This window comes from Gambusia affinis, linkage group LG03 (genome assembly GCF_019740435.1).
Source record: "Gambusia affinis linkage group LG03, SWU_Gaff_1.0, whole genome shotgun sequence".
In the NCBI taxonomy this organism is placed as follows: domain Eukaryota; kingdom Metazoa; phylum Chordata; class Actinopteri; order Cyprinodontiformes; family Poeciliidae; genus Gambusia; species Gambusia affinis.
Genome location: NC_057870.1, coordinates 10978279 through 11122457, shown reverse-complemented (window position 1 = coordinate 11122457; position 144179 = coordinate 10978279). Strand labels below are relative to the sequence as shown.

General features: G+C 39.1%; 1 protein-coding gene and 2 long non-coding RNA genes across 15 annotated transcripts; all 3 read left to right on the top strand.

Annotated features, from left to right (window-relative positions):
- The first annotated feature begins 15014 nt into the window (after positions 1-15014).
- Positions 15015-24192, top strand: LOC122828737. Its single transcript, XR_006370261.1, has 4 exons — positions 15015-15143; positions 17203-18001; positions 21902-22041; positions 23483-24192. It is a non-coding gene; the product is annotated as an uncharacterized LOC122828737 (long non-coding RNA).
- A 22593-nt stretch (positions 24193-46785) lies between these two features.
- On the top strand, positions 46786-47414 carry LOC122828436. The gene is made up of 3 exons (XR_006370230.1): positions 46786-46872; positions 47032-47106; positions 47200-47414. It is a non-coding gene; the product is annotated as an uncharacterized LOC122828436 (long non-coding RNA).
- Positions 47415-52250: 4836 nt separating this feature from the next.
- On the top strand, positions 52251-137824 carry mef2cb (myocyte enhancer factor 2cb). Of its 13 annotated transcripts, none has more exons than XM_044109775.1 (12): positions 52251-52557; positions 61340-61460; positions 89492-89740; positions 103180-103383; positions 118977-119120; positions 119287-119424; positions 121651-121831; positions 122606-122653; positions 128804-128976; positions 130687-130816; positions 133578-133713; positions 134099-137824. In XM_044109775.1, the coding sequence occupies exons 3-12, from the start codon at positions 89687-89689 to the stop codon at positions 134349-134351; spliced, it is 1461 nt and encodes a 486-aa protein (XP_043965710.1). In that variant the 5' UTR covers positions 52251-52557; positions 61340-61460; positions 89492-89686; the 3' UTR covers positions 134352-137824. The 13 variants fall into 13 exon arrangements, with proteins under 13 accessions (XP_043965710.1, XP_043965703.1, XP_043965740.1 ...); XM_044109768.1 differs by having other exon boundaries at positions 52252-52557; positions 121654-121831; positions 134003-137824; XM_044109749.1 differs by having other exon boundaries at positions 52253-52557; positions 134003-137824.
- Positions 137825-144179: the final 6355 nt, after the last annotated feature.

Genomic DNA, 144179 nt, shown 5'->3' with positions numbered 1-144179 from the left:
TTATAATCGATTTTAACTCCACACATACACAAGTAGTATGTTTCTTAGGTGGACCAAACTCTTGCATTTTCCAACAGGCTTGCAATAGATTTATTGGTGGTACGTTGTTGAGTTGTAAGACATAATGAAGGAACTTTTACAATCTCTGAACAGAATTACTTTTTATGTCAGAACAAAGCTGAGGTGTATATGGAAACGTAAACTAATAAATAATATAAAATATTTTTGTGTTATATAATAAACATAAATGTGAGCTGTCCAGATCAGAACCAGTATGCTGTTCCATCTACATTTTGCTCCTACAGACACTAATGAGTATGAGTCAGACCCCAGATACCTGGATGTTTATCTAAACAATTCCTGTTCATGTCTTAGACTTATTACTGCACAGTGACAGAAGCTGAACCAATTTTTCTAACCATGCTTTTCTTCCCTCTTTGTACAGGTCCTGTTTAGTTTTCTCATGCAGGAAATGAGTTTTGACATAATGGATTTTTTTTTTTTTTTTTTTGCTTTGGCATTACAAAAACACCGACAGCTCTGACACAGTGCTCAGCAGAGGTTGCTAAGGCTCTCCTGGCTTTGTTTATCCGCAGACAAACCAGCCTTACTTTAATTTACAAGTGGTTGTAGGCAATTTACACACTGTATTCAATTTTTACATTTAATTTATAACAAACTATAATTTTGTCATTTTTTTTTGGAAATTATGTATTTTGACACAATAATTTAGAGGATTATCCATGTAAATTCTGCTGACTGTGAATCTAGAATCTAAATTCACACAAAGAGAAATTAAATTATTACAACTACATGAACTCATAATGAATATGTGCAAGGTACATGAATAGTTTTTGCAAGGCAATATACATGTCATAGAACAAAGTTTTGATAGTGTAAATTTATCAGTAAAAAAAAAAAAGACCAAAACATGGCAGTATTTATTAATCCTTCCTTTATAGGTCTGTATCTTTTGAATTCAAGTCAAATACTGTAAATGTGATAATTCAGATTTAGCGTGTCAGATTCTCTGCCTTCTGAGATAGGCAACAGCACTGGGAATTACATGGCTGTACTTTTTATTTAATAATGAAACAGACAAGAGAAAAGTTTAATCAGCCTAAGCGTTACTGGGGATACAGTGCAGCCGTCCTTGCATAGTAGACAAAGAATAAAAAGAATCACTTTTTATTGCTATCTAACTGCAATTAGTTTAACCCTTTTATCTCTCACCATTTGTAACGCTATTTGGGCCATTTCACAGAGCCTGGAAATTTGGGCAGTAACAGTGAAATTGATACAGTGCAGGAGATACCATCAGCCTAGAGGGAAGGGTCGGATGTGTAGTGGGTAGACGGGGGGCCCTGCTTATTTCACAGTCTGTCCTTATGGCTTAAATCCAGCTAGCAAGTAGCAATGAAGGACTTTCTGTTCACTAAGTCATTTTTATCTTTTGATTTTACATTTTACTCAATTAAAACATAACGTATAAAATATCAATCAGCAAAGATTATCAAAGTCAGGTTAAATTAAAAACATATTTTTTCACATTGAAAATTTGGCACAGACATGTTCATAGGAAAGGGTCATTTGCCACTTGCACTTCAGCCATACATCTGTCTCTGAGCTGTAAAACACTCACTGCTCTTGTTCAAGAGATACCAAATCTGAAATATTCTCTCCCCAAATAATAATATGACTAAGACATCTCATTAGCATGCAGTGCAGGGAAGAAGTCTTTAATGAAGGTATCAGAAGAATCTTATTGTCTGGGGATTAACACTTTCTTTTTCTTAAAAGCCATTATTCAACATTGACTAATGAACGTATTGTATTTATTTGTGTTATTTTTGGTATTCTCTTCATGTTAATTGGCTGTTCTCATATTTCTGCTTTTTATTTATTTATTAATGTCTGTTTTCTTTCTTTCTTTTTTCAAAATAGGCCGTTTCAATTACTTCAGCTTTTGCCGTGTTATTGGAGGTTACAAACATTTGTTTATCTCAGCCCAACTTTAAACTTGAGACTGACAGAAGCAGGAGACAGATGCATAGCTGGTTTAGTTATTACTTATTTTGCATTTTTATGCCTTTACAAAAACACTGTGTTAAACAGATGTATATTTAGACATATCAGAGAGCATAAGGTATAGATACATGTAAATAATGGTTTGCATGTGCGTGTTACCGGTATGTGTAATATGTTTTGGGGGAACTCACATACATTTGTAGCACTTTTACCCTGATTTACAGTAAATAATTAAAGGCAGAGACAGAATCAGGTTTCACTGAAATTAATTTAAAAGATTACTACATACATACGTGGTGCGCCAGCTACCTAGAATTACTCACTTTCCTCTTGTTGATTAATGTCTTGTTGATCCATGGCCGCGTAAAATGCTGCTCTGTGATTGGTTGAGTTGGTCTTATAAAAATCGGAACCATCAGTTTAACAGCAAAACTATTACAAATGTGCTGCCCTGCAAAAAGGATAAAACAAGAGGAACAACAGAAACCGCAAGAAATTTTTAGCTCATCTTCCATGTTTCGATTTGTACATGAACCAAATTATGTGTTCAACTGGCCAAAAAGAAGCTCTCTGCAACAATTTAAACTTTGATTGTCTGTATTAATTAACCCACAAGTTTTGTGTAAGTTTTAAATATCAAAGACTTAATTTGTCTTGTTTCTTTTTCTTTAAAAAAAAAAAAAAAAAAAAATCAATTTCAGAAACAGGAGGTGGAGGCAAGACGATAACTCTGCCCTGGCAAAATATGTCCAGTTTAAATTTCCCTAACAGAGACATCCGCTGTTCAAACTAAAGGTGTGAGATTGTATGTTGGAAAGTTTTACACGTATGACAAGATTTTCAGTCCTTTCACCGAGTGAAGAGAACGTGTCTAGAACACTGGCAGAGAAATCGGGCGAGGCACGCTGCCACATGGCCAAAGACTGTGAGACCACTGCTGGCAGCCTCAGAGGGGATGGCTGTCTTCCAACCTTCAACGAGGGCTGAGTGGATGAATAGATATTAGAGCAGTTTTGAATTTGAAAATGTAAATTTAAAATGAGGAAACTGATATTTAATACTGTCCTTAATTTTTAGACCTGGTGGTTCGATTTTATATTGCGTCATATACAATCCAAATCAACAAATGGTATCACAGTTGTCCAAGGTTCAGTGGTCCACTGCATATTTGAATTAAAAGCAGGTGTTTCCTGGCAACGATCACAAAGACAGAGATGAAAAAACTGTAAATGATATGTGCTGAAAATTAAATAAACAAAATATTATTTCATTTTGTTTATTCAACAAAATAGACGCTAAATAATTTGTTAACTACTTAACAAAATTAAATAATAATTTAATTACTGCATGCCGGGAACACCTCACAAGAGCTGCAGTTTTAGAAATTGCTGGGTGTTTTTTAGCCATCATAATTTGAACGCATGTCAAAGTTACTCAAATATTTACCATTGCCTATTTTTCTAGCTTCTTATGTATCTGCTGTGTAGATAAAACCAGTTTCTGACATATACTACTTGATAAGAGGGACCTTGATCTGTGTTATTCAGCGGTCATAATTTTATGCCTGATTTGTCTCAGTGAGTAGCCATGAGAATCCTCAATGCAGGATTCTAAGCATGCAGCAGCCAGAAATAACCAAACAAGAAATGATCAAGTAATGTTGTTCATAAAAAAAAATAAAAAAATAAAAAAAATAAAAAGCTGGGGGTTGATGCATGTTTTGGATGGACATTCTCTTTTCCTTGCTAAATATTAAGGTTTTTTGTTTGGGAAAGCCCCTGACTCTTTGTGACTAAGGAAGATTGAGTACACACTGACTTATTCTTGTCTGAGGTCAGATGTTAAAGACCTCAAAAACTTCCTGCTTTGTAAGAGAACTGGGAAAAAAGGTTGTTGCTTCAACAGACTGGTGTGAATATCGACAAAAGCACAAACTGCTAACAAAAAAGGATAATATATGGGGATTAATATTGTTCTATTTGTGGGTAGCGTGTTTTGAATTGTATACGTATGTATGCTTTTGTGTGAGCAGCCAACCAAGCTCTAATGGCTTTGTGTGTGAGATAGAATTGACTGTACGGCTCTGACAGTGAAAAGAGGATAACAGGGAGATGAGGAGCACAGAGGAAAAAGAAACAGAGAGAGAGGGAAAGAAGGAGAGGCACTCAGACACTCATTAGGCTCCAGACGCTATCTGGAGTGTGTCAATAGAGTCATGTTAGTGGGGTGTTAAAGCATTGACCAAGATACAGTGAGAGAGGTGGGGAAAGACGAAGAGAGAGAGAGAAAGGGGCAGAACGGGAAGGATAAAGCAAGCGCTCCCCCACCATCGCAGCACCTGTCACACCTTGAGATAATCATCCATCATGTCTTGCCAGTGACTGGAGAGTGTGTGGTCCTTTTTAATGGTTGCCATTGACACGATTCGTCTTCCCCGCCACCCACGGCCTGTCACCAAATTGCTACTGTTGCAGCGGGGATACATTTTATTGCACCTGTGCTAAGATGAGATGTGTGCATTTCTGGCTCTGAGAAAGGTTCGCCAAGGAAAGTGTGATTTCTGTGCGTTGATAGAAGGTAAGGAAAGTGGCAATTTCTATTGTCAAAACCCAGGAAACTTGGGCATTCCTCAACAGATCAACTCTGAGCGTGACGGAAAAGAAGAACCTGAAGTTTTAGTGACACTGCGGAATGAAGCTGAAACATAAGCACTTCATTTGATAAGTGTATTCATTGGCCACTTTATTAGGTAAAGCTTACTACTGCCATATTGCCCCACCCCCAATGTCTTCAGAACTGCCTTAAGTCCTCATGGCATGGGTTCCACAAGATTTTAGTCCATATTGTGATGATTGCATCTCTTGCTCATTTGTTGGCTAGCCATCCATGATGGAAATCTGCTGTCCCATCACATCCAAAACCAGAGCTCTTGGGTTGATATCCAAAAACTGTAAAGGCCACTGGAGTCCAGATAGTTCTTGTCCTGTTCAAAGAATCAGTTTGAGATGATTTAAGTTATATGACATGGTGCACTACCCTGCTGGAAGTTACCAGTAGGAGATGGTTACAGTGTGGTCAGAGAGTTGGGCACGGTTGGCAACAATGATAGTTTTAGCTGTGACACCTAAATGATGCTCACTTTGTACTTAGTCATCCAAAGTGTGGTAATAAAATATCACCATTTTATTTCGTTACAAAGTTAGAGTCTAATATTGTTTATGCCAATTTTTTTGTCTTACCATCCAACTATTTCAGATGAAGTGAAGATTTATCAGAACAAGCAACATTTTTTAAATCAAAGATGGATGAACCTGTCTAAATTGATGGCTCACTTTTCTGCTTTTAGCAAACAGAAGTGTGTATTCAGAACCTTTATTTGTATACCCTGTATGTGTGGTGGTGTTATCCCTCTATCAACTCAAACTAGGCTTCCCATTTTTCTCTTATTTCTGACATCAACAAGGCATTTGCATACACACAACAACCATTCAATTGATCTTTTTCAAACAATTATCCCTAAATTTGAAAAAGAGTTGTGCATGAAATTCAGAGGAATTTCAGTAGATCAGCAATTTTTACAATACTCACATCAGCCCATCTGACACCAGCAGTCATGTAATCTTCAAAGTCACTTAAGTCCACTCTATTCCCCACTGTGGCTCATTTTAGACTTAAGCAAGTAATTGAAATGCCTTGACTTGATTCCATATCAGTGACAGATTTGTTTTTTTTGTTTTAGCAACCATTTGTGCAGGTGTCCCTAATAAAGGGCTCAGTGAATGTATTCCACACTTTAACCGAGCTTTCATATGTTTTACAACAACAGCGATCTTCTGAGCTGGAAGCTAGAAGTCTGAACAAAAGAAGTATACTATACATAGAAGTTGTAAATGTGGTAATCTGTGTTATGAATGTGGAGATATGTGCCTCACCAGGATCTTGCCAGGTCTGGCCCCAAGGAAATTGCGGTGAGGTGAGCTCAGACACTGGAAAAGGCGTTAATAGTGGATCTAACATGACTAGATGTCCCGTGGTGCAGCTCGGCACGCGAACGGAAGAGGCCTAGCTAATAGGAGAACTTCGGTGGGAGGGTGGCACACACCCAGGGCCTCTGGCGGCCCTTCAATAGAGGACCGCAGAGATGCCTGCCTGCTGTGGTTTCTGGGTTTTAGATGATTCTAGTTTCAGGTGACATGCCTCATGCTCTATTAGCAGACTCTTCCGACCACAGTTTTCTTTGGCAGCCGCACAGGTCGAGACTACAGCAGCTCTGAGCAGAACCAGTTTTCCACACGGCATCTTTCTGCTCTTCAATCATTTGCACACACACACACACACACGCCCACACCCACACACACACATGCACACGCACATAAATAAACATATGCAGACACAGATTTGCATGACCAAATCTATATTTTTTTATATGTATTTACACATTCAGACACATAGTCAAACATGATCATGTACAGACACTGACAGACAAGCCCTGCCGTTGGGCTCACCAGTAAATAGAGTCTGTTGATGTACATACTAGGAGCCCAGTGCACATGCACACCCCTACACATCCATATATTTTGTCTGAAGCAATAGTGTAGACATGGTAGCAGTGAAGGATTGAGGCTCCAGTGGTGTTTGTTAAGTACAGCGCTGCGTCCAAACATCCTGCTCGTTCCTATGAAGTGGTCGCACACTGGTCCTCTCTCTCTGCCAGTTTTCAGCACGCTGGCATACAGTCTGGGTGGCATGGGGCCTCAAGTCTGAGTCAAAGGTCTGTCTCCGTGGCTCATGCTAGTCTTCCTTTTTTCTCTGTTTACCTTCTGTGATCGTCGTGCTGTCAGTCCTGAACTGAGAGCAGACGGCAGAAATGTGTTCTCTTTCAGTGGATCCTGTGAGTTGATAACACAGCTATGTAACAAATGTGTCATCTTCCTCAATTTGAATGGAAATCTACTTCCCCTACTGTAAGAGTGCTGACTTTTGTCTTTTGTCGATATGTCAAGTGTATTATAAGACCGTGTTTTTTATGCACAAAAGCATGCTTTGTGCTGTTGAAATTATAATTCCCGTAGTTAGTGTTCAGCAATAATTCCAAGGGATTTCCACTAGCGATATCTCAATCATCATCTCAGTTGGATATTGGCAACTTCTGAAAAACTGCATTGTCCTGCGTCATTTAAACTGTGCTCAATCCAAAATTTGGAGATACTTTTACATGAATTTAGGTTTTAACAAAGGAAAATTATCAATTACTTAAATGATAAGGACTGAAATCTCCGCAGCATGTACTTCTTGCTGCACGGAGAATGTTTCAACCTTACACACTTTCTTAAAGCAGCAATGGAAATTTGTTGTTATTTTTAGTGACAGAAACAATAAAGAAGAAATATTTACCTACACATATTAAATGCTACGCTTCCTAAGTAAAATAAATAGAGATGAGCCTAGCAAGCCAGATTGATGAATGAAAATATATTTGGTTGAAAGGCTTTGCAATATAAAACCACAATTTTAAAGCTGCTGTACACAATGTCATACGGTCTTGTAAAAGTATTCACACCTTGAATCAATGTTGACATTTTACAGGCAGAAACCTCTGTATGTTTTATTTGGAATCTCATGTGAGGAACTAACACAAAACAGTGTGTAACTGAGGAAAATTAAGCAACAAAAACTTTTACAGATACAGTTATTGTAGAATCCCTTTGTACTGTAATGAGTCCAGGAAAAACTCTGGGTTAAGTCTCTACAAGCTTCGCACATCTAGAGACAGGAATTGTTGCCCATGTGAACAACAATTTCAGAATTTGCCAGAGATTGATTTCAGGCATATTATTCATACTGCGTGTGAATGTGGGTTGATTTCAGAGGGTGGACAGGAAGTAAAATGTCAATGAAAGCATTGGTTACACATCTTACCTTGATGATTTATGGTCCATTTCCACTGATCACCTCTGATCATTGTGCCACCAGTAAACGGCTCATGCATACAGCTGACAGCACATTTTGACTATCTTTGTTATGCTTCCTTTAGATTCATCCTCTGCTCTGATTGATGAGATGTCTCTAATTTGAGCTTGGCTTGTTGATGATTGAGGTTGGTTACCTTTAGATCTAGTCTACTGACTCAATATTACAGTAAAGGCCGGGGTGCCCTGAAAAGTCCAGGTAAACTCCATATTAGACCAATGGGTCCATAGATTTAAGATGACAAAGATTTGAGATCATTTTTTACTGTTCTATGAGCTTTTTACTTGTTTCATATCTATGAATGACAACCTCATCACTCGGTCATGAGCCCTTCCTTTTTCTTTCTTACAATGATTGGAGCAGCTTTAAACTGCACAAAACATGGGCTGATCCTCAACGCTGCCTGTCCACCATCTTTGGACCGCTGTCTGTGACCTCACAGTACTGCTATGTGAAAGAATGCTATTGGATTTTCAGGGTTTTATAGCACATTTACCATTTTATAGCACAATCAACTAATTATGTTACCTTCAGTCGTTAAAAAAATTGTATATATATCAAACATGACTTAAAAGTTGACTTCGTAATCTAACATTGTCCTAAGAATCTCCTACACTTTCCAAAAAGTGCATCATTATAATGCTTTTCATTGTGCTGTGAGCAACCATTCTTTGAAATGTTGCAGTGAAAAGTAGTTTGTTTAATAAGTTTGTTTAATAAGCTCAGCAGACTTGCAGTTACACCAAGTGTTTGCTAAATTGCTGCTGCAACTAGTCTGGTGGAGCTGAGAGGGGAATGTGCTGCTCTAAGGAGGAGCTTGTGAAAATAGGCGTCCCTTTGTGGGACCAAGCGTTTCGGCACCCCTGAATGCCTCTCCTGGGAGATTGAAGGATTACTCAAACATGCATTAATTAATCAAAACAACACTCCAGGTATGTTTTGATGAGGGAATAACATGGCATGATATCAATATAGTAAGAGTTGACTTAACCCCCTTTAAGTTTGAACTTTTAAAGTGCCATTCCACCACATGCATCAAAGCAATTGTCACCATAGCTCTGGATGCATGTTTGGAGTCGTCCTTCTGAAAGGTAAACCTCTTCTCCAGTCTTGATTCTTTTGTGGTTTCTAACAGGTTTCTTGGCAAGACTGCCCTGCATTTATCTCCATTAATCTTCCCATTAACTCGGATCGGCTTTCATATCCCTACTAAAGAAAGCCATAACCACAGCAATGTACTTTTGGTTTTGCACCACAGATACTATTTTGCATAAGAGAGAAAAGTTTCATTGAACTCTGATCAGACCAAATAAATTTCTTTTACATGTTTAGTGTGTCCATGATTTGGTTAGTAGTGAGCATCAAATGCAACCTTTTATTGCTTTCTATTAACAACTGCTTTTCTACATGGAGGCCAGGATGTGGAGTTCACAACTTAGCTGTTCTCTTGACAGATTATCCCACCTTTATTTTGGATCAGTGCTGGTCCTCCAGAGTTACATGAACGTGTTGACGTCTTCAATGATTAAATGTCTCCTTGCCATAGGTATTGGTGGACTGAGCTGTGCTCTTTATGACATTCAAAAGTTTGGAAATTGTTGTGTTTGTTTATAAAATGTGACAATAATAAAACACAAAAGTTTCTGATTATAATATGACAGAAGTGAAAAGATTTAAGGGCTATAAATACGTCTGCAAGACACTTTGTTGGTACACTTTCCTTATTCTTTAGGCACTAAAAATCTCGACCAACTAGACATATGCTGCCAGATCCTTTAACATTCCTTGAACACGTGTTAAATGCATGGCAGTCCCTTTTAAAGCCATTTAAAATGGATTGTGGCATGCTGTAAATTAAAAAAGATTCATGTCTAAAGCTGAAAAGAGAGAGGCACCGGGGTAGGTTTCTTGACTTAAAGAGAGATCATTTTGACAACGATGCGGGTGTTCATGCTTCGGTGCTCTGATATGCAGCTGTTTATGTTGAGCTGTATATTTGCTGTATAATCCGCATGGAATCAGATTTTCAACAGAGGATATTTTCATCGAGGATGATCTGATTTTAATGAAAGCTTCTGTCACTCACAGGACAAACCTGCGTAATTTTTTTTGCGTGTTATACACTGTGTCATAAGGGGGAAATGTAGGCAAACAAGCAATGTTCAGGTAAGACCAAACACTAACATGAAGCAAACACACACATGCACACGCACTCGTGAATCTGTGTAAATAAGGACTTTGGCTTAGTATTTCATTGACCCACTGTAATATTTGAATTGTTTTAAGGTGGCACTACACATAGCTCTGTAGTTTTATAACTTTGCTTTAGGTCAGTGTTCAAACTATAGCAAACAAAATCATAGACAAATATTTTTGTTATTTGGTTTGTACTTATAAGTACATTGTATCCAATCTCCAGAAAAACTTTTAAAAAACCAGAAAATATTACAAAATCCTTGATGAGATAAAATAACTTATACCCCTCTTTGTTTTATGGTTTACATGCATCTGCTGTACACCAATTATCAAGTAGAAAAAAATAACTAAAATTTAATTTATTGATTGTGCATCAAATAAATGTTCTGTGATGCTTCAATTCTTTACCAAGTGAACCCAACTTAAAATCATTTGAAGAGTCAAGCAAAAACAGCTTAACACAAAGCCTAGACAATTGACAAACATATAAACTTACATGTAGAATTGTAATTAAAGTAGATATATTATGCTTTTAGATCCTTCCTTTTCATCATTCACATCTGGTCAATACAAAGTACTGCAATGCTTTGGTCTGAATTCATTACTGAAAACTCTGCAGACCCCTAGTTTACTGCTATTCTGAAGCGTGTTTTAGAGCAACGATTCTTTTTTGTTATTTTTAATGTGAATGAGACATTTCATGCCCTGACCTCCTCCAGGTCATGTAGAGCTCCACTCCACCTCATCTGGCCATTTTTCTAATTCAATAGGAACGATAAAATGATCTACTGGCAGAGAAACTTTTTATTCTAAAGTTCATTAAAGGCGTCAAAAACAGAAGACTTGTCCACCCAAACTTACATATTAGAACAAGAGTCTGACCCAGAGCAGGAAGATAAAGACAACGAACCTGTGGAACCACAACTTCAAATGAATGCATTGTAATGGTGTTATTACGGTATTTACACCCTATCCATCCACACCAAATACCTTCAATATGGAATGTAACTACTGTGTGGATGCTACCCTTTAAAAGGTTAATACTACCACAACATGACTGAAGTAAACAAACCTTTGACATAATTAAGGAGTTAGCTAATGGGAGCATCAAGAACATCACCCAGTGCATTTCGATTATGTTTTCCCCATGAGCAGTTTGAAAAGGCCATGACCTTATTGAAGGCTGTAACTATATTGAGTAAAACAAATGGGTTACCGGTCTGGGGTTTGAGTCATAGTAACGGTTTTATTATGTATATGAAAACTGAAAGGGAAGTGGTATGTAAGCTCCCCCCACCGCTACTCCTCAAGAGAAAGTGGGAATTATGACTATCTTCATACTTCATGAAAATACTTAACTACAATAAAAAGCTAACAGATGAGCCATGGCTTTCATGAGTACATGTTTTTATTTGCAGGTACGAAACGGAGGTAGGAACGGTCGAAACGGTGCCTGACCTGTTTGGAACCCAAAGTTTCTAAACAGTGTACCTGCATTGCACATTAGTCCAAAAATATGTAATTCAATCAACAAATCACAGACAAAATAACAAATTCTCCCAACACTTGCTCACAAAAGGACTGTTATAGCTGCAACCAAGCATACTTCCTTTAGAAGTGGTTTGGCTATGATATTCCGGGAGCAGCCCAACGAGCTGGCTCATGTGACCAACACTGACGATGGTATTTACATTCGGCTCATGGTGAGGTGTTTGCTGAGAGGGATAATTTGACAGTCAGATAAACAGACAGACAGACAGACGGATAAACAGAGTGTTGGCTCCGGACAGAGATCTCACTGTCAGTCTCACTGCCACACTGTTCCTCACTCATGCCCAACAGCCACGGGGCAATATTTGAGCAGACAGTCAGCAAGTCTTCCAAATATTGAACAACATGCTGTATCTGTTTTTTTTCCAAGCGGGTTTTGGACGAGCTCTTTCTGTTTGCTTCTTGATCATCTTCTTGTGGTGTAATTCTGCCTGTGGGTAGCTTGAACAGGTCTCTCCTCGTCCCTTCTTTCTCCTTGTCCTTTTTCTGTCCAGCTTCCTGCCTGTTAGATAAAGAATATGATTATGACTGTATTTTAATATGAAGGATTTCATACTACGAAACACAAATTGTTTGCTTTTTATTTTTATTTAATCAATATAATATAGTTCTGAAATCCATATAGCTTTCACAATGTATAAATTTAATCTTTAATATGCTCCTTTTTCGAAATATTGTATTAAGAAACTTTAATTTATGGCCATATGTAAAAGAGTTCACAGATATCTCTTTTACAGATTTTCAAGTATCTGTTTTGTGTGGGCGCATAGTTTAACAATATCAGATGGTGTCAGTATGTCGTCTTTGTGTCTTTGCAGTGTTTGTGGATGTGTGTATCCACTGTGTGTTTAAGTATTTGTGTGCGTGCGCGCACATGTGTGTTCAGCGTTCCATGCCTGCTGCATCCAGTGACGTTGTCACACCTCTCCCAGTGTCCTGCTGAGTTTCCCGCGGCATCCTGAGGTCCTGGACGCTGTCTCAGTATCGCCGCTAAGGATGGTGGGCGTCTGGCACAGATAACACTCTGATAACTTACTGATGGACAGCCGGGAAACTTTTTTTCCTTTTTGCTCTTTTTTCTTTCCTTCCCCCCCACTTAACACCACACAAAACATACATTTGCTTTTTTTTGTTTTTTGTTTTGAATGAGCAAAAAGTTTTTTCTAAGAGTACGCCAAAGGGAAAAATACTGAAAGCAAACTGTATTTCTTTAGTTTTTCTTGTTTTTCTTTCAATTATCCATCTTTCCTTTTCTCAATTATAACACAACTTCTAATGCGAGCATACATCTTGAAACATAAACTTTGAGTGGCTTTTTTTCTGCAAAAGTGTCATTGGCATTCTTTTATTCTCTCTTTGTGATGGCCTGTGGGGGAAAGGCTAATATGTTCTGTGTCAATTCACAGCATGAAACTTTTAGATCTATATAAGGTTACTCATTGCAGAACTTATTTTCTAAGAGAAAAGAGAAATACATTATTTATGAACTAATTCCCAGGCCATTGCTAATTGTTTATTTTCTTCACAATTGCTTTGATGTAACCAGCTAGATACTTATAGAAGTCTGTCGAAAGATGATTTTATTCCATTAGACTCCCTTAATATATAATTATTGTGTGTCATTGCGTTAAAGTTTATTTTAGAGCAGTGAGTTTTAGTAAATAAACTATAAACACGAAGTCCTGCACTAAAATGTGCCATCATGCTTTCTTGTTTTTTTTTTTCTTCCTAAAGCAACACTATTCAAAATTGTATTCATTGTATGGACATTTTAGTTCCTTGCAAATATTTTTTTCCCCCTTTTTTTTAATCCAATAAAGAAAATGATCTGTTATTGAGCTGAGTAAAGTTTTTTGAAGGGGTTTACTGGCTGAATGTTTGTTGGTTGCCACTGTCCACCAGGCTGTCATCAGTAAGCACAGGCTGGTTTCCAAAATGAAGATATTCCCAGGGTTTAAAACTTAACACAGCACCACCTTTCACACCCTCCACATGACGCTGCACAGTACTGGTTAGCTAAAAGAAACCATTGCTGTTTTAGCTGATAAGTTGGAATTGCATAGTGTGGAAATGGTTGCTTCTCTGTTTTGGATCGAGTAGTTAGATCAAGTTTCAGATTTTTATTTGCCGTGTTTGAGCTAATAGTTTGACACGAGAAAACTGTGATATTTTCCTCAGCGTTAATAAACTGAGAAGCCTAATATCTGTGGAAGCCCGTTCCTTCCACTTGAAATGCAGTTTCTTTTTCTTAATCATTCAAAGCAAACCTTTGCTTAGCGTCACTTCATTCATCAATAAATGTTATTACAGGCAGAAAATTGAAGTCTCATCTACACTGAGTGAACATCCAATTCGATGCCAGTGAACTGTGTGTTTGCCAGGTTGTGGTATTTTCTACATATGGTCAGCCCCATCCCAGGCAGCTTCACCTGTCTAGACTTTGCGTTCCCAGCTGGCAGGCTGTAGGGAAATGGCCTCCTCACTGAGCCTTTACACAGAGTCATGTCGTTCAAATACCAGGGTGCCCAGTGGCGGGATCTGTAGCTCTGTTCTGGATATCAGCTTTCATAGGATCAAAGCACTGGCAGCGATATCCTCCCCCTCATCAGCCAAACAGCACCGCATATACCCAAGGGATATGATCAGCGGATGGGAGTGAAAAGAGGGAGTGAACGAGAGAAAGCGAGACAGATAGACATAGAACGGGGTTTGAGGGTGATGAAGAAGGCTGGAGGAGAGGAGGGCGGGTGTAAGGAAAAAGGGAGATGTGAGCTAGGTTAGGGGCCTGCGGGGCTCAGGAAGATGGGAGTGGGTGAGCGAGGGTAGGAGGATGGAAAAGACGGTTGTTATGGATGTTTGAAGACAGCGGGGGGAAGTGCCGCTGATGGGAGAGTGAAGCAGGGATTGAAGGTGGGGGGCAGGGAAGGAGATATCTGCGTGTAAACAAGACAGCTACATTCTCCTCATCATGTAGGGCCTGAGTTTCTAGGTGGAACCCGAACAGCTGAGTTTCCCCCAGCTTTGCAGCATCTGGGTAACACTCCTTAGCCCCCCATAACTCCGCTACCTTCACCACTCTTTTTTTGCCCATGAGTCTATTTACTCACCTGTTTGTTTGCCAAGAGCGACAGCGAACCACCCCTCCTCCACCAACAGTGCCAACCTAGACACCCTCTGCTCCAACTCCCCCAACTTCCCCCACCCTTCCTTCTATCCTCTCTATCATCTTCCTTAGAGATATATGGAGCGAGGTGCAACACTTTCCTCTTCCTGCTCTCCTCCCTCTCTCCAGGCGTTTTTTGATTTCTCCTCTCACCTCCTCTTTCTCTCTCCCCCTTTCATATCCCAGAGTGCCTCTTTCTTCTGTTCGTCTCTTCCGATCGCAAGTTCTCCTCAAGGTATCAGTGTGTGGTACAGAGTTGTGGTGGAGTCTTTTCTTAAAAGTGCTAGCTCATTAAGGAGTGCGAGTGTTTGGATATGCGTAGTTTGTATTTTTAGTGTGTTTGTTTGTGTCGCTGCGCCGCGGCTGTGTTCGCCGTGTGTGTGCGTGTGCATGCGTGTGGTATGTGTGCGCGGCGGGTGTAAAGCAGACGTAGGAACAGTGCTGAGTCTGATTCTTTCTGTTCCACCGTGGCGTTCGGGAAGCAGAAAACTTTATTCCTGTACAACAATAACATCTGTTTACAGTGTTGAACATGCTGAGCGGCTGGCGAGGTGAAACAACAAGATGTTTAAAAAGTCTTTCTGCATAATGTAAGCATGTGGCGGTACAGTCGATGGTGTTATTCAAACTTTGTTGTAAACCCACTTTCTTATTATAGGTGAAGGCATTAGTGAAAGTGCAGACTGGCGTGCATATATGATGTGATGATCTTAGCAGCAAATGGAACGAGATGGTCTCATTATGACTAAAAATAATAACCAAACCATATCATCAACACTCTAAAAAGTTTTATGTGAAAATGAATAGATTAAGCCAAAAATCGGGTAAATTTTTATGATAAACTATAAAAGCATCAGGATGTTTTTAAGCAGCTGTATTTATTGAATTTATTTAAAAATGTTTACGTTTAAAAATTTGTTACAAACAGCATAATTTTACGTCAAAGTAATGGTTCTGCAAAGCAACTCAGTTTTTGGCTCACTTTTAAGTAGAAAATAAAATACATAGAAGATTTAAAAAGGCCAAGTTCTAGGATTCCTCTTCCTTAATCAGCATCACGAGCAAAACTTTGTTGGTCATCTCATAAAGTTGTTTGTTAGCACTTCAAGTAATGCTGGACTCTTTGTCTTAGGTTTTTCGACCCTCTCCATGCTCCTTACGCGTCAGTGAAGTTGTTCCAGAAATATTTCTGATTTCAACATTTTTTCCATTTACATTAACTAAATTGAAAAGTGAGAAGAGCGAATGTGATCAATATTTTTAGCTCTGTTTTTGTGTCTTGGAAAAAAAACAATATGGAATGCAAAGTCACTAAAAATGTTACATTTGGTTGGAAAACAGTAATTTCTCAGGGCAAATTTTGAAATTGTACGTTAAAACTATGCACCACATTAAAAATTCATGTGTTATTCAGCCCATTTTTTTGCTACATCGATTCCTGAAAACAGATTGTTGCACATACACATGGACAAACCTATGGTCTCAAATAAACAAGCAAGCTTACCTGGTCCCAGCGACTTCCAGTTCCCTGTTCTGTTCCCGTATGATCATGTGCAATTGTGATGGTGCATATGAGTCTATGCTTGTGTGATGCATAGTCTGGAGCATGAATATTTCAGCCCTAACCCAGTTCCCAGTGCCGGGGATGTCCTGTCTTTACCAAGTGAGACATGGTGTCATGGATTCCAGGTGGTCAACTGAGTCACATTGTGCACTGTGACATTTCAAACCTCCTCCTCTTACTTCATATGCAATCAGGATTACACTGAGAATAAACCAACACATGTGCATGCCTGCCCAATGTTGGCTATTCAATGTACTTAAAAATAGCTTGTGAGTGTCTTCTTCATATAATAAATGATGAAGGTTGCTCATTTCGGTAATACAGCAGATTTCAGAAAACCAAGAGTCATGCTGACTTTTATCATATTTTGATGTAACACGGCAATTTAATGTAGAGTGACTTATCCAGCATGATATATATGTGTTACATGACATGCATTAGTGTTTATGTACACATACAAACACACACAATACACAAACAAAGTAGAGCAGGATGCCTTAAGGTCAATCCTGTATGTTCCGAGTCTTCCTGGAAAGAGGAAGGTAGCGTAGCTGGCAGGCTTACTGCTTCAGATCGATAAAGGATTGCTTTTACTGCTGTTTGTGGATGCCTTCTCTCCACTGTGTTATTTTATCCTTCGCTGAGCTCTGTTCATTTGTTGTTCATTTGCTCTGCCGTGTTGGTTCAATAAATCTTATATCATCTTTGCTTTCACCCCCATTACAAACAGCCAGCTTTCCTTTGCCAGGACCTCCACAGCCTGTCTGGTCCTCCTGAGCAGTTACTGCCTTCCCAGCATTATCCAGCAGGCCCATCTGTGAGCTGGAGGACGAGATCTGATTGAAGCACGGGATCTACTGTGCTAATCTAATGTACATATGAGCAAATATGCAGCAATGCTTTGAATGAGCATTAAAGCTCATCAAATTGTGTGAATATAGATAATGAATTAATCCGTTCTCCTCAAAGAACTTTGCCATGTGTTAGTTATGTTTCCTAGCACATTTTGGCTGTTTAAATCCATATAAATGTCTGATGGACAAAGTCATTGCTAATATTGTTTGCAGATACAAATATTCACAATCTTTGAGAGAAAGTATACTATCTATTAATCTTCAACTCTCACCACCTTCCCAACATTAGAGTGTAAACAGTGAAAGAGGTGTAAAATCTGAACTATATTATTCAAAAAAGAAGCTCTTGTTTTATTGTAGGCAAGTTCTACAACCTCTCACGAGTCAGCATGTGGTGTCTCCAACCACTGCAGATTTCAGACCTAAAACAGTCTCTATCCTCTATAGTGTGAACACCAGTATCCCAAATATGATGTTGACGGGACATATGTCATGCTTGGTTTGCAAAGGACCCGGGCACGGAAATCTTTGTTGAAGTGAATAGTCCTTAAAAAGAAAGAAAGAACAAATCTACTTTTAGAGAAGACACGTGGTGGCTAGAGGATGTTACAGAGAAAAATCAAACATACAAAACTGAGGTGAGCAACAGAAGGATCCAACAAGGAATGACTGAAGGTAAGTAGCTTAAATACTGGGGAGCTTGATTACTGAACGAAAAACAGGTGGCTGATTGGAACAGGGTGCAGCTGTGAGGAGAGACAGATGGATTGAAGAGAGAGAAAGAGAAATGGCAGGAGAGGAGCAGGGGAGTAAACAAATAATCAGAAATAAAAGTGAGGACTAACCAGAATTAATTGCACAATAAATAGAGAAGACTGATCTAGATCATTTGAAAACAACTAATAATTAAGGGAACTAATAAAAAATGCAAATACATGTTTTTTTAAATAAACTTATCAGCTGGTAGCAGAATAAACAGTACCACATTAATACCCTATTAGCAAAGGTTTGAACGGTGGAATCTTAAAATATTTGAGAACCCCTATCACCGTTGGATCACTTACACTCATCACCTCTTTTGGAAATGTGATAATCAGTTTAATCACATTTAATGCAGTAGGGTTACCATGTCCTACCTGCTCTGCAATAGCTAGCAATGACTGTGTGAGGAGATAGTGCAGCTTTCAGGACTAATCATGCAAGGAGCCATGTTGTAAGTCACCTGCTTCTAATAATAAAATTGTTCACGGGGTGAATTTTCAGTCTGAATCTTTTACTACAGGGGCCTTACAGAGCATCCCTCCATGTGCCTATCTTCAGCAGCCAATGGGGAAGAGGCTGGTTACACCCTGCACACTTCACTTGTCCGTCATTGGGCAATGCAGAGACACACGGACCAGCCAGTCAGTCAGTCAGTTATCAAATGGATGTTGAGGTTTTCCTTCTGAGCCAGGGGAGCCCAAAGTCGGTCCTAGAGGGCCGGCATCCTGCATGTTTGAGTTCTCTCCCTGGTTTAACGCACCTGGATAAAATGATGGCTCAGTAGAGGCCTCAGAAGAACATTGACATGCTGAAAAGATTGTTGGTGCCACCAGGGAGAGAACTAAAACATGCAAGATGGTGATCCTCAAGGACCAACTTTGGGCACCCCTGTTCTGAGCCAACTTCATTCAAAGCTGAGTTATAGACCTTTGCTGTTGCCACTAGTTTCATTATTACTGAGAAAAGTTGTGTTTGCTGAAACAGCAGGCAGTCATCTTCTGCCAGTGACAATAATTATGGACTATAAGCAGCTTATTCACAATAAGTAGAAGAAAACACTAATTCCAAACATTTTACATGTCGTCCTTCCCACCACCTAGAGTCCAGTCGCACTCATCCCACAAAAAATAGTAAAGGAGAAAAGCAGAGAAACTTTTCTGTCCAGAAGACCTGTTCAGCAAAGTGTGCCAGGTTTGCCAGGGAAGCTGTCACTACTTTCACAGATCACAGCCCTGGTGCCACCAGACTTTGTTTGTGTTTTATTTCCGTGCTTTCCTTGTCATGGCAACCTGCTGTGTTTCCTCTGCTGCTCACCATTCTTTTTTCGTTATGGTCTCCCTTTTCTCCACCTCGTCACCTCTTTTTCACTGTGCAAAGTGATTCTCCTGGTGGATGTTGGTCATTCAGAGATTTGTGGACTGGCAGACAGATCGTGCGCCTGGTTTCTCCCTGAACCCATGCTCACCCCCACAGACAGAAACCCAGCAGGCTGTTGCAGTTCAACATGGCAAAAGTCCAGGCTCTTTTTATTGCAAAGAACTTACATCTGGGTTTGCTAAGCCTACTGAAGGAAACTGCTTTGTATTTTATCACAAGCTATAACAAAGCAGTGGTAGCTGGTTCATTTGTGCAAGTCATTTCTTGCAAGGTTTTGGTGATGTACCAACGAGAATAAAGCAAATGGCATTTTTTTGCAGAGTTCCACCACAGTTGTGATGTTTCTGCAAGCTTGCGTAAAAGCATGACAACTATCTCCTTGACATCAATATGAAAAAAATGCAATCTTTTTTTTTATTTTTTATGATAGTTTAACATTCATGGACAACTACGTTTTCTATGCATGTGTGTGTACCTGTTTAGGTGTGTATTACGGGACAGGAGATCACCTTGACAATGGCCAGTCAGAGAGAGCCCTGGGCACTGAAATTGAGAAGGCAGGTTCATCTGCTTCCCAGAGGGTCGCTCTGTTCGGCAGAGCCATCCTCTGAGTCCCTTTAGACTCCCTCTCCTTCTGTCTTGCTTTCATTCCTTTTCTGTTCCTCTCTCTGATTCTATCCAACTCAAGCATACACATGCACTTATGCGCGATCACAGCCCTCCAGCTGGGAGGTCCCAGGAGGTGGTGAAGCTCACTGACTGATTAGGTCCCAGGTAAAGCCTTGCCCGGGAGCTTGCTACAGAGCCAAAGTCAATGATGACGCTCACAAGAACACGCACGACCATTGTACACCTTTCTTATGCCTTTTCCCTGCCCTTTTTTTAAAAAAAAAACCCAGAATCTTCACACACGCATACAGGCACATGCATATGTGTGCAGACATACCGTCCTCCTCAGCCAGCTGCTCAGGCAGTCTGCTCACCTCTGGGATTTCATCATATTGCATAATATAATATTATTCCTTCTATTTGCTGGATAGTTAGTCACCTAGCCAAGTGGCTTACTTAGGAAATTAAGATACCATTATGGGTATATTTGCGGTCGTGAAATTGCTATACATTGAAACCGTAGATATGGAGTCTCACTTTGCTTTGGATATTTCTTCTTTTTTTTTTTTTCCTGTTGTGTCACTTTTAGACTTCTTTTGTCTTATTTTCTTTGTCTCGTTCTCTTCTCGCTTCTAATCGTTCTTTACGACAGACGTGCCTTGAACAATAGGCTTCTTAGCACGGCATGCTGGATTCATAAACCATGCCCCACAGTGCTAATCAGGAAGTTACCGGACAATGGCAGTGGCCCCCGCCAATCCACAAGCAGTAAAATGATAGCAGTCTCTCTGAATCTATTCTCTGCTCTTTGCCATTTTATAGTCTGCTAGGCTGTTGGTAGTTTGAAAGCTCAGACCGGAACCTTCCAATGCTATTTCCAGCTCTTTACTGAAAACCCGCTATTGTGGAGGTATAATTACAGGCCCGTGCGCTGTGCTTAATTGTCAAACAATAGGGTATACACTTACACAAGGGTACACACATTACTTTCCATTGAGTCACAGTTCAGAAGACAAACACGTCTCTTTGTGTTTAAAGTGTCCGTCTGTCTAGTTTCAAAAACAAATGTCTAATGCAGTCTATAATGATTATTGGATATTAAAAGTTAATCCCCACTGATATTTCAACATAATCCAAAATCTAATTTTTTTAAACAGTTGTGTCAAAATCAGTCCAAACTCATACATTTTCCTCTTCCAAACCTGGCACGCAATTATAGTCTTTTCCCTCCTTTGCACTGGCTGAGTATCAAAACTGTGAGCTCGTGCTGAAAGTTTGAAACTGCAAGATGGCATGACCAGAGTGGAGCCAGCGTCACCCTCATTGGTCGAAAAGGATAAAAGCGTTTTTAGGAGGTTACTCCAACAACACGCACAAAGAGAACAGGCCTTGCCTTGCTACAGGGTTTTTGCAAAAAACAAGTAACACCACAAGGCAGAAAAAGCATTTTTCGTTAAGAGTATTTTTCAAACATTTACCCTGGTATAAAACGTACTAGCAACACACCAATTTATAAAATTGCAGACATCAGCGTGTTTTGAAGTTTTTTTCAATTATTTTTTTTATTATCATAATTATGCGGTAAGTTTTTTTTTTTGTCAGTAATTACTACAATGCTACAACAATTGATGGGGTAATATTATACTTGAAAAATAAAAGAGAAATCACACAACTTTATGGGACAACTTTTAAAATGAACTCTTTTTCCCCCACTACATCAGAATAATAAAGTTTCCTTTTCTATCAGTTGCGTAGGATGTTAAAGTTTTTTTTTTCATTTTCTCTTTTCCTGTTGTTACCTCTCTCTCTACTCCACTTCTTTTTCAGAAACTCTGGTGTTCCTCAGTGGTCATAGCCCCATGTCTGACACTGATGGGTTCTGTTGCTCCGTTCACTGCTGTCCTCCTACGACAGGCACCCAGCTCCCAACTCTTAATTGGTGGAAATGCTAGCAGCGTCTGGTTATGGTGAGCGTTTTTTGTCCACAGTGGTGGCTATCCAGTGGTCTGACAGCTGCTTACCCATAACGTCATCTCCTTGGTGACAGAGTGGGCTCTGGCGCTGTCCTGCAGTATCTGTCATTCAGCATTACTAGCCATCCTAACAGAGGAGACAGGAAATTGTATGCATCTGAAAAAATGAACCATCCACTTTCAAAGACAAAAAAAAAAGTATATATAATATAAGCTTCTTACAGCCACCAAGAAAAAAACACAACAAAATATTCTTTCCAGCTCAGACAAACTCTAGCATTTGGGCAAAGGAGTAACAGAGGATAAAAGATCATTTCAACGGATCTATGGTGTGAGTATGACACTATGTACCACGTATGTATGACTTCTTTATGTTGAGTTTTCTGTGTTGTAGTTTAAGACATGAGCAACTTGCAGACACTGTCTTTGTTCGAACTAGTTTTTACTCAAAGTGATGATGCAAAGTCTTATTGTAAGTATGTTCTGTTCTATATTTTTGCATTAGCTTCTATAAAAGTACATTAAATTCCTGGCAATGTGACAGGAGAAATAGATCTTGAAGGATTAAAAGTGCTGGAAAGCTGCAAAGATGGGGAGAATAAAGCATCTGTGTAAAATATTTTTGTTACACGACTCAAACGTCTTGAGTATATTTTTCAAATACAAATACATTCTTCAAAACAGCAAAAAAAAAGTTAATTTTATTGTGATTTTGATTTTTCGGTGTGCTCAGTAACAAACTAAGAATACAATAATAATTAAAGGGATATGGAACTTGTATGAAATGTAAATGTGTAAGAGCATTTACATTTCAAAGAAGACAAGAAAAATGTTTTCTTTTTAACATTTTCCTTGTTAAACAAAAACCTACAGTAAATAAATATTATGGATGGAGACTGATTTCTCTTTTCTTGACCTGTGAAATATATATTTTTTCTGTTCTCAGCAATAAAAAACAGTATTTGGGTCAAGCTCTTTGAAGTTACCTTTTACTTTTTGCAAAGTTCAATAAGTAAAAAAAAAAAACAACAACAACAACAAAAACAACAGATGGGTGAACCAAGGTCTGCTTTGGAATACAAGAGACTGGATTTATGTAGTCCTGATTACTATCAGATCAATAAAAAGAATTAAACAGTGGCTTTTATTAGTTTTGTCAAGAGTATGATGGTTTGTATCACACTCTTAACATTTACCAATTTAAAGGGATTTTAATTTGTCAGAACACAAAGTCTCCATCCACATCAAGCATCTGTGCTGGTAGGTCAGTTTCGCATCATTCTCAAATCTTACCCACCTTTTTGAAGTAAGCAAAAAACAACCTGGAGTATTGCTTTGATTGTCAATGTAAGTCTGAGAATGTCTTTAATCTCTTGTGTCAGTCATTTGGGGTGCATAAATGCTTGCTCTCACTAAGCACTGCCTTTTCTGCAAGGCACCTTCTCGGAGCTGCCAGTCTCCAAGACGAGCGTCTTCCTCACAGAGATCCCCTTCCTGGCTGCTCCACCACTCACCTCCTTCAGACCAGCAGCATGCAGCAAAAAGTTGACACTTGGTGCAACAGTACATCCGCTGAGCTCGTCGTAGGAACGACTTGTTAGTGCAACGCGCCAGAGAACGTTGTAAATGGCTTAAAGGGGAAACATTCTTGTGGTCATGGGCTGTAGATAAAGTGTCAGAAAGAGCTGGAGACAAAGGCCTAACTTCAAAATGTTAAATTGGAAAATCAAACTTCTTTTTAACCATGTTTGAGACACAAGTAGTTCTCTGCCTCTAGCAACCATCAAGAGCTTTGAGCAAATTACCTTATTGCAGATGTATTGTGTTTAATTTGAAGGAATGCTTATAATCAACAGTGCAGCCAAAACAATGGGGCTTTTTACTTAAGTAATACTTTTAACCTGTTTGGAGTTGCTATTAGGCCTTTTTACTCAGCTGGTGAGAAGGAGGAAGCAACCAGGTGGAACAGGTTTTAAAAATAAAAAGTGGTTTATTGTTTAGGTTTCTTCCAAGTAAAAGGGGAAATTCTCTGTTATGTCTGTTTAATTCACAAGCTGCGTATTCATGTAAGGAAATTGTGATATTAAATTGACTGTATAAAGACTTCCGACCCACCTTTACAAGACAATCAGAAATTAATTATAATAAAATGTCTTTCTAAAAAAATAAACTTAGTCTTGCTTTTGAACATTATACATTTCACACAAATTAATTTGTCTGAAAGGATTTATGAGAGGGATGCTTAGCATTTAAAACTGCTTGTCTTGAGATATCTTAATTTTCATATTTAATGTTTTACTTGTTATTTGTTATTAAACCAAATAAAATATATTATTTTAAATCTGTGGAAAAAACCCCCCTGACAATTCAAGATTTACTTAAGATGCCTTTAACTTCATAAACTTTTACTGCATCAGAATATGCCTCATATATGAATAAAAAAAAAAAAAGCAAAAGTAAAAATAAGAACATATCTTTTAAATTGAGTTTGTCAGAAGTTTGGCAAACATATACAAGCTGGAAAAACTTAATAAAATAAGATAAACATGCCTCTTAGTTCCTGCAAGATGGCACACATCACTTCGTATTTGCTCCAGTTTCTGATCCACACACGAGAAAACACAGCAGTGGTCATACAGGAGAGGAGGCGGCCAAGGAGCAAACAGCGTGAGGCCACCATTTTCAATCTGTGGTGACCAGTGGCTCCTGCTTGTCCGTGGCCTCACAGCCTTGCCTTCCGCACCAGCGGTTGAATGCAGGTATTCACGAACTGGATTCCGGTGGCCACAGAACCATCTAACCCAAATGGACACGGCGACTCTTCTAGGTAAATAGCTACTTGTGCCAACAAACAAACAAGTCAGCTTCTTTTCATGAGTGTAGCTGTGTCTCTGAATGGTGCTCTTTGGCATTGTTTCCCCCGAGCAGATTTTACCCATCTAAAAATAAGCATGGGTGTGCTGTTTTTAACAGGCTTAATAGCTTATGTTTTGGAACTAAATATTACCACTCTGTAAGAAATAGTGAGGCCAAGCAGTCAGTATTTTCTTTAGAAAAAGTCCTTAATGGTGATCTGGGGGGAGGTTTACAAATCCTGCATTCAAAGAAACACTATTCTGATTGCACAAAGAAGTAAAAGCAACAAACATTTTAAACAGTAGAGAGTAATTTCCTATCCTTCATGACTGAATTGTGTAATTGTTCAACATTAGGAGCCCCATTTCAGTAGTTGCTTTGCTGTGGAGGAGACTTGGCACGTACACTTGGTCAAAACTGAGGCCAAACAATAGTCTATAAAACAGGCAAACAGCTCCTGAGAGGGCAAACTACATCATAGAAAGAATACTTTCTAAAGTCAGACTGCCCTATCTCTCTGAAATGCTAAGGCTTAATCTTAGTTCTGCTAGTGATGTTTCTCTTAAGTAGTTTTGTTCTATTGAATTGGCTGCATGGATCCCCTGATATGTAAATCCCTAAAAGCACACCCATTTCCACATTTACAGAGATGCTTTGGTAAATATGAGCAAATTATCTTGAAAAATCATATTTTTTTAATGAAAAAAAAATTATTTGTGGGGAATATGTTTCTTTTATTTTTTACAAAATCACACACACCAAAATTATTTGTGCTTCTGACATTTCCTTTTAAATAAATGTCAGTATATTTATAATGTATACTTAACTTTTTTGTCAAGTTGATCAAAATTCCAAGGGAATTATTTTAGGAAGGTGACAATATAGAAAAGGATTTTAGGATGTATACATTCTCACTTAAACCTCTTCAAACCTACAGTGGTAGTACTGTATAGAAAGTATAGAACAATGTTTTCCATGATGCACAGTGATGTTGATGTTAAATTAGTAAAATAAAACTGAACTGCAAAGAATAAAGCAGCAAAAGAAAGTGAGATTATGTAACTGCAGAGTGATGACTTATGTCAACCCTTTTTGTCCATCAATATATCAATATTTGTGTATATTGTAAGCTGTAGGAGAAGACAGTGGACTGCTGATTTGTCTTGTATGAATTAGTAATTAGTCATCAGTTATTTTAATAGTGTTTTTGGGAGCTACAAAGTTATTCAGACCTAAAATTATTCTAAACAAACAGCTACAAACAGTGATCTACAGTGCTTCATACAATATCAGGGATTTTGATTCATTTCATATAACCCTATTTCCAGATGGTTCAGTTTTTTTTTCTGAAGCACAACTTTTAAAAAAATTGCCTACTCAAAAATCATATTTCAATAAACAACATTTTGTCATTTTTGCTTTCGATGTTTTTGGCCAAATCGCGACACAGAAGAGCAAATAAAAATAAACATCTTTTAACTGTACTTAATGTTAAGGACAACTGCACTTGAATAAGAGACAAAATCTGTTGATAAATTAGAATTTTTATGACCTTTCCACATGATGCATTGCTTATGACATTTGCAGTGACGGGTGTATTTCTGCAGGAACCTTAGCATTGTTTAGCTTTAGTGAGCAGTGGTCGACAGGCTTTCCACATTTATCAAGCATAATTGCTGCTTAAAGTCTTAAATTATTTATTATTGTGAGATCTGACAGTGCTGCTCAGAAGCAAATTGGGATCATCTTCCATGACCACCAAGGATTTGCAGATTGGAAGCAGAACTAAGTTTATTTCCTCAGCTCTGCTTTTATCCCTGCAAACGAAGCGTTTAAAAGGATCACCCGCGACAGATAACCACGTTACTGTACAGACGAATAACGCTGCTGCTCTTAAGATCCCGATTTTGTCTGTGACTTATTTTTCTCTCCCTCTCTCTCTTGCCTTCACCCTAGACTAATTGTGCTGATGCTCTCCCTGTGGGTTTTAATGTTTGACACGGCAAAACACTCTTAAATCCTCCACACTTAGCTGCTCGCTCACTTATGAGGCCCCAGTATCTTAAAAGCAAAAAGGATGTATGTCTAATTCACAAATTTATCACTTTGCAAAATGATGCATTAAATGAGAGAGGACACGCTCTGATTTGAAATGCTGACTTAAGAAAAGAAGTTCAGATTTTCAAAATTAGTTTAGATGGGCTCCTTTTAACCCCTCACCCACCAGCTCGCCTCCCACATCCTCCTGCTTTCGCAGTTATTACTCTCGCTCTCTTTTAGATGGGAGGCCATGTAGGTCTTGTTTTGTCTGACAATCTCTTGGTCTCACTTTCCAGCGTGCACAAGGATGAAAAACACAGATTTTGCCGCTCTGCTTAATGCGTTCACACATTTGTATATGAAGTGCTCAAGAGCACATTTAAGATTATGTGTTATAACACATCTGCTGTTTATGCCCTTTTCCTCATAAGAGAAAAAATACACTAATTTTAAGACGGTGATTCATTTAAACTTCAAAAAGATTGAAAAAGTCTTTTTGGAGACAGGAGAGGGATTTTTGAACGCATGTCTAGCAGCTTGTGAACGTAGCTCAACTGGCTGAGGAACCTTGTATTTCTCAGGAGGTCACTCTGCCAAAAAGCAAGTTTAGGGGGAGGAAATCGGCAAACCAGCAGCAGAGATATCCTTTAATAAGAGTCAAGAATGTGCTGAATGTATGGATTTCTTTAATTCTATGACTTCAATGTTAATGTGTTAAAGGCAGAGCAACAAAGCCATGCTTAATCCTGCTTGGCAGTTTGCAAACAACAAGATCTTGCCCTTATCAGCTATGGCAACATGGTTGAATTTCAGATCATAAATTACTTTTTTAAATGTTCCCTTTTAAGAGTTACTGATAATTATAAGACTGTACATACGATCCTAAAAGCACGATGTGCTTCTGTGTTTTAAAGGATTTAATAATTGCACACACATTTATTTTCAAACTTTTTACAATGTCATTGAACAGAACCTGTCCTGTATTTATGTGATTCTTAGGCTGCAATGCAAGTAAAGTTGCACTGATATTATAGTTGACGTGAGGATCTATCAGACCATTTTCTTCCTCTTCAGAGATTTTCCATTTAAAGGCCCACTGGTGAAGAAGGAGAATTTCAGAGCTTTTACATGCTATCACTAGTTTTGACTGATTACATTATTTACATATTTACTTATTTCTGAATAAAAGAGGCTAATTTTGACCTTGTCCCTGAAAGAGGAGCTGCTCCCTTAATGTTTTAAAACAATGCCAGGTGATTAAAAACAGACACTTAAATTTCCCTTAGTATTTTATACTAGCAGTTGCAGTTATTGGAACTAACATTACCCTAAACAACAGGTTGTCTGGGTTTTCCCTGAAAGATGTACACCCCTAGCAGAACTCTGAGATTTCTAAAAGACTAAGAAAATTTGCAGTTCCAGCATTTTTCACAACAGTCCTTTTGAAAGCCCAAAAGGAAAAAAATAACCCTCCTTTGTTTTTCTCTTTCACCACCTAGTGAGGCAAACTTTCACAGTGCAATCTGTGTAACCTGTGATTATTAGACTAAAGTGTTTGGCTAACGTGTTGCACAAAAACATCTTACTTCACCTCAAAATTTCTACATAAGATTTATTCAAGTATTAGTCATGCGCTGAGAATATGAAGTAAAAAGATGTGGACTAAATCAGTAAAACATGAACACACAGAAGTAAGACAGGATGCCTGATGGTACATTAGGACTGGTGCTGAACTGATGGGCATGATCAGGTGATTGGTGGTGCAGATTGTGTTGTTTGCGTTAAATAATCTATGATATATGCAGAACTTCTGATTGAAACACTTCTGCCACAAACTAAAGGGACTGGAAACCTAAAAGAAAAATAAGGGCAATAAGGTCTCTATATCAAGATAACATAAGAAATTCTTCACTAGCCCCACAACTGGGAAATTTAAGTTGTGATGATGTTCATATAATACAAAATCCAAGCAACCCCGTTGCTAACTGAAATAAAACTGGGGAATGTCCTTGAACATTTTCCAACATTTCCAATGGCTCCCTAGAGAGATCTTAGCCTCACTATTTGTGAAATGGAAATGGTTTTAGACCACAAGGATTTATTTATAGAATAGCCTGTCTGGCTATACTGAGTGGCCAAGAAAGCAAACCTTCAGTCAGGGATGTCACCAGCGTTTCAAGACTCAGTTTCTAAAAGAACGATCATAGATGCACTGTAAGGCTGGAGTAAAATCTATGTTCTCTCTTCTCATTATATTATTCAGATGGAGTCATTTATTCTTGACAGAAAGTGTTCTTCTTCTCAGAATTTTGCTTGTTAATATCTTTCAGACATACTCATGAAACTTGAATTACAATAAAGAGACAAATGTTTTGATTTGAAATATAATCCATATTGATGAAAATGTCCCTTAGATTTTATGCATCTAATTAATAATAATAATAATAATAATAATAATAATAATAATAATAATAATAATAATAATAATAATAATAATAATAATAATAATAATAATAATAATAATAATAATAATAATAATAATAAATCTGTTTTTTGATTGTTTGATGAGCTTTTTTAGTATTTGACCAGCCAATCAATGAAAAACTGTCCCCTCTGGATTTCTTACCAAATGAGCGTCACTGATAATCATTCTTTTTCTCTATGACAGATTAGTGCTGGCTGCACCCCTGGACAGGATGAATCGGTTATGGAAAGTGAATTCAGGAAGACATGTAGAAATGTGTGCATAAAGATATTCTATACCATATGTATTTAGGTGTGGTATTTTGCAGCATTCCTGTCCCTAATTCACACTTCACCAAAAAACAGCGTTTCAGCTAGAAGACCAAGTCATAACACAAGCTGTTAGCCTCTCTCCATTTGGAACTGCTGCAAAGTGTAGGCGAGTAAGTTTAATAAATGGTGTTCAGTGTAAAGTTACTAGGCTGTCAAAGGTCTTTGGCTACTCACCAGACATATAGCTGTAAATCAGAGGGAGTCAGCAGATTACTGAAGCGTGGCATGTGGTTAGAGGCTGACTGCAGGTGTGTGTCCTCAACACGTGCAAACGAGTGAGAGCGAAATGGACGGAAAACCAGAGCAGAACTGAGAAAATAACGGGTAAATATGGTCACTTCCCTCAAATTTCCAGGTGCAAGATCATATGGAGAAACAACCAGGTCCTCTGTTCTATCTATCTATCTATCTATCTATCTATCTATCTATCTATCTATCTATCTATCTATCTATCTATCTATCTATCTATCTATCTATCTATCTATCTATCTATCTATCTATCTATCTATCTATCTATCTATCTATCTATCTATCTATCTATCTATCTATCTATCTATCTATCTATCTATCTGTCTATCTGTCTATCTGTCTGTCTGTCTGTCTGTCTGTCTGTCTGTCTGTCTGTCTGTCTAGAAAATCTGAGATATTTTGAGACAGATGCCTAACATGTTATATTTGCAAGTATCTCAGAGAGTTGAGAAAACTCCTGTTTTCGAAACTTTCTCTGAGACGAGGATGTGCTGAGAAAAATAAAATAATAATAATAAAAAAAAAGAAAAAAAGAAAAAAAGAAAAAAAATCCTCTCCACCAGTCTTCGTGACCCCACTGGGTATAAAGAAATTGTTGGGGGAGAGTTTGAAGAGACTGTGAGGGTGAAACAGGTGAAACAGAAAAGCAAAGGAGTGCAGCTTTTCCTGCCACCTTCTCTGCCCTTTGTTGCTTCCCCCATTCCTGCATCACCTTGCCTCGGGGGTTTGAACAACTGCTCTTGATGGGGGGGCAAGTGTTCTCTCTGTTCTTTCCATGCGCCTCTGGGTGTACTACCGACTCTCACTACCCTGGCGATCTCCTGCCGCCTCACACTTTTCAGAGTTTCACAAACACGGAAACACAAGCGCACATGCGAACACACAAGCCCTGTGCAACATCTGAACCCTCTTCACTCCGCTCCCTCTCATCTTCCTATGTGGGGCTCTTTGTAGATGTTGTGCCTGAGCTTGGTGAGGAGAACAGGGAGAACAAAGCCGAGCATAGAAGACGGATGGCGAAGAGAGAACGGAGGTGGTGTTAAAGAACAGAAAGTGGTAGGGGATGGATAAGAAAGAGAGTGGAGGAGCTAATGTTCAGATTGTAGCGACAGCGCTTGCCTGTTGTTGCTCACAGAATATGGGTTGGTGACTGTTTGTGCACCGCAGCTTGATTTGGGGGTTGTCCCCAGCTGTGCATGGAGACAGCAGTGAGGAGATGTGGCAGAGACTCTAATTAGATGGGCCCAAGTGTGCTGAACTGGGGGAGAACCCTGGAGCGCAGGCAAACGCTGCTCAGCCCCCCTGCAAACAGAGCAGGAGGAGACCCCCAGCAGTAATTATAACGTTTCACAAGCCAAGCAAGACATCACCAGGAAGTTTTCAATCTGAAAAATGTTCTTTCACTCTCTAGGGAGCTGGAAAAAGTTGTCTTTCATTAGTCTTCCTTTTAAAAGGCGAAAAGGATAGAGAGGGTGGTTGATCTTTGAGTGGAGAGATGCTCTTGTTGCTTCTCCTGTGATGTCATTACTATCTTACGTTTTTGCTAAAAGAAAATCTCCCTAAAAACAAATTATATATAATGAAAAAGCAGCGCTGCTGAGAAAAAATCTTTCCCTTGTTAAACATTTTTGCCATTGTTCGGACCAACATGCAAATTAACTAAAAATACACAGAGTGAATGAAAAATCAATGTTCTTCTCATAAAAAAAATAAAATAAATATCCAGAACAACCTTAACTGTAACTTCCTCCCCTGAATTAACTGTGTTTAGCTCAACAATTTGGTTCAATTTCACCAGCAAGCGTGATTACCTCCACACATAAAGAATTAAGAAACCACTTGCACAGAACCTTTATGACAGCATGAAGTAGGCCAAAAGATCTCCAAACACACAATGCATCTCAATATCAAAGGATATTTAAGAACAGTGACATTGATCAATAACATCATTATTCAGCAATTTCAAGGTTTGTCTATTTTAAACCTCGAACATTTGTAACGCATCATTAGAAAAATAGGAACAAGTCACCAAAGCAAAAACAGACACAAAATATAAGACTTCTGATTTCTGAGGAAAAAAAAAGAAACATTTTGCTAAATATTCTAGTTGGACTTATGAAGAAAGCGTTTATGCTTTAAATAGCATTTTGGAAGGTTTAAAAGGCAAGCTTTGTGTTTGAATTAAAGAGTAAGGCACTGTACACACAGAGATGGGCTCTGTACATTTTTGTAAAATACTAAGAAAAAATAAAAATGTTTGTGCACACAACATGATGCAGCACCTTAGAAAATTAAGTAGCAGGTATACCAGGCCAACCGGTGGCACTTTAACACTGTTATTTGCCAGAGAGTGAAGAGTATTAGGAAATGAAAAAAAAATTGACCTTTGACACCATTGTTTGAAAAATCACCACATGGAAACATCAAACCAGCATTCTGAAATGTATCCATGAACACATGGCTCACTGACATCACCAAATCATAACAGCATCCACCATAAAGATACCACTGACAAGAAGACTATTTAAATGATCAGAGGATTTAATGTCGGCAAGATTATTTAAAATTTTCTTGGGGTGAGTCTCAGAACTTTTTTTGTTTTCAGATCACTATTATGTTAAATTTCATGCAACTGGCAGGCAGATCTCGGTCTCCCCAGCCTCAGGTTGCACTGCTGCGACTGTGCTGAGTGTGAGATGATGGTAACGAGGCGGTGAGCAGTAGCACAAGCCACACCGGCCAGCTGCATCTAGTAGCTGTTTCATTAATCTGGTTTCCAGAGAGCCATCATTCAAATAGACCTGTCATCCTCATTTTAGTTTTGATCTCCATGTGTTTGTTTGACATCATTAGAAAGCTTAGAAGCCAAACTTTTCATAATCTCTAAAGGTCGCCAGTGATTCTTGTTCCTGGTTTTTTCTTGGCCATTCACATTCAGTATGGGGTGCTCCTTACTTTCTATACAAGAGTGAACATCACGGTAAGATCCAAAGAATATTCTCAAGTCTTCAGAAAGAAGATTGATGTATTATATGAGTCTGGCAATGAATTAAAAGGTCATGAATCAACTTAAAACCAGCCAATCAACTGTCTGGGAAATAGTCAACAAGTGGAAGGGCAACAACTGCCAACATACCCAGGTCTCGCCATCCAAGTAAGCTGATCCTCAGAGCCAACTGCAAGATGCCAAAAATAGTCTTAAAAATTCTTAAAATGTCAACAAGGGACATACAGAAAACTCCTGCTACTGTTGATGTGAAAGAACATGCTTGTAGACTTACAAAGAGTCAGCTTTCATGGTAGACATGGACAAAGGAAGCATTTGCTCTCTAAGAAAAATGCAAAGGCCAGACTGAAATTGGATGTCGAGAACAAAGACACAGACCACGGTTTTGGACAGAGGAGCCCAAAACTGAATTTTGTGACAAAATGCAGCATTTCAGGAAACGGACATCATACCTACTATGTCACATAGAGTGTCACAGTTTGGAGACTCTTTGCTTTGACCTATCCAGCTCATCATCCTAGAAATCAGCATGGATGCTACCTTGTATGACGGGGTGCTTGTAGAAAATACTAAACCATCTGTAAAGCCAAAAAGCCGAAGCAGAACTCTATCCTGCGACATGACAGTGACCCAAAAGACACCAGTAATGCAACATCGGCCCAGCTGAGAGGAAACAGAGGAAGCCCTAGTCCGAGTCAAAGCCCTCATTCTGATCTCACTGACATTCTGTGTGGTGACTTTAAGCAGGCTGTTTGTGATAGAAACTTTTCAAACATCTCACTGCTGAAAGTGAGGTGAGGAGTGGGACGAAGTTTCCTCTGAACTATGCAAGAGACTCGTCGATGGCTACAAGAAGCGGCTTACTGAGCAAAAGGCGATGAGACTTTTCTTCAGTCACTTTTCTTTTGAACTACAGTCAAATCCATTTCTTTTCCAGAGAGTAAAAAAAGAGATTCAACATCTTAATGTAAACACTTCATAATACGGGCTTTATGTTATTGATTATTTGTTGAGGGCATTGAAATGTAAGTGTTTCTGTGAGTGACAAAGCTGCTGCTGTAATATAAGAATGAGCACATTTCAAAAGTTAGAGACTTGAAACACATTTTCACACATACACCTGCACTTACACTCAACTACCCTCTTTAGCATGTGCAGCAAAAATTTAATTATTAATTTCCATTATGCATGCTTAATCAAATATACCTCCAACTTCACTTCATAAACAGGAAATGAATCATTATGTCATACCAACTGTTCTAACATGTCTACTATTTTAACATATTTAGTTTTGACATGAGAGGTAGCATTCTTAATTGCGTGCATGTAAAAGCATCTGCCCAAACACGGAAGGTGTAATCTATGCTTTTCCTGCTGGGATTAGTGAGGAATGTTGCTGTATGCCTATCACAAAGTATTAGGAAGGGGAAAAAAGGAAACAGCAGCAATATGGACCTTCTGTATCGTACAAAATTTCTGCCACTGCAAAAAAAAAAAAAAGTTCAATACACGGAATGCATATTGGAAGATATTTTTAATGCTAACTATTGTGTAGTTTGAAGAAAAGTGTGTGTATTTTAACTTTATTTTACCTTTTTTTAAATTTCCCTGTGCATTGCTTGCTGAGATCTCACGCATAAATAAGTATTGGCTTTATCTTCTCTTCCCCTTTAATATCCAGTCCCTATTACTTCACAGCAAAAATGGTAATTACAATCACACTAAACAGGCTTGTACCGTATCAAAAATTAATTAATATCAAATTTATTTGGGTTATCCACTGCTAAAACACCAGGATTTTGCATGCTAATGTAACATATTTTGAAAAAAATTCCTCCGATTCAATTACTTGTGGAATATCATTAAAAGCAACAAATATGCAGTTTAATTTGTGTGGACTATTTAAGTCACGCCAGAGCTGCAGAATCCCCTTCCTCTGTAAGTGGATTAATTAACTTGAATCAAGAAAGTCTCTTAGTTGTGTTGTACCCGTCCCCTAGAAAAAATAATGCAACACAAAGCCTTATCAGCCGTAGTGGCATTTCGAACCAACACTACGCTCAAAAATGAAGTTTTACTGAAGTAATTAGAAGCAGATGAGTTTAAGTACGTCTTTTAGTTTTTCCGCGATGAAGGTTTGTGGGTGTGTTTACATACAACACTGAACCCTAAAACTAAAACTCCACTAAACCCCAAAGTTCTGCAAATTAAATCCTTCAGATATAAGGTCTTTTATAAATGTGGACAATTATTTTTTACGAATCATATTTTCAAATCTCTCAGTGAAGAAGAATAATATAAAACTCATAGTGATTCTTTGTTTCAACGCTACTAGTAGATCATTTGTCTAAATTCAATTTGAACAACTTTTAAGCAAGTTTGGCAACCATGATATACATTAATTTTAAAGTCAACTCTTACAGCACAACTGAAATGATTTTGGATGTCAAACATTCAAGATACGCATTTGGAATGCTATTGGAATATATTTAATTAAAAATACATATATATAGTTAAAAAGCTTTTCATTATACTTTAACTTGCTGATTTAGATTCTACTTAAGAAACTACAATAAAGCAACGTAAAAACACTAATGTCTCTTTAGTAACTTATCTTTGTGACGAGCACCAGTAGGACCTCTAGCATTTCTAAAATCACAGACTTTGTGTGCTTTCCCAGATGATGTAGATCTTTAACTCTGACAGTTCTAAAAGTTCCAACATTTCCAAATTCAACATCTTTCATAGCAAAGAGATCACGTAGCCATTTTGATGATCCTGTTTGCTTTAAATTTCCCTCACTCAAAGGCTCAACAAATAAACATCATGGCATGGCCCAAGATATCTCAGATAATGCAGTTTTATTTAAAATACTCACACGTCTGCTCTTTCTTTTACATCAGTTTTAAAAATAACTCAATGATAGTGAAAGAAGCTGGAGTCTTTTTCAGTTTGTAACAACTTCTACACTGAAGAGTGCTATTGGCAGTGTGTTCTTGTAGTTTCTATGAAGGGATAATGTACAAAACAAATACACATAGAAATTGTCTGTAATTTGTATGTGCTTGTTGTGATAAATATAAACACATAGCATGAAATCCTGCATGATTTCGTTTTCTTCTTTTCTTTCTTTTTTTTTTTTTTACTTTTTTCAAAAAACTCTATGAAAAAACACAAAATGAAAAAGTCGATAACCAAAAAGATTAAACATGATAACAAACTGTTTTGTTCCCAGCCACCTTTTGCTTCAATAGCAGCTTTGGAAAAACGTCCTCAGTCCACATGAGTTTGTTTGGTATACATGCTGTAGTGACTGCATGACATGGTTCATATTAAAAAAAGAAACCCGAAACTGAAAATCCATAATTCAAACACATTAGAGGGTTTGCACATACATTTATAAATCTTTCTTTGACTAAATGAAATACTAAACATTATATTGCCGATGAATAGAGATGCATGTCACCCATAAGAACATATGGATTTAAAAGAAAAACTCCCCATTTGACAGGTTTTGTGTGTACCAGCAGGAGACTGAGTTGCTTGATGAGTCACTATGACTACTCGGCAAAGGAAAATTTATGTAAGGAACAATATTCAGCCTCCACATGTCAGTGTTAAACATTAGTTTTGCTGTTTTAGTGTCATTTTAAATTACTGGAAAAGCATAAAAGTGCCCTGCTATGCTTGAGCACATGAAACAGCTCCAGTGGATTACTTCCCGTTTCTGCGTCCCTGTAAACTTGTAAAGCTGATCATTCATGGTACATCTGAATCCCACTTTCAATTAAGGATTTAGTACAGCTGTCTTCAAACATAAAGATTATATTGTGTGATTTGTGGCGGCTTCCTCTCCTGGTATTTCAGAGAGCTCAGTTTAGTTTTGATACTCAAAGAAAAGTCTCTCCAAAAATATTGTTTGTTATTTTGACAAACACATACACACGCACCCGCACACACACCCGTAGCCAGTGTGACTATGTGACAATTTGTCTTGATGCTTTGATTTTTCGTTGCACGGTGACACAGTTGAATGAACTATTGCCTTGCAGAAAAAAGGTCTCGGGTTCAAAACCCAGCATGGGGTCTTTCTGCATGTACTTTGCATGTTCTCCCCTTTTGTGCATCGATTAACTTCGCTTTATGACGATCCCTTTCCCCCGCAAACCTGCAAGTATAACAGCAAGTGCAGAGGATAAATGGATAAAATATTTTATAATAATGGATATCTTTGCTTACTTGAATTCTTTCAAGCATCCTGATATTCCAATGACCAAACATATGGCTGTCTCAGAATATGGGTGCTGTGGGATCACAGTCCTGTATAGTTTTATTAAATTTGCATGGGGCTGGTCATGTTGTATTTAGTCATGTGACTGTGATATTATCAGTGAAAATTAGTTATTGGCCAAGACAGCAATGATAATTTTGGACATTGCTTGCACAGATCTGTAAATCTGTTTAGTCTTATGTCCAAATTTCTGACCCAAAATAAAGCAGCTGACAAAACTGTACTACAAATCCCACCCTTAACCCTTTCCCTTAACTGGAAGTGAGCATAGGTTAAAGTCAAGTGCTTTAATTCTAATGCATTTGATTAGATAACTATCTGAAAGTGTGTCTGCCTGCATAAAATGTGTGCCTTGGCACAATGTGAACGTGAAAAGAAAAGCAATCAACTTAGAGAATCATTTTTTCTGTCAGTCTATCAGTGGTTGTTAAGCAATTTTATGCAATTTGGAGTCCACCTTTCAACAGTTAGAAAGATTTTTGCCTAGAGAAAGTTATTCAAGACGTTCACTAATCATCTCAAGATTAGATATCACAACAAGTTCGCTCGGCGTTAAGAGCACGCAGCATTTAGAGAAATCGTGAAAAAGTCAAAGTGATATTCAAACAATAAAAGTTATTATACACAGCAGTACACTTTTGTAAAACTACATGAGTACAAGTACAGCTTGTTTCAAAGGATTGACAAGAAATTAAGCCTTCATCTAAAAATCAACCTGAAGGCATGGACAGCATTTATTTAATTGCATTTGAACAAGTCAAGGGACTTTTGAAGCAATGTGTTTTGGACAAATGTGACTGAAGTGAAAACCTTACAGGCAGGACGATGTGAAGTGAAGACCAGAAAGAGGATTTTAACACAACTAAAGAAAAAAAAGAAAGAAAGGAAAAGTTTCTTTTTTTTCATGTGGATGAACTCTATACCAGAGCAGATAAAAAGTTATGTACTGTTCAGAAAGAAAGAGCGAGAGAAGAAAGAAAACAAAAATCTTGTTTGTCTTTAGCTGTTCTGGAACAAATAAAAGATTAGAACCCTGGAGCAGGATGTTGTTGCTTCAGGATGTTTCTAAAGGTGGTTCCGTATATTAAAAAAAAATAATTATGCGGGCCTTGTAAGTTTTCATCAGCTCAAAACACAATGGCTATTCTCAAATGAAAAATCAAATCAAATCAAACTTTTGTATAGCACATTTCAGCAGCAAGGCATTTCAAAGTGCTTTTCATCAAATCAAACACAAAAACACAAAGTGATGCAACATAGAATCAACAATCAAAACACGACATCAAGTCAGATTCATTCAATAAATTTGCAATTCATTATGTTTCAAATACAACTCTAAACAAGTGGGTTTTTAGTTGAGATTTAAAGGAAGTCAGTGTTTCAGCTGTTTTACAGTTTTCTGGAAGTTTGTTCCAAATTTGTGGTGCATAGATGCTAAATGCTGCTTCTCCTCATTTGGTTCTGGTTCTGGGGACGCAGAGCAGATCAGAACCAGAAGACCTGAGAGTTCTGGAAGGTTGATACAACAGCAGCAAATCTTTAATGTATTGTGGTGATAAACCATTCAGTGATTTATAAACTAACAACAGTATTTTAAAGTCTATTCTTTGAGCTACCGGGAGCCAGTGGAGAGACTTTAAAACTGGTGTTATGTGCTCCATCTTCCTGGTTTTAGTGAGAACTCATGATTAAAATAGGATAATTTTCATTGGATTGTGATAAGAAAGATCTTCACAATGTTGAATGTGCTTTCTTCTTACAGCCTCCATATATAGTGCACTCACTGACTTTCTGTCCCATACCGTTTCTCTCTGCTGTGGTGAGGAATCTGATGATGAGGTGTTGAATTTCTATTTGTTTAAGAGTCTATTTGTGTCAGAGGTCCAGCTAGAAAGCTATACTTGTCCTCAATCAAAAAGTTGTTTTACATGGGGATCTGAGGAAAGGAAGGATTATTCATCAAAACACCTACATTTGCATGAAGATTATCTGAGTAGAGGCAAAGGAAGGGAAACATTTTAGCTGGAGTATAATCTTTGAGGTTTTCCTATTTGTAAATGAGACTAAAATGAATATTTTTTTAACAATCAAATCCTTAAATCTACTGTTTGAATATGAAACAATTCTACCTCAAAAATATCACAATTCTAAGAGATAACAAAAATGTGAATGCATATCATATCAAGCATTTCTTTAAAAAAACAAGCAGATGGCTACAAAACAACTTCTGCTTTCAGTATTTTGCCTTATTAAATTGTCCGATCTGTGTTGCTGAGCTGAAGCCAACACTCTACCTTGGAATTTAATCAAACTCACAAGGAAATGGAAAAAGAAGTAACCACTTTCAAAGGAATATACAGACATTGACTAAAGGAAGAAATACAATAAGTAGGTTTACAAAAGCTGGTTTTGGTTTTAGGCTCGTGTTACTTTAATGAGGAATGAAAGAAGTGTCAAGTTTCCTCAAAAAGATCAAATCATTCTAAAACAATTAAATTGTAGGGATTTAATTATTATCATGTTCTGTTTTGAATATTTCTAATTTGACAAGATATAAGTAATCATGTCACAGATGGAAAGCATGTGCTCAGCTTTTAAGGCTTTGATGCTCATAATCAATATAGCACATGAAGCTGTCAATTTTATTTTTGATATATCACTTTACACAATCCTGATATGACACCCTATCTTTGATTAAGTTCATTTTTCTCAGTTTTTCCTCCTTGTGGTGTTAGCAAGGTAGACTTATGTTATGTGTTGCTGTTGGTCCACAGTGTGTCAAGTCCTAAAACACCTTTTTTATGGGCCTTGTTTGCCATGCTAATTTCTAGAGAAACTGAATGTATGGATTTTTTAAACTGTAAACTATAATCATCAAAACGAGCAGAAACACTTGAAGTAAATCTCTGTGCAATAAAACATGACTTCGTGAGTAAGTAAATAAATTTTGTTATTAATATTTTATTTTATTGAATTGGACTTATATGGCATAAAGCAAGACTAGTCATATATATGAATCAACACTGAATATCATGGAGGGATTTTAGTCATCAGTGAACTGTACAAATATGGGTAAGATTTCCACAGAAAACGTCTACTGACTCAGTCATGTTTACTTTGAAATGAAAAAGAAATAGGTTCTTTGTGACACTGAAGCTCTGATCTGTGGTTAAGAGAACCGCAAGAGTTTCTCAATATCCCTGAGTTGTTTTGAGGGTTTTTTTTATTTTGTGTTCCTTAGTTCACTTTTTCTTTGATCAGTCTTGTTTGTGTTTTGTTCAGTTCAGTTCTTCTTGGTGATTCTAGTTTATTTCTTGTCTCTGGCTACTTTGTTACTCTAGTTTGTTTCTTAGATTTAGTTATTCTTTGTTGTTAAATTTATTTCCTAGTCCTCTGTGTACTCTCCCTCACCCCCTGTGCCACGCTCTCTCTCTCTCTCTCTCTCTCTCTCTTCAGCCTGCCTCCTGCTCTCTCCCCTCACACCTGCAACCCATTTCTAATCAACCATCTGTTTCTTGTTCAATAATTGACCTCCCCAGTATATAAACAACTAATTCTCAGTTCCTCACGGCTGGTTCTTCCTATTAATTCCTGTTAAATCTTATTTCTTGTTACTTTCCAGCCAGATTTATGTTCTAGATGTTTGTTTTTGCTTCGCTCTGGCTCCCTGTGCTCCCATGGTATATTGTAAGTTTTTTTTGTCTTTATCTTTTCATTAAATCTTTTAACATGACAACCACAGACACAAAGCTTGTTTGCTTTGTTATTTTCCAATCAGTTTTAAAAATAAGAAAAACGATATAACAAAGAAATGGTTTGTGATAAAAAATAAAAAAAAAGAAATTGTGAAAGACTAACAATTAATATATGAACCTGTTTTCTGGAAAGCAAAACTAAAATCTGCGAGGGGAGGTGGATGGGGGAATCATGAAACTTATCTTCACATTTATTGCAACATTTAGCTACAACAAAATCCCTTACAAATGAAATCAGACAACAAAGTAAGGAAAAAGAAAACATGAACATAAAGTGTGAACACGTGAAGCTCTTGAATTGCGGTGCCAGAAATAAAATAAATAAATGAGTACAAAAAAGAGGAAAATGAAAAAAAGTAGCAGGGGGTACCTTGCATCATTCACTGTCCTTTTAGTTGCTTTTTTCAGGTAGGAGAGTGGTGGGCAGTTGGGCACTTTAACCTAAAACACTGTAATGGGTGACGACTCGGGTTATACTTGCACTCCACATCCATCTGCTCAGAGCAGCCCCACCAGAAACATGGCTCAACCAAAAGCTGCCCTTTGAAATTGCTTTTACCCCCTTGGTGGCTCTACACAAAGGTAGCGAGTTCTGGACTTGCAAAAATCAATACTGAAGTGAATTAGAACTGCTGCTGAACAAATAACATGTACGATTAGAACAGCAAGTCAGCTTGTCTCGTCCAGAGCAACGTTAAATCTCATGGCAAATTATGAATGCATTCATATACAGTGGACATTTTAACTGCTCATACTTCAAAGTACCGGAAGCCACCATATTCCATGAGCAGCGGCATGCTATGTGGAGCATACATAGCCCTCTGTGTGGATTCATTTATCCGTCTTTGCTGGTACTTTGCTGCATTCTTCTGGCACATTTGACAGCCCTACGCCTCATCTAGATTAGAAAATTACACAAATGTAAGGTTAGAAAGGTGTAATTGAAAATGGCAAAGGGGCTGATTAGGAGACATTTAAATGATTATTCAACAGCGTTGAACACGGAGGGCGTGTGGAATAGGCCACAGAGGGAACACTTTGAAATTATCACTGCCCCTGACAGGTGGATGACAAGTCTCGCTCGGACCGTTTCTTTCTCTGAACTTGTACAAAGATTGTGCCTTGATGCCTAATTGTGCACACTGTGTGCAGTGCAGTGTGGTTCACATGAATTTGTGCATAACTGTATATTGTTGTATCTACTGCAATGGGTCTCTCATTATTGACATAGAAGGCTCTTGACTCTTCCCGAGTATCTGCAGCTTACTTCTCTAAAGATGTTTGTGTAGACACATTTGCAGAAATGCTAACTTAGTAATCAAGTACATACGAGAAAAGACACATTTTTTAATGCATTTTAATGGTAGCCATATTGCCCATTAGCTGCAATACTTCATTCCTTTATAGCGGAGGGTTAAATGGCTTCATTTAAAAAGAACACTTGTAGGATGGCCAGATTATAGGTAGACTCTTGGGGGAAAGGTGGGAGTAAGCTTGAATTTATTCAGCAACTGAGGGATATGGCACAAAAAAAACACAACAATTACGTTTGAAAAAGTTTTCTTTTTAACTATTTCTTAACTTCCTGAATAATCAGTACTGCTGCAAATTAACACAAGTTTAACTCATTAACATTAATTATCATGTCAATGTGGTCATGAGCTGTGCTGAAAATTTTATACCTAAACCCAAGTCATAGACAAGGAGAAGTTCCCTTCTCTATTGCGAAGGGGACGGCTGTTATTCCGCAACACTGGATATTCTTGCAAACAAAACAGGTTCACAGCATCTGCAAATGCCTTTCAACTAGAGGAACAATCCACACGCATCAACAATGTTAGAACACTTTGCTCACTCTTTTTGGAAGTCTGGATTTGATGTAGGTGAAGGTGGGACCCTGGCAGACTGCCACATTTACAGCATGTGGCAGTCCGCCACATACTGTAACTAACCTTATTATGTGTAATAAGGTTAGTCATAATGATTTATAGTGTACTGCTTTGTGTGGTCGGCTTTCTAACAAAGAGTGTGTCACAAGTATGTCACAATAGACAAAACACTACAAAATCAGATAATGTTTTAAACATTATGACCACTATCTGGTCAATAAGTAGACCAAATGGTAGAGGAAGTAAAAAGTAATCCATCCAGATTTGATCCTTCACAGCTGCATATTTTCACAGCTGCTCCAATACTTGCATTTTTCTTGTCTACATTCGTGTATCGATGTCAATTAGTTTATCTTAACATCCTGTTTACAATACTTGGTCAGGCTCCATTTGCATTGGTTACTTAGTAAATTAGAATATTATTAAAATATTCATTTTTCTCAGTCACTCAATTTATGAACTAAAACCAGTTAAATAAATTAATTACAGACAGACATATTTTCTATTAGTCTTTACTTCTTTTCATTTGTTTATTACAGCTAATTAAAGCAAATCTGTATAATGCATGAGGTAATTGTTTTACTGAAATACATGCTGTTTCAAATTCAGGTTAGATTTTTTTTCTTCAGGAAAAAGTATCAAAGTTGTATAGTGAATGTAACGTTGTTTGATTTTCACTTCACTTCTAGTAAGACTTATACAAAACAGTTTTGAATTTCCTGCCTATGTAAGGCGGGGAAATTTAAAGAGCGCTAGCAAATGTAAACAATTTCAATATTTTACACCTTAGTCATCATTCAACAAAATAGATAAATGAGGATTCTCTATGGTATACAGTGCATACCATATATATATATAAACAACACAACATTATTCAAGGATTTAAACTTTTTTGTCTTTTTTGTGATTCCTCATCAAATAATATTCTAAACTAGGTTTCTTGACATTTTGTTGTCTTTAGCAAAGTAATGACTTCAGCCGCGATGCTTGCGTGGCAAACCTAGAACACCCTGGCCACAGTGAAACAACTGACATATCACTTTTTTTCCATTACACAGTGAGACGTTTTCTATCTCTGCGGTCTGAGTCTGAGTTGTGTTCTGTCAGAGTAAGTGCTGTTGACAGGGGAGCCTGGGCAACACCCTAAACCTCTGGTCTGAGACTTTGTTTTCCCTGGGCACCATAGCACTGTACTGCCCCAGGCATTGGTCTATAAGCTGCTGTCTATGGCTGTTTAACTATACTTTCTCATGCCATACATTCGACATGAGCAGTGAAGAATTTCATCTAGGACTGAACTGTCTCGGTTAGATTAATTTACCACGTGCAAAATACGAACAATATCTTCTTGAAATCTACATACACATTCAAATTAATGAAAAATATTTTGAAGAAAGGGACTGAAAATTCAGACCAAATTTTATTTTGCTTTGTTTGTGATTAAATTTATGTGTCAGCTACTAGAAATATCATATTAAAACTTTGAAGCTATTCCTTCTGTTTCCTAAACACTGAACTGAATGAGAAATAATAAGCTTCCGTATCCAAGGTAACTGACTTTGAAGATTTCTTTACAAATGAAAACTAATCTGCTTGCATGACTTTTGGCTTGTGAGAACATAGCTGCTCACATCAGACAGGTTTGTTTTTAATTGCTTGAAATAAATATCTTTTGCATGATTTTATCCCACATAATCATTTTTGAAATAATAAAAATGTTTTCATTCTTAAAGTTCACAAAAAAAAATACACTTAATTTGCTGTAGACCCCAAGACCAAAGACTTAAGATATAAGATTTTTGTTTCTCACTATGTTTCTAGAACATAACAAAATTGGATCAAAGTCCTCGATGATAAATAGATATGTAAGTAAATAAGTCTCAATCAGTGCTTATAGTGCAGCAAATGGGTGTGAGTGTGTCTGCAGAGGGGATGGAAGGTGGACAGATGGATTTCACAGCTCCTGGGAAAAGCTGTTCCTTAGCCATGTGGTTGTGCTCCCTATATACCTGTACTGTTTCCCAAACGGCAGCAGTGCAGACAGTCATTCTGTCCTGGATGAATAGGATCAGCAGCAATACGACTGACCTTCCTTTGCAGTCTGGTTCGGGTTGGGTAACTGCTCTCCACAATCCAGTGGGCAGTTTTCAACATCCGGGCCAAATCCTTTCTGGCCTGGACTGTGCAACTGCTGTACCTGCAGTCATACCAAGGCAGAGGATGCTCTCAGTCATGGCTCTATAGAAGCTTTTGAGCAACTGAGAAGGAAGTCCAACTCTTTTCAGTTTCTAGAGAAAGAAGAGTCTTTGTTGGGCCTTTCTCGTTAGAAGAGAGGTGTACAGCGACCACCTCTTCCCAGGTTCAGTCCCTTACTCTCACCATCTGAGGTCCGTAATTGAGAAAGTCCCTGATCCAAAGGCACACTGGTGATGGAAGTCTCAGGTTGTGGAGCTTTACCATCAGCTTCTCCTGGAAACTCTGAATTAAACTTGACGAATAACATCCTGACATAAGCGTCAGGATGCTGCAGGTGTGTCAGGGCCATGAGCAAAGCAAAGGAGACGGCATCCTCTGTGGACCGACTCCTTGTAAAGGCAAACTGGTGCCTGTCCAGACCAGCAGGAAGGTTATACTTGATGTGTTTTAGGATGACTCTCTGGAAGAATTTTATAATGACTGTGATTAGTAGTGCAGCTGGGCGGTAGTCATTTAAGATATCTTCAAAGAGTGAAGATATCTACATTAGTGCTTTTCACTGTATGTATTAATGCTTATTGAGGTATATTTGGTGTTTGAACCATTGAAATGGGCAGTTATAAGCATTTTTGAGAAGGGTTTCATGTATTTATGGATCGAAGCTATTCAAAGGTGACCTCTAAACCTAAAATCAGAGTATATTTGCCAGGTTAGGAAGCACAACCACTGTACTTTGTACACTGAATTTTAGGCCTATAGAACATAAATCTCCTTTATTCTCCTACAGTGGGAAAATTCAGGTGTAACAGCAGAACTGAGGCATCTAGGTTCACATAAAGATTAAAATAATATTAAAAATATTAAAAACAAAATTGTCCTTACTGCATTGTAAGGACAATGGGCTTTGATAACAGGGTTATTGTTGAATTGGTACAATGTGAACTAGAGCAAAGCTGGTTTGAAACATCATCAGAAACTCATTCTTTCTGGTTTTAAAGTTGCAACACCAGTCACAGGGATTTACAGAGAAGTGAAAACACTCAAGGGAGAGTAGGAGAAGGAAAATGACACTACTAAGATTTAACAAAATCAATGATTAATGGTACTTAAAGCGTGAATATTAATCAAGTGCTCATTTGAGATACTTTGAGTTTGGTCCAAACTGCGAGCTGAAGCCTTTGAAATGTTGCTAATCAAGAAGTCATTCTGTCCCCCACTTTTCTCTGCTTTTGTGCTTTTGAATGGCTTTGACGTTTCTCCTAATTTGTAGATATGGGACTGACATTTCAATTGAACTGCCCACATTAAAGATAATGCCTTTGGCCATATTGATTCTCAGGATGGGCATAAAGAAAGATATGAGAGGAGATCCTCTGTTACCATTCATGATATTACACAAAGAAAGCACCAAAGGGTTTATTGCTTCAGTAACTTTCTTTACACCACATATAATATTTATTTTCCACATCTAAAGGAGGAAAACATACTATAAATCCCAATTCGCACTCAGTCCACAGGAAACTAAGTGAAGAGAAGGTGAAGCAGATTCATGTGGAAGTTAGGGCAAATACAGAGAAGAAACAGAAAAGGAAATTGCTTCATTTTGTTACCATGGCCACCTGAAAATGCTTTCTGTCTTTGTCCTGTTCCAGAGAGAATGACCGTACAGGGAACCTAAGCACAAAAGATGTGCTTTTTAAAGGAGTGACAGCCAGTTTTCTTCAAAAATACAAAATTTGACAAAATGTAAGGAAATATATTTCCTTTTCATTTGAAAATATCTTTTACCCATTTTTATATAAAATGTGTTATATAAATATTTGGAACTCTCAGCAGTAGTGACAGTTATCACAATTATGACCTTTACAATTATCCTTATGGAAAAATGTCATTCTGGTCTTACAGAAGGAACAGTGTAGGCTAAAAACCCGGCCATGCCACTAGTCATAATCCACCCTTCAAAAGAGCCAGATGGAAAGGGTAAGGTTTCACTTAAAATATTGTTTTTGGATGGAGGTGTGCAGCTCGCTCTCCAAGCCTCGAGCTCTCTCATGCTCTCTGTTCTTGTTTCAGTGTCTTCAAGCCCTCCTTCTGCTCTGCTTCATCCATTCCTGTCACTGAAAACTGACCAAGCTCATCGAGATGAAGCACCCCAGGACCTTTTGGGTCAAAAATTCTTAAATTTCTGAGGACATGATGATAGGACCAGAAACCCTATTTATCCATATACATTCAATTCTTAGTTCTGTATTGAGGTTAGCACTTTTTCATCACTTCATGAGGGACACTCAGTTTAGAGCCTTATTAGCAGGGGTCATAAATCAGCTATCTCACCTCGAGATGTCTGATAAACATGTAGCCCATAGGTCTGTGTCTGGACTGTGGGGTAGAAAGGTATGTGCTTGGTGGTGATTGTGTGCCGCAGCCTCTCATCATTCTCTGAAGCCGAACACACACAGAGCGACCTTGTATGGAGAAGAGAGGTGGGCAGACATACTGAAGTCTGCTCAAACCATTCATTGTACTGTTTGGACACAATGAAAAAAAAAGATTTTACTGTGATAAAGATTATTGAAACCTTATGGCATACCAGGTACTTTTTCACCAGGCTTCTATATTGATTTGTGTTTGGGATTTTTTTTTTTTTTGTCTTTTAATTTTCATCTATCAAAAACTATCTAGTTTTTTTTCTAACAAACATACTTTTATTTGCTTTTCTGTTCTATGTATTTGATTATTAGTGTTACTTTAAAAGTAAGCATTTTACCTGATTTTGTGTTTTTAAATTCCAAAATGCAATATTTTATTAAAACTATATTTAAGTTTCCACAAAAACTCAGTTTACCTGCAATCTTTGTTGACTGCAGGTAATTATCCAATGAGAGCTCAGCAGTATTATGTGCTGGTACAATCGGGTTACAGTGCTGTAAATCTAATACACACAATAAATAGATTTTACATAATCCCTCTTCTTTATATGCAGAGTGCACACATTCAGGGTCAATTTAAGGGTGATGCACACAGGAGTTGTGACACAGTGGTGAGCAGAAAAAAGCCTCTATAAGAATGCGTGATTTGCTAAATTTGTGTTCATTGTACAATCAACTTTTAAGTGCCCCATACACAGTTGTATTGGCTGTTTAATTCTGCACTATGATTGATTGAAAGATTAATCACCTCACTTTGCAATTATTAAGAAGAGATGCTTTGTTATGGTGATATACCAAACACAAACCATAAAGAGGGAAAGTTTACTACCAGTGATCTCAACTAGGCCTGTTATTGTTCTGTGACTGGATCAGCCAGGGAGACCTGGGAGACAGAAAGTTGCTGCCGAAGGTGGGAGTAAAAACAGAGAATAAGGGCTATCAGCTTGACATGATTTTCACTTCTACACCCAATCTGGAGCTGCATCCAGTCATTCTTATCCCTATATTTACAAATCTTGGTCCATACACAGTCTTTTTTATACTTTTGTTCTCGTCCTTTTAGTGTCAGCACAAAAATCCACCATGCATGAATACTAGTTTCATTACTGAGTTTAAGACATACTGAAAGGTCTGTGAAGTTTGTCTTTCAAATTATTGCAAGATATAATTAACTGATCAGCAATATCCCAATGCTCTCCTTATCTTTTTCAAAAGATTTCAGCCTGCAATATTTGTAGATATTATGTTTACCCCAATTCTGCTCCTGATAAGAAGATCAGTGAGAGGAATGGTCTTTAGTCTTTAAAATATTTCCAACCAGTCTTGACCCTTTACCAAAACACATCAGTTGTGTTTTGGTCTTATAATTTATCCTAAGCAGACCTAAATATACATGAATATAGTCATAGATAATTACACATAATCAGCATTGCTTCAAGCCAGTTCATGGGGTTCTTCCAGGCTACTGTAAAATGTTAAACAAACATCTTACAGGTTGTTTGTTGTGACAGGTTTATGCCGATAATTGCATAAATCTGTCTCTGGGTTCATTACAATAATTATTCTAATTTTCTGTAAACGTACTAAAGCAATGGGGGACAACAAATAGAAGGGGGGCAAGTTGGTTTTTAGAAGATATGCCATGCTTGTGCTTGAGTGCTTGTCACCTATTCAGGTGACAGAACATTTTATGTTTTGCAGTTGGCAAAGCCCCCATTTGTGAGCGATAGCAGCAAATCTACCCCTCTGTAACAAATAACAGTATGTAAAAATAATTAGTCTTCAGTAGTTTGCTAGTTGCTTTTGGAACAAATTATTTTATTAGATGTTGACCACCTAAAAAATTAATGTCGGATGGTAAGCCTGGCTTAAGAGACATCCTCGAGTTCATGCCCTCATTTAAAAACAGTTTTGTCATGAAAACTTGTGTTTCAGCTTTTCTAAGCTGCCTCTGGTTGTTCACAAAGGATACGACGTCATGCTGCAATCGTGTGTGGGCAGATGTGGCAAAAGTTTTCCCAGAGTGAGTGTCAAGGCCAGATGAAAATCACAATTGTTGCTGAACATTCAGCAGCAGCAGATGGACTATTCCACATGTTCATTATAACATTGTTTAATTGAGATTTTGGATTTAGAATATCAAAGAGGTTGCATCACTATTTCAGACCTTTAAAACTGCCATATGCTGTTCACATTTTCTTCCAGTAGCATTTATTTCTAAGTAAAACAAACAAATAATGGAAATTGACTGACATACATACAAAATAAGCAGTGGCTCAAATTCTGTTCACACCTAACAATTCCTTATGAATTAAAAGTTGAAATAATGAAGCTTTACTTTTTGGAGTACTAAGAAGTTATGTTTATTGAATCTATTAACACGCTTTGCATACTTTTATTTTGAATATGTTGTTTTCATGATTAATATAATTATGAACATTTTTCACAAGCCAATTTCTTTTGGTTTGGCTATTGCTGTTGGAAATGTTTGACTTTGTATTTCAATTATCTAAGACCTGTGATACGTGGTTTCAAACCTCTGATCAGGCTCTGCTTGTGGCTTGAGGTACACAAGGCTGTTCCTGACCTCCTGTAAAACACCACAACCACCCTTAGTTCTCAGAAAATAGTAAGCATTTGTGGTTATTTATAGCCTCTCCTTCAGTAGCAATGGAGTTGATGATGTTGCTGAATATGCTAGTAAATGTCATTGGAGGTCATTTTTCAGGCCATCCTCCCAATCTTTGAAAGAGAAATGAACTGGTAGTAATAAATTAAGCTCCAAAGGTTAAAAGTTCTATATTATTATTATTATTATTATTATTATTATTATTATTATTATTATTATTATTATTATTATTATTATTATTATTATTATTATTATTAATCTCTTAGAGGTCATCTGATTTTGATAAAAGAACACACACAACCTATGCAAAGCACCAGGGTTTAAGGAAAAAGGGAGATACTCTGAAGAAATTTACAATGAAACAGAAATATGTTTCTCTCGACAAAACTTCTCTCAAAAGTTAAAAGATTCAAACAGAATCATTACTCAATAACCATGCAGCCACGAGGTTGGATGTTTTAGCCCACTGAACTCTGTGCATCCTCACTCAGTCACTTCAGTCAGCTGCTTCTTTAGAAATCAGCCACTGACATCGACACAACATGTTATCTTTCATATATGTTATTAGAGTTGATTCTCATCTGGCATAGAGCTCTCATTTTATTCCAGGTTAGCCATTGTTTTTCCTCAAAATGGATAACCACTACATACACAAGATTTCTGTTACTTTGTCTCATCAGCACACCAAATGCCTCCCTTTTTAAGCCTAACAATATTAAATAAACTGTGACCATCGATCCACTTCCCACCCAATTCCTGTCCAAAAAAATTACTCAATTCCTGTCCAGCATGAGGTCACAAAAATACCAGAAAGGGCAAACATTAACTGGCTAGTGCATGCTGCAGGAGTAAAGGTAGTAATGGTAATAGAAATTGGCCTAAAAAACTGATTAGTTTATCACCTTTGCCCAGAAACATGTAAGCAATACAAGTGGATCAATACAAACAAAATTCCACTGTCAAGTGTGAATACCGATCATCCTGTGGCCACTGCTTCATTCGATCTCATTCTAGATCAACACATTTGGATATGTTCTGGGAAAATACTAATCTATATTCTGCTCATCTTTCCTTAATATCATCAATCTCCACTTAAGACAGTCAAGCTATTTAAGAGGGACATATGACATACTAATTTAGTTGTACTGTGTCATTATATACATGAGATTTTGGCAGCAGATAACTCGAGCGTGACTGGAAATTATTTGATAAAATTACAATTACCTCTGTGCCACCCCCACAACAATTTTAGCTAACACAAATGTGCACAGAAGACGTTGTGATTTAAGCCTGCCGATTCTTGCACTGTACTGAATGTGTCATTAGGATGGAAAAATGGCTTAAAGTCACTATGCCAGCAGCTTAGTGAAACCAAAGTTTTTCTTTGGGAGGAAACACGATTTTTATCTGGCAGTAATGACAAAACAACATTTTCTGAGCATTATGGTGCTTAGAAAAAGCAGGAGTGTGGGTGGATTTTAGTCATGGATATACTCAGATAAATGAGCTTATAATTACTAAATTATAGGTGTATACCAGTGCACCTGGTATTTTGATATTTGTCAAGATGTTATCAATGCTCAGTAATTTCTTCCAGTGGTTAATTTATTTATGATTCACATAGAGTACACTGACTCCGGTTAAGAAAGGGGCAGGATTATTTGTCACATCCAAATGCATTTATTTTTATCCTGTTCTGGAGCGGGAACATCCTAGATCATCATATTTGACACAAATAAAATGTTTACTATAATATGTACTCGTATTCAGACAAGTTATTTTACTTATTATAGTAGACAATCTATGTAGAATGCTTGCTCACAGGATGAAGAGATTTTTGTAAGATACTTGAAGGATGCATACTTATCTTTAAAACTAAGAGCTTTGTTTACACAGTCACACATGAAGGCATGAGTTTTCGCATGTGAAGGGACAAAGGTAGTCTTTTTTTGCCAGTGTGAAGGTTGCAGGATTCTTGGGAGGGCACATATGCCAGTGCCGACAAGTGACACTGATCCGACGGAAGGCTAAATTTATGCAAGACTGATAGGGGCAGGTGCACTTAGCTGGGACAGTGGCACAGGGTGGTCAGAAAGAAGCAGACCTAATTTCAGTCCAGGCAGAGATCGGGGCAAACACACAACCCAAAAAGGGGTTTCTTTTCAAAGCCAGCTGGTCTGGCTTTAATTCATGCAGGACATCAAACTTAAACAAATTTTTCTCTTTTTTTTTTTTTTCTGTAATTTTTTATTTTTTTGCAATCTTTTTTGTTGTTTAAAATTTTAAAGAGGTTTTCTCTATTTTTTTTAAACATTTGGGCCTCAGCTGGTGCTGCAGGGTGTAACTTCCTGGGGAAGCAGAGAAAAGGCACGGGTGAGTTTTCACAGAACAATCTATTCTTTCCCTTCTCCCCCCCATCTTGTCTGAATGTCATTCTGTCAGTGGAAAAACCTTGTACCCTCCAGGATGTTAGGACATACATGGCAGACCGGTTCAAAACATGTGTAACGGATTAAGCTGTGATTTTGATATTGGTTCAACTCGGTTCAAAAAGTCCTAAAATTTCTTTAGATGTTTTTCTGGTATTTTATTCCAAAACTAAAGTAGATTTTGTCTCACCAGACTGACAGAGAAGAAAAACAGTTGGTTTCAACTAAGGTGGAAACAATAATTTGGAGGAAGTTTCACTTATGAACTTTAGGCTACTTTCATATACGTAGTTTGTTTTGCAAATGACCACACAAAACAGAAGTCTCCGATCTTTTTCTTTTTTTTTTTTGTGCCAAATTATATATTTGGCATAAGACTTTGAAAGGTTAGTGAGAGGAACAAAAACATTAATTCACTTAGAGTTTTGTTAGGTTTAAAACTGTTTCATTCTCCTTATTACACAAAACCAAATCATTTTTGCCAACTCATACAAGTAGAACTCGCAGTATATCATTTTCTCATTTGCTTTCCTCATGGAGAACCACCAATTCCCAAAAATTTAGAACCTTAGAAACTTTGACCCAGTTTACGGGAACTGCTTAGCCCTCACATATTAGCTTTACCGGCTCTGAATTCCCCGGCTTTGATGGTCACCAGAGTTGAGGAAACGTGTTGTTTTCTTTCTCTGTAGGGTACTGAATGCTCTCACACTGTTGCCTTTTTGCCTTTGAAAGTCATCTCATCCTGTCAGCTTGCTTTCAAGCTCTGCAACTGGTTTAATTCTTGTTTTTAGTTGTTGATGTAGCAAGGTAGAAACTTGAGCAGGGTGCCAATTTATTTTTATTGGTAGCGGACGAGTGATATAATGTGTGTATCCAATTATTATTAGTTGGTATGCTCACCAAATGTAACTCAGTTAAATTCCTAAAGAAATTTGATGTTATATCTACTTTTTACTCACACTAATTTGATTGCAACAAAGTGAATGTTTAAGCAGTTGTTTAACTTGCTGTTTCAGTTGATTTTGTTATAGATGAAGTTAATCCAGATGTTTTGTGGTTGCAATGTTTTTGCCATTGGAAAAAGTGCATTTCATTGAATTCAGTCAGTCATTCAATTTTAAACAAATTACAGCTGTACCATGACCTACTGCACATATGGGAGCAGTTTTGATAGCAGTGGTATGGAAAGCATGGTGTTGTGATGCTTTGACGGCTTACAGAAACAGTGAGTAATTTTGCTCACATTATGCCTTTTTTATTTGCTCTTCCCTTTGTTATTTAACTCTGGGAGATTTCCAGCAGCGTTATGTCCCCCTGTATGGTAACTCCTTTTCCTTCTAGCCCCTCTGAGCGGGGCTGAGGCCAGAAAACAGTATGATGCTCCGCTGCCGCGATACATTGCTTGTGTGCTGGGGCCGCCTGAATCTACAAAACACAAGCGCTGGAGCTAGGCGGCTCTTTTGATCTGCGGCTAATCTCAATTGCCTGCTTCCCCTCTGATCATGTATGAATAAGAATGAGTCGAGGGTGATCCTGAAGGCACAAAGAGCTTTAGACGGTGCCGCTCGTCTGCCAAGCTCCACCATGTAGCACAAGCCGGAGCCCGTGGCCGCTATAGGCCCCACAATCGCACACATGAGCTGGGGATTCCTCATTTAGACACATTTATTCCTCTGCGCTCCCTTTTCTTCTCTGCGAGATGTTATCTGATGCTTGTTAGAAGTGTGGGAGAAATTGCGTATCCACACCAAATGATCTTTAATTGTCCATAGAATTGGCAGAGGTCAACAGCTGCAGGAAGAACATATGCCAAGTCATTGTGAGTAAAGGATTTTGAAACAGTGAAAACTAGAAACCTTTCTGTGGCGCAGAGAAAGGAAAGATTGCCCATGAATCTTGAAAAATGAGTACTTAAACAAGTTGTCTCCTTTTCATGCCTGTGTTCTAGTTTGCAGGACACATTTTTGGAAAGGTTTTCACAGTGATAAATCAGATTTTGTAAGTTTAACTGTAGCGCTATGAATGTTACCTGTATCAATTTTTACAAATGGGAAAGTTCTCGCTAGAGAGTCTTACTGCTTACTTTGCCAGGCAGATTTCTGAGTACTTTAGTCCATTGAAAAAATGTTACTCAGTGCACAACTTCTACCTAATTACTAGTTTAATGTGGCTAGAACTTGATTCTTTGATTCTCTAAACTGAGTCAGATTTGAATATTTTATATTTTATATTTTATTACAACATAACATAGGCATGTACTGAAAACTCTTAAAAAAAAGAGCGCAAGAGAGCAGTTTTCAGTGTGGTTAAAACTACATTTAATAGTTACTAGGAAATAATATCACCAAACTGCCAGTTCTCCAGTTTTAGCAACAAGAGTCTAACCCCAGATTTACACTGCCTGCGTTTCCGCTCTGCCACGGAACAGACTCTGCAGTAAATGTGCACCCACTACAGTCAATGAGAGCCTTTACACTGCGTCTGCATGGCAGCTTTGTGCGCATCGCCTCAGCATAACCAACCGTCAAAGTCAGAACCCATCCTGTTTTTGATGGACACAGAAGCAAATGCAGAGTCAATCTTCAAAGATCACATCACTCCAACCGAAAAAGCTGAGATGGATGCAGGGTAAATCTGCAGTTACAGTGCTCTTGTCCTGAGCTAGCCAAAGATACAATTGAGTTTGTGCCCTCCATGCTAGCAGGGGGCTCTCAAGAGCACTTTACTCCTCATAAAGAATACATATCCCATACATTCACATTTGTAGTTGTGTTGATCAAAAAACAGACTGCCCCGTATTCCCCAACCTCAATTAAAACAAAAGGGTGCAACAAAGTGATGGGATATTTTTGTTCTTACCAGTTAAACTGAAACATAGACAGGGTTAGTTTGAACCATTTCAACAAACAGTTTTGAAATGCAAATGTTCAGTCGGGTAAACTTAGATCATGGCATTTACGTGTTACATTATGACTGACCAACGTCAGAAACTAGGCACTCTGAAACTCCCACTGTCCCAAATTATTTCAACCATATGCAGTCAGAGTGAGAGCATATCCAATCCATAAAGGCAAACCCATACAATAAATAACCCTAAATTCTCACTGCCAAACGCTGTACTTTGTAAAGAATGCAATGGAAACCAATGTTTCTTGGCCATTTGTCAATAGGTAAGGAACTAAATTATTGATAAAGTCTCAAAGCACAATATGAACAAGAGTGAGGGACAATGAACATCCTCAGTGACTAGTGTGTGTGTGGGTGTGTGTGTGCGAAAATCGGACTTTGAAACAAACTTCAATAGGATAATTCTGCATCTTAACTCATCATCTGTCTGTGCAAATATAATCTCGCTCCCATTTCTGCACTCCCTACACTTTGACATGTGCAGTTTTTTACACAACTTCAGGAAATACTAGTGGGCACTCCTTGAACTGAGACCAAAGAAACAAAAGGAATGCCAGCATCTCCCCTTGCTAAGCACAATTAGAGAAAGGGCAGCAAGAACAATGAAATAACTGTGCCTGCTCCGGAGCGGCTCATACCGAATTATTTCCCAACCATTCAAAGCAGAGGAAAAATCATTAACAGAAAGTAAGTTTTTTTCTCTCTCTCTCTCAAAGCAATCTAGAGGAGACAAAAAGAGTGCTTAGCCCTTGATATATACAGACTGAAAGCATGACAGAAGATTTAGAAACAGAAAGAGAGGTTAGAGAAACAACAGTGTCAGGGATTAGAATGAAAAAAAAATTCAAGTAAATTAAAATGAAAATAATTAGAATGCAGTATGAAGGATAATTTCAACAAGTATTTAATCTCTATTTAAAATGACTTGTTTTTAGAGATGATAATTCTACTAAATTGCTTTGCTAAAAAGCTGTTAATGCATGGTTTAAGTTACTGATTTACTTTTGCATGAGGGATACCTCCAAGTTAACACTAAACTGAGACATTTCATTCTGTTTGAGAAAGGAGCAGACCTCCCCTACAGGCTGCACACTTAACTGCAGTGTGAGTGTGAATTTAATCTGAAGCAGATGGTTCACCGATGGCACCTGTCACACAGTGGGCACATTAATGCTATATATGAAATTAAAGAGCTGTGATTACAAACCGGATCGATATGTAGTCACTCTGCAGGTGTTTACTGAAATATAAATTCCAACCTTTTTTTGTGTTTTGTTTGTTTTCTTCAAAATATCCAGATGTTAAGTGTTTATTATATCGAAATCATAAAAGTTAAGAGGAAAATTTCCTACTATTTGAGTCAAGTAAGAATGATGTTTTGATGTGTGAATGTACAAACATGCATTCATATGATGGTGTAAAAAAAAACAACAAACAAACAAAAAAACAACAGTTTACCCGGCAGAGCTTCATCTGAGGCTGTCTGCATGGTCACAGGACCAAAGAGCTGTTCTGATGTTGTAACTGGAGCCCCGGGCGCAACAAAAGCAGAGCTTGTTGTCGAGCTTGTGATTCATCCATAATGCAGAAAAGGTGTACAGACAGAACACTGTTTGTTAAATACAACACATGCAAATCCCATGTGACACAGCGTGGAGAGAGCCTACCTTGTGGCCATTGCAGTTCAGAAGTCCTCCTGACCTTGTTGTTATTGTGTTCAAGTTTATACTTGAACTCTTTACATGATCTGTCGTCGTTTGGTTTTATGACGTTTGGCGTGACTGTCTATGGTTCTGATGACAAATATCAAACTAGAAAAAAAAAAAACTTTTAGGGGGAGTTGTTTTAGGGTTTCTTTTTTGCATAATCTAAGTAAGAAACACTTAAATTCTCTAAATGAGTTGTTTTTAAGCTAAAGTTGCAATATATATTCATCTCGGAGTAATGCAGCTGTTTGCGTCTGTTTGGAAAGTAAGCATTTAAGATAGTTAAGGTTTTGATGCCATTAAGATTTTTTGACCTGCCGTTCATTTAGTTAGGTCCTTTTAATGAAAAGTCAGAGAAACTGAAAGAATATCCAGAGGTTTCCCAGACCTTAAGGAGCTTTAAGTCCTGCGGAGCCTCCCTCTTTTTCTCTTGTTGTTGTGCACTGATGGTCAGCTGGCTGAATGAAGGCAACTTCTACACTTTTCCATTCCTTACATGAAAACAATTTACAAATTTTGAAAATATTTAAATCATGGACAGTCATGGAGCTTATTATGATATTATGTTACTGTTTAAAAACCGCACCTGGTAGCAGACGTGCAACATGTAATGCAGCTCTCTTCAGGTTGGCTACAGGAACAGAGAGCACAACTAAATAACCACCTACAATTAGCTAATTTATTCCCCAATGTTACTGTATAAAGAGCAGAAAGGCAAAACTGTGCAATATTCTATGAAATTATCACCTCAGGACTGTAACTAAAACCAGCTTCAATATTTTTAATAAAGTATATTTTTTTTTTTTTATCAAGAATGTATGTTATGCATTTTTGTTTGTGACAGTATTAAAAATGATGGTGTTTTTTGCTCAAGGTTATCATGCTGTGAAAATATGACATGCCTTGTCATACAATCAGTTATTGTTATGTGTCCTGGAGTCATGGTAACAATTATGTTTAATTGTTTACAAAAAAATTACTTACTTTAATGATGCACATTTGGTTAGGTAAATTATCTTGTGGTTAAAAAGAAAAAAAAAACAAATTAACAAATACGAGATAGCTGTATTGCTTCTTTGTTTTTTTTTTGTTTTTTTTTATTTATGTAGAACATTAAATTCATAAGTTATTTAGATATAAATACCACATTGATAGAAAAATATCTCTTTAGCTATTTTTTTAATAGGAAGAAAAAAGAAATCACAAATGTTGTTGTTTCATTCATTTAATATTAGCAAAGTGTGCTTCCATGACTTGAGGGAATCAAAATACATTTTTATCACCTTTTCTCCTCTAATTATAATTTACAGTGGTAGAATGTCTAGCAGCATAATTACTGGTGATGTTACCCTCTGAGTTTTCTTATCAATCTTATTAATAAGGAGCTTGAAATCATATTAAATACAAGGCTTTGCAAGCTAAGAAAATTAGAAAAAGCAGAGAAAAGGAATTCTCTCTCCTCTTAAAAGTGTGACGCGACTCCTAAAGTGGGGATATCTCTCCAGATGTTTGGGTTGAGCATGTCCTGAATATGTATGCTAAATTTAACAGGATGGATAAAAGACAATTCAATTAAAAAGTGTTTCATCCTTGCACAAAATCAAGAACTACATAATTAAATTGAAAATATTAGACCAAAAATGATACATTTTCATAAAGCTCAAGAATAAAATTTTAGGAATAAAATTTGCTTTACACATGCTTTTACACTGAATAATATGCAGACACTTGACTAAAAATATTATCTCTCCTCGGGCCCCTCAGACATCTTCTAAAAGTAAGAAAGAAAGCATGCAACAATATTCAAACCCATGTGCAAAAGGGGAAATCTATAGCTCCTCAGTTGAGTCTGTGAGTTAAAATGGCCTGCAGGTCTTTTTGTCCCCACCGTGAAGGCTTTGGTCGTCACATCATGTAGCATCAATCTACTGTCAAAACACCAAACGTCTCCAAAATTCATTAGGGAAACGAGCGCCGAAAACAGCGACTGAAACCTGTAAATACCAAGTAAAGCTGGGAGCATCCTCAGACATATCCGACAAACAACAAATACTCCGCTCGTCTCCCAGAGACTCTGTAATAGCCGGCTAATTCTCAGGAGCGGCGAGGCAGAGTGCTTGACAACATCATCTACTGTGACAGGCAGATTGTATTTTCACGTGAGCGTGATCGACAACAGATTGCACTGAGCCCGGGCTGTTCCTGTTTGCCCTGGAAATGTGTTTGTGTTTATCTTTTGCTTGAAGAGAGGCATTCCTTTCCCTCTCTCCTCCCTCTCTCCCTGTTTCTCTGTTACCAAAAGCACGCATTTTTAGATGAACCACTCCGCGTCTGTTTGCGTGTGTGTGTCAGAGCATCTGTGTGTGACACAGGCTGTAAAGTGACTGCCAGGAGAGGCTTAAGAAACAATCCAAGCAAGATCCATATCAGCAAACCGCACTTATGTGTTTGACTTAACATCCAGTTGCAGTTTCCCCTGTTCTCTTTACATGCCAAACCTCACAGTAAACTACATTTAGCTGATGGCCTGAGGAGTGCGTGTACATGCTGTGACATATTGTAATTGCATAATTGTGTTGGCAAACTGTAAAACAAATTTTATTTTCCCCCATCGGGCTTTGATGCGACTGTCAAACCCACACTTGAACACACTCTCACACTCCCTCCTCTGTATGTTAAGCGCAGCCTTATAGGAGTAGGAGGGAAGGATGATCTGGGCCAAGAAAGTTTCAGGTGGAAAAAAAAAACAAAAAAACTATTAAAATAGTTTGACATAGTATACAAAATTCAAAGAGATAATTTAGAACTTTTTAGGCAAGGTTTTGTTAACAAATTATAAGGAGTTAATATCTCACCTGGAGTAGATACCTCTCTAATTCATATGAATCCTGATCATACGGACAATGAGGCAAAAGCCAACACAGAGTTAGAGAGGTGCTAACTTCTTAAAACAGCTCTTGAACCAGCTTCAATCTTAAAGACATCAAGGAGATTTATGCAAATGCTATCTCATTAACTTGTAAACTATTGTCATGTTTGAATTGCTTACTGACATGAGAAATGGAGCCGGGAGGCTATATGCTATCATTGATCCTTCTTTGTGAAACAGTTACTAGCAATGGAACAAATAAAGTTTCCCCCCAAACCTCTGAGAGTAACTACTTGACTGAAAGGCAACATAGTATAAAAATCAATAAAATATCTCTGAGTTAATCTGCTATTTCATCTTGATCCTGCACTGCTTTACTTTTGTATCAGACTCACATTCATCAGAAATGTTTTGAATGTCCCCTTTTAGTATATGTTTCACAAAGGAAATCAATGGTGGTGGAATGCCTTCAACCTCCATTTCTAATGTGAATAATCATTGGCTTATCTGTAAATAACTGCTCAATGCAAATCAAATGTGACAACTGGTACATTTTTTCAGAAAAAGAAGCATTTGCATAAACCACAATGACATGTTTGAGATTAGACTTGATTCTAGACAATAAATATTTAATTGGTTTTGGCTCCTTTTGGGCAGGTTAGGTAACTTCTAACTAATCTTGACGTGTGCTATGTGAAGATGTCAAGAGAATTATTGACTGCAGGATTGATTTTAAGTGCTTATCACTATTTAACACAATCTCACTTAAAAAATTAAATTGAACTATCGCTTTAATCCACAACTGTTTGTACCCACATATATGTCACAGGTTTTACAGATATCTCAGCTCAGTAGCAAAAGTAATACACATTGAAATACACAATACAATAAGATTTTGATTTGGTCATGGATCTACAGTGTTCTTGAATTTTAAATATGCTTTGGATTAAGAGTAAGAGCACTGATAAAGCTGGATGTATGCCTTCATTGTAGTTTTACAGTTATGCGCGCCTATATGAATATGCATGAGCAAACGATCACATTGTTTTAATGATTTTACACCATTCAAATGTATTCAATCCATAGCCTCCAATTTATTCAGACGCCTGCATGTGGTCATTATACATACACACACACACATACATGTTTCAAGAAAAAAATATTTTAAAGTACATTCACAGATTCACTGGAAGGTTCATGCTTCCTCTCGTCATGTCTCTGCACTTTGTTTCTCTTTCCAGGTGCCGTTAAATGACAACCTCAAGCATTGCAGTGCAGAAAGGACCTCTCCAATGAGCTGCTGGCAGACGGTGTAGAGAGCAAGAGGGACGCAAGACAGAAGACGAAGGAACGCTGAATGTGGTATAACCAAAAAGAAAACAAAAAAAAAAAACACCTATGCATGTTGATGTATCCCTTATCGTGTCTCCGCGCAGTCGAAACAGAGGTCTGAAGGGGGAGAAAAAGTGTCTGCAGAGGTTGTGAAAACTGTGCACTCATTGTTTCAACTTGCTATTGATATCTGACATGTTCACATTATGAACTCAGGGTGTCTAACAGACTACTCCTTATTGATTATCATAGAGGACCAGGGTCCAGAGGAAATGCTATTAAAAATTAAAGCGTCATGTGATGTGAAGGTGGCACGCAGAGTTATCAGACACCAGCGGCTTCAGTTACATGCTGTAATGTCCATCCGTCAAACAGATTAGCCAGCTTGATTTATTTATTAACCCTTGTTACCCACATTTCCAAACTTGACTAACTAGGTGGCAAGATTGCAGCTTATACTTCACAGAAAGGCAAAGAGGGATTCACATTTTGTGCATTAGGCTCATGGGGAAGGACTTAACTGTTTGGTGTAGATTTCAGAGTATGAATTGATACAGCAAAATACAATACTAAACTCAAGTGAAACCAGGGTATCACAGATATGTTTTATAGGAGACATTACACACTGATCCAGCCACCATAAATATAGTGGACATTCATAATATAAACATGGCTACCGTGTGTGTGTGTGTGTGTGGTGGGGGGGCAGAATAAAAAATTGAAGTCTGCTTATGGTCATCTCCAGTTGTTAGGAGGTGGGCAACCCCCTTTTTTGTTCACAGAATACGCCTTGTGATATATTATTGCTGAAGACTGCAGTTGACAAACAATGATGAAGGCTAAACTCAAACTCAGTCTGGACTGCCGTGGATCTAGTTCAACATCTACACCTAGACTGGATAACACTACACTGAATAATTCTATACAGGACAAACAGTGTTTGTTTTTGGCATTATGAAAATCTAAAATCAGGACATGTGTGAAAAACACAGCACAATGCATGTTCTTGTCAAACACCACCAGAAACTTTATCTGTATTGTGTCATGATGTATGCTAATTTTTTTTAAAATGCAGTTTGGATTTGTGAAGCCTATATGTGGCAACAAACAAAAATTGACATTCTTACCCAAAAATATGGCAAAAATCTATTATTGTTTCCTCTCACGTACAACCACCACTGAATGAGAATAATAAAACTATTATAATAAATCTAGGTATTTAACTAATTCTATGGGAGACATACTTCTGCACAAAGCCACTGCACTGTCTGTCTTATCTCAAGTGGCGAACTTACTGTTCTAATTGACACTAATAGAGTGGATGTTTGGAAATCATTTGGCTGGTTGGATAAAGAGTTGGTATTTTCTGCAATGCTTACTTACTGTCTGCTGTGAGGGCTTATCTGCATGAAATAGCTAGGGCTTGTATAGATGGAAAGAAAAGCTGAGAATGCAGACACTCTTTCTATATCCAAAGAGAATCATTTTCTGTAAGACATACCAAAGGACTTGAATTTTCAGACTTGTGTGTTAAACAGCAAATCATTCAGTTCATTACTTTACTTTACTTCTGAAGTCCTTGGATCAGCTTAGAAAGAGATGTTTATTTTCCCTGCACTAACAAAATCAGTTGTTGTCTTTGGGCAGATTTTCATCAGCATTTTAGGGCTCAGGTTATACAAGTTTGCCAATAAAGTTGTCAAACTTCAATTTTTGAAATGTACATGCTCAGAAATATATTCATCTTGTTTGTTCAGAATTATAACTGTTGCCTAACTAGTAAAAACACATGGTATTATTGAAATGCTATAAGCTTATAAAATCTGTTCTTAAGAAAAGAGATGTACGTGTTTTATTGAAAACCGATGGATAAGACAGGCAGCAACTATTTCCAGGTTGAGGTTGGTTTGACTACAATATTGACTTCAAAATTAAACTAGCTGGATACCCAATTAAAATTTTGTTGCAACACAGAGTCTATCTAAACCATTATTGAACATTGCATTTATAAACAAACACACTTGATTAAAGTTTCTGGTAATTTTCATTGGTAAGGTTTAATGCCCTCCGAAACTTATTTTTTACAGTGCATAATAAATGACAATTTGGCTAAACGGACGTCTGCATACAATTAAAACATGTAGGACGGATTTATCATAAAAACTAATTACTTGCTTCAGATGGATGTATTGATTTTATTAATGAATATTTCTGGATTTACAAAGTAATGTTTGGTTTAATTTTAAATAACGGCTAATATCATTAAAAACACACTTTTACAGTGTTCCTTTAATTTAATAGGCACATAAAAGTCCAGAAACCTTTTTTTTTTTTCGCTGTTTAGCAAATTATGGTTGATTTCCGATGAAAGGGGTAAAAAAAAACTAAGTTTCCCACAATGAGCACTACAACTTCGGCGGCTTTTTAAAAATAGACTGCAGACGCACTCTCTGTTGGTTCATTAGTTAAACTAGACATCAGCCCATCATCTTCCTTTAGTGGTCCTCTCGGAGCAGTTAATTGTGTGTCCACTCTATCGGGACTGCCGTGATAATAAAGCATTAAGAAACCATGCCTCGTTCATTAAAGTAGAGTGGGGAAATGTGAGACCGCCCCCTTTTCAGGAGTCAAAAAAAGGAGAAGGGGGGAAATGATTATTGCTTCTCGCACAGGGTGGGAGAGTAGAAAGGTTTCAGGCAAACATTCGGTCTGGATTTGAGGGAAAGACAGAAACAGCGCTCTCAACACCAGTGTCAGGCTCCCAGACATCCCGCACTTCACTGGCACCTCCCTCCACCTCTAACACCGAGTCCCGCTCCTCTCACCGGCACCTCTTGGAGGGAACAGGCGAAGCGTCCTCACCGCCTCCAGAGAAGATACTGTCCGATCACAGAGAGGGTGGGGGGAGACGCACACACAGGGCACAGAGTAAGAGTGGGAGAGAGAGAGAGAGAGCGAGCGAACGAGAGAGAGAGAGAGAAAGAGAGAGAGAGAGTAGTTTGGTTTGATATTATACAGACTCCTACCACGTACTGTACGTTACTTTTTTTTCTTACCCGGCGCCGTCTTCTGCTAAGTTGCGCTCCTGGATTTTAAGTGCGTCTCAGCGAACTCCTTCCCCCCCATCAGACAGCGGCTTCACTCTTCCTGTCAAACAGCCGGGCCAAACAACCGGCGGACCCGCTTGTTGTTTCTTTCTCTTCACCCCGAAGAAGATTTCATACCAAACAAAAGTAAGTACCCGCCGCGTTAACACTTGGCACTCACTCACCCAAAAATTGCAGCGTCATTTACATTATAGAGATCTTTATTTCTAAGGGGAAAGTTAGCGGCTCTATTTTGACGCGCGCAGCTCGTCAACAAAGTGCATTAACTGCGCGTATCGATTTGTTGTGACCTCCGCCGGCGTCAACTCTGTACTATCATTACAAGGTGACATCAAATAGCTGGTTATGGTCTATTAGAAAGAGGCCAAATGAGTTTCATGTCATTGTTAATGTTACTGTTGTGGTGACCTTGTGCAGCTTTGTAGAGTCCACATACACAAAGCCACATAAAGTGAAATGAAGCGCGCTCCTAAAAATATTATACACAATTGTATAATATATATAGCAGATTCTATAGGTATAGATGGAATATATATATATATATAAAGTCACAAAATATTAAACTTTTAGACCAAGTGGAAAAATTGGCAAGTAGGCTTGACATTTTCAGCGTGTTGTGCATATTTCTATCTTTTTATACATATGTAAGCATGCCACGCCACAATTCATGGATTAAAGTGCAAATATGATATAGCTAGAAACTCTCCTTAAATAATTTTATTACAACAAAAGGATTTTTGTATTTCAGCAGGACACAGTTTGATAGACTTACTTGGGTGTTAATTTATGCAGAGCCACACAGAACCGTTTTGTAAATGAGTCCTTTTGGAGAGTGTTACTGATGTTCAGGCTGAGCTAACAATTCATTTTCTGTGACTTTGTGATTGAGACTGACTTACTGTAACCACTACAAGGAGTGTGATATATTTACAAAGTGAGCACAGTTGAGTCTCCTGTGACACAACTGAACCTGTTGCAGTGAGAGGATTAATAAGGACAATATAATTAACTTGTGCCAACTTTCACAGGTTGCCACCTCAGAGTTGAATTAAACCCCCTGCACTGTTTGTTTCATCTTAGAAGTGTACGGGTGCCATACAAAAAAATGCTATGCAAAGTTTAAATCTAAGACTGTGAGAAAAGTTGAAAAATGTTATTATATTTTAACGTTGTGAGGAAATACGATGGGAATTTTACCTGCAATTTTGTGCTCAATATAATTTACTAAATACTTAAAAGTAAAAAAAAAGATTTTTCAAAAAAAAAAATATTTTACAGAAGTTTAGAATTTTCTTTTCTGACTGGCAAACTTGTAGAAATGTAAAACAACACCCCTGAAAGGAAATACCCTACGTTGACAAATTTTGCAGCATGTCGGAGCGGCTTATTGGTTCTGTCTAATGCGCACTACATACCTTCAGTCAGTGCACAGTTGTTTCTTGCCGTGAATTCAAAAACAGAAGAGGCACTAACTCTCTGTTTAAAGTATCCTGCATATAAGAGACATATTGTTTTAAAAGGTCAGCTTAAATTGCTCATTTTTTTATTTTGTCCCACCAAAGTTTGTCATCTTTTTTAGTGAATTGCAATTTTATCAAAAATATACACGCTTTAGTCACAAAGATCTCACACGTGGCCTTCCCTCCCCTGACCATTGTCAATGAAGCTTTTCTGTGTGGCCTCTCTGGCCTGTTGCTCTCTTGGGATTAAGCGTTAGGTTAATCCGCTCAGAGGAAGGTGAGCACTCGCATGTGGACCTACGATTACACACAGAGGACTCCTGTCATCCAAGCTCTGTAATCTCAGAGACCCTTCACACACACACACACACACACACACCCACGCACGCAGACGTCTGCTGCGAACAAGCACGCGCGAGTGCAAAGACGAAACCAGGTTCCCTCTCTGTCCTTCCCTTACACACACAGACACACATGCGCTCGCCTTTTTTGCATCAGAGGACGCATCGACACCCACACTATCTGGCCCGCGCTGCAGTTGCTTCTCCTGTTTAGCTTAAGTCCTTCCACCTCCTGACAAATCATTTGGGATTTTGAATGCCGATTCACAAAACCAACAGTGACAATACACTCTTACCCTTCTCACAGAGAGGGATTAGAAGGTCACGTGTCCCTCTGATTGGCTGGGGCATTGAGCCGATTGTTAGGGCACTTTGCTGTACACCAGGGGCTCAGCGGAGCTTTAGTTAAGTGATGGGAAGGGACACTTTGTATTTCCAGCTTTTGAAAGGTTTTGCCATGTGTTTAAAAAAAAAAAAATCTTTGGCAAAATCTGCAGTGACCAGACAGATCTTCATTAGTTTAATTTGCTACCTATGAAAAGTGAAATATAATTAGAAAGTTAACTTGTGAATGCTATAGCATGTTAGCCATTTTTAGAAGCGGTCACACTATGTATGCTGCTCTGAGCAGACATTCAATATAGCACAATAGGCTCAGTTCAAGATTCCCTCATCATGGAAAACCAGATCTGTGAAAACATTCTTAATGAAAACATCAAATGTATTTATGTTGAAGCAAATAGTTTAATAGCGCCCTTTTTGCTGTGCTTCAAAGTTGTTGTTTTTTTTGTTTTTTTTCACTAATGGTTTCAAATATTTTGGAAGGAGTTTGCACAGTTTGCACAGTTAAACATTCATTTGCAGATTGCCGGCTGGCAAGATCTAGAGGGAGATATTGAGAAACTGTAATTGGACTTCATGCCCTTTGGCTCAAATGAAAAGGTAATATGAGAGTCAATTGTGGAGAATTATATTTACTCTAGATCATGAGAAAAATACCTGAAACAACTGAGAATTGTCTCTTCTGTGCACATTTCCCTCTCTCTCCCTCTTTCTTTGTATATATATATATATATCTATATATATATATATATATATATATATATATATATATATATATATATATATGTGTGTATCTTGAATTAAATCGCTATTGAAAGTCTTTAATTTTTGTTTGTTAGCAAGTGAAAGTTCTTACAACCATATATGTGTGTTTTTTTTTCTCTTCATATGCTCAGGACACGGTTCTTCTGCAGTTTCCATTTGTTTTTGTATTGTTTTCTAAGTGCTCGGAAACGGCTGAACTTCAGCATGTGTTCATTTGTTAGTTTTCAACACACTCTCCTCTCCTTGTCTCTAATTTTGAGAATATTCAAAATCTCTCCACATGGATCTTTGCCTTACACAAACCTAGTCGTCGTTTCTTCATAGGAGCCTAAAATCACTCCACACAAAAAGAACTTAAAGAAGTGTCAGTAATCTAAATAAACAATTCACTTCTTGGATGTGTTGAATGCATACATTTGAATATGTCCTGGTTTTCGCATAATGATTCAAAACATTCTTCTGTCTCTATCTAGTAATTAGCAGTGACATTCAGCAACTTTCTCTGTATGTTGTAAGTGGATGGATGGGGTGGGGGTAGTGGGGGTGTATGGGTGTGTTCGCTGGGGTGTTAAAGATCACAGAGGAATATATCAGCCTTTGATGTTTAATTGTATTGTAAAACACACTTTAGAATATTTCTGCATAAAGCAGACTTCTGGCTGTGCTGTGCTTTGTGTTTGCTGTTCTGTGTTTTGTGTGTTTGTCTGTCTGTATGTGTATATGGGTGTCTGCGCAAGCGCGTGTTCGACTTTGCGTCTTGTCTCTGCGTGTTCATGCATCAGAATGCTTGTGCCTTTTTTTTGTCTTAGTTTTGCGAGGTTGTTGTTGGTGTATATTCAAATCAAAAAGCTTGTTGTTTTTTCTTTCTCCCCTTTCTTCTCACACTGAAGAGAAAATGATTTGATGTCTGGGATGATGGAGCAGTCTGGAAAACAGTGTCAATGCGAGGGGCTGATAAGGTAGACTGAGAAGACTGATGCTGATGAAAACAGACACAAACAGACGCGTTTGAGGTTAGTTAGGAGTTGAGCAACAAAACCTTCGGCCTCCGCTCAGGTGCACTTCGTGAAAGAGCGATGCCTTCGTGATGTCATCCTCATAGCACCCCGATCTAGATGAACAGGACGTCCTGCCTTCTTCATCCTGTTTCCTGTTTCCTGCCTGCTCTGTTGGTCATTATTACAGCAGCTGCCTGCTGGGTGGTCTGCGCTCGGCAGTGCTGACCACACAATCATATCGTCAGCTGCAGCCCACCTAACGAGACGCTCGAGACACCTCACCATACTTGAGGCCAGCTCCCTGAAATATTTGGACAGTGAGAATCTTGGGAGGTAAAAAAGAAAATCAAAAATAGTGGGAGGGAATGATAAGTTAAAGAGAAACATTTAGACTAGAGCAGAGGTAGGGTTTCTTTGTTTAAACACATCATAATGAAAGTCTTGTTATCAATACTCAAATGATAAAGTCAAATGTAAATAAGAACAAAACTGTTTATACATTAGTTCATATGGTTCTTGAGCATGGATATCCTACAGGAACAATTTTATCAATTGCACCGATAAGGCATTTTCTGTCCGTTATTGATTTGCGGGTTTTGATTCCAGTTTTTTGAAGAATGACAAAGGATTCAAGTAAATAAAATGTATGGGAGGATATTTTTTTATGTTTCTGTAGTAGTTTTGAGTCCAACCAATCATGAACAAATAAGCAATCTTTATCTCGTTTTTCTTAGGCAAAAATACATGTAAGTACATGCGGTTGGTTCATATGGTAGAAAAAGAAACGATTTCTCGTTATTTGCCCTTCAGCTCTCTGTTTGCAGCCGTTTAGTTATGGTCCGATATGAAATTCTTATGGCAAGCTAAACTCATCTAATAATACCCTAGTTAATTAATAAATTTAATAGAAGCTTAACAGAGAAAATATTTTAAAGACAGAAGAGCAACAGTTACTCTTACTTTTGATAAAATTATGTCTTAGTAACAGTGATGGGTGGCACCAGCTTCCATACCATATATTAAATATTTAATGCCCCCCAGAAATTGGAAAGCAAAGGAAAAGCATAGAAGTCATCTTTCAGCCAGCTAACCAACAGTGCAAAGGAGCAGGTTATGGAGGAGCAGAGCCGTGTTAGTCATTGAAGAAAAAAGGTCTTTGGGATCTGATTGAATGGACTTCAAAAATTTGTGATTTAAAATCATTTTCTTTCAAATCCTCGGTACACCACAATACTAATAATCAGGTTCATGCCTCGGGCCGATCAGGGGTAATTTGGCTGATTTCAATCCTAATCCATCTAATTGCTGCTAATTGAGTAAGTAGAAATAAAGACTTGATCAGTATAACTAAGTGTTATTTCTTTGACCACACAGATTTTTTTCAGAATAAATTTAGAGGATTTCCAGGGAGTTAATTAATGTGGGGTGGGGGGGTGAAGAGAGAGAAAGTATACTCTATTTCAAAGAACTGTACCTGACCTTTAAGTATTAAAGGGCCAAAATTGTACACCTAAGATATTTTTACCTCTTTTGGTGTGGGACACATTTGGAGTAGAGCCAGTACCAACAAAATTAAAAGAGCTGGAAAGACAGAGAGAGAGAGAGAGAAAGTAAGGAGGGTGGAAAAAAAAAAACATCGAGACGTCTTCCAACGACTGTAATTTATCTTTGTCACAACTGCAACATAGCCGAGTCATTCTACGAGAGTCCGGCGAGACGCACAGAGGTAGCTCTGTGTCGTGGCCTCACATACGCTCACATCCATCTGAAGCCCACGCTCGGTCGGCTGCCACAATCTGCGGCACTGCTATTGCTGCTGCTACTGCTTCTGCCACCACCGCTCCCCATGCTGCTTGAGAGCTTTGAGTTGCAATACAGAGTATTTTTAGCAGCTCTTGTGTGCACACTGAATTCATAGGAAATTTACTAAGTCATTCTTTGGTGTGAATCTGCCCCTTCGTCATCAAACAATGCAACACAAACATTTCGGCCATTGGCACAGGTCTGCACATATGTTTCTCCGTGCGCCAGGAAAGAATATCAATCACGTTCCATTCTCTTTTAGATATTTGGGAAATCATATCAGGAAATTTACCATTCTGATCCAAGGGAACTCTCATTTAAATCTCTTAACACTATCCCTGGTGGCGGGGGGTTCAGGGGGGAGGCTCATCGGGGGAAAGAAAAAACAATATTCGACAGCTCATACACAGAGTTCCCACTTTTTTTCAGAGCACACAGCTTAACCAGACGGTGTACGGCCAAAGTCCACAGAACTGTTCCTTTCCACTGTCATCTGTGACATTCCCAACCAAAGGCCAGACTATGCAATGATGTGCAGCACAGACCCGTTGAGACCACATACATCACCAAGCTAGCTGGAAAAAAAGGCAGAAAAAAAATTGTAGGAAAAGAAGTGAGCAAGATGAAATATATATAAAATTATATAATTAAAAGATGATATTTAAACTTTTCAACAAAAGCATATTAGAGTTCAAACTTTATAAGCACAATAGCATACAGCGATATGAAAGTACCCTGAGGGTGGGGAGGAGCTAAGCGACGCCTACCACCCACTCCTGTTTCTTTTTTCTTCTTCCTTTTTCTAAAAACTTTCTTTTTTCTTTTTTTTTTTTTGCCTGACTCCCTCTGCCCCCTTGATGTATGGCTTTTTCCTTACAGTGGCTCTTCCAAAGTGCAGCTCGTGATGTCATTAATTTTATTCATACTTTATAGATGCTCTGTCTGGGAAAAGAAAAAAAGATAGAAAACGAAGAGGGACGAGGCGAGACGAGAGTGAAGAAGATGGAGAGAGAGAAACTGAAAGAGAGAGGAGAGGAGATGGCGTTGGAGAAGGAGATTTTCAGTGCAGTTGCATGTATAATAAATGAGGGGGGCACTTTGTTTGAAACTCCAGTCCGAGTGCTTTGCTTCAAGGTTTGCCGGTCCAGAGCAGGGTGAGTTGGTAGGTGGGGGGGCTTGTGGTCACACAACAGCCACTTTCTTTATCCTGCCAGCAGATGCTTTCACCTGGCACTGCGGTTGGACCTGGTGGAAAAACAAACAACCTTGTTTATTTGGCGGAGAGAGATATGACAATGGAGCAGGGGAATGACTGAAAAAGGGTGAGGACAGAGTGAGGGAGAAGGAAAGAGATGAATTCGTGTAAGAGCGCCATTTGCAGTGACAGGCCAGACGATCCTGAGGAGAATGCTGGCACCTGGCCCACACTTCCTAAACAGTCCTACTACAAAAATAGTTCAGCCTTGGTATTGACTTCTGTCCCCTTTGTGTGTGTGTTTGTGTGTGCACGTTAGGACAACGTAGATGGTTTCATTGTCTTGTGAGGACTTCGTCACTTTCAGCTGTTTTCATGCATGGGTATTTTTCAGCTTCCTGTGTGTTTGTGTTCGGAAAACATAAAGGGAGTCTTTATTTGTCCCCTCTGTCATCGTTGCTGATAAAAATGGCCTCTGCCTTTATTTTTGGCCAGGCGCTGGACTCACGGTTTTATAAATAGCCGAGGAAGTGCGGGGGGATACCTGTCGTGGCTCCAACCTCCCCTTCCAGTCGAGACCCAGTTCCCCCACGTCACATCCATCCACTGCCGGCCCACTTTGAGCAGTCTCTCTCTCCCCCCCCCCCCATCTCCTCTCAGGGGCCAAGCAAACAGGATGGCATGCCGACTGGGAGTGTGAGAAAATACCGAAAAACATTGAAGGACTTGAAGTTAGGCCTGAAAAGCCTTAGTTAACGCTCTGATGTAACATACAAACTAAAAACTTCTAAACTAAATCTTCTAAACCAAAATGTTTAGAAGATTGTCAAAACAACATTGAAGCTATGTTTTGTAAATTAGAGTAAGCCCATGTTGCTGTAAACTTGAAGAAAAATGAAAATAAAAAAAGCTCAGTGCAGTAGCAGGCTAACAACTAGCCAGATGGAAACCCATTTTAATCTTCTTTTTTTTTTCAATTCAAAACAACTATATTTGCTATATGTTATATTCACAGCTATTACCCATCTACACTTCCAGAAGAGACTGTGGTTTCCATATTGGTGTGGAAATGGCATGGTAAGGCCAGACTGGATTAACACAGCCAGTAAACTCCTATAACAGCTTTAGCAAAGTAAGAATAATGTTTTTCAGGTGAGAAAACATTAAACTAAACAGTCTTCTGTGAAACAACAGGCGGTTAATTTTCCTCAATAGTGTCTTACCTGATTTTTAAGATATTAAAAATTCATACAATCAGCTAAATGGGGGTACAAGGAAACAACAAAAAGCCAAACACTTTAGTGCAATTTTATGCCATTGGAGTAGAACGGCCATAAAACACCTTACCCTCTTCATACTTTACTCTCTAACATTTATTTTTTAAAGGGATTATTCTCAGTCAAACTGACTCTTCTGTCTTTATTATGCAGGCAAATAGCAGTCTTCTTGGTTAATCCTGTTATTCTTCAAAGGGCACCACTCCTCGACCATGGCATCTAATTGTTAAAGCCACATTATCACCCTCAGATGCTCTTTCCTCTGCAGCTCTTTTTTTTTTTAAATAAAAAAAAAGAAATGAGTGTCATCTTTTCTGCATCCTAGCCCAAGATATTATTCTCCAACTAAATGACTGACACTCTGCATCTTGGCCCTCATAATAGGGGCTTTATAATCATGTTATGAGTGGGACAGAAAGAGAGAGTGAGTCTTTGCAAAGCACTAGCTGCCCTTGGTGGACTTTTTCTTTACACTGGAAATGAGGAGTGCTTCCCCCCCCACCATTTTCTCTGTGCAGGGAATTGTGCCTCCTCCTTTTAATGTGTTTTTTGACAGCTTAATATGATAACCAGTCTACTTGTTAAAGAAACCTTAGATTATTCTCATAGCAAGAACATGTTTTTTTTTTTTCTGTCCTTTTCCCATGTTCTTCAAAATGCTGCTCCACAAACTGTCGATGACCCAGTTCTGAAGAGGTGGTCGAAAACAAGTAAGAGCAAATACGCAAATAGCAGAGGGAGAAGGAAGAGAGGTAGGGGAAGGAGGTACTCTTGGGAAGTTAACTCAGGTGCTTTTCTTTCTCTATCTCCTTCTTGCTTCCTCTTAAACCGAGCGACCTACCTTGTGGGTCTCCTCTTCCCTGTAGCCTAATCGGAAGAGAAACGCTGGGAACGATAATGGGGATTAGCTTGCACAGCTCGCCAGTTCCCCCTCGGTTAAGTACACGTGTAATGAGTTGTTTATTTGGGATAATGCTCAGTAGGTGCAACAGAAGCCCAGTGCCGCTCACCTCCCTATTCTCTGTTTCACACATACACACTCACACATGCACGCCCACATATAGGCATGTACACGCATGGGGCATACATGCACTGTGTAAACCAGAAATGTGCCTGATGTGAATTGTGATGTGTACAGACATGCATCTACTTTAAATAATAATTCACACATGATCATTCATTTGAGCCCCGGTAAAATCAACTTCCAACAAAATAAATTAAAAATTCAGCAAAGTGTTCAAAGATCTACTTTAAATGATTACAAGAAAGTCAGACTTTAGAGTTTTAAAATGTGCCACAAATATTGCATGCTGATTCTGACTCAGACTGGATTCAGACTTAAGGTAGACAAAATCTGTTTTTTGTTTCTAATGGATTTTTAGAAAAAAAACCAAACAAACATATGATCTGCTATTTAGATCAAAAATCCTTTTTTTTTTTTTACTTAAAGTAAAACTTGAACAAAAAAAAGAAAACAGAAAAATGGTTGTTGTTTTCTTCTAGTGATTTCCATGTGTAAACTATCTTTTTATGTTTGGAGCAAAACAAACATTTCAGTTTCGGCAACACCCCTGACTTCCACTAATTCACCAACCCTTACAAATTCCCATACACAGCTGTGATGCAGGTCACTTGGTAAGGAGAAAAATGGGCAGTTTGTATTTAGAGGACTGAGTTAAGGGGGTGTGTGTATAAGTATTCCTGTGTGTGTGTGCTCATGGATGTTCTCAGGCCTTCTAGGGGTCAACAGGCCGGGGAATTTTTCTTAGGGTGAGGAGAAGGGGAAGGAATTGAATGATATGAGAAAAAATTTAGGAGGGAAAAGGCCCAAAAGGAGGAAAGGGGGATATGTCGTGTGCCCACCAGCCTCTGCTTCTTTCTGCTGCTCTTGCGTACATGAACTGGGAAAAACTGTGTTGCTTAGTGGATGGGACGTGCTCTGCTATCATTGAGTGGGGGGTGTCGGGCGTTGGTGGAGGGGGGTTGCAGGCGAGGTTATGTGAACAGTGCAGCTGTGCTCGCAGCAGAGGGATTTGAGTGGAGAGTTGAGGCGAGGGTGGAGGCTGGGGGGGTGGAATCGAGGCACCCAGGTCCTTCACTGAACCACTAGATTGTGAAGCAGATGAGAAAGGAAAATTCTACATTGCAGCAACTTGCCGCTGCCCCCTCCGTTCACTGATATTCCATCCCTCCTTTGCTCCCCCACTTTGGGCCTTCCTATCCCAAATAGGAAAAAATAAATAAATGATGATGGATGCTCGATGGTAAGGATAAGAGTGCCAGAGAAAGAAAGAGGAGGAAAAAAGAAACACTTATGATTTATATACAGCCCTCATCAGCCAAAGGAGTTTTTCCTCTGTAATAATCATAATAATAATTTTGATTTTGTCGTCTTTTAGCAAAGGGGATTTCCCCGCAACACAAGTGTTTTTGAAATCTCTCAAATTTGTTGAAAGATCCCTCCCTGCCAGTGAACAGTTTCTTCGCCCAAGAAGCCAGAGCCACCACATAGCGAAGGATGGTGGGGCATACGAAAAACCCAAAACTCGCTTGTCAGTCCATGTGATCAGTCGCTGTAAAGACAGGGAGAGAGAGAGAAAAAGAGAGAGAGAGACAAGGCAGAGGTGGCTGAGAGACGACAGAACACAGAATGGCATCGGTGCGCGATGCTAATGCATTCAGCCTGCCACCGTATCCAACAACAAGGCAAAATATCACACGACTCACTTCACAAGATGTTCCTACAACAACAACAACAACAGCAACAGACACGTAAAAGATTGCGCGCTCGTAGAGGCACGCACACACACACGCGCGTTTTAAAAACCAACCATGAGGAACACGATTTGAAAGCAAACAAACAAGTCGCAATGTAAGGAACTTGTCTACGACGTTGTGACAGAAAAATAAATGCAAAAACACAAAAAAAGCGGAAAAAAACCTTTTGTTTCATGAGAAAGGAGTTTAAATGCAGGGGTGCAACCACACGTTTACATTTTGAGATGAAACTATAGTTTAGAGCAAAAAGAAAGTAGAGGTTGTTGGTGTATTCCTGTAGAAATGGTAAGTGTTGGGCTAAAAATAGAGTGTGGTCAAACAGTAGTAGCTTTGGCATAAGGGGGGGTTGATACAGCAGCCTTCATTGTAGCCACATCTTTAGAGTAAAGGCACTCTGCCAGAGCTTGTAGATTCAAAGGAGTAATTTAATATTTGTTTGTCTCTATTATTTCAATCTTCCCCTTTCTCCTTCCCCAACTCTCTCTTTCCTAAAGGGTGGGAGGTGGGGGGGGTGAGTAACAGCGCGCTTTATCAGATTACTGGGTCTGAGGTCTCTTTTAAACCTCTTTGCCATCTTGATGTTGTGCAGCTGTGCAGACTCTTTAATCACACGCTATCTTTTTTCACTCACCCTCTCCTCCTTCTCCTCCCTTCTTCTTGTCCTCCCTCCCTCCCGTAACATATGTTAATTGGCTGCTTTCTGTGACAAATTACGAGCGCTCACTTTGATGAGGTCGGGTTGTGATGGCGCTGGGAGTGGAGTACAGTGGAGCTGCCAGACCCTCACCAGTTCACCAGTCGCCCCCACCCCCATGCCCTCCCTCCATAACCACTCCAAAAAGGAGCGCGGCACCCAGCCGATGAGTAATGATAGGCTTGGACTCGGTCTGGCCTGGCTCGAGCCTTAGTGGGGGCCACTCCCCTAAACAGAGGCTGATCTGTAGGTACCGTATGCCGCCACACGCCCTCCGCACGGCATGCACAACCTTTCGCCTCATGCAGTTCGCCACTGACTCTCCTCAGGGAACTGTAACACTCTAAAAGCACCATGCTTTCTTTTAGCAGACTCAGTTTGACACTATCTACAGCAAAAGGGTTTTAATGTGATTATTTTATTGCTTTTATTTTGGTTTGTGGCCAAATTGATCTGAAATAACCCATGAGAATAACATAATTTGTAGATGTAATGCTCCCAACTTACATCTTGAGTTTACATTGGTTGATGTGCGGGCGTGGGCATGTGTGTATGCGTGTGTGTGTAGGCTTGTGTGTGTGTGTGTGTCTGTGGTGAGGGGACATTGCCTGGAAGCATTAAACCAGCATTTCTTAAACAAACAATTTCAGTGGACCAATTTCTTTTTAATGATGCTCATCGTCAACAGGGAAACAATGTTCACAATAATCAGCTCAATTATTTGCTGTTGAAAAAAACAAATCCTCTCAACCGGTTCTTTTGCTCTTCCTCTGCCTCTTAGTCTCTCTTTCACAATCCCCTCTCTGCCTACACTGCGATCTAGGTTACTTGGTTTCCTAGTGGAGCACAGGGACCAGAGGAGGGGAAAAAAAAAGAAAAATCAGAAGGTCGAATCTATGAAGGACATCCTTGTTGAAGTGTGCAACCTTCTACTTCTCTGCAAATTACCCACACACTGTGGATAGACTGAAAGCCGAGTGGCGGCACTCTTTTCAACTCGGCAAGGCTGCGACCGATCGTCTCCAGGCAAAGCTGTAATGGCGTCCCAGTGGCAGGAAGAGGTATCACTTGATTTCATTGCTACATTAAGGTGGTCATGACTTCAGAAATGATCAATTTACATCATAGATTCATGGTAGAAACCAAACTTGCTGACGCAGCCCAGAAAGGAAAATCAGAAAGAAAGAAAGAAAGATTAGTAAATTCCTCAACTTCCTCATAGATCTGCTTGTCTACACTAGCTGATATTTAACTAGTCAACCCAAAAAAGGGAAATACGCCCTTCTTCTTTTAGCAAGTATGCAAATCAGATAACAGCCCACAAGATATTCCATACTTCCAAAACCAAAAAGCAGAAAGACTCCTTCCTGCATGTACACTGAAAGATGGTGGTGGAGAGACAGTGAACAGGGCTGCAAGTGGTTGCTTGAGGGTTAGCCATGTTAGCATTAGCCTGCGGGCCCTAATTGAGGCCAGGAGGGAACATTTAATAATTGCTGTCACAAGATCAAATTTAATTCTCCTCTCCTCACTGCTACTACTGCTGTAGGGTAGAGTGAAACAAATTGTCATCAGAGATTTCTAAATGAACAAAGCTTTTAATTAGGGTGATTAGAATACTGTGGCAAGAAAAAAAAGAGTAAAGGGTGGGGGTGTGATGAAATCATCAGTGGATTGTCTCAACTCTGATGTCTGCTGGTGATAAGGTGCAGGGTGAAGAGGTGGGGTACTGAACCCCAAGCAAGCAGGCATGTATTACATCATATTGAGCTAAACTGTTGCCCAATTACATTTTAGTGACAATCAGCTGTTTAGAAGTAGCTTTTGAATAAATGGTTGAAAAGCTCTTAGGTGGCCCGGAAATTGCAAGTAGACGAATAACAAAGTTTTGTTTAGTTTAAGAATCAGGGAAATATACTGATTTGAATTCAAGTATGTTTACTATAAATTTGAGGTTATATATCAGAGTAGCCAAACTCAAACGCCAAACTATTAGGAGCATTTGTTTTTGTTTTCTGATGATTTACAACATCCACTTCAAAGACAATGCCAAAGAAAATTTTAGTTTGCGCAAATGACATCGCAAACTCTTTAGAAAACTACCAATAGTACATGGTGAGATGTTTCAACAGGCCGTGACTGCAGGAAACTGCCCCTACTGTTCATTGCAAATCTGCAGATTGAACATGACTTACTGTTCAGAAACCACTTGCAGCATCCTTGATGGTTTAGGAGGCTCCACAGAACTGAGCAAGTGAAATGTCATTTTCTGAGAATGATTTTGTGCAAAAAATGTTGTAAGCATATTTTATATCAGATTGACCTATTCCATCTGGTACAAATAAGTATAATAGGGCCAATTTAAAGGAGAATGCTTAAAATGTTTTTCTTAAAAAAGGTTTTAAAAGTAACACATTCTATTTTTAATAATCTTAAAGCAGTGCAGAATAATCTAAATTGAGCAAGTGTTACAAAACAATTATATATATAATATATAACGTATAATTCGTAATTTGACGCCTTGAAGTTGGCCTGTCTCTTTAAGAAGTTTCCACTCTTTTAGATGCTCTCTTTGAGGACATCATCACAACAATGCTCCTCCATGATGCTGTTTACAATCATTCTTATAAGTATTGGACTGAGAAGTAGTTTGATTGATAAATTCAGCTGCACAGTTCCACCAGGTGTTAGCCAATTGCTGCGGTCACTAGTCTGAAGGAGTTGTGTGGGGGAGGTGTGAGGTATTGGTACACTGTGGGGCAGAAGCTGAGCTTTGGACTGCAGCTCCAGAGCTTTTGGGTGAGAGAAAGTGTTTAGGCGCCCCTGAATGGTGACCATAGGACAGTCAAGGATTTCTCAAATATGCATGAAAAAAATCAAAGCAACACTCAAGGTGTGTTTTTGGTGAGAGAATAACATCATAACATAACACTTAAAAATTTAAATTAACTAATTAGCCCTTTTGTTAGTGGCTAATGTTTAGTCAGTTGTATTCTCACACTGCTTATAAACCTTATAAATCATGCGGCAGCCAAGCTTATGTTTCGTAATGGAGTGTTGTCAACCAGTCTGACAAAGATTTTTATTACTCATTTCCATTAACACAGCAGGGTATCTCAAGCACTTCTTCATTTACTTTTTCAAAGTAAGAATCTTAAGCCTACATACAGGTGTCAAGCTTAAAGCTCTCAACTTCATATCTGCAGTTCATAATAATAGCACAGACTTACTTTACCAGAGGAAGTCAACAAGGTAGCAATTTTTGAGACAGCATTCACTTTGATTAGAAATATTCTGAAGTTTTAATATTGTGTGGTCTGTGAGATCTTCTTGCACTCCTATTTGACTTCAGAAATGGGTGGACAGCTGCTTGGATACATGTTTGTCATCATCAAGAACTTTTAGCACTAGGTCTTTCTTGAGAGAGGTCACAAATGAACAACAGCTTTAACCAAATAAAATAAATCAGATGGAAAGTATCACAGCAGTAGAAATATATAAACTTTACTTGGATAAACTTCTTTCTGGATTCAGCTACATCATTGTGATGTAGAAAAGACGTCAAAATTAGTATTAAAAAATGTATGTATCTATTTTTTTTTAAACTAATAAACAGGAGTTTCTTAGAGTTGTCTTTCCATGGCCTCAGACTGTATTTGGCTATAGAATATTTTTGTATGAACAGAATGTGTTGGAGATGCATCTAACGGTCCATGAGCAATGAGGCCTTGGCTTCATTTTTAACCCTCACACAAAAACATGTACATACACACACTCTCCATCAGTGTAGAACATTGGTAACATCCTGAGACATTGTCGTACTCGGCAGAGTACATAATTGGGTGAGTATGTCAGCGCTTTGTGTTCTTAGCAACATGACTCCCGGCTGTTCTTTTGGGGGCTGGGTAAAATTAGTGAAAAGTTTGCTGTCATTTCACTGCATTGGTTTGATTTTGTTATTTTAGAGGAGTGGAAAATTTCTCACCACTGCATCCAAGTCTTTCTGGCATAGGAGCTTATGGTGTACATTTTCTGTTCCTGTTCCTTCGCCAGTGGGGTTACACCTGGGTGCTATGGTGCTCAGGCTAACATTTAAAGTAAGTGAGTGGTTCCTACTGACTGTAGAGTGACATTAAAAAAAGGGAGTGACAGAGAGGAAGAAGTGACAGAAACTGCTGTGGTGTTGAAAAAGTGAAACTTGGTGAAACTATTTGTGTTTATAGATCAGATGTGATTATTACCACAATCAGCACCACTTCCATATTCAAAACGCCTTCAACATTTCAATAGCGTCAATCACATTAATTAAATATTAAAATTATTTTCATTTTTATCTCTGCTGTATACCTACATGTTATCTAACTGTTGTCCCTTCCAAAGCAACTGGAATGGAAAGACTGAATATACCAAAGGGTGATTCATTCCTGCCTTCCTGGGCCTTTCCACATTGTGGCTTGCATTTGCTTCTCCTTTTTAACCTCTTCTTCTTTTTCTTTACTTCCATTTTGTTCCAGTTTGGCTCATGGCTATTAATGTAGTTGCGGTCATCTACGCTTATTTGTTTATCACGCCTTCTTGTGAGCCACTGTCGCAGCAGACGGCTGCTGACAGTTGAGACCAGAACGCCTTTTGAACTGGCTAGTTCTTCATTTTCCCAGTTTGTTTGGCTTTTCCTTGCTTTCTTTCATGTGTGGCCTCTTGCTCGATTTGCCTTTGGTCCGGCAGCTGCAGCTTCACAGCTCTTGGCCTCCTTTCAAACGAGGAGGGGGGGCTTGACGCATTATGTCAAGTCATTTTGTCCTTGGGGAAGTCAGCGCCGGGTTATGGAAAGATGGCTTTCACCTGTCTCTGTACTGGCTCTGACGGATGGCTACCTATCTGTGTTGCTGCTGTGACGACCCAAGGCCTGCCTTTCCTGGTGCTGAGTGAAACACACAGCTGGCCAAACGAACAACACACCTCTGGTTTCAACTGTGTTTATATCACCTCCTACAAAGCCTACGATTGAAACCAGCATATGCTCAGTGAATTACAGAATATATTAACATGTTAAAATTAAGCTGCATTTTGAAAGTGTCGCCACGCTTTCTATTAAAATAGTCTTTTACAGATAGAAAAATGTTAGGAATTTAAAAGTATGTCATTGTGAAATCTTCATAGAAAACGTGTCTTTATTTTTTCAGATACACTCATAAAATAATTGCAGTAAGACCCACAAAAATAGCGTAATTTCTCACAGTGTTAATATGATTCAGTTAAGCATTGTTCATTGTATTTTTAGTTTTGTTGTAAATTACATTTTATCTAGAATTAGCTGGAAGATAAACATATTAACTATTATTATTTTTGCTATTGTGATCATGCACAGTATTGTAGCCATTCTCTGAAACATTCAAATAAAATCAAAAGTTTGATAAAGGGATTATTGAGGTTCAGCCGGCAAACTTGGGAGTTGTTGTTCTTGTTCTTGGTATAAGAATAAAAATATCTTCAGATAGTGTTAACATTTTAATGATTTGGAATCAAGTTTGAGTAAAACTACGTTGTAACTCAGACACCTGATAAGAAAAGTTTACAGCTTAAAGTATTTCATATTCTGGAAGTGCATTTCTTTTTGTTTATTTCCTTTTTCTGCTACTGGAGATACTCCCTATTTTGCGATCAGACTAATTCAAGGAAGGAAACACCTTTACCACCTCTGATTGTCTCTGGCTGCCTGTCACATCCTTCCACTGAGCTGTTTATGTGTGTTTCCTGACCTGTCCTCCAAGATCATGGAAAGGAGTGATTATACCAAAGAACTATTAGGGAAGCAATGCTACTAAAACTACATTAGGATAAAATCCACCTAAATTTAAAGCTGACTTTGGAAACAAGACAATCAGGCATTAATGAGAATTTGAAAGCTCATATAGTGTTCCTTGAGATGCTCCCTATAGCAGTAAATTTCCTACCATAACGTCAATCACATTTATGAGAGCTTGACAGAATGTTTGAAATGTGTGCCAACCATAGGCTATTGGCTCACTTTTCTCCTTATCAATAGACAGGTGTCTCAGTTCTGTGTCACATGGAGATTGAAAATAGAATATATGTGAAACCTTCTCTGTCTCACTAATGATCCAACTAAACCGTGATCTAATAGAGAGAGACAGGTGAAGACATATCCTCAAATACACACACACATAGACACGCATGCACACAAGCGGCAGCATCTAAATTCAAGCAGTGCTAGAAACACACTGGTTAAAAAAAGGAAGAGAATGAACACATCATAAGATGATCCACCACAAACGCTCTAATCCCCAGATGTACATGTTGCTAATCTCTTTAGCTGCTAACATGTTAAATTAGCCCTAATATCTGCTGAGATTCAGATTCATAGATGTCCACCTACGTTTGGGCAACCGCCCAGGTTCAGGTCACTCTGCCCCCCCCTCCGCTTGTGTTTCAAAAAAGATACAGAGACTGAAGTGGGATGGGGGTGGAGGAGGTTGAGAGAAGTAACAGTGATAGCCATTCGTCACCCTGCCTATCTCGCTCTGACAGATGGGGAGTACGGTGTGCCACATAGAGGAGTCACTGCCTGTAATGACATTAGAGACACAATGAGACCCAGCACACGTTTTTCTGTTCATCCGGCCCGACCATTGACTCGCTCCTCTGCCTGATTCTTCCCTTCCTCTCATTTGTGCCGTTACAGTATATGTCCATCCAGCCATACCGGAGATAAAGTACTGCTGTGTAACAGCTTGAAAGCATAAACACGTAAATGCACTTGCAAACACATCCACGCTTCTAAAATAAATAAAAAAGGAAAGGCAAAACAAGTATGTTCTTACTCGAAAACACAGTACAAAACTCTAAAAAAAAACTGTGCCATCGATAAAAAGGGTTCTTGAGCAAAATCCATGTCAAACACAAATGTTTAAAATGCGAAAACCTAAAGGCTGTTGTGAAGTGAATCTACAGAAAGTCAGGCTATATCAGAAAACTGTTCAATGCTTTCTTTCATTCTCCTCCTTAAGATGATAAAAGAAGTTTATTTCAAGGGAGGGGCTCTCCCATACACCTCCAGTTTACTCAGAAATGCTTATATCATTGCGGAAACTCTAGTTTGCTATTAACACACACACACACACACACACATATATATATATATATATATATATATATATATATATATATATATATATATATATATATATATATATATATATGTGCCAATGTATATTGACCTTTATGAGTTTGGAAATGACTTCAAGGATAGTTGTGTTCTTAATTTGCCCGTATCTTCAGTCAGAGGGGTAATGTAAAATTTTAGAGCAACTTAAATTACAGCAGATGAGAACTTTAGCCAATCTATTCTGTTGTCATCAGAACATTTATGTATATTATTATTTTTACTGATCTGGCAGAAATTATTATTTGGAGAGGTGTACTTTGACTGAAACCATACCACCAATCTGTGCATAACGCAGCCAAACATTGTGAATATTTTGCAATACTGTTAAGCCCCGTGCTTTATTTCTTTTCTCTAGACCGCATGAACCAGATTCATGTGCCGCACTACATAACCAAATGTGTTGCAGATGTACCTGGCATAGAGGTAGCTTCTTGGAAAAACATCTCAAATTCTGTCGTGATAAATGACCTTCCCCAATTTGCTATAACATGTGGAATTAGAGTCTAAGAACAGCAGCCTAAGCAGAAATGAGCCCAGAGTGCATGTATAAGTGTAGAGCGCTGGTTTCGTTCTCAACATTTCTCGATTCTCTAAATGCTGAGATTATCTCTTTAGTTTTTTTTTTCTTGGAACTGGGGCTCTTGAGCATTTCTTGTCATGCCCACTGTCCTGATTCACAAACAAAACAGCTGTCTTTCAAAATGATGAATTAGTCTTCCGGATGACGCAAGCTAAGAGTTCCTGCTTCTTTTCTCGCTGTTCATAGAATTTAAAAGAGTCGTTCTTACTGTACGTCCTTAATGATGGAGCCACATTAAAAACCAGTCTACACACGTCTATTAGATAGTGAAAAAGCGCCATGTGCTGTATATTAGTTTTTAGTGACTAAACACTTGGGAGAGAGGCGACCTAGAATCAAGCCTTGTGGTGCTCTGAGTATGTATGTTCTCATTGTCCTCTCAGCTTCACTTCTGAGACACAGAGAGAAAATGCTCATTAGATCTATGTGCTGAATCTCTGCTCTCTCTCTCTCTCTCTCGCTCTCTCTCTCTCTCTCTCTCTCTATCTCTCCATCCGTCTGCTTAACAGATGGGAGGGTCGTGGGCACAGCTCTTCCCCTCCCCCTGGAGAGGCATGGTGCCTGTTCAAAAGATCCCTCTTTATGCTTCTCTCCATTTTCCTTTCTTCACTCAATTTCTATGTTTTCCTCTCACCACTCTTCTAGCTTTTCATTGTCACTCCTCCGGCTCAAAGAACAAAGATGTTAAACAAGCAGAGGAGCAACTGTTGTCTTTCTGTCTGCTTGATGCCACTGTGCTCTCTGACCTCAGCAACTGCCTACACCGGCCTCCCTCCAATTGTCTACTTCTGGCTTGTGTTAATAGAGGAATACCATTAGTTGGAAGCCTCCGGACCTCCCTCTGCCTTGCTGCCTTTGGCCATTCATAAATCACTAATCAAATCGCTGACATCTTGCAAACAAGTGAGTTTGTAAAAATCAAACCAACAACTCTGACCATAACCCAAGGCTGAAGAAGTGGATGTCAGCAGGATAGATATAGAGCAGTGCACATAAATTGTGTCAGACATCTCCCATTCTGAAGAGTGGGATATGTTTTACTAGTGGCTTGTGAAAATGTCTCAGTTTTATTCTATTTTTTAGTAAAAATGCTACTGAAGAATCTACCCTTGACTGAAGTCTACGGTATTTATCTGTGTGTTAATGGCAAAGAAATGATTGGTGTAATGCAACAATCTGCCTAGGTTTGGGATTATTTTATGGTTTTGGGAGGATTTAGAGACCTATTTTGGTGTGTTTTCTGAATATAACGTCTCAGAAACCAAGCCAGGTAGTCACCACCCAAAGTCACCGGACCTCTTTAGTGGTGAACTTGTTCCCTTCCTTCAAACGATGACATACCTATAACCTTTTTTTTTCTCCGCCAGGGGGTCTTTTGTGGGCTCTAGTGTCCCTTATTCGAAAGTAGGCTGACAGGAAAGGGGGAAGGACAGGGGGCAAGACATTTGCCAAACGTCGGCCGGGTCTGGGAATCGAACCTGCGACCGCCATGTCGAGGACTGAAGGCCTCAAACGTGGGTTGCGCTATCCCTAAGCCACCACAGCACGCCCCGACATAGCTATAACCTGACCAGGATATTTAACGTGAACATACATTAGGGCCAGAGCAGATTGGTGAATCATGCAAATAATTTCTAGATATTAACAAACACTGTGGGGTGCATTGAGGTGCTCCAAACCAAAACAGATCCGTAGACTTCATCCCATAGTGCTGGTGGGAGACACCACCCATCTGTTTTCTTGGAACAATGGGAGATGTTTCACCTTGCTGAGTTAAACTTTATTCCTCTTTGGTCTTGGAATGTCAGGTAGATTTTATCTGACACGCGAAACATTTCACTGGCTTGATTTGTCATATAGGACCTGCCAGAGGCAGCTCAAAGCAGGACTCATGTTTATGGGTTTATGACAGAACTGTTTTGTGAAAGAGGCTAAAGTGATGACAATAAGACATCTAATTTCAGGCTTTATGTACGTTGTGAAAGAGACTAGACTCTACATAGTACACAGCCTCTTTTGTGTCTTCTTCATTTTCCCTTCTTCTCTACTTTGGGATTAGTAAATTGGCTTAAAGTATTAGACCTTTTAGGTTTGTATTTAATTTGTTACTTTCTCATCTTATTGGCACACTTTTGGCCAGGTATCAGTGTCAGGGGCCTGTAAAAACAATCTAGCTGTGTTGTGCCTCTCAAGCAAGTTAAGAAAGAACTGCTTGTTTGCTGCAATTCCCTTTAGTTTTTTTTTTTTTTTTTTTTTTTTTTTTATCTTGGCGTTATGAGGCTAAATTCGATTTAGTGAGTCAGTGGTAATCTGTTAAGTTAAATGATGCTCCATCCACCACAAGGGAAGAAAAAGGGAAAGGAGCCCGATGAGGAGGTGGGCACTCACTTCTTAACCAGAAGCTGTCTGGCTCTCATATGGGACGGGGGCGGGTGTGAGGAAAAGTGGGGGGTTTGGTGGCAAGAGAGATGGGGTGGTGGGGTGCAGGGGGGAGGCAAGTTGCCCTGTTGTGTAGGAGGAGGTAGACGAAGCACAGATGAAAAAGCATAGGGGAAACTGGCTGAGCCGAGGAGGCATCAATACGGGGCTAAGTGGCAGCAGAACCTCACCTCAGGGGAGTGCTAGTTGGTGCTGAGAGCCAGAATCGGGGATTAAATGTTCAGGACACAGGCTTAATCTTAGTGTTAACGTTACGTAAGGCCTAAGGTGTTGCCCCAGCGGGTGTTGACATTGAGAGTTTCAGCTCTGCTTAGCGAGCTGCACGAGGAACTAGAGGGAGGAGGTGGAGGCCAGGAGGCAGGGATCACGGAGGTAATGCCTCCCTTGTTTGGAGTGATGCCCAGGCTGGGTAATGTTGAGTACAAAGACTTGGGAGGGGATGATGCTGTCAGCCTGTGATTGAGGTACTCCGGCTTGATTGATATCCTTGTCTGGCTGTCTTGTGCCAAGCGCCTTAGTGCTGGCTTGTAATCCTAGTTTGTCTGACAACATCCTTTTTTGTTGAGTACCAGAGGGCAGCTCTTTGTTTTCCTGTCTATGGATGGGTGTGTTTGCGCAGAGCAATGCTAAGATGTTTTGGATAGCCTCTTTAGAGCTGCCACAGTATTATTTAGGATCTTAGCTTTATTGTTATAATGGTTCAGTTTGATCGTTGTGTTAGCTGACGAACGCAGCATTTCAATACTTCCATGGGTGGGTGTACTCCAAATCTCTAAAAGTTTTTTCTTTTTCTTTTTTTGTCTATCATTTCTTTATTCTTTAGACTCCATTGTCCCACATTGTGTTCGTTTTTCATGTAATGGCAGTTTTTGGTTGACTGATCTGTAAAATATAGAAAAATTATGGTGATAGTGTTTCTTTAGAAGCAAAAATGATTGCCATTATCTGACTTATTTAAAACAGAAGAAAAATAATAATCGCTTTTCTGTTTTAAGCACACGTACATATATTTTGAGTAGGTTTAGTTAAAAAAAAATCATATATATATATATATATATATATATATATATATATATATATATATATATATATATATATATATATATATATATATATATATATATATATATATATATATATATATATGTGGTGATAGCAAGGAAGGTTTTCAATCTTAAGGACATGAATTGTATGACCAAAGATAAAAAGTGAAATCCCAGTGGAAACATTCAAAGAGCTGATCAGCAAATATAAGAAATGTTTGATAGCTTTTTCTCTGATTACTGAGAAGTATGTAATGTAACAGACACACTTGAGAATAGTTTATTGTCTTTTGGTAGATGGTTGTCTCTTTTCCTATCAAAAAACATTCACGATTAAATAAAAATTATTTTACAGTACATAAATACTTATAAAAAGTTACTTGCAAAATGGCACATATTAGTTTATTAGTGTTTTCATAATGTCCTTTCATCGTCTTCATTTTCTGTTGCACATGGAACAAAGTTGTGGGCTGTTGCCACAGGCTTCGGTCTGTCACTAAGAGCCAAAGTATCCCTGGTTGTCTCCATTACAAGCTTTCATTATCAATGTCCTACTGGCAAGCACAAAAAGGTCAAGTGCATAGCAGTGTCCTGCACTACAGCTAAGGGGTTTGGATCTTCCTTGTACTCCCTCGGGCATGTTACTCGATAAATACATGGATTCGGGTTAGGGGAGAGTTAAAAAAAAAAGGATGAAGAGCGCATTACAATGTTCGAATATATGTACGGGAGTATGGAAAAGGAGAGAATATGAGAGAGTGAGGAAAAAGAGCAAGGGTGTTTGAGAAAAGAGAGACAGAGAGTGATAGAGAGAGAGACTGAGACTGACATGTCTTTTGGTGAAGTGGTGTCGTCTTCCACATCAATGTCTGATGCTTGTGCTGCCAGGTGCCGGAAATGTGGTTCAGAAAGGAGAGAAGAGAGAAGAAGGGGAAAGTAGAGAAAAAAAGGCAGGGTAGATGGAAGATTTTTTTTTTTCTTATGTGACGGCGCTGACAGCTCCCCTGCATTGCACTGAGCTTAAATAATGGGATGCTCATTTGCATAACGAGGGACGTTATCACCTCTACTGTCAAAAGAAAACACAACAACAGTTCTTCTGCTCCTCCCCGAGATAGATTGGGTTGGCCTACTTTAGCACTCCAGAGAGATGCTCTGGAGCTCGGGCTTAGCCAGGCTCATACAACAGTGCACGCACACATGTACACCCCCCCCCCACACACACACACACACTCCTGCACACGCGCCTGCACACGGACAGCCGTTCAAAGTTTTTGGAGCGCGGTTCTCTTTTCCTCGTGGGTGCAGTCCTGCACATAAAGCTGCAGCGCTCCACCTGAGTGAGGGTTTCTACACCCTCAGCTGTTCACACAAAAGTACAGTTTTTTACTATTAATCAGGTGGTGTCACTGACTTGCAGTTTCTCCAGCTGGATTAAGTGCAAGCAGGAGTTGCGTTCAATCCTAGTGCGACTTTCAGAGAAACATAGCATTTTTTCTTGTTCTTCTTGTGGCTTTGTTTTGCCAGAACGTGGCAAGACCCAGGCTCCGCTTTTACATTTGCCACTTGTCCTGTAGCTCACATCTGCCTCACTGGCAGATGTGATATGGACTGCAGATAGAGTAGTAAAAGTACATGGCTGACAAGTTCCACTGTCAACATACAGTGCCGTTTCAAGGGAGAGACATAAAATGTGTTTCTCAGAGCCGAGGTAATGTAACAGTGTTGGTGATTAGAGCATTTAAGTTAGTGGCACATCCAAAACACTGTCAAAGAACGAGGCAAGATCCTGACAGCGCTGTCTTCTCTCATAGTGGGTGCCTCGGTAAAAAATAAATAAATAAAAAAAATGCAAAAACTGATTTGCATGATATCGACAGAGAAAAACACAGCATTTCTCACAACATTGTTGACAGATTCTTTGTCTTTCTTCACCCTCCCTTGTGGCTGCCGTGATGCTACTTTTATATATTTTTTCCCCTCTCACTATTTTGCCATATTTTATTTCATTTAATGCTTATTCTCTGCTTACCCCTCCCTCTCTGTCTTGCAGGTACAGATGCTGGAATCTTTGAGGTGATTGGAACAAATAGAAAGAAGAAAAAAGCTAGATAAGAGATAGCAGGAGTGCAAGAGGGAAGAAAAAGAAGAGCGAAAGGAAGAAAAGAGGAGAGACAGAGAGTGAGAGAAAGAAAGAAGAAAGCTTTGAGTTATTCAGAAAGAGAGGAAAAAGAAAGAGACGGGGACGATGGGGAGGAAAAAGATTCAGATCACGCGGATTATGGATGAACGCAACAGACAGGTAAGTCCCGAGGGGGTGGGAGGATGGATGAGTACGGGAATGGGGGAGAGAAAAGGCTGGAGGAGGGAGGGAGAAAGGAGAAACACCCTACACCCCCAATAGCCCTCAACAATGAAGGTCTTCTGGGAGTCTGGGCAATATGTGAACTGGGGAAAGGAAAGGTGCATGCAGGAAATCTACTTATTTAATGTCTTTCAGAAGTATCCATATATCTTAAACTTTTACCTTTTCTTACATCGCAAACCAAAAACTTTAGTTTATTTCGTTAGGAATTTATGTGCTAGACCACCACAAACTGGAATGTAATTGTGAAGGAGAAGGAAGCAATCTCTACTGATTTGTTTTTTAAGTTATTTTGTGAAAAGCGTTCAAACATTAGTGAACACATGCCATCATTGAGACCAAGGAAAACACTAGACTGGTCAAGGAAGTTCTGCAAGAAGAAAATGTAATGCAGGATTGCAAATGTGAATTTCAAACATTTGGAATTTAGAGTAAAGGCATTGTAGCAATGTAGTAATGTGCAGGACTAAACAAAACATTTGAAAAAAGAGTGGCAGAAAAAATTTGGCATTAAGAAGAATATACTGTCTTCTTTGAAGACATGGCCATGGCAGTATAATTCTGTGGGGATGCTTGAGCAGAAAATATGTAGGTGTTCTGAGGTGATGGGACGATTGACAGATACATACAGAACAATCTTTTAATAAAACATCTTAGAGGAAGAGGTTCAACTTACTTCTATAGAACAATTGTGTTAAACATTCAGTCAGAGGAATAGTGGAATAGTTTAGCTCAAAACATATCAATGTTCTCAAATGGCCCGATGAAAGTTGAGACCTAAATCCAACAATTGAGAATCTCTGATCTGAACTTAGAATCTCATGTTGACAGACATTCATCATCCCATCTGATTGAGCTTGGGGTATTTATCAAATGTTTTAGTCCTTAGCAGTGTAAAGCTTATACAGACGTATAAAATCACATTGTACTTTTTAGATTTTCATTAATGAAAAACTTTGAAAGAAATCTTTGCCTTCCATTTCATAGTCTTGTGCTGAGTTGTGCAAAAAATTTTAATACAATATATTGTTGGCTGTGACATGATGTCTGAGGCTTTACATTTTTGGTGGAGGAGTTGCTGTACATTTCTCTTAAGTGTAAAAAATTAAATTGGGGCTTTACTGTAGTACATTTTAAAATTAATTCTGCATCACTATCACACAGCTGCAGCTGAAGTGTCCTTTACACAACCAACCTGTCACAATGCACATTTTAGCTCACTGCCAGTGGAATATTACTGGGAAGAGGGTAGCAGCTCATGAGTGTCTGGGAGGAGTAAAACATAAATAAGGAGTAAAACAGAGATAGTTAAAGTGACACGCTGGAAAATAAATGCTGTAGTTCTATTTTTTTTTTTTTATAGAATCAGTACCAAGACGTACAGCATTTAATATCAAACAGTTTAAGCAATACAACACTGCTAATAAAGGACATATTGACGTAGAAAACACTTTGCAACAACAGCTGGCATCACTTGAGAGAGATACATAAAATGAGCTAATAGTGGACAGAGAGTTAGAAGTAGACACTATAGTATGTGGCAGGAAATAGACAGAGACGGAGCTCTCTCTCTGCCCTTGAGGCCCACAATCGATCACTTCCTGTGGCATGGCTGACCACTGACACTTTGTCAGCTTCCTGGCAGCTCCAATTGGATCCATACGCTGCTAAGGTGGCCTATGGATCACAGGTCAAACACATACACAGCCCCGTTTCTGTTGCTGTTGAGGCATCTTTATGCTTGGGTTTATTCAGGCATGCTCACATGTTGTTTCAGGCCAGATTTTATCTAGCAGTGATCTTGAGGACATAATTTAAGGACAGTCAAGAATATCGTAAGGGATGTCTTGGATTGCTTTAAGTCAGGTTCTTTGAAGTTTTTAGCAGAATTAGATCCTTGAGTGTGCCAGAGAGCTATCTCACAATTAGTCATCAACTTAGCTTCCTGTAGCATTCTAAAACATCTCAAATTGAGACTATTTATATCTGTGGGGTAAAACTCAGTACTAGTGGCTATTCACTACCTATTATTTCACAAGAGACTAATGTTATTAATGTCAATGTAGTTTAAGCTAAGAAATGTCCATGTCAATATGCCTGCAACTTCAAGTTCAACTTCTGGTCTCAAGCTTGTCAAGAGTGGAGCAAATGTTCACATTTTTCAGACCTAGCTTTTTGGAAATTATGCTGAATGACTCAGAACCAGTTTATCAGACGGACTTGACATACAGTGACAGCCGGCAGCTTCACACATTGGAAGTTTAGTATTTGTAGCACAGATTTTGTTCAGCTTAGAAAATAGTAAAACACTAACAATGGTCTTTTGTGGAAATAAAGACGGTTAATATGCTGTTGCTAACACAGATCCTTTTCATCTTAGCTGTTCAAAATTTCTAAAATAAGCTAAAACTTGCCTGGCTAGCCGTCTCGGGATGCATGGTGTGTTTTATTTGCAGTTGGATGTTGACCAGTTAGAGTTCCCAGTTGGAAAAACAGCAAGAACAACCCCAGAGGTTAGAATTGTGACTGGGTGAAGTTAAGTATCCATCATAGCTGCCATACAGGTTAAACATATTTATAGCAGCAACTATAAGCATTTTAAAGCATTTTTGACATATTATAACTTACGTAACTAACTTATTGTAACTTGGTGGCAGAAACAAATCAGACCATTTTGTTTTCTAAAAGCTCATCAGATTATAACATCCATCACATTACTGATAAAAATGTTAAAAAATTGTGTTTTAATAAATAAATAAAACTGTCCCTTTAAGAGAAAACAAAAAAAAAATCTAGGTAAATAGTTTGACTGAAAAAAAAAATGATATGCTCTTATGCCAGTTTTCTGTTACTGAAAGAGACAGGCAGGCGGACCAAGAGACAGAGCAAGAGCGAGGAGGAGGTCACAGGAATGTTACATGAGGACTATAACTATCGTGTTGCAGCACCCACTCTCCCTCAGTGTTATCTCAGGCCCTCTCCCTCACCACCGACGTAGCCTATGTCTGCAAGCTGCACCAAGCTCTCTGACTCCTGAGGATAAGGAGGGAAAGAGGGAGACAGGAAGGACACCTGAGGGGAATCGATGCCTCAGATATCTTGGCTTTATTTACAGGGAAAGGAGGAAGGAGAAGGAAACTGAGCAGAGAGAAACGGGTTCACGGAAAGGAAAATCAATAAATCGCTGCATTTTTCTTGTTTTGATCTTTAAAGCGATCATAATCATTAATAGCTGCTGTTTTATGGAAATAATAACTCCTCCTTACATGACTTCACCGAGTTATGTGGAAAGCACCACTCTCTTATTGAACCTAGAGCCTAAATAGGTGATGTCATTTTGTTTAGGGGAGGAGGACATCACAAGACTGAGACAGACAGAAACTAAAATTTTCTTCCTTTACGAAAAAAAAAACAACAAAAAACAGAAGCTTTCCTTTTGCATATTTTCACTTCCTTTTTGAGGAAATGTCCCAAGTCTAAGCCAAATAAACACCAGATGACTGCTCTCTACTTCACATTCATAACATATTTCAGTTTTTGCGTGCCTAAGACATTTACTGTCCACTTAAAAGGATAGTTCAGAATTGTGAAGTGAGATTCTGTTAAAAGGTTACAAGCCAAAATATCTAACATTCAGTAGGTGACTTTCTTGACGTCTTCGTTTAGAATAAGTACAGATAAGTCGGTCCCATTGACTGAAGCTAATGGCTAGTCCAAGAGTGGCCAAGACCAAAGTGGACATTTACCAACTTAAAAGAACTTTAATTATGAAAAACATCACTGTGATTAGATGTAAAACATTTAACAATACATTACTTTTTTCTTAGAAACTCTGACAAGAACCCAAAAAAATCAACAACATCCTCAGCTTAAGGTCTATGTCTCACTGTCCTGGGTATCATTGTACCATAGCGATGGATGCTAACACCACTGAAAATGATGTGTTAGCAAAATAATCATCCAACACAAATTTATAGGTTGCCATGACACTGAACCAACTAATGTGGATTTACCTTAAATGACAATAACACAAGAGTTATTTGGCCCAGTTAAGAAACTTATTTTGCCTGCAATCCAAAAAAAAATGCAACAGTTATGAGAGAGAAAAAAAAATGAGTTTTTAGTTTAGAAAAAGCTGCAGAAAGGTGCTTCATGCCTTATTTTTAAATTTACTGCAGTTCATCCTGGATTCTTACACACTCCATAACGCTACCGTCTTTGGAGTGGCACCACTCTGTGGAGCTGTCAGCGCTACCTTGCCACCTACAGAGCGGTGCTGCCTCCCCTTCCTTCCCCTCTTGCACTCCTCACAGTGGCAGGATCACACTGGGCACGGCGCCTGGCTCTCTCTGGGCGGCCACTTTGGACTGCCACCCCCGGGCCTCGAAACACTTCCCCAGAGCGGTGGCAGAAGGGCTAGGCCTCCCTGGTGTTGACTGGCTGCCCGGAGCTCCGGACAGTGGGCAGCAGTGTGTGAACCCTGGCTCCAAGCCGCCCGACCACTCATACCCTCTCCCAGCCTCGGGCACATGAAAGAGGCCCCTGTGTCATAAACTCATGGGCTGCAAACAGAGAGCAGACTCTCTTGATCTGCACACACATAGGCAGGTAAATGCTCCTATGGTAAAAGATACAAGTACAGGTGTGGGTGCCCATACACACAGAGGTAGCTGATTATTTTATCACATGCATATTTTACATGCTACATTTACTGGCTTTGTGTACCCTGAATTCACAAACACACACTTTCATTTATATGCAAACATCTACAACACATCTTTCTCTGTCTACCCCGTCATGGGGATCAACTAATTTACTTCAATTGGCTCTAATTAGTGTTACCTCTCCAGCCAGTGCACTCAATGGGCTTAATTTAGGATGACTTGGTTGCGTGAACGTGTGTGTGTGTGTGTCTCTGTCCTTGTGTGGGACATGTGGTCTCCAAAGGGAATGGACCCAGGGGCCAAAGGTTAATCATGGATCAGGTCATCAGCGACAGGAAGTAAAACAACTGGATTTCTCGGCTCCCTCAAAATAAGTCGCTCACACTTAGCTGGGGAGGAGAATTTAGACCAAAAAAAAAGAGTTTGTTTTCATGTCCTTCTGTGTCTGTTTTCCCATTTTCTACTCTACTCTTCGCTAAGTGAATTGCAGGAGCAAAGACAAAGGAAGGGGTCTTTTTGTTTCAGCCGGCAATGCATTCTTCCCTCCCAATCAACAGCGCTGGGGTGAGAAAACGTGTGAGAAAAATTAACAGCAGGAAAATAATGAGGCCCACAGGGTAACTCCTCACCCCTGAACTCCTCCTCCTCTAATTCCCTGTTTCCCACCTTCAGTCGTCTCCCTCTCCTACCACGGAGAGTGGCACTCCTTTGCTGTCATCTGCTCGCCACTACATCATCTCACCTGAGAGAAGCCCACAAAGATTGCGGCGTCTCTTTTATATTTTATGTTCTCAAATCATTTTTGTTTGTTTCATTCTTGCACATTAACTACATTATCCACCATTATTGGGGGATTTTGATCTGGACGATACGGCTCTCCACCTCGGTCGCCATTGTGTTTGAGGCAGGCCACGTTGTTTCTCATTGTCGTTTGCAGTTAATAGGGAGTTTGGAATTGCTTCTGGGTTACAATGTAAGCACCATAAGAAAATATGGCCATACATTGCAGCTGAAAGTAGCATATTATCTGTGCTACGTCAAATCCTTACTGTGTTTGATCAGCTCTATTTCAAAGTCCAACATACTTAGGCTGGTGAAACCAGAATAATTTTGTGCTAAACAGAAATTCTTTAAAACGTAGTTTAAGACAAGAATCCTAGTTTTATTTTCCAAATCATAATAAAATTATGTGTTTCTTTATTAAGATAATAGCAAATTGAGTCAAACATAAAACTTCAATATTATTTTGAGAACATTTTTGAACATTTGTTACTAGTTTTGAATTGTTACCCCTAACTGGAAAAAACAAACAACTTCTTACTTATTTCAAAACTATTGTTAAAATCATTCATTGTCTTATTCTCGGTTTAGTGAACCATCAGAGAGGTCTAACCCACACTGTAAAAAAAACAGTGACAAACAGTAAAATTGGCAGGACATTTGTGAACTACGAAGTAAATTAAAACTGTTGGTTTGATGTGAAGTTGCCCTAAATCAGTGAAAACAGCAATTTGTACATTTTGCTTTCATGTTCACATTAGAAAAAACATTAAGTTTGCATCCTTTTTCCCTTTTGCTTTTCTGATCAAAAAGCAGATTCATTAAATCTTCAGAGCACATGTTCATTTTCATTGGAGACTTTTTAAAGATAATTTAACAAAGAAAAGATTCTCATATGTGTTGTCTACAAGTTTAAATAAAAAACAGTTCCTCCATTTTTGTAGAAACTACAAATTCAATCATTTTCTTTTCTCAGTCAGTTTAATTCATATTTTTTATTTACCTAAATATTAAAAATGTAACTTTGTTGGATCAATAAAGCGACTAATGTGTAAAGTGTGAAAGTCAACTTTAGGATTAATTTTTATTATCCTGAACTAATTTAAATAAAGTGAATAAAATGCACCTCAGACAAACATCAGCAAAGTTATTTCTGTCGTTCCAACCACTAACTTGGATCCAGAGATGCAACTTTCACTTATTTTTAATCTTTCTGTTGTAGCTGTAGTTTTCCAGCATAAACAGGAACATGCAGAGGGGAATTGCCAAGTAAACATCTTTAATGAAACCAAATTACTGGTTAAAACAATTTGAACCGGTGTGCAATTAAGGACCTCCAGCTTAAACTGGCTAAATTAAATTTTTATCATTTTCTCTGGTTAACAGGTGGACTCTTCTTTCCATTTTAGATACTGAATCAAACACTTATGAGGCTACTGCTCCCAGTTCATATGGTACAAAGAAAGCACACACGAGGATGATAAGTGTGGTTTTGAAGAGAAAAAGGAGCATAGAATATATTAGAGGTGGGACAAAGCCTCTTTTGTCATAATGCCTCTCTTAACAGCTTCTCTGGCTGTGATGCAGAGTTCAGGCCAAGGTCCCCGACTCCTCTTATTCCTTTTGCGTAAGCCCCTGGCTTTCTGCTCTACTGTGACAATAGGATAAGTGTTTGTCTTGAGACAAATTCTTCATAGGTGACTGACATTTCTTTGTTTGGGTGTGTGTGTGTGAGTTTGTTTTGTGTGTCTGTCTTCATATGGCCCCGTTTGGTTTATTAACCAGCAGTTTTTGGGTGCCTGTCTATCCACTCCTCCTCTTCCTTCACCTCCTCCTCCCCCAGGGAAGAAGGCAGGAGGTGGGAAGCAGAAGCGAAGCCATTGTGAAGGGGAAGCCACTGGCCTCTTCCTGTTATGAGAGGAAATGCATACAAATGTGCTTCCTGTGCATCCACCCCCACTTTTTCTCTCTCTCTCCTTGGCCCTCCTGTCTTTTTCTCACTCTTTTGTGGTGCAGAATCAGAATATATCCCTCCTTTTCTTTAGTTCTCTTAAGTCTTCCTGGAAAAAGTGACGTGGTCAGTAAGGTAAAACAGGGCATTTTTTCATTACTAAATATTATTAGATCGGTTGGTCCATGTCTATTCTGACAATCACTCTTAATAATTATAGATGTAATAAAAAAATATTTGGAAAAAAACAGCATAAGCGGGAGGTGACAGCAGGTAAAGGTAACATGGTTCAATGATTACTAAGTCGAGTTTGTGAGTCTGTGTGTGTGTGAGTGAATTTGCGTGGGCATGTGTGTTAAACTGCATATGTCGCAATCTCCCCTGGGAAGATAGCTGAGGAGGAGGATATGGGTGAGCAAATAAATTGTGTACTTCTTTAAAGTTGTGCTAAACAATTTCCACCGTATATTACGGAACAGTTTTGAAATGTGAGCGGATTAGATAAAAAGAATACACTAAATAAGACTATTTGATGTTTAGTCTACAAAATTCTCTGATTCATACTTGTACATACAAAAATACATATTTCAGTAGTCCATTAAAACCTTTCTTTAATGAGCCATTAGCTCAAAACTTGCTTTGATAACTTGTAATGTTTTGTGTATGTGACGAAAGGCACCACGCCCCAGTTGCCAGTGTGCTGTGAACAGAAACAATTAGGTTTACACTCACATTTACACCCGTCCAGCTTCCCCCCACCCAAAGCACTGTCATCTCAGACACCCTGATGTTATGAAGATGTTGTGTCTAATAGTATTGATGAGCTGAGGACAAAAGGTTGTGACCACATACAGGTGGTTTCCACATGGGAATGTTTTTTTTTATATTTTTTTATTTTGTCATCTTGGTTTATTATTATTTCTATCAGTGAAAACATGTCAAATAACAGTAAATATAAAGTGCAGCTTCCTCTGTATGTCTCTAGCAGCTGCTGAAAAAACAGGTCAGAGCAACAGTTTACAGCAGCTGCTTGGGGTACTGATGTGTTCTTGAATTTGCAAATAAAAGATTTCTCACATAGCCAAGGAAAACAAAAAAAATCACGAGGCCACAAATGTGGGAAAGTATCCTCAAGCCATGACAGCAAAGATCAGAACATGAAAACTCTGCTGATGAGATTCATCACAAATTAGCACATCCCACATTAAGTATTTAACCAACCACTCGTCATCTCGGCAACATTCATATACATGCCAACTAGCTTTATTTTTAAATTGTGTGTTGGAATCAGACCACCGTGCACCGTGTGTGTTTACGGATGTGCGCAAATGGGTTTTTTGTTATATGCGTGTGTTGGAGGTAGCAGGTTGTATGTGTCAGGTTGAGATGTGTGGGTGTGGTGTGATATTTTCGTGGCTGTTATTGTTTGGTCAGTTTAGGCTTTTCATTATCACACTCATTCTCTTCCCGCGGCGCTGTTAAAGTCAGCGTACGTGTGAATTATGATATGTGGGAAAAGCATGCGTGCCGTTCTGCAATCAAGATTCGAGACTCAAAACAATTTGATTTGATTCTTCCCTTCTTTTAGCTGTTAAAATGGCATGATGATAAGTGAGAGGTTTAAAATATGTTTTCCACAAAAGTTTTGTACAACTACAGATGAGAAAAGCCAGGTGGCATTTAAAAATTAGCTTTCTCCCTACGAGAAAACAAAATATCACTTCATGCCTACACTTGTTTATGAAGCTAGGTTCATCTGATTTTTAACCCTAAAACTAAATGAGATTTATAAGACATTTTAAACTATTTTTGATCAACTCAATTACTTTCGACACTTTGATAGATAACATACCTTTTCTTGCACAGAAATTCAAGCAAATGAACCCAACTTAAAGTGCAACAGGAAACTGTACTATCTAAGCAAGTAAACTTTTAAAAATTATTTTATAAATAACTGTCCAACTAACTGACGTTACAAATTATACTACCTGCTTTGAGTTCGCTGCCTTGAACTCTATAGAATGTGTTTTATAGATGTGTGTTTTATAGATTCCAATATTACCTTTTTTAATTATATTTTTCTTTGTTTGCAATGTGGAATGTAAAGACATACTTTAATGTGACAAAAGTGTAAAAGTAGTATATGAAGTTTAAGCATTCAAAAAACCTAACTTTAATGGAATTATTTTATTTTATTTTTAAAGCTTCTAGAATCTTCCTATATATTTTTGTATTAACTAACTAATGTTTGTATACCCAAAGGTTATAAAAACACCCCACTTTAATTAAAAACTAGCTTTAGCTTAGTTTGACTTGACACAACTGGACATAAAATCTTTTAAGAAAAATACATCTCTGAGGATGTATTTGTCCAGGTAGATTTTTGCTGAGAAATTATAATAACCCTAGCTTTCTCCCTCTCTGTTTTGATATGCCATGTTGATCATTCGTCACAAAACACGTTCTCTTTGCAGTTCAGTTTAATAATGTGCAAAAAAGATAGAGAAATTTTCTGTTTAATACAAGCTGCTGTGAACTTTGAATAAAAATTCACAAAAGATTTAAAGCAGCATCCCATAGCACTATCAGTTGAATTTCAGCTTAACATGCTCCAAAAATAAAGTAAAGACTGTATCTGGATTGAGCATGGACATGGATCCATGAGGCTTTAAGAATCACTTGTGTACCTGTTGCTCAGATTACTTTTTTAAACCCGCATCTCCAGAATTATGTCGATGACTAAGTTGCCAGCCACAGTACGAGCAGTGTAAGCAAGCATGTCAATTTTGTTTTGAGACTAGGTTCTCATGGCCTTTCGGATTGTGCGACATGCCAGCTTTTGAAGCTTTAATGGCGCCAGTAGAGTAAGTGTCAGAGTGAACAGTTGATAATGGAGCTATGATAGCAGATAGTTGTGTCCTACATCTGCCCCTTGTATCAAAACACCCGTGGAAGACAACACTCTACATGCCATGCACCCCAACAGCCTGTTTTGACCTTATGTTCTGCAAGACTTGTCGTCTTATTGACGCGCTCATGCACAGTTTGCAATGCAATTCAGTCCCTGCAAGGCTCCCAGGCCCCTCAGGGGGAGATTAGGTTTCAGCTGTGGATGATACAAGTTATAGTGGATATGACAATTAATCACATTGTCTGAAGTTGTGAGTTAATCTAAAGCCATGAGAATAAGGTTTGTGTTTTTCACATTTCGTTGCGACTGTAAATGTCAGCATGGTATTTAGAGCACAGGGGAGCATTTTCTCCTCGTGTCGTCACTGAATCAAACAAGTGTTCTGAGGTACGTGACCTGACGCTGCTCACACAAGTTTGTCAGGAGCTGGAACTCTCTCCGAGTCTGCGGCTTCAACCTGTTGCCTGACAGCTTTCCCAGCATGATGCTTTGGCATCTCGGTTGAGAACCTTAGAGGCAAAGGGGGGTCCAGAAATATCAGGATTATACCCACTCTTAGTGAAAGAAAGAGCGAGAGAAAGAAGGAGGGAAGGAAAGGAAAACGGGATGGAGTGAGAGGAAGATTTTGATATTGAGTTTCCGTTGTGCTTCTTGGGAGATATTATTTCAGGAAATTCAAAATTGTCAATATCTTTTTAAGCTTGTCTCATTTTACAGTTATAAAGACAAACTGTAAACGGCGGTGAACTGCAGATAAACTTCAGAAACCCATTCATGATGCAGATCCACCACAAACAGAGACCTTTTCTTTAAAGGCTTGAAAGGGTCTTTATGCTCACAGTGATAGGCTCTTTATTGTATTCAGAGCATGTATTCATTCGCTGTTTATTTTGTATTTTTTGGCCCACTTAAACGTCAGAAGAGAATAGGCAAACACACAGTTAATCAACAAACTCAGATGGTTAGTTACCAGCTGGGCACGGCTCTGGCAGCATTTTCCTCGCTGTAAAAAAAAAAGCTTTGTCAAGACGGATCTCCAGTGTAATTAATACACACACGGTCGCATAGGAAAATAAAAAAGAAATTCCAATAACAACAAGCAGTGTTGCTCAGGGAAGCTGGCAGTGGCATTTTTTTTTTCCTCCTCCCCGTACCACTAAAGAGCTTGCACACATGGTTTGGAAAAGAAAGCAGGTGCAGCTCACTGGAATTAACTCACTTTCACTGCTCTAGTTTTGATCCAAACAATAGGAGGAATAGAGGCTGTTCTATTTTCACAATGTGGCCACTTTGTATGCCTTTGTAGCAAAGGCTACTAATCTTAAGGGCTCACACAGACATACACAGATGTGGCTGCATACCCACATAAAGAGACAGAGACAGGAGGAGGGGGAGGCTCTGTTGCATGAGACAATTCTTGTTGTTTACCTTGAGTAGATTACCACTTTCGCAGCATATGCAAACGTCTTTAAGCAGACAATATTTTTCTCAATAGCAAGCTCATTCTATCAGCCTAGCTAGTTGTCTCATATAGCAACTTGCACAAGTGTTTGCCATTGAAGAGTTTAACATTTTATCACGTTTCAACCAGACCCTTCAATTTTCTTTATTAGAATTGTATCTGAAAGATGAATACATGAATAGTTGTAAAACTTTACACATGTAAAATTTTTTTCTTCAAATGTTCTACAAACCGACAGTTATCAGGTGTATAAACCCAAGATATCCAAAAAAAATCTAAATTTTTATCTTCGTTTAAATATTTAATTGCTGTAAAAACTTGAATTAGGATTTAATTAGTTCCAGACTTTTCAACAGTACAAAATAAGAAATATAAAACAGTATTTGATGTAAGGGCAGATGTAATTATTTTTTTTAACGTTTTTTTTAATTTTATAATTTTTTTCATTATCAATGTTATGATTTAAAATCGTTTATGACCTTATTATTATTTGACTCCTTACATCTATCCTTCTTACTGGTCATGATGACAGGTGAGGCACTACCTTACCTGACTGCACGTCACTACTGTTATAAAATAAAATCTGTTTCAATGCAATGTTTCATCCATCATTCAAATAAAGAAAGTGAGACTTGAGAGTGACAAAAAAAAGTCAGTGTCAACAGAAGAACACCAGTAGTCCTGTTTATAATTTGCCAGAAGTCCTGTAGGTGAGACAACATGTGAGAGTAGATGAAGGCCAAACTTCATCTTGTAAAATGCAACATTCTGATCTCTCTATATATGCAAAGGTATATGAGTAATACAGTTCAGTTTGTAAATTGGAGAGAGTTGTAGAAATCTACACCAAAACAATTGTATTTGTAATTGCAGAAGTCTTGCAAAATACATTTTCAGATTTTTATTTGTGAAAAGAAAACAAATAAATAAAAACTCCAGCTTCCGTTTCATTTTTCTTCCACTGTGCTTTGGTCTGTCACAAACGAATTAAACATATGACAAGGTGAAACAATGGACTTAATACTTTGACAAGACATTTAGAAAATTTAGTTCACTGTGATCCATCAATAACGCATTGAATGAAATAATTAGAAAAGCTTTTCTTCTTTCTTTCCAGCATGTATTTGTTGTCGATGGAAACTTTAATTCGCCATATGTTCCACAATAACCCTTGTGATCTTTGATGTACAAGCAATAAGTGATCGTCTTTACCGTTATCTGACTGAGACAGAGTATTTTCAGTTCCTCCTTTTTTTTTTTTTTTTTCGTGGTATAGTGGATGGACTGTTACAGTCAGGGTATGTTGAACCCTCAGCAGACTTCACTTTGACTTTAGTGGTGTTTTCCTTAAAGCGATAGTTTTTGAAGAAGAGATGTTCTAATGTAATTTTTCAGTGTCACTTCCTTTTTACAGCAGGATTGGTACATAATCTGTGATTTTTTTTTTCTATGTAAAAAAGAAGCTAAATACATTTGATTGTAATTTCTTTCATTGCAAGATTTAAAAATTTTTCTGTCTGCATTTCTTTAAATCTTTGCATTTTCTCGGCTTGAATCAGCTTTCTTTTAATCTTGCTAATTTTGTTTTCCCTCTTCTCTCTCACCCAGGTGACATTTACAAAGCGAAAGTTTGGCCTGATGAAGAAGGCATATGAGCTGAGCGTGCTGTGTGACTGCGAGATTGCCCTGATCATCTTCAACAGCACTAACAAGCTGTTCCAGTATGCCAGCACAGACATGGACAAGGTCCTCCTTAAATACACTGAGTACAACGAGCCCCACGAGAGCAGAACCAACTCTGATATTGTGGAGGTATGTTACAAGAAAAACACATACACATACGCACCCACACGCACACGCAAGCACATTCCCTGACATGCAAGCTCACGCAAACACACAAGCAGACAGATGGTAACTGCGCTTGTGACTCATTCAGCAACCCTTACTTCTCTCTTTTAGACTTCACACCTAACAGAGTGCAAGAAATAATTGCTCCCATAGCTTGGTGGTCTTCCCCAAGGAGCTTGGTAGCAATATCAATCATTTTTTTTCAGAAAAGGCATTTTAAGCTCTGCAATATGTCATTAATTTCAAGAAAATATTTTGCTTTAAATGGCCTTCTCTGACTGTTTAAGCTTCCCTGCAAACAAGAGGTTGTCTGTTATTGATCTGGACTTCTCAGCCTGTCCCCTGTAGTGTATAATCACTGCACCCTGCCCTTGGTGTCTTGTCAGCATCGATGTGCCTCTGAGAGGAGGATGTTGATCTGACTTCTTCTGGACACTTGTCACCGAAGTGGCTCAAAGCAACGTTAAACAGAACGGTTGGCCCAGGCGCTAGAACGCAGGTGGATCAAGCAGGAAATGACATTGTCAGCCTCCTGAAACTTTAAGCTCCCAACGTGAACCTGTTATGCAACAACTGCTTGTGGAGCTCCATCATATCTGGTGGGCAAAGGACCTGAATGAATACACACAGTTTATCTCCTTTTGCCCTCTGCCCTTTCTGTTAATTTACCCTTGCAGTGCCACGATCTAATGGAGTAGGTATATAAAGTCACCTTTTCAATGCAAAGTTAAAGACAGTCACAGACATGGACAATTTTGTTTTATTATTTTTGTTATCCAAGCTAAATTTTGACTTTTGTTAAATTAATGTTATGAATCCTGATTTTTCTCTTGTGGTGGAGGAATTTTGGAAGCTATGTGGCTGCTTTTTATTAATAATATATAGCAGCATAATGCTATGTTCATAATTCATGTGCAGCACATGCATAATTATCTAAATCTGTTTTTTTGAAGACAATCACTTAAAAAATACAGAACACATCAAAGGGAACATAGATATTCGTGATTTGTAATGAATGAATATCACACATGGTCCAGTGGCTCAATCCAAATGGCTATGTGATCAAAAAGCATGGAACATATTTTTCTTCTCATATAGCTGCTGCTAGGCTTATTGCCCAGTTAGTAAGTGACAGACTAGTTGTTTGCTGTTACAGATAGCAGTCCAGATACAAATATTTATCAGTTTACATATGTATACAAAAGCACTTTGACACTGAAAATGTTTGGTCTTATGCTAATACCATTCGTCATGTGATCAGGCGGTGTGATGTTTAAAGTCTCAAGCCAGCATAAACAAACATATTGCAATACAGTGAAACTTCGAAAATGGTTACTGATTTCAGTAGTGCATTGTTTCATAGTCATTTCCATTTGGTAGAGTCAAATGTGAAGAGTGTTGATGCAGTTCCTACATTAAGCACTCAACATATGACTAACCTCAATGATGAAAACAAAGGGAATGAATGCGGTGCATTATCATGGACTGTACTGAAAAGCATGACAATTTATTTGCTTTTGCAGGACATGCTTTATTACCTGCCTATAATTCATACTAGCAAGCTCTTTAGAAATTTTAATCTGCTTAGGGCTTTATGCATTCTATAAATCACACTAATCAATTTAGGATATACTTTTAAAAAGCTAGAGTCCATTTGAGCAGTAGTGTTTTTAATGCACCCAGCTCTTCGCTTCCGGTGTAGTCGGTGTATAAAGCTGCCCCTGCTGAACCCATGAACAGAGCTGTCACATGTTTCAGCAAGTGCCTGTGACGAGAGTTCTTTGTAGCTCTTTCCTCAACTGTGTCTCCATTAGGGAGCACCGGATGGCTAACGTGTAAACAGCCGTGTCAAGGGAAAGACGCTAAAGAGCCTAGTGGGGGAGAGCGCTACAGAGCACAACCTACAATTTGATCCCCAGAGGACTGTGTGCTTTTTGAGCAACTCACTGCGGGAGAAATCGATCTGAAGAGGCCTCCAGGCTGAGCTGCGGTGAGCTAAAGGGATTGGCCACAGGGCAGACACTAGCACGTTTATTGTGGTTAGGAGGGGGGAGGGTCTGAGCAAGGGTCAAGATTTTTCCCTGGAAGCTGTTTGTGATGCTGTTTAGCAACGTCACAGATGTGGAAACGTGGGAGGCTTGTTGAGTTTGCGGAGACGAAAGAGCAAAGCAGACTTCCTGTTGAGATGAACGGACAATGATGAGGAGTTCAAGAACAAAATGAAGAGCTGGATCCAGGACTTTCCCTCCTAAGCATATGTGTTATTTCTTACGTGGAACTGCACAAGCTCTTGTCTTCAGCAGCTCTTGCTGAACTGCATGCATCATTCTCCCTGTATTACTGCTGTGCCTGAAGTTGTAGTGGGAGGAGATGCAGAGGTAGGGGAACGGAGCTCACAGTGTGGGCGGCTGGCATAGAGACCTGCTACATTAGCAATAAAGCTCTATGTAATTAGCATGTCTTTGGTTGATAATTAGCGTTGTTGAGAGAGTGGCACTAAGAACGTTGCACTGCCTCTCTAGCAACAGCATGTTTACAAGAGGCTCGAGGGCTGATCTCTCTTCCTCCTTTTATTCTTTTTCTTTTGGGTTCAGTTTTCTATTGACCATACATCTTCTCTGGGTGTATTTTTATTACTATGTTCTAAGGGTCAACATATATATGTTTGAAAGCAATGGCAGGTTTAGAATGGAAGAAAAAAAAAAAACAGGACGAACTGTCTTGCTGACTCATTTTGAAAAGATTTTCATCTTGAAGAACACTTATATAGCTGTATGTGCAAACAACAACTAACTAGCCATAGAACAGTTGTGAGTTTTAAAATTGGACATATTTCTCGCCACAAAGGTTATTACTTTTTGATGGGAGTGTCTTTCATATTTAAACAGACAAAAAAGTCCATATTACCATGATATTATGATACACTGTTTGCAAACTCAGTAAAAAATTACATGTCTTAGTTTTCTCAAAGTTTAAAGGGGTGTTATTGTTTATGTTCTAGACACAGGGCCACTTTATTGCACAATCAAGTAACTATGTTACTTTCAGATGTCATAAACATGTTGTATATATACCAAACATAACTTAAAAGAAATTTGACTTTGCAGTCTGACGCCTTGAAATTGGCCTGTGTCTCTTTAAGAAGCTCCTGTTCTTTCCACCACTCTTTTCCAATATGACATTTACAACCACTCCTAGGAGTGTTGGACTGAGACGTAGTTTGTATGATAAGCTCAGCAGTTGCACAGTTCCAAGAGGTCTTTGGTAATTGCTACTGACACTAGTCTGGAGGAGCTAAGCGGGGGGGGTTGTGGGAGAGGGGCGCTCTCTAAGGCCCCTCCCTCAGCTGGAAACTGCACCTATTTCTGTGTAATAGGTGGCGCTTTGTATGATCAAGTGCTTAGGCACCCCAGAATAGATGTCATGGGAGATTCAAGGATTTCTCAAGCATAAATGAAAGAATCAAAGCAATGCTTAAGGTATGTTCTTGATGAGAGAATAACATTATAACATGATGCAAAGCTCAGAAATGTTGATTTTACATAATACCTTCCCTTTAAAATATGGTTGTTAGGAGAAAGAGAGGAGCACCTTAGGTGTAACTCTGGCATTGCCGATTCTCCTCGGAACAGTTTAAAAGGTTTTGCTGCAATTTTAAACAAACTGAGATGTATATTTTAATAACTCTGTTTCATAATTATTTTTTTTTTACCATGATATTCTAACTCCCTGATACTCCTCTTGTGACTGTACTAAACGTTTCAATGCACAGCTATCACGCCTTGGCTAAACAAGGGGGGAGGTCCTCTTAATTAACGATAAGTGTTCAAAGAGACACCTGAGCTCATCTCTGCTCTCACAGCTTGAAAAAAGCAAACACAGACACTGATCCATCATCTCTGGATTTCGGCTGAGGGTTCAAGTGTGTCCTGCTGGCAGGTCCACGCCTCACTCTGAGTCTGGCTGCAGATAAAACAGATATACACATAGATAGATTTCCCATACTCACTGTTTGCCAGACTGGCTTCCTGGACATGTGAAGAGCATTAGAGCTGTACTTGGAAAAGATGAGATAAAAGGGCCATTTCTCTTTTTTTAGTCTTATGCTATTCACACTTAAGAACAATCACTCTTCCCATCGTTATTGGTGATTTATTTTTCTGGGGGAAAAGGGGATGTTTGGGAGGGGTTGGGGAGTAATTGCCATAGCACATTGAAAGAGTCCTTTCTGTTTCCTCTACTGATGATAGCTGCAATAGCCCAAACCAAAGCAGAGTTGGCTGGATCATGCAGAGATTGAAAGACCACCAAATCCAACAACTCTGATGGGCTTTGCCAAATCCCTGCACCACAATGTGCTTGTCTTTCCTACTGCTGAAACAAAGAATGCAGGTTTATGATGCAACTAAAGGGTTAGTTCCTGTTGTGGTAAATGGGGCCATGTGTCCTCTATGCTGGGAAAAATAACCTCAATGAATGTAATGCTGGTATCAGTTGTATTCAGCTGTACATTGTGAGCCATTGTCCTCCTAGTGTGTTGGAGATCGTGCATTTGGCTGCATGTTTGCTACATGGATACCTTGTGCTGAGTGACCTCCAACAGAACCTGCACACTCCTGTGTCAGTGCTGAAGTATCACATGGAGCAGCACATGGAGCTGCCTGCCAGAGGAGGGCCACTGGCCAATCCCATTCCCAGCAGATTAATCTAATCTGAAAGTTCAGATCTCCCTGTAATCTTAAACAGCAGCAGCACGAATTTGACTCCCGCACCCTAACCTCAGCTTTTCTCCCCCCACATTTCTTCTGTCTACATTTTCTCTTAGAAGAAACTACTGAGTAAGGGATGGAAACGGAAAGGGACAGAAGGATAGATGAGTGCTAGAAGAGAAGGAGGGAGGGAAAGAGGGATGGAGGGAGAAAGGCTGGTAATTATTTCCAAAGGTCATTCTGTTAATGACTACCTGCTTGGCTAATGAGATTCAGCAAAGCTCCCTCACCATGTTTCACCCTGCGTATGTTTCACCCGTGTACCAAGACGTGTGAGAAGCACAGGTGTGATTTCATCCCAGTGACAGTCCACCGGAGAAGGGGGAAGAGTGTGAGGAAGGAGGCGGTGCTGTGGGGGAGTGCAAATGAAGAAACATAAAGAGAAAGCCCATCAAGCCAGGTATTTCTAGGAGACAGCGCATCTACACCAGCTCAGTTCACATTGCAACAGGCGGTGGTTTTTTAACGCTTTCAGAATAGCACAAAGTCTCATTTAGATCGACTTGGTAACCTCAAAAATGTCTTTTTTGTTAATTCTGTCCCCTTTTCTCTATTTTCCCATAAAATTCCTGCAAGTCCACACGACATGTGATCTCCTCATCTGAGCTGCCAGTGTGCTCGTGTTCTGCCGCACTCTTGTGAAAATATTTTCCAGCGTGTATGCTATTCTGTGTGCTTATTTAGTTTCTAAACAGCGTGGAGAACATTAGCCTTGGGGAGTTTTCTGTGTTGATCGGCTACACTGAATGGCTGCTTCTCATGGCTCTCAAAGACTGTATAATTACTTGGACTTGAATGTAATTTATCCTCCATTACTTTTACATGTGTCAGCATCCAAGAGAAACAGCGGGGGTCGTATCATATCTTCAGTCCTTTTCAGTTGTCCACTGTAATTTTGTGTGCAGCCGTTCTGCGGTTTCAGAATAGAGCACATGTGGCGTAACATGGGGTGGAGGTGAGGGGTGGGGTTGTCCCGGCATTCACAGTGCCTCAGTGTTTACTAGCAATCGACAACACGGGTTGTTTTTGCTGGTGAGACGAGGATTAAGAGCTGAAGCTGCTTTGACGAACTAAGTAAATTAACCTTGTGGCATTGGCAAGCTAAGCGTATCGCAGTTTGCTAAAAACAAAGATTTGGATGGAAGATTTTGCACATGGCATCACAGGGTGATTAAAAGAAAGGGGCAGATAGTCACTAACTGCTGTATGAGGTTGCATGCATTGTCATTACGATTCTAAACACACTGGAACTAAGAAAATAGCTCTTAAACTTTTTTACAATATAAAAAAAATGATGTGTATTGTGGATTTGTAGTCAGCCATCCTGAGTCAGTCGTTTGTTAAACCACCTTTTGCTTTAAGTATGTGCATCAGTACCACGCACATCTAAAGAGTGACATTTTCCATTCACTTGTGCAAAATAACTCAAGAGTTAATAAGGCTGAATGGAGAGCATCTGTAAACATAACATATCAAGTTCTGTGTCAGGCTTGCAATTGGTGGGGGGAGTTGCAATTGTTCCATACTTCATTTTTTAAATGGGAAATTGATATCTGTAATATTGCATTACACCTTACCCTTTCTTGAAGTTTCTGCAAACAGAAGTGTTTGTCGTTGGAACATGACAAAATGTGAGGAAGATCAAGTTGCACAAATACTTTTTCAAGTCTCTCCTAGGTACTGACATTTATCCAAGTTACCCCAAAGCGAAAATACACAACAAACTAAATGTTATGAGATTTCACTTTTGAGGACACAATGTGGAGGTATTGAGTTGTACAGCCCTCTCTGTTCCACCTCATTTCAACTTTTAAATAGATTCTTTAAATGGAGATTTAGTTGCTTTGCTATATGCATGCTTCACAGTCACAGAACTGACAACACAAATTGATATGACCACAAAACTTACCACCCCCAGAACAGCGCCACTTTATTTGAAGTATTCTCCTTCTAATAACCATTAAAAAAGTGGAAGCGGTCTAAAAATAGAATGTGATGAAGCTAAATATAGCTGTCTGTGTTTTGTCAGGAAGGGATAGAAGAATAGAACTTGGGTTGCTTTCATTCTCTCCCTCTCTCTCTCTGTTGCTCTCTCTCTCTCTTTCTTTTTAAGTGCCCCCTCCTTGTGTTTTAGGCTGGGTAGGTTGGGGGTGTTTAGGCAGAGGAGTGAGTAAGCAAAGTGTGAGGGTATTCATCCAGCCCTCTGTCTCAGCATCTTTCTCCCTCTCTCCCCCCCCTTCACTTTTCAAAGATCAACAGAGAAGATTTGCCCCTCGGCGACCGCATCCAGAAGGCCCTTGGTGTGAGACCTCGCGGTGCCTTGAAACATTTGATCCCCTGAATAAATAAGTCTATTATTTGTCTCCAATGTTGCCCTCTCTCTCCCTCTCGCGGTCTCTCTCTCCCTTACTTCACCAAACCGACTGTCCCTGACTGGTTATTTTCCAAAGTCTTCTTGTTACAGAGAAGATTCATTTGTAGAATGTTATTTCAACTTCGTCAGTATGTTCAAGCATTTGTTAAGATAAAAGTGACAAAAACGGAGGTCTCGGCATCAGATGTTTACTGGGTTCCTGTTTTATTGCCTGTACGCTTTTTCTGACTTCAAAAAAGTTAAACAAGATGTTAGATAATATGTACGACCTACAGGCTCAGCAGTTTTTTCCACATCAGATGCCCGCTGACCAGAAAAGCAGAACTTCAGTCAAGAAATTATACCACTTGGATCTCCGTGAGAGGTGTTTTTTAGGGTCAATACCAAAGCGGAAGTCTGAGGTACTCACACAACAACAAAAAGGAGGTTTTAAAAATAGACTGTTTGAAATGTGCCAATATGTGGTCCCTGTGGTGAGGCAGCAGTGCAAAAGGCAGGCCACTTCTGAGGCCACGCTGCCAGAAAGGCAAGTCTTTTCCACTGCACAGCCTAAAACAATTCACGCCAGTCATTAAGATGAAATGATGCCCTGCGCTTTGAAACTATTTATGGAAAAAACTTTTTAGAATAATGAAGATCTATTTTTAAAGATGGCATTCCCTGCCCTGCCTGGAGTACCCTCCCACCCCTTCCCATTTTCCCACCCCACTTGAGTGTGGAAACTCAAGGTCACGGTATAGAGGTCAGCAGGCCGGTTATTGTTACTCGAGGCCCCCCTCCAGCTCCCTTTTCCTGCTATGTTGCCACGCGATAAGAGACGGAGAGACAAAAGACGCTAAGTGAAGATTAGTGATGCTGGAGGGGACCACAAAGTAGGAACAAAGAGCAGCTCGAACGTGACTTGAGATCTTCTTCCGAAGACAGCTGGAGTTACTAGGCTGCACTGTCACTACATATCACTTTTGAGTCTGTAATTTAGAGCTGCATTGGTATGATTGTGTCACATCTGGAGTAGCATCCATGACATAAACTGCTCATATCCCATTACTACTTATACAAAGTATGTAAATCTACACTTGAGAGGAAAACACACAGTTTTACCCTTGGCTGATCGATTTTCTGCTTCTCATCAGAAGCTCATATAGATTCGTTCTCAATTGAATAGAGAAGTATTTTACAGCTGGAGTGTAGATGGGGATGAAAGATGGCCAGGCTAAGGGTGAACACACAAGTGCCCTCTTTATGCAGTTCCACTGAGCTGGCATTGTGTGTCATAATGTCTATCTGGCTAATTATACAGTGTAGTGACAAGTCTGAATGACCACTTTGTTCCTGAAGCTGGGATGCTGCAGCAGCAAACAGTGTTGGATTCTGACATGTGCTAAGTGTGTGTGTCTTCCATATGGGAAAAACTGCACCATCTGGTATTCTGCTGTGTACTGGCTAGATAAAGTTGCGTGTGTTTGCGTGTGCTCATCTCAGTAGCAGTTTTAGCATAGACATAGTTTGAGGAAATGTGAATAACCGTTCACTTCCCTCACCTCTACAAACATTTTATTAATTACTTTCTTCACTGCATTTTTAGGACATTCTAAGAGTCCTCTCTACAGACAGAAAGAAAGTACACTCAGTTGTTAATTACTAGAAATATCATACCTTTGCTCAAGCATGAAAAAACTCAGAAAATAATAGAAAATTTTAATTTCTGATTAAAATACGGCAAGACAAAATGAATAGGAACTTTAAAAGGCACAGAATTTCTCAAAAGTAGCTAAACCAATAGTGACCTTAACCAGTGACTACTGGGTGCACTGATGAATAATAAAAAAAACATACACAGGGACACACTGTGATTAGGGGTCCCACTTCTCAGACTGGTAACCTACTAAATCAGCTATCTAGCCCGAAATCGCTCATGCAAATACACACACCATGCCGCCGCCATCCATGGGCATGCCCCTCGACATGGTCCTGGCATGTTCAAACTACGCTTCATGAAACTGTGGCCCTCTTCCCTTTGGTCTGCCATCTGCTTCCAATAAACTAAGCCAGCCTGATTCCTCTGATGTTCCCTTTGCTTTGAAAAGCACAGAACCGAAAGAGTGAGCCAGAGAGAGAAAGAGTGTGAGACAGCGAGAGAAAGAGAGAGAGAGAGAGAAAAATAGAGCAAGTAAGAATAAGACCAAACAGGCCCAAAATGAAATAGAAATGTAGGGAATAAAAGCACATCTCAAACATATTATTACTTCTTCCCTGCTGACGGTAAGGCCACCCTGATTGTGCTTATGGTACGCCGGTGCTGGAAGCTCTTAATCCACAACTTTTCCACTTCAGACTTACCTCCATTGCATTTGTAATGGGAAGAGACAGTGTTTCTCTTACTTGCCTCAACCTTACAAACATTAAACCACATTACACCTTACCAGCATGCTCTTACTCAATGAAGTTTGTCAGATGGTTAAATAAAGCATGCTCCTTGTGGCCTTTCAAAACTTTTCCCTTGATTTTAATCAAAATTTAATCTTGGGTTGGTGATATATTTTACCTGAAATTTATTATACACTCCCTATGTTTTTAGTTGTAAAGAAAATAAGTATATGTTCTTTTTATTCTGAAGGTCTTCATTACCTCTTTGTTACTGCTTGAATTTCACTGTTTCAAAAGAGAGTAAGTTGTTAATTGATTAACAACATGATTACATTGTTCATGTTACAGATACGTTTATACAGTGTATATGTTTATTTAAATACCTCTAGGTCATCACACATTTTCTAAAGAATCATTTACTGTATTTCTCAAAACAACAGCTTCCCAACTCAACCTTAATAAGGATGAATTTCAAGCATTGGTGATTGGCTAATAGAACCACAACCAACTATAGACAGAGCCATTGTTGTCTTTCTTACATCTGTTCTGTGAACATTTGGTTTAATGCTTTTAAATTGAACCTGCCATTAAACCTTTTAACAACTCCATTACATGGGTAATTAGTTATTATCCTCTGTCTTGGTTTTGTTTCAAAAGTGTCTCCAGGAACAATGTTACCATTTACCACATGTGAAAAGAGTTTCTATCAATGGGTTGTTTTTCTTACATGTTTTTGCACTGGTGCTGTCAGTCAATGGGTTGAGGACATTGAAAACCATTCACTGGCCTGACTGTCACCAATAGCCATAAACACAATATTGGACATGTCAGACCCTTCAGCCACTGCCAAGATAACTGCAGAGGGAAAATGGTCAGTACTGGAGCTCTTTCCAAACACAACCCACCAACTAGCCAGAGGAGATCAGAAATAAAGACGTACTCATCAAGCCATCAGTGTTTTGACTCTGTTCAATTAATAGTTGAAGTGCAGAAAATATGAGGAGCAGGACAGCGAAGGCGAGACCAAGACAGACTGAGGAGCAGACTGAGACTGAGACATGGGGGCAGAAAGACGGATAGAGGGACAGAGAGGGTGAGCAGGGTGGCAGACTGCCGAGCAGACGGATCCTGGTATGGCGGGAGCTCTGGGCAGGCGTCATCTGTCCCTAGCAGACCCCCTGGGGCCACTCAGAATTCACACCCAAATACCCTCCGCTGTTTTGCTTGAGAGCGACACTAAGTTGGCACCCACAACCCAAACTATGAAATTTAGCTCTTCTTGCTGTTATTAAAACATTACAGAAATCTAAGCACGTGACGGTGTGAATATGTGTATTTACTAAACAAGCATGCTTCTGATTCCCTCTAGCTCTGGTCGCCTCACTCAGTTTTCTCAATCCGATAGTTTCTCTTCTACCACCACAGTCTAGGCCAGCTTGGCTGAAGGTGCAAAGCTACGGGATACCACTGAGACACTGCGTCTCAAGTATGTAGGACACCTTGTCTATGCTGTGCCTGCTTCACACAAGCCCTGTGAGTGGAGTCATAAGGGAGCGTCATGAAGAAGGAGTTTAATTAGGAGCAAGCCTCCAAAGGGGCCATAGAGAAAGACACTGAGCGAAGCAAGAAGAAACAGCTTTTCTGCCATTTTTTTTTAACCATGTCACCCTCATTTCCGGTCCCCTATCTTGCACATTTACTGGACTTTGTCCATGTTATACACAGCAATGTGTCTGATCAGTGTATTCTTAGACACAGTCTGTGGTTTTTGTTTGGTGTCTGAAGTCGTCATCCTCTCCTACTCACTTCTTAGTCACTTACTTCTCATTTCACACATTGGTCAAATTTGGTCTTATTGTTCTGTCCTTTTGAGAACGTAGCAGAGAAGGTGTGAAAAAAGGGCAGTTAGGAGGAAAACTTAGTGATACAAATGTTTTTGAAAAACAATAAGTTCCCAGGATAGTACTGGGGACTTCCCAGAAATGTCCCTCTTCTCTTCGACTTGGTTCACTTTTGCACTGCACTTTTGAAAGTGGATCAAAATATTTTTACAGTTGCAGTTACAGTATCTGCTCACTGGGAGTGGCATTACCAAAAACTATCACTAACCAAAAGCAGAAACACCCCCCTCAGCATGTTGGCAACAAAAGACATACAGTGGCAGAATGCCAAATATTTACAGACCTGGGGTTTCTACTTTTATCATGGTGTTCTAACCAAGATGTTCTTCTACAAGATGCTGCCGAGTATGAGGAGTAGACGAAGCAGCACACAATTCAACATGTTGCCTCTCTCATTGGTTTACTTCCTGTCTTTGCTTTACAGGATAGTCCATCCAAGAGTTTTCTTTTGGTTGGAAGTTCCCAGTTTTCAAGTGTTTAAAAACTGGGAGTGGGTGGAAATCTGTGCTGGTGTTCAGACCGGAGGAAAAAACAAAAAATTGATTTGTCATTATTTAACCAGTCAATTACGAAACAGAGGAAATCAAAGAAAAAATGTCCAATTGTTAGTGATTTTCTCAACTATTGTAATTCTAAGAATACTGTCTTTGTATTGTTTTAGCAGCAATTTGAACTATTGCTGCATTTCTGTTTGGAATAAAAAGAAAGTGGGTAAATACTTTGATACTATGCAACTATAGTATCATAAAATGGTTATCATAAAATATACTTATAGAATCTAAAACTGGCCAACATTCCTTTAGGACTCCATTTTAGTGAGAGGTTGTTCGACCATACATTTATACCTAATAAGTTATTTTTGTTTGTTGCCTTGACAAATTGATGAGTAACTCTTACCCCCGAGCAAGAATTGATATCTCCTTCACATAAAAAATATAAATAAATAAATAAATAAAGCATATGAACAAGTTATAATACAACATTAAAAAGCATAGGATGGCAAAAGTGGGCTACAAGAGTGGAAGGTCCATTTATGGCTACAGATGATCCTATTGGTTGCTGGGCTGTTTGTCAGTCTTTGGCAACAGATATGATGTCACTGAACAGGTGGGCATAACTGGGATAGGTGACATAGCATCCTTGAACCCTACCCTAAATATGTCGAGTCCTGCTGGAGAGCTAAGCCTAGGCCACATGCTTTATAGTCATGTAATACTCCTGTCCTGGCTGCCTGCACTCCATCGACGCCCAGCGCAACCATTGCCCAACCCTCTGCAGGACAGCCAGCTCAGTTACCCCATATGGGTGACACTTTTGGCCCAGCCTTTGCTCTCGTCCTCCCGCTTCGCTACACTGCTGTTTCTCCAAGAATGGAATCGAATCCCTAGTGCTCTCCACGCTGGTGGCAGTAGGTGGAAATCTGTGCTGGTGGGAAGAAAAGTTACTGGTACTTGCGTGTGTTCTCATGTGAACCAAGGAAAGGCCGGCGGTTCAGCTCTTGTCAGCATGATGTGATGCATTGCCAAGATCACGGAGGAAGCTCGGCGGGAGAAATCGAAACTTTTTTACATCTGACGCCTTTTCTTATAAATAAGAATCCAGCGTGCTGAACCTCTGTCACCCTTTTGTTCTTTCCGCGTAGAGTGCTCTAATAGAGCAAGAGGGCCTGATTCACTGCAGGTCTTCTGTATCGCCTCAGCTGATTTGTTTGGTGTGATTTCCTGAAGACTGTCAAAAGATATGAGAGACGCTTTTAAATTCAGAATTCCAGATTTCCACTCTAGGGGCCGAGGGAGGATTATGAGAGCCAGCAAATGTTGACACACTTACAGTAGATGCCTCAGCCACGAGACGCTTCAAGAATCAAACAGTTATCTCACACACACACAAAAGCGGCCCTCTAAGTTCACTAAAACCACACTCTAAACAGGCCTTTGTTGTGCTGACATAAGAGATAACTGGATTGTTATTTGTTTTCTAAGCAGGCAGATCGCTCCTGTCATTTCTGCAGCTGCTTGTGATGGAGTTGCTCGCACTTGTATCGCTTCTGTGAGTGAGAACTGGCGGAGAGAAACAAATGAGAGGAAGAAGTTCACAGAGATTAACTTATCTTAGCATCCATCTCCTTTCCTTTCTCCTGCTCGGTCGCTTTTTCTTTCTTTCTTTTTTTTTTTTTTTGCTTGACTCGAACACCTACTCTCACACACCCACGCCTGCACACGCAAACACAGATTCATTCCCCTTCTTTCCCCTCCCACATACATACACACACTTGATCAGCATCAAATACAGGGTGTGCTAAAGTAAATTTAATTACGTCTGTCTGATATGGAGCTTCAGATGAAAGTAGGAGAGCGCGGTGCAAAGCAACGACTGCACAGACAGGAGCAGGCCCATGATATTCCTCCTGTAGACTAATCTCCCTTTATTAAAGCCAGAAGGAGAGAGGGAATGGAAAGGGGTGGGGGGAGGATGGAGAAGAGTGGGAGGAGGGGGTGTCTTTGATGAGATCTGTAACTGTCAGCTACTGTACTTTTCTGCTCTCCTGCTCTGTCTTTGTCTCCCCACTTTGCGAGGCAAATGAACACAGCACCTATCGTTGCAAGGCAGGCAGACTCTCATGCTATCACACAAAGTAATGTACTGTGAAACTCATCCTTGTTGTTAAGGATGTCAACAATTTCTTTAAAAGAAAAAAGAAGGACAGATGTGGCTCTCCCTCGCCTCCCTTAAAGCTTTCTTTGTCTTAGTCGCTCCTCCAGTTAGAGGGAGTGGTAAGCCAGTGAGTGGGTTTCTGCTGTTTTGCTGCCCACTCTAATAGGGGCAGGTGGCCATCAGGTGGCCAAAACAAGAAACTGCCTTCCTTATAGCACATATATATAGTGCCTTGAAGTAGTATTTTTGTGATGTTACATTTTTAAATTTGTAACAGACTAATAAAGTGAAGTGCGTAATTGTAATATTTATTACACCACCCATGCCCCAGTGTACATGTGTATCCATCTCCTTTACTTTGACAGGTCTAAAGTACAACTGACAGCCTTCAGACATCACCTTATTAGTGAAATGAGGCCAACTGTGTGTAATTTAATCATGCAATTATTATAGTTGTGCATTCCACAAATCTGTTTTTTTATGGAAAGTTATGAGAATAAGGCTATTGTTGTTGGTTGATGGGCCGATGGTGGCGACTCTGGTGGAGTTCGCCCTATAACCGGTGGGTTGCTGGTTCAATCCCAACGCTGTCCGTCTCACTTGTGTTCTTGAGATTGCTGGTGGGCCTGGTGGCACCGGTGCATGACAACCTGTCATGTCAGACTGCCCCAGCACAGCTGTGGCCTCAATGTGTCTTACCACCATCAGCGTGGAATTCACCCCTGTGTGTGTGAATGGCTGAATGACTGATGCACTTGATAAAGTGTCATACAAGTACAAGCTATTGATCTATTACTGCTGAAAGAAAGCTCTAGGAAGTCAGGTTTCCACAACATCCCCATTGGTGAAACATGATGGTGGCAGGATTATGGTATGTGGATTTTTGTTTTCACAAGGGAACGGGAATGTAGAAGGAAAAAAAGAGATTACAGAAGTTGCACCAAGTCGGTTTCCATGTAAATACAGGATAATCCTAGGGGAAATAAATCAAAGTCATGACTGAGTTGTGCTGTGAAGAAAGGACAAAAATGTTAGTGTCAAGTTCAGAGACATACCATAAAGTAGCTGCAGCTGTAATTGCAGTAAAAGAGCTCTACATTTACAAGGCATTGAATACCACAACCCCACACCTCCTCTTTATTGTTTTTTTCCAAAGTCTTGTACTATTTTTAATTCTTCAAGTCTATGATTATATGTAGCATTGTGCTGTCGGTTGTGATTAAAATATTTGTGCCATTCTGAATGATAAGTTGTATGTAAGTGTGTTTAAAAAACAACTAAAATTTCCTTCACTCAATGTTAACAGGTTAGAGATTTCCAAAATGGTTAAGAAAATATACACTTGTCATGGAACAGCTCTATAAAACAACAAATGTACTTTAACAGTTAATTTTTAAAAATAAAATTAAAGGCTTAGGTATTTTAATTAGGATTCTTGGCTACCCGCCCAAAACACCCTTCAACTATGTTGTGCAACTGCTCTGATTTCAGACGTTGAGAAAGAAGGGCCTAAACGGCTGTGACAGCCCAGACCCAGACGCAGACGACTCGGTGGGCCACAGCCCCGAGTCCGAGGACAAGTACAGGAAAATAAACGAGGACATTGATCTGATGATCAGCAGACAGAGACTGTGTGTAAGTACTTGTCATTAACCCTTTCTTTTCCTCTCTTCCCCTGTCCCTGTTTTTTTTTTCCCCTTGGTGTCTGTCTCTTCATCTCCATGTCCCCGGCATCACTCCGTACCTTCATGCCTTCATGTTTCCCCCACCTCCTTTTTCTGTGATTGTGGAACCTGGCCAGGCATTGAACAAGAAGGAGAACAAGGGCAGTGAGAGCCCGGAGCTCGACTCTGCTCTCATCCTCACCCCACGCACTGAGGAGAAATACAAACAGATTAATGAGGAGTTTGATCACATGATAAAAACTCATAAGATCCCTGTAAGTACTGAGGGAGCAACCCCGTCGCTCAGCTGCTTTTCAATGGCAAATGTTGAGCTAACCCAGCTAACCACAGTTGTTTTTAACTGGACTAATTGCACAAAGAGAGTGAGAGTAAGCTCAAAGTGCGATTACAGTGTTTATTTACAATGAAGAAATTACAGTTCTTCAAACTTGCTTGCTTACATTTGAGGAACAGCCCTCTAATCTGACAGAAGTGTGACCGCAGCTCACAGGCGTTTTCCTCTATTAATTGCAGACTTTCTCTCAAGAAAAAAAAAAATATATTATCTGACTTTCCCACCTTGAACTCATTCCGCCCGCACTACTGTTGCCTGTGTCCCGGGGGGAGTGTGGTGTGCATGTGTTTGTCCTTTTGCTGCCTGCACCAAAACAGCGCTCAGTCACCTGCAACATCAGGGGTTTGGAGTTAGAGGGGGAGGTGTTGGCGGGGGGGGAGGTGGCAGGCAGCATGGCAGAGAAACTATAGCAGATGTTCCATGTTCTTCACAAACCTGAAATTATTGAAGGCATCTTTGTGGGCACAAGTCAAGGTAGCGTCTGCAAGATTTATGATGTTAATTTTGCAAAGTAAGCTGACACAAACCACAAAATAGGGACTTCTTTTCCATTTAAACTGACCCCTGTTCCTCATTCAGAATGCACCATATTGAAGTGGTTAGCGCTTTGGCACTTGCATAGAGAGACATAATTCCACAGTATATTAGTAAGAGGAGAACAGTAGTATCTAGCCCACGTGGAGCAGGAGGCGATGTGGTTAGAAAAAAGGCAGGGGTTGCTGAGTTGAAGGGTGGACTATGTACACAACAAGTGGCAGTTCAGCGTGTGGTCAGGGCGGCTGCCAAGCGCTGAACCTCTGGATTGCATGGGGACTGTTGGCAGGGGGTGGGGGAGCTGTGGGGAAAGACAAGGGAGGAAGATGAGTGAAAACAGGAAGGATGGCACCAGCTAGAAGACAGTTCACAAACGGGGCCCTTTGCTCCCAGTAATGGGGGACGTAGACAGCTCCCACTACAAAGAAGGCAATGATAAGCTCTGAAAGTCCAGTGAGGACTCTAAAATGGAAGAAATGGCGGACTGTGTGGGTGACTGGATTGGCAGTTACACTGAAGCGTGCAAAAGCTCACAATGAAAATGGTAGAAACAACCATTTTTGTATGTTGAAATAATATTTGTCCTTAGCAATGTAGAGGGAAAAGAATCATAGAAGTTGAGGCAATTCTAAGGCACCAAGCCGGTTTCCATGTACAGCAGGCCGATGCTCACGATGCACTCCCTCCGCATCTTGAAGACACATGGCAGTAATTTAGAGGCCTATTTTCTACTTCCTAAAGCTAACATAAAGGATCAACCACTTCCAGGGCACTCCCAAGGTTAAATCCTTCTGCCAAATGACACAATAAATATGACAAACTGAATGCCTCAGGGCTGTCGGGTTAGCTTGACTCGTGTTCCTGATTGAGCTGCTGGCTGATCTTCGCCAACCATTTAAACACCTGGTGTTGGCTCAGTGACGTAGACGGGAAAATAATTCTTAATTTCCTCTAAAAGAAAACGTATCCAGGAACTGCTATTTAGAAGGTAAATCTATTACATTTTATTTTTGCCTTCTTAGGAGAACACAATGCCAAATCTTTATCCAAGTAACCCATAGAATTTATTTTGGGCTATTTTGTAATAGTCCAGAAAAATACTCAGATCAGACATGAGTCTGTTTCTGATCTCAAGATGTAGGAAAGTGAAACAAAAAGTTTTCAGTCGTGCCATTCTTAGGACTTGTTTGTTTAGATGCTAAGTCATGCTAAATCAAACTGGAATGCTAAAGGGTCTCCATGGCCAGAATTACTAACAAGAGAATTTCCTGTTCTTTGTTAACAATCTTTTCTAGTCTTACTTATTCTTTCTTTCTTTACCACTCTCTTGTTTGGATTTTTAAAATTTTCTGTACATGTCCAGTCCACTTTTTTCTTCTTTCTTCACATTCATTCATCCATTTGAAAATGTGTTGTCTTTTCATGTCATCTGTACTCTTCAGCCATTCTGTCTTTATTCTCCACTCATGGAGTGTTTCTGAATCGTCATTTTGTCTCTTTTTTTTATCCACTCTTTACTAAACGCCCTAATCTTTCATTTACTCACCTGAATGGTTGTTACCTTTAGTCTAATCTTTGTCTTTTTCATATATTTCTCTCATCTCTTTCCCAGCAGGCCGTGCCCCCATCGAACTACGACATGCCCGTCTCTATCCCCACAAGCAACCAGAACAATTTAATCTACAGCCATCCTGGTGGGTCCCTAGGCAACCACAATCTGTTGCCACTAGCGCACCATGGTCTACAGAGAAACAGCATGTCTCCAGGAGTGACACATAGACCCCCCAGTGCAGGTAACGCAGGTAGTGCCCCATGTGCACCCGTGCACCCCCTCAACCCCAAAGCATGCGGTTATCCCATCTGTCTGTCTTTTTGAGCAAGCGTGTGAACCTGTCTGTCATGCTAATAGAGCCAGACACATCAAAACGTGTAATTTAATTCATGACAGCTACCCACAATGTTCCACCTAAAGGCGGTGAATGAATCTGGAGGGGGTTTTTTTTCCCTCCCACATATAATCACATATTCCCTGCTTCACTGTTTTGTCAAAGGTAACAGCAAAATGATGTAAAACAATATTAAATCCCAACCCACTGTTATTTATTGTGAGACTCTGGTGCTACTTATAAGCAGTTGAGCCTGTTGGTTTGTTATTGTTGTCCACAGTCCTTTTTCTGTCCCTGTAGCCCAAAAGGCTGTTGCCCACACCCTCAACCCTGTCATTACAACTGGATGTCTGAAACGCAGAGCACAAACTAAATATGAGCTTTGGCGCTCACCGCATCCAGCGCAAAAAACATTCTCAACCCTCCCACTCGTCCACCTCGCATGTTTTAAAAATAATAATGTGTCATTTTTCTTGGACAGCACCTTCGTGCATCCGCAGTGTCGTCCAGTTGCTCAGTGTGCTAAGGGTTTAAGTGGGAGGAAGCCTAGCTTCTCGCGTCGGACCGACACACGTTGTGATTAAAGTGGGAGAGACAGGGAGGCGGAATGGATGCTGTGTGGGTGTCTATCCTCTAATGGTTTTTTTTCTCCTCTGCTTTGCTCGTTATTTCATCTTACAGGTGGCCTCATGGGTGCTGACCTCACCACTGGCGCAGGCACCAGTGCTGGTAAGAATGGCCTCCTCTTCTCACACATGTCTGCTTGCAGACACACAAACACACATCTATGTCACCCACTCACCCACTTCGGGCCATAAAACGCATGACTAACACTAACCCAAACCCAAGTGAAGATTTGGTCCATGATGTGTTGAAGTTAGTGGTCGTGGAGTTCATATGGGAATGTTTGCTCAGTGCCTCGGCTGTGACACATCCTGCCCGCTTTCTGCTATAAAATGGTAAAACAAGTGGGGGGGAAACAGAAGCTAAAAAATTTAACCGTATGCAGAAGCTAGGCCCTGAATCTCTGGTTACATTTTACGTTTTCAAAAGAATGAAGTTTATTATTTCTGTAAAAAAAATCTTGATTTATTAAGCAACGCCAGTGGAGAAGCATGTTGATGAAATCTTGTGAGATAGCTTTTGTTTGTCCACCAGTCTGCCCCCAGGGACATGTTCAGCTCAAGTTTATAGGAAAGGGACTCCCATTTTAATGGTTAAATTTTACGGCATGCAGTGCAGAGTGTAAAAATGGGGAATTGGGGGCGTTGGTCGGGCACAGCTGGGTAGTCTTGTCTAACGCACTCCCGCACGCACACTCCCAAGGCCCTGACATCAGGGGTCAACGCCTGGCTCTCTGTCTGGTCACCCGTCGCACACAACAAACACGAGTGCGCGCAACAACAGGGCCATTTGTTGTGGCGTACGTTCCATTGACGGCGTTTCGCAGTGCGCGCCTCAAACGCAGCCTTTGTGTTGCCTTCACTGGGGGGAACAGAGGAACTCTGTGAAGGGCCCTGCGTCGCTCAGCAGCCGTGAAAAACACAACGTGGAGAGAGAGGGTCATGTGGAAGCTGAAAGATTCCATTCAGTTCTCTCTTAAATCTCATTTGAGTGGGGGTGAAGGGGGTAGAAAGAGTGTCTTGGTGGGATTGGAGGAGGGAGACCCCGGTGATAAATATCCACTGATGGTGGAAGCATGTGTGCAAATGAAAAACAGTAGGGGAACACAGATGGAAGTGTTCTACTAACTTGGTCACCCGTTTTAATGATGTTCCTACGAACTTCATTAGAGTTACAGTCCCTTTCTTAAGTATTCATGCCTCTTGAACTTTGTCTCCTTTTGTCACCTTACAACCGGAAGCTTTAATGTATTTTATTGGGATTTTATTTGTTAGACCAACAGAAGGTTGTGCATGATTGTGAAGTAGAAGAACAATTGTACAATTTATTGTTTCCAATTAAAATTAAAAAATATGCTTTAGTACTCAGTTTCCTTTACTTGTATGCCTATAATAAAAATTTTGCATCTAAACTGGCAAAATGGCCTGGGGAGAATTATTCAGAGAAGCAGACAAGAGGGCCGTGCTCCAGAGGAACTACAGAGATCCGCAGCTTAGGTGATTTAGAAGAAAGTGTGTGTTAGAATGGACCAGATAAAGTCCAGACCCAAATTTTCTTGACAATCTGGTAAGAAAATCTATGACCATATATGCCCGCTATCCAGCTATTTTACCAAGAAAAGTGACAAAATCTTCCATCTTTAGCTGTTCAAAGCTGGTAGAGACATACCCTAAGAGATTTGCAACTGTGTTGGTTTATCACATAAAATCTCAATAAAATTGGGTGAAAAATGTCAACACGCATGAATACTTTTGCAGGGCAGTCAAGGTGTTTCAAACATTGTCGCACCATAAAGAGCCTTTTGATGCCCATGATCTGTTCACTGTGTTTAAATAAGCAAAATCCACACTGTCTTAGATATGTCTATATGTCTATGGCATAACCATAAGAAACGAAAACCTTTTGGATGGATGTCTTTCAGATATGCACATAAGCACCCGATTTGTGGCACTTTCTGCAAGAGTTCAGTTTCTTTGCAAGACTAGTTGTAAAACACTGTGATTCAATCATATCTGGGACCAATTCTTTGGAGAATTGACTTGCAATGTTAACCAAAACACCCTTTTTTCTCATCTTGTGCAAATATGATACATGAAACCCAGATGTGGGGGTGTATTCAAAATCACTAAAGGTCCCCAGGTAATTCTAGTCTAGTGTAAATGGGGCATGTCACTGAAAGGCTTAGTCATCATGTCTTTTCTATGGAAATATTGCAGGCGGTGTGTGTGCACATGTGCATGTTTGCTTATTTATGCAGTATATTTTCAATCTGTCATTCCCTTAGCCGGCTGGGAGAGAGTACGAGGTGGTGAAAGGGACAGAACTGGAGAGTAAGAGACCCGTTGAGCAGAACTCTGGCTTAAGGCCCCAGCTTGTGAGATCCTAACGACTGCCATGAGCAAAACTAATTACCCATGATCCACATTTCAACCAGCACCCTCCTCACTAAAGTTCTGCAAGAATCTCTCTTCTTACCTCCCAACTTTGTCATACACCATTCACTCCCTTAAGTCTTAGGTCTACACGTGGAGCTGGATGAATAATAGACTGCACATGATAACTGGCAAAAAGTGGCCTTCAACTGCTTAAACAATGTCTTTCCTTGGTCTGAGCAACACCTTGCACCAACTGTGCAAATTGTGAGCTCGAATGTGACACCTTGGTTCAGTTGGAGAATTTGGGGTTGAATGCACATTTGGCTAAACCGCAACGGAAGAGTGTGTGAGCATGGGGAATAGAATGGAGCACGCCTGTTAGACCACAACAGGACATCAGAAATTTGTTCAGTAACAGTTAAATGTACAAGAGTTTAACCACACCTCTCTTTTTGTGTGCGTGTGTGTGTGAGCGTGAGCTTGAGCGACGTGTGTAAGAGGGAAAGAAAAGGGTGAATGAAGACACTGGAGGGGCCTCGTCAAACACATGCCCTATGTAGCCATGGAGCTAAATTAACGTTGACCCCCACACATGCACACTTATAAATAGCAGAAATAGCATGAAGCTGTTTATCTCAATCTCAGATCAGATTTTGTGCTCAGTCTGAATGTTTAACATAGCAACAGAAAAACAGGGGCTACTTGATAAGCTGTATTTAATTTTGGTACTTCCTCTAAATAGGTGACGCCAGCCTGCGTGCAGCTCCGGTTTGCAAAGTAGCATAAAAGGAGTAGGAGGAGGAGGATAGAATTGAACTCTGGATATCATGTCTTCAGCTGATGTAGGGATTCAGTCTATGTTGAATGCTACCACCCTCAAATCAGCTGCAGAATAGAGAGATTTGAGTCACAGTTCTCGCTTCATTAGTGTAATTGGTCGGTGATTTTACTTTTGAAGTGCTTAAGGACTGGCCTCTGCCACTCATGATTACAGTCATCCAGCATATAATTGACTGGACTGCAGCCATCTCTACAGGGCGGGAACACACAGATGTCTGATTAGCTGGCACCGTGATGAAATCCATGTCTTCTTGACCAAAGTGTGTATTAACGTCTCTCTATAGTGTGCCGTCTATTTTACTCATCTGTAGAGAAACACTGATGTACTTCCTGCTGGGTTATTTACCAAAGTATATGTGTATGTGTTGCGTGGCAGGCTTTGTGTGTGAGTGAGGTCTCATTCATCCTTCTCCACATGCACCCACTCAGTCTCATAAAGGGCCCGCCATGAGAATGAGAAAGCGGCTGTGCTGAAGAGGCAGCTGCCTCTTTACAAGTGTGAGAAAGACACTGGAGCTAAGAGGGGTCCGACACAAAAACACATGTGCAATCATATGCAAGGCTTGGAAGCACCCTTATGCCATGCTGGGCAACCTGTGCTTATAGCGCTTTGTAAATTTGTCACGTTCCAACCACGAATTTCAATTTATTTTATCGGATCTGTGTAGTATCTGTGAGGTCCTTAGTAATTGGTCAAAATAAAGTCCCAGAAGTAACCTGTTTAGTAAATAGTCTGCCTGTCTGTAATTTAATGTCAGCATGAAACCAGCTATTCTATGAACAGAAGCATCATGAAGACTAAGGAACACAGGTGGTCAGAGACGACCTTGTGGAGAGTTTTAAAGCAGTTTTTGATTATAAACATTCTAAGCTTTCAACATCTCAGTGCAGTGTTCAATCCATCATCTGAAAATGAAAGGATTATGGCACAACTACTGTCCACAACAACTGGCGAGCCAGATGAGAAAAGCATTATTCAGAGAAGGAGCCAAGAGACCTTTGTTACCCCTTGTAGAGCTGCAGAGATCCACACCTCAGGTGGAAGAATCTGTCAACAGGGCAAGTTTTTATCATGCAGTCCTCACATATAGTCATTCTGAAGCGGAAGGACAAAAAGGTGCAAGACGTCTTGTTTGTAGTTTCCCGCAGGTCATGTTAAAGTGTAATAAAAGGTACACTTTTCAGATCAGAGCTAAATAGTACTTTGTGACCTTCATGAAAACCACTTTGTGATGGAAAACTATTTTTGCACATCAGCCTGAACACTACATCACAGCCAAGGAAAACGATGGTGGCAAACTGAACACTACATCACAGCCAAGGAAAACGATGGTGGCAAACTCATATAATGGTAATGCTTTTATTCAGTAGGAACAGAAGAGTTTGCAAAAGTTATTGGAAGACAGGTGGAACTAAATACAGGGCAATCCTGCAAGAAAATCTTAGGGTGATGAGGATGTTCTCTTTCCAGCAAGACAACAGCGCTAAACATCAATGCAGCTGCTGCAAAGGAATACTTTAAATGAAAGCATATTTGTACGCTTGCCTGTTGGAAGTACAGATCTAAATCTAATCTGTGGCAAGACTCAAGATGCTCACAGATGCTCTCTATCCAATGTGACTAAGCTTGAGCTATTCTGCTGTTAAGAATGGGCAATAATGTTTATATGTGCAAAGCTAGTCAAGAAGTACAGCCAAAAAACTTGGTGGTTCTACACTCTAGAGCTGACTCACTGGAACTTATTATTAATGTATGGCATAATTTATAAACTTTTCAATGTTGGAACATTTATGAACTGTGTGTTAAATCACAAGAAAATATGTATCTTCTTGTTGTGTAACATGACAAAATGTGGAAAGATTCAAGGGGAATGAAAACTTTTACAAGATACTGCATGTGCTATTTATAAGAAAATGTCCGGATTTACACACAAGCTGATCTGCCTACAAAAAATTATTATAAAACATACACAAAATGACCCACAACTCAATGCTAACAAAAGCTTAAACATGGTTATAAATCACAGTTGTCAGCAATAACACTCACACCAAGAACGACATGCTGTTTTTCTCGTTTTCTTGTCAGCCTCATTTTCTCTCACCGCCAGCGGTCGTTTACTCTTCAAATTGTTCAAATTGAGCTTTTGAGACTTTTCATTTCCAAACAACAACAACAACAAAAAAAACCTCGCTCTCAAATTAAACAAAGATCAGCGAGGGAAATTGCCCAGGAAGACATCTGCGTCTCATTTTTCCCCCGGAGTATATGATTAGGAAATTCATTTATGTCTAACGTATAATTCCTGCCCGTCTTTCAAGTGGGAACGTCCACACTGCTCCCTGTGTTCTACCCCTTTGGACGATCGGATGGGGAAGTAAGGGGAAAAACAGCCCACGGTACGAAGTTAGAAACAAAGACTTTGTTGCCTGGCAGTGTTCTCTACCCTCAGCCTTTTTTAATGATGTTGGTAGGATTTCACCCCACCATTTTTCTTGTGTCGGAGAAAGTGGATCTTAAGCAGCAACAGAGTAGTTTTTTTGTGCGGAGCGATGACTTAGTCCTGCTTTATTTTGATTTATTTATTGACCTCATTCTTTTGTGGTCTTGTGACCCATAATTAGATGTTTTTACGAGGTTAATTCGCTGTGGCTGAGACATAAAGTCTTTGTTGACAGAAACTGAGGTAAAGGGTGTGTTCATCATATGACTTCCTAACAAATGACTGTTACTGTTGTGATAATCTGTTTGACTGTGGGTCTGTGGGTGCGCTTTTCTATGAGTCCCCGTCTACTATAAGTGTCCCAATAAAATTCCTACCACAGGGTTGGGGAAAGGAGACAGAAACACCTAAAAGTGTCCAAAGGGAGAAAATGAATTCATGTATTCCCTGATTAGGCAAATTACAGTCAGCAGGGGATAGAGTTTTGCTAAACTTTTCAGAAAAGGTTTAAAAAGACAACACCTCAGTTGTTTTTGTTAAATATCAGGTCCGAAAAGGAGCATTTTTAATGTTTTTTCCTGTGTGTTTTGTTCTGTCAGGAAATGGCTACGGGAACCACCGCAACTCTCCTGGCCTGCTAGTTTCCTCAGGTGGAATGAACAAGAACATGCAGGCAAAGTCCCCCCCACCCATGAACCTGGGCATGAACAACCGCAAACCTGACCTACGCGTGCTCATCCCCCCTGGGGCCAAGAACAACATGCCCTCCATTGTGAGTAATCTCTGCATCCTTCATTTGACATCCTTTCTCTCCTCATCTGCTTTCCCCATTGTATGTGATATGACCTGTATCTGGGTCTCTTATTGTTTATTTCCTTTTTCTTTCTCTCACTGCTGCTTTTATCTCTTCGTATCAGACTTGGGTTGATGGATTTATTGTTATGGGAACAGGGTTTCTGCAGAGCTACAAAAAAGTCCTAAACAGGTTTTAAGCCTCTTCAGGGCCTACACTGTCTTAAATACATCCAGATTTTCTAAACAAAATCTCAAAATACCTTTAGAAATGTGTAAAATTTCTATGTATGCTTGTTTTTTTATTGCCTCTTCCATTGATTTTGGTATTTTTCTTGTTTTTTATTTATCTTTTTTATTTTTTTGTTGCTTTTTCGCAGAAAATTACTGCTGTCTGTTTAGTTTGCTAAATTTGTTTTTTTTTAAAAGTAAATTATTAATTTAACTTGGTTTTCATACGTCTTAATTTTAAATAATGAGTCTCTAGAAAATGTCTCTAAAGGAATTTACCTCCTAAAGTTTGCAGAAATCCTGTTCAAAACAATATCTTTACCTTTTTGACAGATCTTTTCAAAAACTTTGTGTTGGCCCAAGGCTGATATTTTGTCAGATACCCACCATAGATCCCGCTGTGTCTCTGTGCGCTGGCACTTAAACTGTGTGATCTGGCAGCTTTGCCTCATCTCTTTTCAATCTGTTTTTAGTTTTAGTTAGTAAAGGTTCACTAGCTTTTACATATATGCTCTTTTTTTCCAATTAGTTTTGGTTTCATTGGTTGAGTCCTCAATTAGTTACATCCCTATGAGCTCCCTTAATGTGCTCAATCATGTGCACTAATTTGAATGTATTACCCTCCCCTTTCAATGCCATCAGTCTGAGGATGTTGACCTGCTGTTGGTAAGTCAGACTGCCACTCAAATTTAGAAAACGAGACAACCTCGAAGTAGTCAAAACCTTTTTTTTATTATTATAGTAAACCACCTCTGTAGTTCGAGTGAGCACATTGTGCCTTAGAATCCCAACAGCTGTACCTTTTATTGTGGGATATGTTTTTCTTTTCTTTGTTTAAGAAGAGCAACTCCTAACTTATAACGGCCAACTTTTCCCCCCTATTTCTGCTGATGACATATTGCGAGGGTGCATAGTGCCATCCAGTGGCGTGTCTAAGTAAAAGCAACCCAACCACTCTACTGCCACAAGCCCAGCTGTATCTCCTCCTCCCTCCACTCTTCATGTGTTTCTCTTACTAGCTTCCAGAGGGTTAAAAACAACTTCCACACAGATCTTAAACCTCTAAATGTCCACACAGAAGACACCAGACACTTTCTTTTTTCATCAAACCTCTATTGTTTTCTCCCTCTCCCTCCATGAAAGGCTTTCCCTTGCAGTTGGCACCATACGTTGCTATGGAAACCCATGGTGTTACTATAGCGACAGCAGCCCCTTGTAAAATAAAAAAAGAGAGGTAAATGATGGGGTTGGCAGAGTTCAACCGAGCCTCTTGTCAAATGATTAATTTCCCTTGAAGTTTGTACCACACCTGATCTCTCAGCATCTGCTGGCACAGAAAAAGAAAATACACATGATAAAATGTTGGCTACTTTTTTTTTTTTCTTTGTTTCCTGCAGAAGTTCACCTCATGTTCTCAAGCTTCTCTTGTGTCTTGTTTCTTTTTCCCTTTCTGTCACAGAACCAGAGAATTAACAACTCGCAGTCTGCTCAGTCGCTGGCCACTCCTGTGGTTTCAGTAGCAACTCCCACTCTACCAGGACAAGGCATGGGCGGCTATCCATCTGCCATCTCTACCTCTTATGGTACCGGTACGTCCTTCAGTGTCTTCTCTCTCCTCTTTTGTTTTTTTCAGAGAGACTATCTAATAATGTTTACTTTACATTATTAACATAACTTAAGTTACTTTACACTTTAGTCAAATGACTCAAATTTAACTATAGAAATTTTATCATACATATATATAAATATCATAAGAATGAACAACTCAGGAGTGTATATATGTATATATGTATGAGGTGTAATTTCTGTCTAGGGTTTAAATCAGGTGAATCTGGTGTTGAATCGGGTACAGTCGTACCATGGTCATTAACGCAAGGCAGTGTGGGCATGTGTCAGCTGCTGGAAAGTCAAATCAGCATCTCTCAAACAGTTCTCAACAGATTGAAGCATGAAATCTTGGTAGATAGTCGCATTGACTTTGAACTCAATAAAACTCACTGAACCAATAGCAGCATTTGACATCTCTATAAATCATTGTTACTCATGGAAACTTCACCTTTGACCTCTAACATGTAGCAGTATGTGTCTCTACAGTTTTCCTTCAGACTGCTTTGATGTGATTTTCCAAATAAATTGAAGAATTTTCTTGCATCGGAAAAACGCACATTGAACACTGAGCAACAGTCCAACACTTCTTGTCCTTAGTAAAATGACTCTGACAACTTTGCTGTTGCCCATGTAATGGATACGCCTGTGTCCACACTTTGTTAATCTCCTCAAATTTGAAAGGACATTTCTTTAACACTGTTGGTCCAGTATGTTGCTTGTGTACCTTTTTCTGGCTGTATTGCTTCTATTCTGTCTCCTCTTCATATGTCTGGATACAGCCCTATTTGAACAGCCAGCTTAATCAGTAATGACCGTTTATAGTTTCCCTTCCATGTGCATGGAATAAGTGAAGGCCTGTTGGACAACTGTCAGTCAGTAGGATTGTGCAGACATAGCATTTTAAAATAAAAAAGCATTGTTTTGTTCCATCCATCCATCTTCTAACACCCTTGTCCCTAGTGGGATCTGGAGGGTTGCTGGTTCCTATCTCCAGCTTACGTTCCAGGCGAGAGGCGGGGTTCACCCTGGACAGGTCGCCAGTCTGTCGCAGGGCAACACAGAAACATACAGGACACACAACCATTCACACACACACTCACACCTAGGGAGAATTTAGAGAGACCAATTTACCTAATGGTCATATTTTTGGAATGTGGGAGGAAGCCGGAGAACCCGGAGAAAACCCACACATGCAGAGGGAGAACATGCAAACTCCTTCAGAAAGACCCTGGGCCGGGAATCGAACCCAGGACCTTCTTGTGCTACCACAGTGCCACTGTGCAGCCCCATTTTTTTTAATTCATTTTATGTAATATCATTTTCTGGGAAGCAAGTTTTCATAGGTTATGAGCCACATTTATCAATATAACCAGTAAAAACATTCTGAAACGTACCAATGTGTTTAATGTGCATATGTATATGACATTTGATTCCTATTTTTATAATTGTATAATAAAATAATTTGCCTGCGACAGACTGGCGACCTGTCCAGGGTGAACCCTGCCTCTCGCCCGGAACGTAACTGGAGATAGGAACCAGCAACCCTCCTGACCCCATTAGGGACAAAGGGTGAACAGAAAATGGATGGATGGAAAATAATGTGCATTTTCAGAATTAAGTTACACTTAGAGCTCTCCAAATGCTCAGTTGTAATATAACCTTTTAACAGCAGAGGGTGCTATAGCACTACTAACATTCAGGGAATAGGATTCACACGTTCTACCGGAGCTGCTCACTTTTTTGCAACTTTAACCCTCTTGTTATGTTCTGGGTCAAATTGGCCCGTTTTAAAGTTGCATTTTTTTAAAAATAGTTGGAAGTATTTTTTTTTTTTTTTTTTTTTTTTTTTTGCGTGAAACTTTTTCTATTTGTCTTAATAGGTGCACTCTACCCCCTGGCTCTACTTTTTACATAGATACCGTTCGGGTCAATTTGACCCAGCAGTCAAGTTAAAGTGCAAATAAAGATTTAAAAATGTCCAATTCTATATGTTTTTCTTGCAGCTATGAATTATATTTTACCCCTCACACACAAACACAACACACCACACACATACATGCACACCCAGATGCACACAAGCCCACTTTCTCACTATTCTCTTTACTTCACAACGACACTGCGAGAAAGCAGGTGTTCATACAATTTTTGACGGGAACTTTTTCTGTTTCCATGGATAAACTCCACCCACACTGAGTGGACACTGAGCAGAAGTGGAGGAAAACATAAATCCTCCTGCATGACTCATTTGTCTTAATTTTAATCAGTGGATCAATTTGACCCTGAACAGTATGTGTGTCTCAAGTTCAATTATAAAATTCACCCATTGAAAAGAAATAAAAGTGTAATATGAAAATATTTACCAAAGATCAATTTTAAGGAAATTATAGATTTTTTGTGTCTAGGTTTTTATCAGTGGACATAAAGAATGTAAATTCCATTTTTTATGTCTAAATGAGTAAATGAGTAGGTTGTCATCATTGATCCTTAATTTCTGAAAAATAAAAAAATATATCATTACGCAAATATTGATTGAAATGGTTAGTATTGGAGTTAATAATCAGATACAAAAATGTTTTGGAGGAATTGTTTAGTTTCTGACACTGTTGCATGATTAAACACTCCCCGGGTCAAATTGACCCATGAACATTTTTGCTGTACCCTAGAAACGAACATAACAGGAAGGTTAAGCTTTTGTAGTCTTCATCCTACTCTTTCTTTTCTCCCTCGTATTTTTGTGTGCAGAGTATTCCCTGAACAGTGCAGACCTGTCCTCGTTGTCTGGCTTCAACAGTGGCAGCTCCCTGCACCTCGGCTCCATGAGTGGCTGGCAGCAGCAACATCTTCAGAACATGCAGCATTCAGCCCTCAGCCAGCTCGGGTGAGTGCAGGAAACTTACTGTTAAGGTGTTTGTGTTTTTGGGAAAATGCATGATAACTCATAGATAATTAACAGAGATTTTTGTTTGAGTTGCCACGCTAAGACTTCTTCACTGTTCTGCATCTGCACTTGTTAGGTCAAACAATAAGTGACACCTCACTGTTTTTCACATGTGTGCGCGCGGGAGTGCTGACTGCATGCTTGTGTGGACAGACTTGACTTTACAATCACCTTGTCTCTTGCTCTGTAACTCTGTAACCCCTTTGCCTTTCCTTTTTCCTTCCAACAGAAATTGCTCTAGCTCTCACTTATGTCAGGGTTCAAATCTATCCCTGCCCTCTGCTCAAAGCCTGCACATCAAGTCCGAACCTGTTTCTCCTCCTAGAGATCGCACCAGCAGCACACCGGGGGGCTACGGCGGCGGGGTGCCACCCAGTCAGAACCCCCAGTCCCGCCAGGACTCGGGACGCTCCCCCGTCGATAGCCTGAGCAGTTGTAGCAGCTCCCATGAGGGCAGTGACCGCGACGAGCACAGGAATGAGTTCCACTCGCCCCTAGGACTGGCCCGGCCTGCCCTGGATGAGCGAGAGAGCCCCTCCATCAAACGGGTGCGGTTGTCAGAGGGATGGGCGACATGATAGCTCTGCCGACACCCCTGGCTGTGCCCCAAGTTGCCCGGAGACCCTGACAATGCAGCGTTTCGATGCCCCCAAAGTCAGCTCCCATTTCCTTGTCACGCACCACCCGACCCCACAGCCTCTCTCCTTTTATCTCTTTAAAGATGAAGGAAAGAAAAGGGACAACCCTTTTCAAAAACATGTTTTGCAATTTCTTTTTCTTTTTAATTATTATTATTTACTTCTTTTTGTTGAATGTGTGCGTGCGTGTGTGTGCTTTACTTATTGACATTATATAAACCAGTGAGGGTGTTTGGGGGGGGGGGGGGGTTGTTTGGATGGGGGATTTATTCTGGGGAACTATGCATAAAATGTATTGTGTGTGGATAAAAGAATCACATGCATATATCTCTACACGTATTTATGTGTACATATATGCATATCAGCGTATAAAAAGAAGTAGTCAGGTACTCCGTCTCATAAAACAACGTACTTACAATTTGCCTCAGTGATGTATCATTAACCAGAAACAAAAAATGAATAATAAAAAAAAAACATTAACATGAGAGTGAGTGTGTCCAGAGGGGGGGGGGAACACCTTGCACTTGAGTTGGACAAAAAGTACATGTGTACAGTATCAGTTTCATTGCTTATACTCCTTCTCCGCAGTCCTCCCTTGCAAAAACGTGTTAACATTAGATGATGTCATGTTGCAGGTTCAACGTATTTATGTAAATAGTGGATTAACAGGCGGGGGAAGGGGTGTTGCAGTCAAGGGGTTAAAAAGTTGCCAGACATTTCAAGATTTATGAACTCAATAAATGAAAAAGCTATTATGCAACATTTGAAGGATTGTACAGGTAAACATGCAGGAACCCAATGCTAGGTGTTGATTTTCTTTTTTTTTTTTTTTTTTTTGGACTCTGGTTAGAGGACGGAGTGAGGACCACCCTTCAATCTAAGAGCTGCATTGGTGTAATCATGAAAACTCGGGTTCTAGTATTAACTTCTCAGTATTGATGAACAAAAAAAAAATGACAAAAAAATGACAAAAAAAAACAAAACAACAATTGTACGATACACTTGCTTATATTTTCATATGAAAGGAATACAATGCAAAGCATTTTGTGGCTTTTTGTAGTTTCTATAAGCCAGAATGTGTTTTTGATAGCTTTGCTAATGAAAGAGGGATAGTTCACCCAGAGAAAGAGAGCGAGTTGGGGGGGGATGATTGGGCTTTCACGCCCTAAGCCATGAAAAACAGATTGAGATCCAATGCTTTGCTGAACTGTTTTATCTTTGTAGAGGTTTGTTTTTAAACGTGTATTTCTAATTATTATATATAATAATGGTAATATTAAGAATCTTTAAAAAAAATCTGTGAAATTAACATGCTTGTGTATAGCTTTCTAATATATGAATATATATAATGATTTTTTTTTTTTGTTGTTTCTTAGTGAAGTTTCTATGTGCAGTTGCACATGTTGTCTGGTTTTCGTTTCATTTGAACTCTGAACAGTGCTGTTGAAGGGGCTTGTATTTAGACTAACTTTAGAAACCAGCTGGATTTGTGCAACACAGAGGAGATGAGGCCTGGATGCTGAAAAAAATCACAAAAACAGTGTGCTTGTGGAAAATGTCAGAAGACTGAAACTGGAGATGAATAGAAATAAAAAGGCTCGATGTATTCTGCTCATCTCACACAACAATAAATATGATGGGAATCTGGTTGCGTTTGTATAAATTTAGATGAATCACAGGGATTCAAAAATGATCTAATTTAATCCCAATAATCTTATAAAGCAGTTTTTTTTTGACATTATATTAAAATCTCAGGTCTTCTCCAATCTTAAGTGTGTGTTCTAGATGTTTGACAAAGCTCACCTGAACTGGACTGTTTCCTTTCAATTCATATTTGCCTAATGCAACTTTGCAAATGCATCATGATCAATTCCCATTGATCACCATTATCATTTGTCAACCTAAGCTGATTCCTCTCCTTGCCATCTCCGCTCATGTTCCAGTCTTCAAAATGCATTTCCACTTGAGGCCACTGACAGTTCAGCAAAAAGGAAGAAACTGATCACGCTGGTATGGGAAAAGCACAATTTGTTAATTTTAGATCAATAGTTGTTTTGGATTTTTTTTTTCTTCTTTTGTTTTTAAACAATGAAACTAGCCACATATCTCTCTCTGCCTCCCACTCCCGTATCTGCTGTCACTTAAGTGTTATACTATTTCTGTGTGCATATTTCATGCAGGTTCACAATGTTGTTACTGTATACAGTCTGTGTAGTCAAATGGGGCAGAGCCTCTGTAACGGTGTTCTTTCTTTTATTTTTTAAAACTTCAATAAAAAAACAAACAAACAAACAAACAAAAAAAATACAGTTGGAAAAATAAATAAATATGATGTTTCAGGCAGCATAACGTGTGGAGAAACCAAAGCCAGTGGCATTTCTGTATTGTAAAATCAACTTTTATTTTCACATCCATTTTTTTTTTTTGCAAGCATTGAAAAAAAGATAATAAAAGAATTTGCTCAAATGTACAATTGTTTTTTTCACATTTCAGTCACAGTTAGTTGGGTGTAGCTTCAGGGGTTTTATTTTTTGTTTTGGTTTTTCTAATCTGCTTGAACAGTTTCTCTGTTTGATCGCTCTTCTTTTCGTTCCTCTCCCTGTGTATTGCATTGCAAAAGGTTCATATTAGCAAAAAAAAAAAAAATTGGGCTTTTGCTCAGAATCAAGAAATTCATCCAGACCTGTCACTACTCCCTGCTCTAGTTTTAATCATTTTTTTTACCAAAGACGGAGAAAATTTGTAGTGCTGCCTTTTTTATTTAAACACGTCTGGTGTAAGTGTTGGTACCTCAGAATTGACCTAAGCAGTACCTCAGCTGATTTTTGAAAAAGTAACCTGCAGTGCAAAGGGGAGACCATACACCTGTACAGCCATGTGTATTAACTTACAAATGCTAAATGTCCTGGCATTTACACAGGACTCTTTGTTGCTCCACTGTATTTGTGGTTTATTTAAGTTGTGCTCAAAAAGTAAAAAAAAAATAATAATAATAATAAAAAATTTGAAAAAAATATTTTTTTTTTTAAGTGTAACATGGTATAAAAAATAAAAAATAAAAATAAAAAATACTTCAAAGTCAGTCTTTAGTATCAATGTAGCTTGTATAAACCTGAAAAAAATGGGAGAAAGTTTTAAAGTAATGTTTTTTGTTTTGTTTTTGTTTTTGTTTTTTTTCCTGGAACGCAAGAGAGCGGCTTTCAGCGGCATAAGCTGGCCTTTGTCGCCACTTGAGACTAAGATGGTTTTAAGTTAAATCACATCTCTGTAACTCAAGGGACTTGTTTCAGCTGTATGTAGTAAAATAAAAAAATAAAAATTGTGTGGGGATGAAGTGCAAGTCTCCTCTGCTTGAGGGAAAGGCTATTTGTATTTTGCAGAGATTTCAGTAAAGTTACTGGCTTTCTTAGTTATCCTGATGTGACTCAGTGTGATTTTATTGTGTTGGATTTGTTTCTATACGTGCTTGTCTAAACAGTTATTCATTCCATTTAGAACAACACATCAATATGACAGTATTCTCTGGGATTTTCTGAATAACAATGTCAACTGCTTAACACTCAACAACGAAAGAGAGACTGCATTTTTTTTTTCTTCATTTAAACATACATTAAACAATTTAATGAAAATCTTACTTTTTTTCTCACACTTATAATTGCATTGGTGATATGTTTTATTAGTGAAAAGGGTCTCTTGCTAATCAAAGAGCATACGCGTATTCTCCATCAAGTAGAAGAAACAATACATGGAAAAAAAACTAACACAGTTTGTTCTTGCTCAGACCATGATTGGCTCATTGGATTCTAAATAAAAATAATGAAAATAGCAAAGCATAAAAGATAACTGATTATACAGGAAAAATATATGTCAACTCAATATTTGTTCCCATTGTTTTTTGCGCATGCAAATGATTAACACATGGCTGAAAATAAAGCAGTGAGGTTAGTTCATATTGGTTCTTATTGTGGATATCTATAATTTTCACATCACTGTATTTCTCATTTGTGAACTTAAAATATAACAGGCATAATCCGGAGGAGTTGCTTAATAATAATGTGATGATGTTACAAAGAAGTCTTTCATACAATAAAGTTTAAAAAAGACAACCAAATGAAAACAAGATGCACTTGAACCTTCAGCTCTTATTTTCTCTCTACTCCCTAAAATCTAGAATATAAGATATTTTAGGTGGACCTTTGTCATTAGGATGATTAATATTAAATAGTGGTAAAATGCACACTTTATTTCAATCTTCAAAATTAGTTTCATCACCACATGGAAACTCACAGCAAGCTGGTAGAGCTCATTTGATCTTCAATATAGTCAGAAAACAGTTTAGGTAAAAAAATAAAAATAAAAAAAAGAATGCCAAAATTCATTTTTTTATTTTTTATTTTTCATTTATTTTATTTTATTTTATTTTTTTGACTTACTTTCACAGGTTTCGCTGCGCTGCGGCTTTATTGTGAAAAATCTGCCATTTTGACGTCATTGGAAGGCGCTTATTGAGGTTACAATATAACAGGCCTAATAAAGAGAAATGTTCAAAACTGCTGAAAACACTAAACAAGACAATAAAAAAAACTTAATAAATCAACTAAAAAAAATATCAAAGTAGGGCCCGTGTTAAAGTAGTCGATAGTCATCTTTTCGTAATAGGTAAATAAAAAAATAAAGAGCCTAGATGAAAAATAGCTTCATTATGAGAAACCTGCAATGTTGACGTCACTTCATGGCGTATTTGTGATCTTACAATACATTTGGGCCAATCAGGACAACTAATTAGATTGATGGGATGACATTACAGCAACATCAGTGACCAAAAAAAGGAAAACATGAAATATTAGAAATAAAGACAAAAACAGAACAAAGATATGTTAGATCCTGTCTCTGTTCATCCCTTCATAGACAAGGGATGAACAAATTCTGTCTACAATACGAGACTTGCTTTGAACATTATCTAAGTCTTTGTTCATTCATTGCATACAAAGACAAAACGCAAAGTACAAAATTTTTCAGTTTCTATTCATCCTATTTCATGTCAAGTAAACTAATAAAGTGGAATTTATTGGAATTATCTCAGTTGTGTTATTAAATGTTCAACGGTGCGAATAAACAGATTCATTTTCTCCCGAATCTGTTCTTTTCTTTTAATTTTTTTATTTTTAAGGTAAAGATAATAATACATAGCTCTACTTCGTGTGTTCATCGCTGGTGAATCCTTATCGGTTTCCATTGGTCACATTACAACACTGGGATGCTCTAAAAAATAACATCGTGTCGCAATTTAGTTTAATTTTTCGAGTCTGCATAATAGTTCGAACTTCAAATCGACCTACTTAGTGCATGTAGCGCAGCAAAGATTTAGTTGGTGGCCTATTTGAGTTTCTTTTAAACTGATGTAAGCAGCAAAAATGAGAGAGAAAAAAAAAGACATTCATTATTTCTCTAAAAAATCTAAACATGAACAAAAAGTAAGTCGCTAAAAATCCAATAAGCTAAATAGTATAATCACAACAAATATTACTGACAAAAAAATAATTAATTAATTCCAACTACAGTTTTAACGGATAGTTTATTGTTCCACGTCGTATTTGTATGTAAATATGTAATGGAATGTAAAATAATCTCAACAGTTTGAACCCCATTAAAAACCTCACGGTTATTCCACCAAATAATAATTTCTGAACTCTTCCTGAGTTAAAACATTAGTATTGTTTCTAACTGAGTATGAACATGTTTCCTTTGCATTATTTGACGTCTGAAACCACTGCGTCTCTTTTGTTATTTTGATCATTTCTCATTTTCTGCAAATAAATACTAATTCTTTTGCTTGGAATTTCGGAGACACGTTGTCAGTAGTTCATAGAATAAAAGAACAATGCTCATTTTACTCAAACACATATGAAAAGTAAAATATGATAAAATGATCATTTAAAATGGTCTCTTAATTTTTTTACAGAGCTGTATATAATTCGCTGCTGCAATTAACGAAATCGAGTCATTCGTGGACCAGGTGTATTCGATTGAGTAGATAGAGGTCTGTCAAAGACGAGCACTGACGCAAAGGAAAAAATATCTATCGACTAATATGAGACTACGGAAATTAAAAATTAACCGTTACAAAGAGCAAGGCGCTCGCACCTAACGTAGTCCATCTCGATCTAGGTCGCATTAATTTGCCCAGCCTTCCGCCTACTTGCTTCACTGGTAGAGCAGAGTGAACTTTTTAAAGCTAAAAATCATGAACTAATTGGAGCTAAGACGACGCATGCACGAATGCATTAAATATTTCTCCCTTTTCTATCAACAGTCAGGATTATTCAAGCTGCACGAGTCGTGGAAGGCAGTAACCGCGATTCTTCCTCCACAGTGAGCATTCTCCACGTTTACCACTAGATGTCACCATTCACCATTTAGTCATTTTCATCGACGCCGACCCTGTTTAACCGTCATGTTCGTCATCTTCATAGTCCAGAGGCGTTGCATGTTCCAAATAAATAAAAAAAAAAAAAAAAAAAAAAAAAAAAACTTTATGGCGCTTCATACGGTAGACGTAAAAGGAAGACATGCTTAGAGAAGAAGGTGAGAGCAAAATACGAACAAGAGTCTAACAATTGAAAGACATTTGTAAGCATACTATCCATTATGCTTAATAATAATAATAATAATAATAATAATAATAATAATAATAATAATAATAATAATAATAATAATAATAATAATAATAATAATGTGTGTTTGGAATTGCTCATGGACTGAAGGTGTGTGTGGTTGTGTGATGGTAGGAGTGAAGGTTGTTGGTGTACATTGTTTTCTTCAATCTCAGATATTCTTCTCAAACATGGTCGGCTGACTGTATTTGAGAAGTTAGACTATTTTACTTCACCATTTATTTTAATAAAGAACAACATCCTGAGTCCTACGCTCTCCCCAGTGTTTCAGATTACTCCGAAGGCTCATGTACTGAGACATAAAAACCGTCTTCAAATGTAAATGTGCGCACACGAATTATTCTCTTGTTCTATTATTATTTATAAAGAAACCCTAAATAGATGTCAAATTATAGCGTCTTGTAGCATCTGTTAAAGCAGTGCGTCAATTTATCTTTTTTTTTCTTAAGTTCACTCTCTCATCTTTAAGGAATAACTCGGTTCGAACAATAGGTGTGTTAATAACATGGCAACAAAATCGTTTTCCAAATGGATATTTCAATTTAGTTCCTTCTACCGTCCGCTTCTTTATGTCAGCACCTATTGCAGAGTTTGGAGGCTCACATTCGCATTTATTTTCTTCAAATGTAAGATAATGGTATTTTTTTAGATTTAGCGGGATAATAATGATTTGTTACATAAAATAGTCAAGTTTTAGTGACCTGAACTGATTCACATGATTAAGCCGATGCTAAACAACTGAATGAAATTGGCATTGTTGCTTTTGTTCGGTTTTCTGAATTGTCTATTTATCACCACTATTGGTTTTCTTACACCTTTTTCTTCGACTTATGTAGGCGAGTCCAGAAAATTTGAAAGAAAACAAAAATACAACGCCTTGAGCCTAAGTCTGAAGTTGGGATAATTTTAGTTTTAAAACAGCATATTCTCAATGTAAACTCCCGTAAAGCGACATTCGAATCAGCTGCTCCTACAATATTTGAGAACAAGAAACAAGCTTTTATTTTTCCTTGCACATGTGGGGTTATCCGGATTCATGTGGCTCTGGAGGTGTTTACGTGAGCCAGTCTGTCTGACCACTGGAGCTGAGCTTTCGAGCATTTGAAGAGCAAGGTTCAGTGACGAAGGGGAGTAGCCTATAGGGGGACTGATTCTGCCTATGGCAGCAAGAGGAAAAGTTTGCACTCCATCCATCAAAAGCGGCCTATGTCAAGTTGATCTATGGTGTCGGTAAAAGCAGGCAAGTCAGAGCTACAGAAGCGTCGGATTTTTGTTAACTGGAGGTAAGTTGGAGCGTTTTGTAAATTTCGACAAGACTGGAAACATGCAAAATGATATACGATTTGGATAAGGGGGGAAAAACTAAAGAGGGAAGAACAAAAATATAGAAAAGTAACAAAAATAATAACAATTATACTAAATCTTGAGATCACACACAATTATTATTTTGGATCTTTTCTCCCATAAAATGCCGCACTTGCATTTGCGCGCTCTTCCCCTGGGGTCCGTGTGCGCGTGCATGGCAACGCTTTAGACTGCCCGAGCAATTGGATCGTAAATGTCAACGCTGCGTCACTGCTGTTTTTTTTTTCTTTTACAGTCTGACCACGGGACTTTTTGTGGGTTATTAGTTTTTGCACAGAGTGTGCAGTTTTCTGCGTCTGTCTAAAGAATAAGCAGAGCTACCTCTGCTCCCCTTCTATTGTTTATCCAGCCACCGGGAAGCTCTTTGTTCATGCATGCTGTATATGTATCGTCAATTTGCACGGAGGCGATTTTCTTTAGACTGGAAGACCACACATCACTATTTGTACCTTCTTTTCCAGGATAAATAATAAAAATAAGGTTAAAATTAAACTAATCGCCGCCACATTGCATAATATTGAATAGTCATATTCATGCAAAAGAGGTCCGCCATATATATACATACAATGCAAATCTAAGCACTGAATATGCATCAATATGAAAAACAATACGCACACCAGAGCCAACGGCGTCGAAGAATTAAGATAGAATAGTCGGCGCGGATGGTCTCATTACGCATGGGCGTTTTTTTCCACGTAGCAGCAGAAGCAGTCTCCCGGTTCCACTTCTTCATGCCTTCCTCTTTCCGTCCCGCTCGCTTTATATGCCTTCTTGTTGGAACAAAACAAACGCAGTGGTCGCTCTTTCAAAAACGGCCGTCATTAAAAAACACACGCACGCTGTAGTGGGTGTACAAATTGTCCTCCGACTGCGGCCGTGCTGCACTGGCAATGTAGTAAGGAGGGGGATTTGCATATTTTGATGGGCTAATTGCCTTGATGTATTTAAATATGGCTGCACGCAGCTGATATGCTGGCCTACGTCACTGAACGTGCCCTCGCAGTTTAACTAAAACGTGAATCCAGGCGGCGGATGCTAATGGATACGCCTGCAATTAGGCAAAAAAGAGGGGGGGAGGGTGAAAATAAGACCATATTTTCTCTTTGTTTTGGTATTCATTATTATTATTATTATTATTATTATTATTATTATTATTATTATTATTATTATTATTATTATTATTATTATTATTATTATTAACATGGGTATTTTCCAGGATAAAATGTGAAAATTAAACAAATTCTATTTTGCAAGAAAGCTCAGGAGAAGTGGTATTAGAAATAAAAAAAAATAAAAGTAAACATGTTTTTCTATAAAGATAAGCATCAGAAGGACAATCTATTGTACTGACCTCATTTGAACTTTTGTTGAGTGAAAATTGCTTTGAAAATTTCTACTCTTTCCTCAAACTGTGTGTATGAGTGTGTGTCCAATTTCTGGACTCTGGTTATCCATCCCATTAGGACACTTGCAGTAGTGTGACTTCTGGAACACTTAAGTCAAAGTGTGTCTTTCCCAATTTTTTTCTCTTCTTTCCTACTTTTGACTTTTGTCACAGACTTAGTTTTTTTTTTTTCTTTTTTGGAATTGCACGTTGCAAAATTGTTTCCCCATATTTTGTCTGCAAAACCCGCAATAAATGCGTTCCGTTTGTCAAAGCGTGTTAGAGGAGCGCCCGCAGCAAATTCATTACCACCCCGACTGCGAGGCTCAGATCGCAACCTGGTCA

What these genes read in the sequence shown, in the direction of transcription:
- mef2cb (XM_044109749.1), top strand. Translation starts at nt 89,687, where the DNA reads ATGGGGAGGAAAAAGATTCAGATCACGCGGATTATGGATGAACGCAAC. An exon ending in TGGATGAACGCAACAGACAG is followed by an intron (nt 89,741 to 103,179) that starts GTAAGTCCCGAG and finishes TCTCTCACCCAG; the next exon opens with GTGACATTTACAAAGCGAAA. An exon ending in CCAACTCTGATATTGTGGAG is followed by an intron (nt 103,384 to 118,976) that starts GTATGTTACAAG and finishes CTCTGATTTCAG; the next exon opens with ACGTTGAGAAAGAAGGGCCT.